A 144,179-nucleotide genomic window follows, 5' to 3' on the forward strand; every position below is an offset into this window, starting at 1 on the left:
GCAAACTATAGTGTAAGAAAAAAGATCCAACTTTATCTAAAACTCATCTTTAAAAAAGAAGATTTCTATTAATATGCTTAAGGGAATAACACAATATTTCCACTAATTCCAACTCGATGGCACGGTCATAATTCCCTACATTTGAATGTTGAAGTGCTAAACCTCTTTGGATTTTCATAGTCTACGTGTTAACTTTCTAACCACAAAGATTTAATAAATTCAAATGAAGCACCTGGGATGTCAAAGATTTGTTTATCTGGGGGAATACCTAGCAACTCCCCCAATCGATAAATCATAAGTAAATTACCATGTCTGAGAACAACAACATGCTTGTGTGAATTAATTACTAGAAACACGAATTAATTATATATCCTAAACAATAACAAATGAGTAAAGAGAGAAAAATATACATGGCATGATTGTAAAAATTGACTTTGAATAATGCCACATGGCTACAAAATTTATAATTATAATTGACAAGAAAATGTGGCATGCAAACAAATTTACATTCCCAACCTCTCATTTGTTGATCAATATCCCAAATCCCTATCACCACGGTAGTCAAATTCCCTTTTCTGCTTTTAATAGTGTAATAGACACATTTGATCACCTAGGCACTTAGGCATTGGCCTAATAACATAAGGACCTCTAGGTTGTCAGGATATTGAGCTTACTAGCTATTAATAATATCATTTAACAACTGTCAATATATTGACTTAGTTTGGTATATGTTGACATCGATATACTATTTTTTACAATTATTGGGTGATCTATATTCAACATTTTTCATAGAATGAGTTTTCTTCTAGCACGAGGTATGTAATAGAAAATAAACTGAAAAGTCCAAACAAGTAGTATTCGCATAATTTGTTAGGCCATGTAATATATATTTGTGTACTAAATTTTAGATGTTTAGTATATTCTTGCACCATAATCGAAGCATGGCGAACCTAGAACCATTGATCCACATAGGTGGTGATGTCAATGTTATTAATGATGTGGATGGTGATGGGTAGCAGTGAACTTTTCTCTTTTATTTTTATTTTCCTCTCTCCCTTGTGGGCCCCACCCCCTTTCCTTTTCTATTCTCACCCTTTTTCTTATCCCTCCGGCTTCTCTTCTTCTTCGTAACCCTCTCCCCATCCCTACTTTTTCTCTCCTTTCTCCCTTCCTCTCCCCACCAAATACTCCCCTTCCATATGCACCATTTCTCCTCTTACCTTTTGGAATTAGGCCCCAATGTCCCTTTTTCACTTAGAATTTCTATTTAAACCCTAGGGAGCTCTAAGATCTAGGACGTTTTTCTTTCTTTCTCTCATATTCCACCAAGAGCTATAGAAATCTGCAAACCAACAAAAAATAAAGAAAATCCACCAAACTCTACCCTCTTTCGATTAGGGCATCTCACTTCATTTATTTGGTTTCTTTATTTCATTAGGGTAAGCACAACCCACCATCTCCTAAAACCACTCGAGGTGTTCAAACACGAGATAGACAGAGATGCCACACTTCCCATCCCACCATTATTAACTGTCATTTAAATTAATAATTTCTGCCAAAAAAGGATTTAAATAAATGACACTTTTAATACTTTTAGCAACAGTTTTGTCTACCAAGAAAAATTTTCAAATGACAATTAAAACTGTCGATATAATTTAAAAATCTACTGGGAAAACTTGAAATAGATGAAACACATTATGATTTTAATGACAAACATGACCGTTGGTAAAAGATATTAAATGACAATTAAAATTTGTCAAAATTAATGAAATTTGTCAATAGAAATTAAAATAGGTGACATTTTTTATGGGTATCCACTTCATTTTTAACAGTTGGGCTTTCAAAAATTGCCATTAATCAAATATTTTTTAGTCATTGTTCAATTTTGCACTTCCATTTCTTCATTTCATATTTCTTGAATGTCCCAAGGAATTCCTTTGGTAAGCAATAGTTTTGTATCTAATAATAATATTGGAGCCTATACATTTAGACAAAAATTAATCCTTTGTATAAATCATCTATAACCTTTTCCCTTTATAAACGAAAGGTTCCTAATTGTTACAATAGAAAGTATAAGAGAGATGGGTTTCTGTCTACATTGTCTTAAATTTTGATTTTTGTGTCTTGTGGTTTTTCCCCCTAAAATAGTGTCTTCCAGGAGGTTTCATGTGATTACTCCATCGCTGTCAGTAGTAACAACACAACCTTCTACATCCAAAAATGTGGTATCCTCATCCTCCTCTAAGAAGGCTGGTCTTCAACTCAATATTTGTTCAACCTACAAACAAAAAATTATAAAAAAAAAAATGATTTAGTGACAATAATTAAGCATCATTATTAAATGTAAAAAACTTTTATAATTTAAAACACTTACAAATATGGAGAGCCAAGCAATATGTGCTCTAATTGAACTTCTAAAATCTTTAAAACACCCATAAGGTCACATTAAATGTTCATCTTTACCAATCGGAACAATAATTAATACTTCTTTCCATCCATGTCCCAATAATATACCTCCAACTTTTTTATGTGGGTCCTCGCTAATAAATATATTCACAATATTTTGCCAAGATATATATAGTCAATATACATGTGTGGTAATTATCAATATATGTTGTTAATATATATTTATGTACATTACCAGTGATATTGTCAATATATACTACACATGTACATAAATATAATATTGTAAATATTGGTATATATTATTGAAAATATATTTTATATATTTATATAAATATATTGTCAATCATATTTATATACCAATATATATGTTATAGAATAATATGTTATATATAGCTGTCAACCTAGAAGTCAATATATATTTCAAACACTCCTTGGATTAATTCAATGATATCATTACACATATTCCATGCTTTTATTTAGTTTGTTCAAATACTAATGTTTCGAGTGGAATATTCTACATACATATTTTGACACAATAAACATTTGTATTAACAGAGATGGAGGACGTGATTCCCCTGTCTTGTGTAGCCCCTTTTAGTTTTATAACTAATCATTTTATTTCTCTTTATCAAATTGAAATACATTGTGCTCCTACAATGCAAAAAGAACCTAATACTAATAGTAGTACTAAAACTTTTACTTCAATTATTTTACCATTTCCCGAGCCATGTTATCACGTATTAAAACATGGTGAAGTAAAGTTAATAGGTTATTATTCTTAAAACTCAAAGTAAGTAATTTTGCCATTCCAAAGTTTAATCTAGGGCCCTATAAATGGGTTTAATTTTGAATTCTCAAATCATTTTTCAATTCTCTCTCTCTCTCTCTCTCTCTCTCTCTCTCTCTCTCTCTCTCTCTCTCTCTATATATATATATATATATATATATATATATATATATATATTATATTTGGTTGCAATGCAATTTTATTTGTACTAGTACAAATGCATGGGAGTGCAAATGAGGAAAATGTCTTAATTTTATTTTGGGATTTACTTTATTATGCTTCATGTCTTAATTTACTTCTGAAATCAAACAAAATAAGCTAAAATTTAAAACAAAAATAGGTCAAAATTTACAGTCAAATCATTTGCACTGCCATAGTTTTGCATTAGCATAAATTTATTTGCATTGTAACCAAACACAACATTAGGCTTAATTTAAAAGGAGTACAAATGAAAATATGTACAATACAAATACAAGGCTTTGCACTCTACGTATTTGTATCTGTACCCTTTCCAAACTGAGCTTTAAGAATAGTATAAAAGTTGCATGGAATTGAGATGAAAAATAAAAAGAAAAAAGAAGAGAAATTGGTAATGCCTTAGAAGGATTAAACAAAGTATCAATAGTAGAATTTGGATTTAATCCTCACAAAACTGTTCTCCCATTGTCCTCACAGCCTTTTGGAGCTATCCATTGGGAGCATCTCATTGTATGTTTTTATTGATGGGAAGATTTTCCTAATGTTATAAAGGGATGTGAGAACAGTGTAATCCTAATTCCCAATAATATGTGTTATGGTTAAAGTCAAATACCCATTTTTCATAAAAAAAGAAAAAAGAAAAAAGTGAGAAGTCTTCAAACCTCCCTTTAGGTCTCTAATAAATGTAAAATCATTTTCTAATTGGACATTAACCTCCCTCATTGACTAACATGGTTAGATAAAAACCATCACTGATTTATTTTGTAGTATTAAAGGGATATCAATGCTTTGTTGAAATTTCAATAGTGTCCCTATTTATATTGACTTCAACTTAAATGGAACAAACCGCCTACTGTGACCTGCCTTTAAAAATGTGTAAAATGCTCATCATTTCCTAAAGTCAAAGGAAAATGAGAGTATCTTGTACATGCTTCACCTTTATCACCTATCATCCAATATATGTCCAATAGATTGACTATGTGGCAATTGAAAATTCACATCTTGAAACATAATGCACCAAAATTCCCTCTAAAATCCACTCTTGTTAACCACAAGTCATCATCAATTGGGGGTGGCTCAGTTAGTATGCTAGCCGGTTTGCTCCAGTATAGAGGTGAATTCAATTCCCGCTACCATTAACTTTGGGGAGGGGGTTATTAGTAGTGCATATCACCAAATACCAAGAAAAAAAAAAAAAAAAAACACATCACTCATCCAACAATTCTTGTTTGCTTAAATTTTTTAAGGGTAAATTTCTGAAACCTCCTCTAATATTTCTGAACGTTGCTAAAACCTCCCCTATGTTTGATAATTGTAGTCATCTCCCCTAAACTTTTTGACATAGTTGCAAGTAGACCCCCTTTGTTAAGAATTATTTAAAAAGAGGCATGAAAATATCCAAAATACCTATGTAATTACTTTTGACCAAATGTTTATTTTCCAAAATTTCTCCTCATATGAATCACTAGCCCAATCCTGACAACCCTGTGGGCAGCCCCATCTTGACAACCCTGTGGACTTCATCCAACTATAACAGGAATGTTCGACTATATAAAGGCATCTCTCCCTCGAGGTAAAAGACTTTTGGACTCTCAACTTATTTCAACATCCCTTCCCTTCACCATGGTCCAAACTAGTCTATTCTCCTCAGCTCGTCCTGACCGATCGCCCATCTCCCTTACTGACTTAAGCATTAGAGTGTTTGCCCAGGGAACAACTCCTTGGGCCTCTGATCCTCTCTGTGATTGCATATTACCTCGGTGCACGTCTTCATCCTTCCACCTTGGCCTCGTCTAGTTGGCAGGATTTATCTAATTGCATATGTGATTCGAAACACCCCAGATCGGACAACATTAGATTGGCATTGTCTGTGGTAAACATACAAAAACCCTATTCCCTATTCTCTCTCTCTCTCTAAGCAACAAAAACAATCATGCCTGAGAACACTCCCGACAGATCTGGAGCCCGTTCCCCATCTTGGGGATCACATTCACAATGCAACTCCCCTCTGCTAGAAGCTCAACCATAGGCCCAAGCCAACCCCAACTAGTTCAATGCTCTACAACAGAAGGTCAACCGTATAATCACAATGATAGAAGCACTGGGACAATAGGGACAAATCCCCCTAGCCACACTCCCAGCTGTGTAGCTAATCCTCGAACCGAGGACCCCAAAAGGTGCCCTACAGAACAGTCGAAGACTAGGACAAAGCGTGAGCGACCCCAGCCATCTCGGAAGTCCAACTCCCAACCTCAGACCCGAGCCAACAACGCTCACACTCGGTCCCACCACACTAGTACTTAACTCCCAGCCAATGAACAACTCGGCCAACACTCTCACCACCAGCAACCGCAAATCTTGCTAGCCGAGTCCAGTTCCGTCTAAGACTGACGAGCAAAACCTAAGATTAAGAAATCGGCAAACATCAGTCAGGTCATTTGGAACACAAAGATCAGGAGTCTGTGGGAAAGACTGGACGAGCTAATGTGTAGTCAAGTAGACTATAGCGTGGCCCCTCTAAAGAACTAGTTTTCAGAAAAGAGATCGTGGACTAGCTCCCCCCCACGAGGTGGCAACCCCTGCAATCGAGAAGTATGATAGGACCTCAAACTCCAATGACTACCTCGAAGGATTCGAGGTGGTGATGATGCTACATGGCTCTTCCGAAGGCTTCATATGCAAGGCTTTTGTTGTGACCCTCTAATGAGTGACCTAAATGTGGTACGCCACCCTACCACTATGGTCTATCACCACTCGGGAACAACTTGAAGCTCAATTCCTAGCGCAATTCACCACTAGTCGACAACATTAGGTGACCTCGGCTAGCCTCATTCAAGTGCATTAGAAAGAAGGGAAGACGTTGAGGGACTACCTGACAAGGTTCAACATTGATGCCCTCCACGTCCAGTGCTTGGATTAGTCAGTAGCCATAGCCACCATCATGAACGAACTGCACTCATCCAAGTTTAGTTTCTCCATGGAGAAGAATCCTCTTCCCACTTTGACTGCATTCATGATGCACGCGTAGAAATATATGAATGCCGAAGAAGCGTAGGCGTTGCGTAGATGAGAGTAGGAAGCTCAACACGACTGAAAACATTGAGATCGGGATGATGGAAAGACAAACTATGATGGCAAAAGGTTTGACTGTCTTGGAGACCGCATGCCAAGGACCCCACCACTGACATATCGTAACTTCACCCCACTTAACATGTCGCGAACTAAGGTGTTTATGCAAATTTGTGACCGCAACTTCGTCTGATGTCTAGAAAAGATGAAGTCATAAGGTAACAAGAGAAACTGGGATAAATACTATGACTTCCATTGAAATCACGACCATGAGAGGGAGAGCTGCTGTGACCTTCGTCACCACTTGGGAGACCTCATCTGATGGGGGTACCTCGGCAGGTTTGTGGACATCAAAGTGCGAAGACCGAAAGAGAAACATGGCCATGCTGAAGCACCCACAATCTAATCCCCTATGACCAGGGCCATTGCCGTCATCTTAGGCGGAATGGCCTTGGGAGGAGACGAGGAGCTTTGCCTTTGAATAGTGGCAAACGATAAACGAAGAAGTCTAGAAGCCACTAGATTTTATCTTCATCCGAATTGGCTCAGGAATGTAGTGATAATGAAGAAGGCCAATGGCAAGTAGAGGATTTGCGTTGACTTCACCGATCTTAATCGGACTTGCCTGAAGGACAATTTCTCCCTGTTGAGGATAAATCAGCTCATCGACCAACAACGGGGTGCAAACTCCTGAGTTTCATGTACGCCTTCACTAACTATAACTAAATCTAGGATGCAACTGGATGACTAGGAAAAGACAACCTTCATCACTGACCGAGGTCTTTATTGCTACAAAGTGATGCCCTTCGAGCTTAAGAACACCAATGCCACTTACCAAAGGTTGGTGAACCGTATCTTCAGAGAATAGCTTGGCTGGAATGTGGAGGTGTGCATGGATGACATGCTAGTGAAAAGAAAAAAAAAAAGTGGAGCAATACTTGGCCAACTTAGAAGAGGTCTTCGGTTTCCTAAGGCAATATCACATGAAGTTGAACCCAAAAAAGTGTGCATTCCATTCGAGGTTGGCTCCAACAAGTTCCTAGGGTTCATGGTCGCAAAGAGAGGATTAAAGTGAATCCAAAAAAAATCCAAGCCATCATTGACATGTAGTTGTCGCGGACGCATAAGGAGGTGCAGCTCCTCATGGGTGAATAGCCGCCCTAAACAGGTTCATGTCAAAGTCCACAGACCACTGCCTCCCCTGAGGAATGTGAATGATTCTTTCAAGAATTGAAACAGTATTTGAGTTTGTCGTCTATGCTGACGAAGCTGAACCCTGGTGATTAACTCCTACTTTACCTCTTTGCTAGGGACGAGGCGGTCATCTCAATCCTAGTAAAGGAAAAATGCTAGACTTAGAAGCCGATCTACTACGCCAGTAAGGAAGCTTAGGCCCTACATTCAAGCACAGAGCGTCCGAGTACTCATCGACTAACCATTGAAGTAGATATTGCAGGGCCAGAGACATTAGGCCAATTGAATAAATGGAGTGTAGAGCTTAGCGAGTTTGACATCGACTACGCCTTGGCGCACCATCAAGGCCCAAGCCCTAGCTAACTTCTAGGCCAAGTGCACCTTTTCGGTCCAGGACCCAATCGAAGGACCCCCAGCTTGGACACTCCATGTCAGCGGTTCATCCAACCAACAAGGGAGTGGTGCCGATTTTATACTCCTCCGATTGGATGACATCATTCTCGAGTACAAACTATGGTTTGAATTCAAGGCCTAAAACAATGTAGAGTACAAAGCCCTAATAACTGAAATCTACCTTGCATGGGACATCGAAGTGAACCGATTTGAAGTCTTCAACAACTCCCAGTTGGTGGTGAACTAAGTGAATAGGTAGTTTGAGGCACGGGAACTCGCCATGGTGAGTTATCTACAGAAGGTGTAGGAACTAACCAGGCAATTCAAGCACTTTTCCATACAACAAATACCTAGAGCCGAGAATGCCCGAGCTGACGCTTTAAACTTGCAAGTTTGCCACAAATGGATCTTGAGAGAACATTTTAGATGGATACCTTAGCTCACCCCAACATCTTTGAAGCGGCTTTGGTAGTTCTTTCAATATAGCAAGAGTCATCCTGGATGGACCCAATCACGCAATATCTGTAGAATGGCACCCCAATGCCTGGACCATAGCATACAAAGCCCTCTAGCAAGGCTACTTCTAGCCCACCATGAAGCAGGATGCAGCCTAACTTGTCTGAAAGTGCGGCGGCTATCAAAGGCACTCCAATCTGCACCACTCGCCAGTGGTCCTATTGACATTGATTCCTACCTTGTGTCCCTTTGCTTAATGGAGTATGGACATCCTCGGAGCCTTCCCTATTGCGGCTAATCAGAAGAAGTTCATCCTTATCATTGTAGACTGCTACACCAAGTGGGTTGATCTGAGCCCCTAGAACACATCATCGTTCAAAATGCTCAATGCTTCCTATGGAGGAACATCATCTGCCGTTTCGGCATTCCTTGGGTGATCATCACTGACAATTGATCACAGTTCATTGACAGGAAGTTCAAAGCCTTCTACACCAAGCTAAGAATAAACCTTCGCACAATGTTAGTGCACCAACCTTAGAGCAATGGACAGATTGAAGTGACCAACCGAACCATGTTGCACAACTTGAAGATGAGGCTTAATAAAGCCAAAGGCAAGTGGGTGGAAGGTATGTCGAGCATTTTTTGGGCTTACTAAACCACACCAAGGACAACCATCGAAGAGACCCTATTTAGTCTGGTGTTTGAAGTCGAGGTAGTGATCCTCATAGAGATTGGATCCTATACACTCCAAACTGAGCTCTACAATGAAGAAGCAAACAACAAGGATCTACAAGACAAGCTTGATCTATTGGAAGGAGCCTGAGACTGAGCATACATTATGATGGCAACACAATAGAAAAAGATAGCCAAGTATTATGATGTCAAGTTCCATAGAAGAGAGTTCAAGAGAGGGAACATTGTTCTCCACAAGGTTATCATACCTAAACTTGGTGAAGGCAAGCTCGGTCCCAAATGGGAGGGGCCATACAGAGTAACAAGTAGGGGTGGCCATGAATCGGGCTTCTCATGAGCTATTCGAGCTCAGCTCATGAAAAGATCAGCTCGGCTCAGTTTAAATTAAGCTTCAAGCCAAGCTCGAGCCTGATATATAGGCTTGTTTGCTAATCGAACCAAGTTCGAGCCCAGTGAAGCTCGACTCATGATGCTTGCGAGCCTAATCAAGCCTAGTATAATAAATAAATAAATTTTATTATACATACAAACATACATATACAAATACATATGCATATATATATATATATATATATAATAAATAATTTTTATTATATATATTACTTTTATTTTTTATGTATAATAGTAAATAATTTTTTGTATGTAAAATAAAAAATGTTTTATATGTGTAATTTTTATTTTTTTTAAAAAAGCTTGGCTTGTAGTCAAGCTTGAATTGAGCCGAGCTCGAATATCCAAGTATTCGGCTCGACTCGGCTTGAATCCAGCCCTAGTAACAAGGGTGCTCAGATCGAGTTCTTATAAATTGGAAGATCTAGATGGTAGGTCAATACTGAGGAGCTTGACATCGAGAACTAAAGGATGTACTACTAGTAACTGGTGCCGAGCACTAACGGTGGTCAAACCATTTTTGTACTATGCATTGAGAAAAATAAAGAATCTCTTCTTCCTCAGCCAGTTGAGTAGATACGACTACTACACACAACACAGAGGCCCAACCAACCTTTAATGGCCGAGGACCGAGGACCACATCACACACGAAGGCCCGACCAACCTCTAACAGTAGAGCCCCTATGACCGCACAACACAAAGGCCTAACCGATCATTAACAGTCAAGGCCCTAGGTTCACACAAGAGGCCCAACCGATCTCTAACAGCTGAGGCCCTAGGACTACACGGCACAAAGGCCTGACCGACCTCTAGCAATCAAAGCCCTAGGATCACGACAGAGGCCTTATCAGTCTCTAATGGCTGAGGCTTGAGGACCACGGCATGCACTCAGACCTATCCCAAGCTGGGCACAACTGGAATGGTACCCCTAGTAGTTATGGATAGAGGGCGGCTACTGAACTCCGCACTCATAGTCAACCTCATTAAAAACTCCCGAGCACCTTCCCACCCAAGGTCGAGACAGAGTCGGCTGAAGACCAAGTGCCATTGAACTCCCCATTACGACGTTTGAGAGCTTGGAAGCACCTTGGCCAGCATGACCTCGAGGTGGTCTAATAGGAATTCTCATATAAGTCACAAAAATGGAGTCAAAAAGAAAATAGTTCTCATCCATTCCAAATCAAGTCTTGTATAAGGAAAAAGGTCAGCATTTTGAGTTGTAAATCAAGGCAAAAGAAACAAAAAAAAAAAAAAAAGACAAGGCTAGGGAAACCATAGTTGTCACTCCTCGTTAGAAATGTTGTTGGCACGGGTATGCTCCTTGGACACGGTCGCGGCGTCGGGCTGAGCATGTTGCTCTCTAGTGGTCTCCTTGGTGTTCCATGAACTAAACTTCTCCATGATAGGGTCTACCTCGAAGCACAAGCGTAGGACCCTCCTCTCGCATCGAGCAAACCTGGTTTGCCATGAGTCGGTGGCATAGTCATCAAGCTCAATCTGGAATGCCTTGGATCCCTTGTACTTGGCAACTGCCTCCTCCTTGGCTCAGGCCAACTTCGCCTTGGCCACCTTCCGAGCCTTGTCCAGTGGTCCCTAAGGTTATGCACTCACCTTTTCAGCTTCTTCAAGTCGTCGTCCCTATCCGTCGTGGCCTTTTTCAGCTCAAGCACTTCAACCTTCAAATGGGAGTTCTCCACCTCCTAGACCTCGACCATCTGCCAAAGACTACGCATTCAATGAACCAACATTGTCACAACACAGACAACCTGCAATGCACTGGAGTTAGCAAGCACAACAAAGAAAAAAAGGAAAAGGAAAAGGGAGATAAGGTCAAAAAGGATTACCACCATGGTCTCGTGGATAGTCGCACTCTTGAGGACCTCACTCATGTGATTGCAAGCCTCCCTCTAAACCTTTGGCAGTAGAATACCCTAAGCCAAGTTTTCAAGGGCACCTTTGATCTCTAGAGTGTCCCCCGAACAGACAATCCAGTTAGGTTGGTGTCCAACCTCCTCTTCCACCTAAGCTAGGGGGGACTACGCTCTCAAGACTCCCCCAGGGATTCAGTTGTTGTTGGACGTGCTAGGGTGCCCCCCTTTAAGTCATTCTCCATAACATTGCCTTCCATTGGACCTTGGGCTTTTTGACTACCAAGGAGTCATTTCGCTAGAGCAGCGTTTTTGTTGGGTTGCCACCTTCCTCTGCACGGCAACATCCTGCATACGACTTACTCGCTTCTCCTCGCTTCTGTTCATAATCAAATCTACAAAGGAAAGAGGCACCAACTGCTTAAGGCCAGAGAGAATGTGAAAAGCTTACACTAAGTCAGGACATACCAATCGTGGGCTTCATTAGCATGACGTGAACAATATTGCAGACGAGGTATTGTCCTATACATGCATCCTTACTATCCGCCGTATGGTTGCTATCTTTTCTCTGGAAAACTCGGCCTTAGTAGGAGCCTTCACCTTAGTCCTCTGGACCGGCAATTCAATAGGGAATGGCTAGCCCCCTTGGTAGTGCATGAAGAAGAACCCCTCCTTCCAATGTTTCACCAAGGAGGGGGCCTTGACGAGCACCTTGGTGTTTAGCTGAGCTGAGAAGTAGTAGTAGCCATGCTAGTGCTTTTTCAGGTGTAGAAAATATGTAAACAAGGGCAGGGTAATGTCTATTTTATGAATGGTATAGTAATAAAGGAGCCCAATGAGGTACCTAAAGGAGCTCGGCATGAGTTAAACATGTTGGATGTGATGCCACCTCAACACAGTCACAATTCTAGTATCAAGGGGAAACCTCAACCCGGCTATTAGGTTGTGCTCATAAACACAAGTTCACCAGGACAAGTTGAGGTTGCCTGTGATTATCCCGGGACACCTCAATTCATATTCCTCGGGAATACAATACATCTCTTTGAAATGGACTAAAATGACCACTGAACCTTGGAGGGGTACCAAGCTCCTACTTGGACACTATCTCTACATCGGCCTTGTTAGTCTCCCTGATGTCAGCCCCCTTAGGAACCTCGACCTCCTCGGCCTTGACCCCCTAATTTTCAGGTCCCTCGACCTCGTCCGTGTTGGCATTTGTCTTCGGGACCGTGAGTGTGGTAACCTTTGACTGAAGCCCTAACTTGGACTCACTAGCCATGGAGCTATTAGAACTGGAAGAAAAAAAGGACAAACAAGAAAAGAAAGACATCTTACTGAAGTAGGGACGACAAAACACCTAAAGCATTAGATGAGGACTGAGCACAATCGAGCACCTACTGAACTCCAAGCTCGCTTTCACTCAAAGATGACAAAATAAAATGGATAACCCCCCATCCTATATGGAGGTAGCCAATGGGTGAGATTAAATCTAACCAACAGCTCAGATGCACCATCTAAGCCATTGGTGCATGCAAATGATGGGTCAACCAACCTAGTTTGGTCCATTGACCCAGTCTGACAAAGCTTTTATCGCCCCAAAGAAAAGTTGAAGTTCTTTAGCCAAGGACTCAGTAGCTCTTCCTCTCCACCGCAACTGAGCACTACACTCCTTGACTTTAGAAGTGTGAGAGTGGTATTCGAGCGGTGCCTTAGTTGCCAAAGCTGCCACATGTTAAGCCTCCATGGTCAATGTCTTCGGACCACATCAGCATGCCACGTCGTAGCCGCATCATGAAAAGACATACCGGAGAGGTGGAGTCCCACAAGGACAAGGAGACATGCCCTATTGAGGAAAGGGGGACCTCTCAGAAACCTCGATGAACGGCCTCATCTCGATAACCCCATGGACCTTATCCAACTACAACATAGATGTTCAACTATACAAAAGCATCTCCCCTTCGAGGTAAAGGACTTTTGGACTCTCAACCTATTTCAACATCCCTTAAATTCACCACGGTCTGGACTAGTCTGTTCTCCTCAGCTTGTCCTAATCAATCAACCATCTCCCTTACTGACTTGAGTGTTAGAGTGCCTACCCGGGGAACAACTCCTTGGGCCTCTGATCCCCTCTATGTTGAAGATTACCTCAGTGCACATCTTTGTCCTTCCACCTTGACCTTACCCAGTTGGCAAGATTTATCTGATTGCATCCTCAGTTCAGAACATCTCAAATCGGATAGCATCAGATGGTATGTTTAAATCCAGTAGTGTCAACCCAAAGGTATATTCAAGTCTATTTGAAAAACATAGTGCACATTTAAGTTTGATAATTTTTTAAACCTCTTCTAAAGCTTTTGATCATTGCTAAAATCTCCCCTGAAGTTTGATAATTGCAATGACCTCTCCTTAACTTTTTGACATAGTTGCAAGTAGACCCCCTTTATTAAAACCCTCTAACAAGAGGCACCAAAATGTCCAAAATATTCATTCAATTACCATAGAGGCTGGTTTCTACAAAAAAATAAAATAAAAGATGTTGAATAAACAACAAAAAATAGAGAATTTAAAGTTTCAGCTTTACCTTTTAAGTGATTGATATGAAGGGATGGAAAATATATAAATCAATTTCAAAAAAAGAGATTGAAAGGTTTGGTCTAGCGATTCATACGAAGAGAAATTTTGGAAAATAAACATTTTGGTTAAAACTGAATGTATGGGTATTTTAGACATCTTTATGTCTTTTTTTAGAAGATCCCAATAAAGGGGGTCTAGTTGCAATTATATCAGAAAGTTCAAGAGAGGTGATTGCATTTACCAAACTTCAGAGGAGGTTTCAGGAATATAACCTTTTTTTTTAACATCATGCTTTGAAAGTTAAGGGTGGAATCCTTTTCATAAGGGATATTCAAGAAATATGATAACTCTAAAGGGCGGTTTCAAGCGTTTTCTAGTTGGCATTGACACGTGGACTTCAAAGGATATGGACTTTAATTGGTTAGAGCTTTTGTGTGTGGGAGAAAGTGAACAGAGAGAAGGGTTAAGAAATTTCATGATGGGCTTCCAATCATCTATAAGAATGGGAAGTATCTAATTTAATTCCTTCTTGTTCTACTAAATTATTTCAAGTTTTCTTCTTGTGTCTTATCAATTTCGTTTGGGTCCCTTATCCCTACTCCTTTGGTTAAGATCCCTCAAGTTTCATCCTTGACCTCTTGAGTGAGGATGTACATGCATTGTGTGGCTATCCAACCCGAAGGGGGGATGGATTGGATATGGATGGAGTTTGGAGTCGCCACCTAAATTTTTGGAATTGTGAATTTAGGAAAACCCAGGATTTTCAATCAAAACAATATTTTTGTTTTCTTGTTGACTCGTTACCCAATGGGGATGGGATTCTTAGGGTCTAGGGACCAAGGTACAGTGTGGTAAGGTGTTAGGCACCCTACACGCGCCTGGTTAAACCGGCCTCTACTTTACCAATGTTCCAAGGAAGATTTAACAATTTTGGGCATAGATTAAGTATATCAATTTATCAAGGAGAAGAACACAAAGTTGCAATTCTAACTATTCAAACAAAATCAAATGCTAAGAAAAAAACAAGCAAAGACAAAATGATTCAATGAACCAATTATGCTAGCAACTAAGATATGTTATGATAGAAAAAAGTGAGTTTACTAGGTGAATGCACTATTTTAAATCCCAAATGCAAGATGGCAAGAAATGACTCATGAATGTGTGAATTGCTGAAGGGCAGTTAGAATAGGTGAAAATTGAATAAAAGTTGACAAATGCAAAAATCTCGAAGTTTGATTGTAAATCAATGCTTATGCATGAACAAGCAAAGAATACCTAGTGTCTTATTTAAAAGAGCTATATTTCCTACCTTGAAAGGGACTTGAAATGATGACCAATCCATGAGACTTAAAAATTAAAGGAAAAAAAAGGTGGTTCAATGAGACTAGATAAAAAAATAGCTAAACAAAGAAATGGTGGGCTATTTTTAAATTCAAAGCTTCCATGTGTCCCACTTAAAATCTTAACAAGATTGAAATTTAATGTAGAATTCCTATTATGCCATGGATGAGACCTAGTCTAGACTCTATACAAGTGGCAACATTTGTTTGTCAATCTCAAAATTTTTCTTAGCATTAAAAGGGATGAAATGAGCAATGTGAAGAGAAGTAGCAAGACTAAGTTAACCGATTGCTAAGTAAAAAAATGTTAATTATACCAATAAGTAAGACAACACTTTATCTATCGGACTCGGATGCATGCTAATGGGTTAATTCTACTCAACCATTCAAAAGAAATCGGAAAATAAGAAAATAGATGAAACTTGAATAAGAAGATAAACTAAATTGTTTGAATGGTTAAGAAAAAACTATCATACCTCATAAACGATTTCAGCAACATTAAAATTTTGAATCAACAATTTTAACCATAGTTGCTTCCTAAGTATGTACTGTTGAATACCCTATGCATCGAGGATAAATCTCTAGTTACTGGATGAATTTCAAGTCATTTAGGAGGTCATGTAGCCCAATTGATGTAGAGTTGCTGATGTATGCTTATGCGTTCTGTTGTAGTTTACTTGTTTCGAGAATTCTTCATTCTTCATGCTTCATACCATAGATGTAAGCATGACTTAGAGGATTCTCGGGCTGTAATACTGATATGAGAAGAATCTTGGGAGGTGAGAGATGGTGGAGAAAGAGTGTAGGACATGGGTTAGGGAAGCTTGGGACTACTTATGTAGCCCAATTGATGTAGAGTTGCTGATGTATGCTTATGCGTTCTGTTGTAGTTTGCTTGTTTCGAGAATTCTTCATTCTTCATGCTTCATACCATAGATGTAAGCATGACTTGGAGGATTCTCGGGCTGTAATATTGATATGAGAAGAATCTTGGGAGGTGAGAGATGGTGGAGAAAGAGTGTAGGACATGGGCTAGGGAAGCTTGGGACTACTTGGGACATGGAGGGGGTATTCTCTAGGCTACTCGGGGTAGAGATCTCTCCCTATAAGCTAGATTGTATCTAGGTTAGATTGTCTGTCTAGAATGTGAGAAAGATGTGGTATTTATAGATTTTTTGAAAGGGGAATAGAGGGCTAAAATGGGAGGCAAGAGAAATCAATGGCTAAGGTTTAAAGGGTTTTTTGGAGGGAAATTGATTGAGAGAATGGGCTATCAAGACAGATTTGGGAGAGATCCTCACAATCAACCAAGACAGAGTGAAAGATTTCACCAATTTATCTAAATTGGACATTCCAAGTTTATGTGATTGGTTTGATTGATTGGAGGCTATTAACTAGTCAAATCTTGGATTTTTAAGATGCTTCTAGAGGCTGAGAGGAAGTTTTGATCATGGGATGCCCTAGGTTCGAAATTGTGGTGAAGGAGATTCCAAACGGAGGGTCTAAATCGAATCTAGATTCGGGTCACAATATGGAGGGGCTAACAGTGTTGGAATTGAATGATCTTGGTACCATTGGACTTGGAATTTCGAGTTCCATCCATCTAAAATGTTGGATTTTAGATTTCATGAGGAATTGGGCTCAAGAACAAAAATGATCCCGATTAAACAATCGAAATATGTTCTGACTTTGGGTCTTGAAATGAAGGGGTAAACGATGTTAGATTTGGGTGATCTTAGTGTCATCGGATTTGGATTTTTGGGCTCTACATATTTGTCATTTTGGATTTCTAATTTGATATGAAATGAGTTTTATGATCAAAATGACTCTGAGGATGATTGGAATTAGTTCCCACTTCGAGTCTTAGGGTGATAGGGTAAACGATGTCGGACTCAAGTGGTCTTGGTGTCGTCGAATTTTCAGGTTATATGTACCTATGGTTTTGGATTTCTGATTTGATATGAAATGAGATTTAGGATCAAAATGGCTCTTATCAGACGATCGGAATTGGTTCTAGCTTCGGATCTTAGGATGATGGGGTAAACAGTGTCAAACTCAAGTGATCTTGGTGTTGTTGGATTTGGATTTTGGGGCTCTACATACCTATAGTATTGGATTTTGGATTTGATGTAAAATGAGATTCATGATCAAAATGACTTCGATCGGACAATTAGAATCGGTTTCGACTTCGAGTCTTAGGATGAAGAGGTAAATGGTATCAGATTTGGGTGACCTTGGTGTCATTGGGTTTAGGTTTCTAGGGTCTATGTACCTATGGTCTTGGATCCTTATGGCCCCAACTTTTGTAAAATTCTAAAAATACCCCCGAGTCGATTGAAAGATTAATTGAAGTATGCTTGAAGCTCAAAATGCTACAAAAAGACTAAATAGCACAAAAATGGGATGTCTATACATTGTAAATCCCAAATTTTGGCCACAAATTCCAATTTTTAATATTTTTATAAATAAAATTAAAACATATAAATATAAATTAGACATAAAATAATACACGTATACATACACTTTTTTCAATATATATATATATATATATATATATATATAGATATGTGTGTGTGTTAATGCATTAATTATTCGACCCGGATGATTGACCACCAACCTGTGTGATCCAGAGTCAAAATCAGTTCAGCCTCCATGTCAGTTTTTAAAACACTGGTTTGCATTAAGTGGTGGCGTGGATGTTTATGCTGAGCGGATGTTTTGCCATTCACACCAAAGAGTAATTGAGGATACTTGCTTTGCTAATTGCTGCATAGCAGTAAACATTTCATTCAATATTCAAATTGATGAACACCAATTGTCATGCCCATTAATTATATGAAGCATATGCTCAATAAGTAGAACCAAACCACCAGAAAGAGAAAATTGTGATGCTTCAATGGCAGCTATTGTTAGGAATTACCTTTGAAGAGTTATGGATATTAAAGCCTCCTCTTTGGGGCACTCAATAATAAACATGGTTAAAGCTTGGGAAGTTCATAATTTGGCTTTGAATTTCAGAGACCATTCTATCATCATTGAAGGTGATTCAAAGTTTGTATCTTTTGTTGTAGAAACTAGAAAGCATTAGACCTTCCGAAGAGACTAAAAGAACCTCGTAAAAGACTGCTGGGAACTAAAGAACCACTCTTTCTATGTAGGATAGACTTTTATAATCTCAACATCTTGGATCTGTCTTGGACATTGGTTTATATTCATGTTAGCGATTTTTGGGGACGTGCCACCCCCAATTCTTTCTAGACCATAATGGCCGGATGAGTTGGGCTTCAGTTAGTGTAAAGCCCCTTGGAACAGTCTTTACAGTCTTGCATTGAAAATATTTTTATATTTATTTAATTTATTTCATAGGAAGATATTCTCAATGTAAGGTTCCAAGAGGTTGTTTGAACGGTGTAGGCACCAGATTGCACTGACTGAAGCCGAATTCGGGGCGGATCTGTCTGTGCCGGTTATGGAGGTCCTCTTCAAGTCAAGAGGGCAAAGTGGATTTCTGAAATATCATGACATTACAATAACTAAGAACTGAATGTAACGGAGAATTAATAGAGGGGAAGTGTTTGTGATGTTAGCAGAAATTACAAGATATTTAATTCATTTCTTAAATCAGGGGGCATTTTAAGTATTTGTCAGAAATTCTCAAAAAAAAAAAGTATTTATCAAAAACCTTAGGGGCAGTTAAAGTAATTTTCTTATTTTTAAGTCAAAGCATTCTTTTTTATACGAACCCTTGGATAACAAGTGTCATAATAATCACGCCTGAAACTGAAACTGAAATGAACCAAGTCCCAATTCAATCCCCACATCAGTGGAGCGAGGGAACTACGCCGGTCACCGCATTCACTCCCCTTTTTTTTGTAAGAAAAATATCTCCATTAAAAAAATAGAATCAACAACATTAGAAAACAGAAAACAAGAGAAAAACAGAAATTAAAGCAGGGAATCGAGATTCGAGAGTGAAAAAATTGCATATCCTCCACGGCTCCACCTCCAGAACAGCGTCTGCTCTTAGCCCCTTCGCCCCCTATCTCAATCAAGTAGAGTAGAATAGTAGATGTGAAAAACAAAAATCCCAGAAATTCTTGTTGAGGATTTTTCGTTCCCTCACTGCCTCCAACCACCCCAGCTTATTTTACTTCGATGGCAAGTAGCAGAGATGATCCCCTCTCCTTCATTAATCCCTCTTCTTCCCCCATAGCAGTCTCAGAAGATGGATTACTTATTGACCCCAACTCCCAGATAGGCAGCGCCTCCGGGAGCTTTCAGAACGATGGTTTGCTTGCTGGTGATGGAGGAAGCGGAAACAACAGTGATGTTGAGTTTGGCTTCCTGCGCTCTGAATTCCGTCAGAGCCCTCTGGTGGGAACTGTTCAGATCTACGACCGCCATGTCTTCCTCTGCTACAAGAATCCCCAGGTGTGGCCTCCCCACGTTGAAGCAGCTGAGTTTGATCGGTTGCCCAGGCTCTTATCTGCTGCTCTCTTGGCGAGAAAAGGAAAGATGAAGAAAAAGGTGCCAACCCGCCTGATATATTTCTTTCCCCCTTTCTCTTTCTTTTTCTTACGAATATTTTGGCCTTCCTCAAATTGGTTCGGTCAACTGATATCTGATGCATCGTCTGGCCCCTGGTTGGGGTTTTGGCGGGAATGCAGATAATTGTGGATTTTGGTGATAGAATGTGGATATGGAGTTCCATTATCCAGGATGTGGATTTCCTTGAATATCCTTTTTCTTATTTGTTTATTTTCAATCTACAAAGTTTTTATTGATAGGGTTTTCGGGAGTTAGTTCAGGTTGTTTGGTAGGGTTTTCGGCAGTGAATCAAATTTGGTTTTAGTTTGGATGAGACATAGGGTTTTGATGTTTGATATTTGAGAACCATTACCCTCCCGCTCCTGAGTAATGGGTGAATATCCCATTAACATGGGAAGAAAATAGTTTGTAGTTCTAGAGCTTTGCAGAAGTTGTTCTATGACTTAGGAAACCTGCCTTGTTTTTTTCAGGGTTTTATATTACGGACGAAAGGAGAACTTAATTAACTCCTGCTCCTTGAACCCAGAGTCAGGCTCAGCCTCTATCAGGAATCTTATTAGTCCTTAGCTCATACCAGCGAGATGAGAGGAAATCACAGTCTGGATCCCATTTTCCCTTACCTTACAGCTAGGGTCCTTGTGTTGAGTCAGTTATGCACTAGTTCTTTTGGTTGTATTTGTGAAGTGGATCCCACCCTTGTGCTTACTTTGTTTCATAATCATAAATTCATGATTACTCTTGGTAAGTGATTAGCTAACCATTAGCTGTAAATGATTAGCTAACACCGGTTTTTCCCATTGATATACTTGGAATGAATGTCAAAAACTCTAAAGAAGGAAGTTATTCAACTATTTAAAGGATCTTGTACATGTCTTATATTTAGAAAGAGAACTCAAGGTATATCTAGGAAGCCTTGGTGAAGTTTAGCAATGCTTTGGTGGGACATTTCTGGTGTTCCAAGGAGCAAAATGAGTTATATGATATATTGTGTAATCATAGCTTATGCTTTCACATTTAGTTGAGTTCTGGTTTCCTTTAATTTTATTTCTTTTTTTAATTTCTTGGAATTCATTTACTGTTTTTTCCCCCTTCCAAAGACTCGCTTAACAATATGTGAGGGACACGATGGGACGGAGACATCAAATGGAGATGTATTGATCTTTCCTGACATGATCAGATACAGGTCAGATTAAACCTATTCATTTCCACTTTGTAAGAAACATCAGAAACACTCTTTATTTCAGATTATGATCAAAGTTGGGCTTGTAGGCGGTTGACACATTTTGATGTTGATACATTTGTTGAGGAAGTGCTTGTGAAGGACAATGAATGGCAGCCTGGAACCCCTGAAGCACTAACAGGATCATATGTCTTTGTTTGTTGTCATGGGAGCCGGGATCGCCGATGTGGTGTTTGTGGACCTGCTCTAGTTACAAGATTTAAAGAAGAGATAGATGCACGGGGCCTTCAAGGTCAAGTTTCTGTTAGTCCTTGTTCACACATTGGTGGGCATAAATATGCAGGAAACGTAATCATTTTTGGTCCAAACATGAATGGCAAAGTGATGGGTCATTGGTAAGAGGGTGTTGTTTGTTGATCCATATAGCTCTCAACCTATTTGTTGCATATATTTTTAAGTTCTCTTTTACCTGTTACAAAAAGTAAAATAAAAGATGTTCTTTTTACATACTATCTGCTGTTAAATGTATTTGGAACTGAGTAGTCTTTTATTTCCTCTGAAGGTATGGGTATGTCACCCCAGATGATGTAACTGTTTTGCTAGAGCACCATATTGGGAAAAGGGATATTGTTGATCCACTATGGAGGTAGCATCTATTTTCTCCAAAAATACATATTTCTTTTTTTTTTCTTTTATTTCTCTAGTGCTTCTTTTCTGTTTAACTGAACTAAGCCTTATTCCAATTATATAGGGTTGAGCATAGTTGTCAAGGCGACAAGGCGCCCTTTGAGTGTCGCCTAGCAGTTTTGTACTACGTATTGTAAAATACTTTCCTTATTTTTTGACATTATAATTATAAAATAGTCACTATTAAACTAAAATACTCATTTTGTGTGTTTATATACTAATTTGTTTTTATTATTTTCTTATTTGTTAGGATTTAATCAATAGAAACATTGCTAAATGCTGTATTGAACCCTCAAAGACTTTAAAACCTGAACCAATAAGTAAGGAAGAACTTAAAATTTTGTCTAATCAACACACTACTAGCAGTTTCCTTCTTTTTTTTTCTTCTCATGAATATGTTGATTTTCTATACTTTAACATGAAAACTATGGGGTTGAGTACATGCATCCTATTCCACCATTCCACTTTGTCCAGTGTCATATCCATTGCTATGGGGCCTTAAATCATTTCTCATTACTCAAACACGTCCTTTTTTGTCTGCCCGAAGCCCTTCTAGACCCTTCAATTTTCAACAAATCAATTCTCAATGCTAGTGTAAATGGTCTTGCCTGCACATGACTGAACCATATTAATCCACTTTCCTAAATTTTATCACCTATTGGAGTTAGTCCTAGGTTCCTTTAAATAAGTTCATTTCTACTTTCCCACTTATCCATCTTAGCATTTGTATTGTTGTATTGCTCAATTTTTTACATGTTTCTCACTGCTCAACCCATCTCCATATAACATTTCTGGCCTTATGACAGTTTTTATGAAAATTCCTTTTTAGATTAAGTGATCTTCTATTATCACATAGGATTCTGTATGCAACCTTCCATTTTGACTATCTTGATTTAGTTCCATTGGCTACAACCTCCTTAGTCTCTCCCCTGTTGTGGATCATTGGACCAAGGTGCCAGTCTGCCAGAAGAGGTCATATTGAAATATCTCTTGGTGTCTGGTGATTTGCGTACCCTTATATCTATTCTTATTATTGTTAAAATTACATTGCTTACATTCCTTTTTAAAACGGAATGGCATATATTCCTTTTTAATCTAACTTATTTTAAAGCCTTTTGTTTCTAAGGCATTTGTCCATAAATCCAACTTTGTGTTTAATCTCCCTCTAGTTTCATCAATTAATACTATGTCATCAGCAAACAACATACACCAGGGATTGTCCTTTTCAATATGTCTAGTCAATTTATCCATAACTAGTGCAAATGAATAAAGGCCGAATGCTGAGACTTGGTGAAGTCTATTGTAACTGGAATCTCTAGTGTCTCTTCCATGGGTGTTATAACATTGGTTGTTTTACCCTCATACATGTCCTAGTCAGGTCCATATACCCATTTTATACTCTTTTCTACCCCAAAAACATTAACTCTAAGGCATTGGTTGTCTTTCTAAGAACTCTATCATGTGCTTTCTCTAAATCAATGACTACCATATGAAGATCTCTCTTGTTCTCTGTGAACTTTTCCATCAGTTGTATCGATAACAAGGTTGTTCATGGTTGATTTCTCTGGCATAAAGCTAGATTGTTTCTAATATACTTGTTTCATGTCTTAGACTCTGCTCAATTATTCTCCCAGGGTTTCATATTATGATCATTAGTTTAATCCCACAATAACTATTGCAACTTTGTATATCACATTTGTTTTTAAACAGATGCCATGGTGCTCTTTCTCCATTCATCTGGTACTTTCTCTTTTTTCATTGTCTTATTGAATAGTTTAGTTAGGCGTATACCTTTTCAGACTTTCAGACTTTTCCATGGTTATTCTAGTCAAGAAGCAAACCTATTACTCAAACCAGAGTTGATACAAAGTTATATATACACTTCCATCTTCTTACTTTTTTTTGCCTTATTCTCCATTGTAATAAGAGCTCATAATTGCACTCCAGATCTGCTACCCACAAACAGTTCCCATGTCCCTGCTCACAGAACACCACTGCCATGTATTAGGAATATCTCCTCGTGAATGATGAGGGAACAGCTTGTGGGTAGCAGATCTGAGCCCTCATAATTGACTGGTCTATTCTTTATCATCTCCTCATTATAGAGCTAACTGTGGTGGACGTAAGTACCATTTTGTTAGGATGTTGCAGGCCATATCTCTTATCAGTTTATTTAAGATAATGCAATTGAAAATTAATTTAAACCTGCATACAATTAATTTATCTAGGCATACATCACTTTGTAATGGAATGTTTGAATGACCTTCAGGGGTCAGATGGGCTTATCAGAAGAGGAGCAGAAGAAAGCTCAAGAGCTAAGGCTTCAACTAGACAATGAAACCAACGGAGAGAAAACCACAAAAAATCGTATAGAGACCAACAGGGCAGATTCCTCTGGAAGTCGAACTCAAATTGAGGTCAGAGGTTGTTGCCAGGGCAGCCAGAACTTCGTATGTTGCCAGAATCCTTCGTTCTCAGAAAAGATTGATGAAAAGAGTCATGTTGTGAATGAGGGGGAGGTGAAGGCAGCAGTAGAGAAGAAGAAAAGCAATGACAAACAGGTTTCAAAGGTTGGTTCTAAAGGAGGTTGCTCACGCAAAGCCTGTGCAATGCCAACATGGTTTGAGAGTTGGGAGCGTGAGGATACATATGCTGCACTTGCTGTTGTTTGGGCTGTTGTCTCAATTGCCATTGCTTATAGCTGCTACAAACAGTTGAGGTGATAACATCTTTGCTTTTAGTCTTTTCCTAATTTCTGTAGTGTGCAAGTAATGCCACTTCATTTTCTGGATACATAGGAGATTATATATTTGAGTCAGTGTTTTCAGTATCTGCATTCCTAGTTCCTACTGCATCTATGGAAATTACTTGGTATTTAAAAATAAAAAATGAACTACAATTTTACCACTTCGAGCTTAATATTTTAAAGCCTTAACAAACCCTAGCTATAATTACTTAATTTCTCCAACCATGCTTTTGACTCTTCACTGCACTTAAGAACACCCATAGCATTTTAGTTTTTCTTCAGAAATTAACCTAAATGGCAGTGGTTATTATCTAATGTCAGGCTATGAGAAATTGAGAAGAATTACTTTGTTCCTGTTACCGAGTACCATAGCCATAGGACCACAGCTTTTTCCTACAGAATCATACAACTTGGTTATTGCTTCATAGTTATTCTCTTGTACCTTTTGGTTTTGCATTTTATATATCAATCAGCTTGTTGATGTGCCATGTAAAAGCTTCGATTAGCACAACCAGGTCTTATTTTGACCTTTGGCTCAGTTTGGATACAAATATGTACAGTGCAAAAACATTGTATTTGCACAGTACATATTTGTATTTGTACTCTTTCCAAACTGAGCCCTACGTGAACAACAATTTCTTCAAGAACTAGGTGCTAATTTGGAGTAAGAATGTTTTACACTAAATGTGTTTTCAGTTGCTTTCAAGCTCTAAAGCGCTCACGGCTCAACTGTGGCCTCGGAAATTCACTGTGGTGATGGTCGAGGTGGTGGAAATGGAGGGTTTTGAAAGCATTCAATCAGCCAACTTACAAAGACCGGACGAAACCCTAGGGTGGTCCCAACTCCTAAGTTTCGTTATTCAATTCACCCATTGAATGCAACCATGGCCAAGGTTTGATTACAAATTGTATTAAAATCCCTCTGAAATATTAGTTGAAAAGGAAAATAAAATTAGACAATAAAAAAAAAAAAATAGAAACAAAAGACGATTTGATAATGAGGCTTTCCGGGGATTTTAATGGAGAGAGAATCGAAACTACAAAATATGAGCCATTCTACGAAATATCAACGGAGACCGGATTAACGTCATAGGTGCCAGTTGGGGCTCATCACCATCTGCTCATTGAAAAAGTTGTGATTCCTGCCTTTGATCACCAGTCAACAGATAAACAATAAAGAGAAAAAAAAAAGAATGTTGGCTTCCCTCGTGGCCTCCTGGGACCGATTGTATTAGAATATGCGATTATAATTTTAGGTAGAGGGCCTAACCTGCCTAATGTCGATTATGTCCAAATTCTGCTGCTTTATGTATTGCCCTAGTTTAGTCCCGTATTATCATTACTGGTAGAGGCACAATACGAGAAATTCACATTATTACTTCATTTTGACAAGTGTATTACATGATTACTGGTATGCATTTAAAAATAGAATTACAGTTTCATTTTCTTAACGTGAAACGGAAGGGATGTCTCAGTGCCTCTATTCCAGCCGGAACACTCGTTTTAACCAGAGAAATTAAAGAGAACCTTCTCCAAGTTATAAATTTACAATACAGGAGTGAAAGAAGTGAAATATTGTCACCAGTTTCACAAAACCAAATTTATTTTCAGAACTTCCAACCAAAAAGATGTATGCATCATTGTAATCCGGGTGCCTTCTGTTCGATATAATTCATCATATTCTAGTCACAATCCTGGCTGCTGAACTTTCACTGAGATGTTTGCAAGCACAGAATGGCCCCTAAATGACAAAAACAATAGCCCTGCCTCGTAACAGTTAGTAGTTGATCACTTAAAGCTTTGAGGTGTATTTGCAGTAATATCCTTACCATTCAGCAAGTATTGGCAGGGCGAATTAGATATTGCAGCTCGTATTATATTGACTACAAGTTACAGACTTACAGTTCCTATTCAATTTCTGGCCAGGAGATGGTTGCAAATTGGCTCAACCTAAGGGTGATGCGTCTTGTTACATAAAACAAAGTTGGTCATTCCTACAAAAGCCTGCATCAAGATGGTGCAAGCCGTTGCTATAATAATCCAATTTCAATACATAGCCTTGATCCTTGAATGCCCACGGATTGAGAGGGCTCAGTCTATAGTCACCAAATGATTAAGCTCAAGAGTTAACAGATCATTATCCATTCTGATTCCGATTGCTGTTTAAGTTCAAATCACTTGGCAAACGATTGATCCCATTCCGATCTAGTTTGTGGAGCTCAGTCTCTATAGTAAGAGCAATCTTAGTTCCTTCAGGATCTGGCTCTGGCAGATCAACATGGAAAGATCCCATCTTGATTGGTGCAACAGGTTGCAAATTCATGGCTTGTTGATTAATGTAGTTGTACAGTTGTTGATGAAAAACATGGTCTAGGGAAAAACAATCATCAGCTCCGTCAGCAGAATGCCTGGATGAACCAGAACCTTCTCTTCTGCAGAAATGTGGGAGGGATGCATAGTCCATTATCTGCATACAAGATGCGGGCCAACAATATCAAAGATTCTGTTTTTGTATTCTTTCTGGGATAGGCAACCCAATAACATCAAAGCTTCTTTTTATTTATACATAAAACACGTAAATTTTGGGGTGAAAGATATGGCTGAGGCAAAGGCCATCTAAAGGAAAGACCAAACTCTTTCAACTATATGCTTTCACTAGAGTAGTCAACATTTTTCCCAAAGAAAGTAATTAAACTGCTGACATTTCTGGCCATAAAACCTAGCCACAAACTACACAGTTCCTTCTATCAAAAAAAAAAAAACTACACAGCTCCTTCACAAGTTTTCCATGGAAAAAATCTAATAAAAATCCCATCATTTAAAATTAGCAATTTTACTGCTTGGAAATGGAGATTTTGGTCATAACAACTATTTTATAACAATCAATATGCAATAACAAGAGTTTAAAGTGAAGAGAATGGAGATATCAGAATAATAACTGATGTAAAACCAAACATTAAGCCTTGGCGTCAAGGTAAGTGCAATTGTGCAAGTTCATTTTAAAGACTAGCCCTGAGCTTTATCAATGCAGAGATTGGACATGTAGAAAAATATGATACCCCTGTTAGGGAAAACACAGAGAAGTTTATGAATCAATTTTACCTTAAGCTTTTCAGAGAGAGAGAAGAGCACAAAGAAGGGGTTAACTGGAAATTAAAAGTTCAAGAGTCGACCAGAAAGGGGGTCTAACTCTCACTAAAGATGGTATGAGGCCAAAATGGGCTCCAGAGATGCTTGAGTTGCACTCCCAATAGTTTGTTTTGAAGTATATTCTAGTTGAGGACTGGTTTTGGAAGGGGCTTTGCTCTATCATGTGGGATTTATTGTTGCTACAGTGTTTTCCTTTCTTCTTGATGATTCTTTATCACCTGCTATTAGGTTTAAGCAAAAAAAAAAAAAAAAAGTCTGTTCCCAGACTTTTCAGAAAGGAGTTTCCAGATGATATTTTAAGGATATGAAAAAGAAAATTACATCTTGTGTAAAATTGTTTGTGGAGAAACAAGTCTGTCTCCAGTACTAGAACCACATCAAGGCATCAAGTCCATGTCCTACAAGAAGAGGTTTTAGAGTGTGTTGTTTGGAAATGCCATTACTTTAATTGGTTAGATTGGAGAGACATATATCATACGCATAAGCACTCCTAGAAAGCCTAGAGGTTTTAAACTTGGCCATTGGCATAGGATATATTATAAATTCTTCGAATAAAAATGGGTAAAAGTAGAACTTGTATATTGACACAGAAATTCTCTTGAGTATACATTTCTGTAGACTCAGATTTGGAAATTAGAACTGGTGAGATGTGTACTTCAGAATCAGGAGTGTTGTACAATCACCTCATACTACAATACATGGGACATATTCTAGAATGACCTGTAAGGCCAGCAATGCTGCGCAATTGAAAATGACAATCATAAATTAAGTACAGAAAAAAATGAGGATTTTGAGATTAACTAATGGCATCACTAGGAAAGTCCAAACGCAGTACAATAACAAAGAGAATGGAAGCATAAGCAAGGAGTTACTTGGTGCAAGTTGAAGTATAAGGAAAACAACAAGAAGAAACCAAATGAAACATGAGCCAATTGGAGGGCTACCCTTACTACACCTTGGAAGGCTATACATGGTATTCTCCCTCACTTCCTCAGATTCATTAGGTATGATGCTTGTTCTGGTAATGCTATTCTGTTCTGGGAAGATATTTGGGTGGGTACTCAACCCCTCAAAGATTGTTTCCACTCTCTCTATTCCATTCCCTTAACATGAGCCAATTGCAACTTTTCTCCCGAGCCTGTTAAACCCCTTATCTTTAAACTGGGACTTTGGATTTCGTAGAGGGTTAAGGGATGGTGAGTCAGATTTTGTTATTGAGCTAATTCATTTACTTGAATCTGTTTGCTTGGACCCAATTCTTCTGATAAAAGGGTTTGGACTCCTCTTCCAAAAGGTACTTTTACTTGCTCTTCTTTTCTAAAATCCCTCAGTTCTAACCCCTTTTCCCAAGGATTCCCTGTCAAAGAAGTCTGGGCGCGACCTATTCCCCCAAAAATTGTTGTATTCTGCTGGGAAGTCTTCTATGGGAAGGTCAATACTTTGGAAAACTTACAGAAAAAGAAACCCTCGCTTTGTCTTTTCCCAAATTGGTGCTCCTTGTGTAAGGCCAAGAATGAGGATTGTGTCCATTTGCTGATCTCCTGTTCCTTTGCTACAGCTATATGGAGGTGGAGCCTTTGTTTATTTGGAGGTAGGTGGTCTTTGTCTTCTGATTTAAGCTTGTTATTCAACCCATCTATCTTTGTTTGGCACACTAGAAGAGGTAAGGTCATGTGGAAATGTGTCAGGGCAGCCACTCTTTGGGAGAAATTGGCTAGTAATAGCTAACACTTCAACAAAGAAGGATAAAATTCTATCAGAATGGATTCCACCTTTGAAAGGTGCCATCAATCTGAACTTTGATGGAAGTAGCCAAGGCAACCCCGAGCCTTCAGGTATAGGGGGTATCCTGAGAAATAAGGACAGCAACATAATTTCCCTATTCTCAGGACCGGTGGGAGTGGGGGATTCCACAAGGGCAGAAATCCTTGCTGCAGTACAAGGAATTCAGATCGCCAACCAGCTTGGGGTGGAGCATCTCCTAGTTGAAGGGGACTCTCAGGTGGTAACCAGGTGGCTCCTAAACTTGGATACCACCATTTGGGGCTACAAAGATCTCATCAAAAAAGTAAAGTGGTTAACCAGTAATATGAGAGTTGAGGTAAAATGGGTTAGTAGGTCGGCTATTTCTTTGGCTGATGCTTTAGCCAAACAGGGGGTTTCTAGGGAAAATCTCTTTTGTGCTTCTATGTAAGTTGTTATTAATTTGGAAATCTATACTTAACTAGCCCGGAGAGGTTGCAACTCGTACCTTTCCTTGAGGACTTTGTACTATTGTCTATTGCTGTTTTATAAAATCATTTCAATTATCAAAAAAAAAAAAAAAAACAAAAGCCAAATGAAACCATGCATTGTATTGTAAAAAGAAACATGATACAGAGGAGCTTCTAAGGAGTCTTAACAAAAGGACATGTGATGTAACCAATTGAGATTCCAGGCTTGTACTGATTTCAATGTCAACTTCCCCCCGCTTACATCAGACCATTATTCCAAAATATTCCATGTACAAAAACAATGTGTAGGAAAAAAAGGCATTTACCTTCAACAACTCATCTTTTCCACAACCTTGCAGCACCTGAATTTTCCTTCTTGTCCTCTCTTGCAAAAGAGGCTTCACAACCTGCCAACATTTCATGAAGAGGCTATTGGCACGCCAGATGGTGGACCATTAATTGTTGACGCAGAAAAATAAAGCTTGCTTTTGGTAAAGCTGTGATAATTATGCTGATTGCTGAGAACTTAGACTGGATATGCAGAGAGAAACTATAATATAAAGGCCAAAGGGAATTAAAGAAGATGATGAATGCTACCTTCCAACAAGCTGAAAATATATATGGAACATTTACAATGTAATATGTATCTGTCTTCTCTGGATAGTTCATATCATCAATGGTAGAAATGGCAGTCAATAGCTGCAAGAACAGAATGAAGTATAAAAAATTTTAGACTCCCGAGTAAGAATTAAACTCAGTAGACTGTATATAAAATCCATACACAAAACTATGATCACATGTATGACCACAAAGTTTTAATGAATTGTAAATGTTTCATACATATTCAGGTGATACCTTATCACCTGAATTTGTATTTATTTTCTTTTTCTTGTAAATGAATTTTTCTTTACCATCATGGAAAAAACTTCGTGATTACATTTTTTTACAGATAAAGGTATGACAAATGAGGCTTTTTCTGTTAACAAGAATAAGCATAGAAAATTAGTTCAGCAATTTTTTTGATGAATATTAGTTCAACAATTGTTCAAATTTGAGATATGTAGATTACAACGCTCCATTAGGGATCTCAGCTGGCATAGGAATGGATTGTGCTCCCCATCATATATTATGGACATGTATAGATCAAAAAATATGAGATTTATATGTTCAGAAACATGATTGCTTGTCACTAACAATACCTACTACTTTTGTTGAGGCAAAATCCTTTTGCATCCACCTACACAATTTGCTTTGGTCTTTACTGTTTATTTTTATCTTATCAATCATGTTTTTTATAAGTTTATCTTATCAATCATGTTCCTTTTTTTTCTTCAATAAGTGCAGGATGAATCAAGTTCTCGTTTTTCCACTGTTAACCATATTCAAGGAGCTCAGTGTAATAAACAATACTACTTTTGGTAGCTGATCCTCTTGTTTTTTGTTCAGAAATTTCACATACAGCTGGGACACTTCTTTAATTTTACAGCATATAATAATATAAAAAGGCCATTACTCAATGTTGGTCCTATCCATCCGGGGTCTTGGGAGGAGTGGACTGTATATTGTCCTACTGTTTGGCATTTCTTACACAAAGTGGCTGCTCTCAGACTCCAACCAACATTCTCACGCTTGCCAGCCTGAGATTTTACCATTATACCAAGCAATAGACCCTATATTACAACATAATATAACACCTCTACATCTAAAAATATCAACATTTTTCAGGCAAAATGTGTAATCACTTCATAGGGACAAAATGGCTCCTTTCAAAAGGTTATCAGTATTGTTTATATGTTGGTTTAATTATCCTTGGGGAAGAGAGTGAAGAGGTTTAGCCAATAGAACTAAAGTTGGGCCAATAAAGTGAAGCTTGCTTCAGGAGTTCTTTCACTCTCCATGGGGAAGAGAGTGAAGAGGTTTAGCCAATAGAACTAAAGTTGGGCCATAAGTTGGGAGGCTGGATTTATAGACAGCCCATAAGGGAAATCCATAATACAACAAGGGAGATCGGTGCATGCTTCAAATGGACAAGGAGATCAGCTAATGGTTTAGCTGACACGTTGGCTAAACAAGGGACTGTGAGGGAGAGTATGTTCTGGGCAGTTTTGTAAGAAAGATAACTGGGGCTCAACACCTACTTAGGGGTTGACAGCTGTACTTAAATCTGGAAAGTTATTTAATGAAGTTACCATTTCCAATCAACAAAAAAAAGAAAAGAAAAAGAGGTTTAGCCAATAGAATAAAGTTGGGCCAATAAAGTGAAGCTTTCTTCAGGAGTTCTTTCAGTCTACACACAACTAGCTATGCCTTTGGAGCAGAGTTCTGGGTAATTGAGAAGCAACACATTAATAAATTAGTCACAAGAGGAAGGCATTGAGATGTATGTGCAATGAAACTAGGACATTTTTTTAAACAGCTCTGTATTTATTGTGTATATGTAACAAAAGATTACACTAACACCCATGTGCATCAAGGTGCTATAGACTGGGATTGTAGAGGCCACTTGCACCATTCACGCTTCTCACTGACCTGAAACAACATTTCAGCATCAAAAAAGGAATTATACCACACCTCTAAACTCTTCATGTATTGACAACCAAGAGAATAATAATCCTTGGATCCTATTTGCTGTAATACCATCAGATATGGTTTTGTTTTAAAAAATATGTGCATTTCTTTTACCCTAGTAATCCATGTGCATCAATGTGCTATACACTGGGAATGTAGAGAACACTTGCACTATCCATGCTTCTGACTGGCAAACAACATTTTAGCATCAAAAGAGGAATTATACCCACACCTCTAAACTCTTCATGTATTGACAACCAAGAGAAATAATAACCCCTGGATCCTATTTGCTGTAATACCATCAGATCTGGTTTTCTTTAAAAAATATATCTGCATTTCTTTTACCCCTAGTAACCCACAAAATTGCCAATGGAACCATCCCACCAGTCACCGCTCATACTTTTTTCTCAAGGATGACAAATTAAAAAGGAGTACATCCAAGGGGAATCAGAGATTGATGTTGTCAAATTAAGGCAGAAATGACCATCTGATAATTGTTAGTTTTGAAAATTTAGCAGTTTCCCTTGAGATTATTAGAAAATGAGAAACTTGTCAATGTCAGGTATCAGAAAATTGTAAGCCATATCCCGACAATATGGGGTCAGCTACATGAATCCTGTTTCACCATTCTGTTTTGTTTAATGCCACATCCATTGCTAAAATATGAACGCTTAAATTGTTTCTTACTATTTCAAGACATCCCTTTTTAGTCTGTCCCTATACCTTCTAGCACCTTCAACTTGTAACCCATTGTTTTTTTCTTACAGGAGCTGTAGGACATCCGTTGTTGACTGAACCATCTGAGTCCACTTTCACTCATTTTGTCACCTTTTGGAGCTACAACTAGGTTCTTTTGAATGACTTCATTTCTGACCCCATCTTTTCTAGTTTTTCAATCATCCATCTCACATACACATTTCTACCACATTCAATTTTTAGACTTGTTTCTTGACTTCCCAACATTCTGCTCCATACAACATTGATGGGTTTACAACTATTTTATAGAATTTTCCTTTTAATCTAAGTGGTATTAACCTATCACATAAAACTCTGGATGCACCCATCTGTTTTGTCCATCCTGATTTTATTCTATAGGTGGCATCCTCATTCTCTCCGTTGTTATGAATCACTGAACCAACGTACTGGAAAAGATCATATTAAGCTTCTAACATGAATTTACCAACACAGGATATATACCTTTATTTGGCTCAAAGCTGAAAGCTTTAGACCCGTCATATCCAATACCTTCACACAGGTGCCAATATGCCGCCCATACTTTTTTGTTGCATGAGGCTGCAAAACAAAGCAATAAGACAGGAGAAACAAGGATAAAACAAATATGCAAACTTCTGATACTATACTCACCAAAATCACACGGTCTCGATATTCATTGATTTGGATATGTGATTGCACATAGTAGTGGACCTAATGAAAGAAAAATATACAAGTAAATTTTACACAGTAGAAAATTATTAACATTGATAATGATAAAAAAAATTACTATCCTTGAAGGCTAGGTTTAGTTTGATAGAGAATAAGAGAGAAATAGAAAGTTAAAGTTCTTAAGAGCTTCTCAACTTCCATAAAATTCCTTAAGTTTCCCTCAGGCCTCAACATTCTGTTTCTCTCTTATTTTCTGTCAAACCAAACACAGCCCAAATGGAAGGTATAGATCCCATACTTTGCCCAAAGATGATGCTAAAAGTGCACCATTACATTTATTTTGGTAATAAAATAAAATTTACTAAAATAAAGAGAAATACATACAAGGAAGGTGACCAGCAACCATAGTTGTCAAGGTGACGCCTAGGCGAGCACTTAAGCGACTAGGTGGTTTTACAGTGTCACCTAGCCCAAACGCCTGTAGTTTCATATACTAGGCGACCACCCAGAGACTTAGGCAGTTGCCTAAATAAATTTAAGAATTTTTTTTTCATATTTATTTTTATTGGCTATTATGTTGTTTTAAAATACAACTGGTTACATGTTAACATTTTATTATTAAGCCACACTAATAGAATACATCTCATTTTCATTTCTTTAGTTCATTTGTTGTCTTGAAAGGGTTTTTGCTTGACTGAAGAGGGAGGAGAACCAAAGGCTTCTAGTTCCAGCTCCATCTCCAGCCCAACTTCTAGCGTCGGTTGGTAAGCTGCCACTTTTTCTTCTTCTTCTTCCAGCCAGCTTCAGTTCTTTTTTTCTTCGAAAAAACACCCTATACTCTTCTTCTTCCAGTCCAGATTCAATGCTTTTTTTTTCGAAAAAAACAGGGGCTTCGCCCTTATTCTCCTCCCTTCTTCTTCTTTAACATATTATAGTATAAATAGAGATTTTATATTTATAGATTTCATTGCCTAGGCGCCTGGGCGCCCCATGGTCGCCCAGCCTCGCCTAGTCACCTTGACAACTATGCCAGCAACCAACCAGGGGAAAGAAACAAACAAGACAGAAACCTTAAACCACCCACATCTCAAGAAGTACTTACTATGGAAATGGATATGTTAATCAGATTGTTTAGTGTGTTCTCTCTAAACAACCTAAGAAGCTTCCACATGGCAACATAGTTTGGGGCCCAGACTCCCCGATTTTCTCTCCTCATTCAGCTTACAGACCTTGTCAAATGTTCAATTTTTTATGGGCATTTAACTAAAAATATCGAAGTTTGGATGGTTGTTAGTTGGACAAAACCACAAATGCGTGGTTGGCTTAATGTTGATGTGGGATGCAGGATAAAACACATGGCTAATCCAGCATGAATTGTCTTTTTTTATCAATAACAGAATTTCATTAGAAATAATTAAAATTACAAGATAGGGAGAGGTAAACTTTCTCAACTCTCCATAGACAAAAATTTATTACAATTGAGCCCAAAACAACTGGTTCCTCCCCACCCCTTGTTTTGCTAAGACATCAGCAAGACCATTTGCTTCCCTTTTAACCCAACTGAACTGCACTTCCATATCTTGAGTCATCCACTTGAATCTCTTTTTTTCATTATTGAAAGCCCAGAAAGCATTTTCTTCCTTTTGCAACCACTCCAATACCTGCTTTGAAACACCTCCTACAATTAGCTTTCTCACATTCAGATCTTTTGCCCTTTGCAATCCTTCCATGACAGCCATAACCTCAGCCTTTAGGGAGTCACCTAGTCCAATTGAGCCTGAATATAAACCAATATTCTTTCCTTCACTGTCCCTAAAAACCCTTCCAATACCAGATGGGCCTGGATTTCCTGCACTACTCCCATCAAAGTTCTGATACAGTCAACCGTTGAGGAGAGACCAAGCAGGGCTTATATTGGATTTGTGGCAATCAGAACTAGCCACTTCCTTCCATTTGTTCATGATATCACCTGTTGAGAAATCAACAAACATCTTCATAGATTTTACCCAACAGTAAACTTGCCCACAAGTTCTTCAATTCCAATCTTCTCTTCTCTCCACAAAGTTACCATACCCCCAGAAGATCCCCATCCAGCACGAATTATCTGATGAGTGGTTTTGATTTGGCCATATGAATCATCCACATGGCAGAAATAGATGGGGTCATCTAGGGAGCTTGCCCACTTGATCTGATTAGAAAACTTTTCTCCAAATATTATTGCACCTTTAAAACCTATCTTTTCATTTTATTTCCAATAACCACTAAATATCAAAGAGAGCTACAACAGAAACAACCGCTAATACCCTCAACAAAAAGAAAATGAAATAATATTTTCTTTAACTTCTTGGAAATTTGTTGCTTTATTAAATTTAGAACCACTAGGTATCCTTTTGGGTTCCACCTTTGACACTTTACTGAAGTTGGAAAAGCTATTTGTGTACTCTTCCCAATTTCCACCGGATCATTTCAGGGTTTAACTATCTCTCTAATGTTTTCACACAACTTGTAACATTGCCAATGACATATCTTATATTTTCAACATGCTTTCATTTCAAAATGACTCATCTATCGACAGAAATCAATTTTTAAAACCTCTACTCAAGTGAAGATGATGGTTTACCATGAATATTGAAGATGTCAAGCCTATTTGATTACCACATTATATCTAACAGCTTTGTTACAGCTGTGTAAGGGATATGTATTAAGAATTCCGAGGGAGAAACTTTTTTTCTTTTTTTTTTTTAGGTAAAGAGGGAGATTTTTAGCAGCTTAATACTTACAGATGCTTTATCAAACGAGCTGAGACCTACACCAATAGCAATGACCGGAAGGCCCTGACACCCAAAAAAACAAAGACCCATAAGATAAGAAAATGAGTACCTTTCAAAAAAGAGATAAGAAACAATGACAAACTATGTTTTACTACATGGATTTTGTTAACAAGTCCAAGAGAACAGAACACGCCAGGAACAGGAAGCAAAGATTAAATACAGGAAGAAAATGGAAATTGTAGGCAGACCTCTTTTGAGTAACCTGATAATCCTATGAGCTGTGAATCACGTACTGCTCTATATAAGTCTGTAGGAACTATGGGTTTCTGCAACAAGAGCAACACAATTATCAATAACAATGCATTGACCACTATTACCTTTTGTTTTAACTTTTAATAATTATTTGTAGTTTCTAAGGCATCTCAAATTGTACAACAACACAATTTAGTCAATCAACACAAAATACCAAAACATATATGTAGTCGTATGAGACTACTAACAGCCCAAGCTGTGATGTATAATCAACAGGAAATTAAGAGGATGAGAAGAGAGAATGAGAGGAGAAAGAGAAAAGAAGAGAAGAAGATTTCGAAGGAAGGATTTTAGAAAAGAAGAGGATGCTTAATCTGCTGCCCCCCCCCCCCTCTTTCTATTTATATTAATTCTGAAGTAAGGATAAGACTGCTTACATGGCAAAATTAAAATCCTAATAAAAGACAACAATTAAAGTCCTAATAAAAGACTAACAACTAATCGTGGACTGACACTTAAATAACTAGTAATTGTATATGAGTACAATAGAAAGAGGTGGGGACCACATCAGTGGTTTCTACACTCCCCCTCAAGTTGGGAATAGATGTTTGTCATTCCCAACTTGCATAGATCTGCTTCTAACTTCTTTGAAACTGCCTTGGTGAGAAGATCAACAAGCTGCATGTTGGAGCTGATATATAGAAGACAAACTTCTTGAGATGCAACCCTTTCCCTAATAAAATGTCGATCTACTTCAATGTGCTTGGTTCTGTCATGTTGTACCAGGTTATGAGCTATATTAATAGCAGCCTGATTATCACAGTACAACATTAGAGGTTTTCCATAGGTAATACCCAATTCATCAAATAGTGACTTCAACCATAGTATTTCAGCCACACCATTTGTCATGGACCGATATTCAACTTCAGCACTGGAACAAGAAACAACATTTTGCTTCTTACTCCTCCAATAAATAAAGTTACCTCCTACAAAGGCACAATATCTAGAGGTAGACCTTCTATCATCAACACAACCAGCCCAATCTGCATCTGTGTAAACTTCTATCTTCATGTGATTATCCTTAAATAGTACACCTTTGCCTAGACACCTCTTTAAATATTCCAATATCCTCTCAATAGTAAGTAGGTGGGTAGTTCTGGGAGAGTGCATATACTAACTAACAACACTAACTGCATAAGTAATATTTGGTCATGTAAGACAAAGATAGAGTAGTTTACCAACTAATCTTTGGAACATAGCTTTATCTTCAAGGGGCTCTCCACCTTCTGCACTAATCTTGTGATTCTGTTCAATAGGTATATCAGCTGACTTAACATCCAACTTTCCTGTTTCTTCTAACAAATCACGGACATACTTCCTTTGAGAAACAAAGATTCCATGCTTGGACCGAGCTACCTCAATACCTAAGAAATATCGTAGCTCTCCCAGGTCCTTTACCTCAAATTCTTGATGGAAAAGTTTCTTAAGAGACTCAATTTCACTGTTATCACTCCCTATTACTACAATGTTATCCACATATACAGCAAGTAGAGTCAAGGAAGTATCAACATTCTTAATAAACAAAGTATGATCTGATTGAGCCTACACATAGCCAAACTTTTCAAGGGCTTGTCTGAATCTATCAAACCAAACTTTGGGGGACTGTTTTAGTCCATACAAAGCTTTATTCAACCGACAAACCTTCTTACCTGTCTCTATACTATAAAAACCAAGAGGTAACTACACATACACTTCTTCTTGCAAGTCTCCATTGAGGAAAGCATTTTTAACATCCATTTGGAACAAAGGCCAAGAGTAACTGGCTGCAAGAGATAATAATACTCTGATAATGGTCATTTTTGCTACCGGTGCAAAAGTCTCCAAGTAATCTATACTATAAGTCCGAGTAAATCACTTTGCAACTAACCGAGCCTTATACCTTTCAATGGAACCATCAGCATTATGTTTCACAATAAACACCTATCTACATCCAACTGGTTTCTTCCCTTTGGATTGATCAACTAGCTCCCAGGTATTGTTTCTCAGAAGGACATCCATTTCTACCTTCATTGCATCCTTCCACTCAGGAATGGCCAGGGCTTCCTATACTGTTCTAGGAATGAGAATATTAGCAATGGATGTAAGAAAGGACTTGTAAGAGGGAGACAGGTGATCATAGGACAAGAATTGTGAGATACAATGGGTTGTCGATGAGGTGCAACGGCGTTTGCCTTTACAGACTGCAATGGGAAGGTCAAGGTCATTCAATGGAAGTGAGGGCTCAGAAGATGGAGAAGGCTCAACAGCAGAAGGATCATCTGTAATGGGAACTGGAAGAGATGTAGTACCTAGATCTAGATCTTCAGAAGGAATTGAGGCTGGCCTAGACTATTGATGACCGAAATCAACCTACCTCCATCGTTTGTGATAAACTCTCAAATCCCGACATTTTTTACAACCCTCCCCATTACACCCCTCTTCACTCAATGGAACAGGTAAAGGGACTTCTGATGTGTTAACCCCAACCATACAAATCTCCCCCTGATAAGAAACCCTAGAGTAATAAGGTACATCCTCAAAGAAAGTAACATCCATGGATACAAATCTTTTTCCTGAAGTAGGTTCGTAACAGCAGTATCCCTTTTGAGTTTGTGCATAACCAAGGAAAATACATTTTGAGACTTTAGGGTCAAATTTGGAACAGTGAGGGCCAAGAGTTTGCACGAAGCAGGTACAACCAAAGGGTTTAAGAGGGACAGAAAACAACTCTTTATTAGGATATAAAAGAGTGAATGGAGGTTTCATGTCAAGAACCCGTGAAGAAATTCGGTTGATGAGATACACAGCTATGAGAATGGCATCTCCCCATAAATGTATAGGCACATTAGAGTTGAATATGATACTTCTAGCTACTTCCAATATGTGCCTATTCTTTCTCTCAACCACCCCATTCTGTTGAGGGATATGAGTGCAGGTACTCTAATGGATAATCCCATGGTCAAGAAAATAAGAGGCTACTGATGTTTTAAAGTATTCTCTCGCATTATTGGATTTGAAAATTTTGATTTTTACCCCAAACTGGGTTAAATCATCTGATGAAAGGTCTGCGTTAGGGCAGGGACCTCATCTCGAGAACACATCAAGTAGACCCAAGAAAACTAGGTGTAGTCATCAACAAACAGCAAGAAGTATCTGTACCCCCCTCCTAGCAGTGATATGATATGGTCCCCAAACATCGGTATGCACAATGTCAAAATGAACACTACTTCTCTTATTACTTAATGAATAGGTTGTTCTACAATTCTTTGCAAACTCACAACTTTTACACTTTAAACTGGACATTTGGATAGATTCAAATAAACTAGGAAACAAGCTTTCCAAAGACCTAAAGGATAAATGACCCAATCGGTTATGCCAAAGCATGACTTGACCAATAGACTGAGAAACAAAAGACCCTCTAGCTTCACTACCTTCCCAATGTGAACTTCCTCCAAGCAGATAGATTTCATTTGTCTCACGGCCAGTCCCAATCACATTCCTTGTCTCTAAGTCCTAAAAAACACATCGATCAAGAAAAAAGGTTACTGAGCAATTCTGGTTTTTAGTAATGCTGTTAACTGAAAGTAAATTGGTGCTAAGTTTAGGAACATGCAAAACAGAAGACAGGGAAATGGCACTAGACAACTTGATGTCTCCCTTGCTAGAAATGGGAACAAGTGATCCATCAGTGATAGACACCTTGTCTTTACTAGAGGATAAGTGATAGGTAATAAATAGCGAAGGCAAACCAGTCATATGATCAGATGCACCTGAGTCTATTACCCAATAATGTTCAGTGCTACCTGGAGCTGAAGCATGATAAGTTGAGGCCCGTGTACCTGAATGAGCAAATGCTAAGGCGGGAGGAGTTGATGTTGTGACTGGCTGAGATGATGATACTAAATTATCAACCTCCTTTTCCAACTGAGTCAAGGAAGCTCAGAAACACCTAGAGTGTCTAGTGGTGTTGCTCTTGTGCCTGATGAGGTTGCACAATCAGTAGTAACGGTTGTATAAGCATTCCCCTTTTTATTCCCGAGTTTTGCGGGAACTAGATGAGGATGTAGCTTCCAACAGGTTTCTTTGGTATGCTTAGGTTTCTTGCAGTGTTCACATATTAGGTCCTTCTTGTCTTCCTTCTTCATATCTCTCTCCTTCTTCATATCTCTCTCCTTTTCCAACTGAGTCAAGGAAGCTCAGAAACACCTAGAGTGTCTAGTGGTGTTGCTCTTGTGCCTGATGAGGTTGCACAATCAGTAGTAACGGTTGTATAAGCATTCCCCTTTTTATTCCCGAGTTTTGCGGGAACTAGATGAGGATGTAGCTTCCAACAGGTTTCTTTGGTATGCTTAGGTTTCTTGCAGTGTTCACATATTAGGTCCTTCTTGTCTTCCTTCTTCATATCTCTCTCCTTATCCCCCCCAAACTTGGGTTTAGTTGCTGCCAAGGCTGATTCAAGTGGCAAATGCTATACCATAACTTTCCTTCTACTTTCTTCACTGTGCACTAGAGAGTAAGCTTGTGATAGGGTCACACTGTCTCTTGTTAGAAGCTGTTGTCTCAAAATGTCATACTCAGAATTCAGAACAGCTAGAAACTCAAATACCCTATTGGTTTCAACCTGCTTTCTGTAGGTCTGTGCATCCTTTTGGCTTTCCCACTCAATTGTTTCTAAGTGATCAATCTCTTGCCACAAGGATTTCAAGGTGGAAACATAAACCGAGACTGGCTTCTCTTCTTGCTTAAGGTTATTCACCTTACACTTTAGCTCATAGGCCCTAACAACATTAAGGGGTTGGGAGTAAGTTTCTTTCATGATATCCCAAATTTCTTTAGTTGTTTTTGCCCATAAATAATTTCGGCTAATATGTGGCTACATAGAGTTACACAGCCATGTCATAACCAAATAGTTCTCCTGAACCCATTTGGTATATATTTGGTCCTCCTTGGTTGGTTCATTGACATCTCCCAGTAAATAACTTAGCTTTCCTCTACCCCCAATAGCCATCATGGCTGATTGAGCCCACTTTGGGTAGTTTGACCCACCAAATTTTATAGTGGTAATCTGAAAACTATTCTCAAGTATGCTACCAGCACCACCAGCCCCTAAACAGTTTCCCCTTGGTTCTTAAACTCCATTCTTTGTCAAGAAAAGATTAATAAATGCCTTTTGTATCACTGAGAATGGGTAATTACACCAAGCATTCGCTATTAGCCGAACCTACTTTATCCTTTTAGGTCAGCAATCCACCCAAAAAAGGTAACCTTCCAAGTACAACTCAGAGTGCAAGGTTGAGAGTGCAAGGCTGAAACTAAACGCAGCCCTAGAATTGGCGACAGTCAAGAAACTAGAATCTTGAACCTAGAACCAGTCAAAGGTCAAGAAACAAGCCAAGAACACAATTAATGGCTAGGAAAGGAGGGAATCTCTCAGCCGCACCTCTTAAAGTAACCAAAAAACTATTCTTTTAATGTATCAAGAACAGTTCAAGAGGAAAAAACTTTCAGTCGAACCTTTGAAATAACCAGAAAAGGTAATCTTTTTAATAGAAAATATTGACTTATTTCAGCAAAACTCTCGCCGCAACCTTCAAAGATAAGTTTGGACCCTAATCTTGAGGGTTCTTCCTTCTGACTTTCTGGCCACAACCTTCAAAATCAAGTCTGAACCCTAATCTTGAGGGTTCTTCCTGATTGCTGGTCATCCTCTGATGCTTCACCAACAATCTCCAAGACTCAGCCGATGAACCTTTTTGCTGGAAATTTTCCAACCCTAGGAAATTCTTATGCAGCCGGCCATATTAGACTATTATAAGATTTCCTAGGTTGGCTCTGATACCATATAGTCGTATGAGACTACTAACAGCCCAAGCTGTGGTGTATAATCAATGAGAAATTAAGAGGACAAGAGGAGAGAATAAGTGGAGAAAGAGAAAAGAAGAGAAGAAGATTTCGAAAGAAGGATTTCAGAAAAGAAGAGGATGCTTAATCTGCCGCCCCCCTCTTTCTATTTATATTAATTCTGAAGTAAGGATAAGACTGCTTAGATGGCAAAATTAAAATCCTAATAAAAGACTAACAACGGACTAACACTTAAATAACTAGTAGTTGTATATGAGTACAATAGAAAGAGGTGGGGACCACATCAGTGGTTTCTACAATATAAATTTGCCTGATAAAATAAATGCATACAAAGAGAGGCCCAGAAATCACTTAGGAACATGTACCAATACATAGAAGAGCTGTTTTACCTTATTTCTAATCCATATATACTATAACATACCTAAAACAATAGAGTTCTAGATGTGGAGATGGATGCGAAACTAGGTATTCTTGATGCGGTTGGGACACTGGAAAGTCAACAGATCAACTATTGTTTTATTTGAAGAGATTGGAATAGGGTGGCACATCATCCAGCTTCCACGGCTGCATCAGCATATGAGGAATGAACTGCCAAATTTACAAGATCTTTCTCTCAGGATTTGATAAACAGTTTAGACTAGTTTGTTAATATTTAGTAGTTGTGTTTGGTTTGTTTTTATTTTATTGGGGGTTTTCTTCCCAAAGTGGTAGTTGTTTTCTGTTGGTTTTAATGAATATGCTGCTTTCCAAAAAAAAAAGAGTTTACTACTTGTACATTAGGAGCCTAAAATGATTTTTTTAATTGTTTCTAAAGCATATTAAATGACCTAAATAAGTCATTTTCTGGTAAGGGCTTTAAAACAAGTCTCTCTTGATAAAACTTAAAAGAACTAATTCTTAACTGAATTGATTCAAATCGCATGAACCATTTAAATCATAAGATTCATGGATCAAATGGTGGGGTTGAAACAAAAATAATAAGATTTTTGCAGAAAAGGGCTAAGACCTAAGATACAAATCAAAGCCCTTGGGGTTCATGAATTAATCTTGAATTATATTGTAAATCATAAGCATTTGACAATCAATTAACCATAGAAATGGAATGTAGGTTTCACATATATGATAAAAACTCACCGCTAATATATTGTCAATCTCATTTTGTATTCTCCAATTTAAACAATCCACCAACTGGAACAAGATAAAGACATTTCAGTATTTTGAGAGAGAGAGAGAGAGGGAGAGAGTTAATTGAAAAAAGTAATGAGTTTTAGGGATATATCCATAATTGATTCAATGAAATATTTCAATCACAGTAACCAACCATTTTATATGCCTTGGCAACATTCCACTCCCTCGCCTTAAGAAACCGAACTAAATTTTCAGCTGGGTATCCTTGATGAATATTCTGATGATCAGAAAATAAGTTTTCAGCAGAAACTCCAAGAAGATTAATATGATTTTACAGCTAAATGGAAAAAGTATATCTTTAATGAAGAACATTGCAGCAAATAGAAAGAAAGCAGTCTTTCTGCAAATCTAAGTCATTTTAGCATAAGCCTATAAGATGAAAATTGGAATTGAGAGAATGTACATTCAAAACAAAATGATAATAATTACTTGAAATAAAGCATTTACTTCATTACTTGAATCATATTTTCACTGAAGGGGTGTGGTAAATCTTCCTACCAGTCAAAGGTCTTGGATAAAACCAGAACCACAATCAGGTCTACACCATGCAAAACGGCAAACCTTGTATGTGTGTAGGATGTGGACAGTGTACCCTGGCAATTTAATGCTTTCTATCTCATAATATCCCACTTCTTTTATCGTCCTTAGGCCAATTCATTTGGTCTTGCTTCCTGCTGCTTTTGGTTACCATAGGTACAATTAAAATTGCATATAACAATTTCATGGATACTCACGTTCAATAACACACTCTGTCTTGCTTACCCAGAAAGAAGAAAGATGAGGTCCAAATCTAGTCTGCTGGGTTTGAGAATCAGAAACTCATGCATTGTTTTATCTTATAACTCAGCTACTTCAAGTCAGAGAATATCTAAAGAAAAAGAAATCATGCCAATGGATCAATCTGTCAGAACAGACAACACCCTGACACCGTGGATTCAACTTGAAACCATAGATCATATCAGATCATCCAATGGTTACACTATTTTTATTTATTTATTTATTTACAAATTACAAGTAATAGTTACACTGAAATTACTTAAACTAACAACAAGGGAAAAAAAGAATTTTCCAATGGTTACACTAAGTTACATAGATCAAACAATTTTGCATCACTAAGGTGTTATGGCATAATATTCCAGTAATGATCGTATAAACAATTAAACTACCGCCTGAACTTTCAGGGAGTACACAATTGAAACCCATGTCACAACCAAACCAGAAAAAAGAAGAAAAAAAACAACAAAAAAAAGTTGGAAAAGAAAAATAAATAAAAACGCCCACCAATTCACAGCAGCACTTGAGCTATTAACCAATCTAAAAGAAATTTTCAGAACCCAAACAATTACGAAATGGATCAACTTAAGAGAACCCCAAAACTACTATATAACTATAGAAACAGATCAGGGTGAACCAACCAAAATAAATATAAAAATAAAAACTGTCACCGAAAGAAAAGGAGCACATAGATCGGAGAAACTAAAAAACATAAATAAATCGAGAGAGAGGGAGGGAGGGAGAGAGAGAGAGAGAGAGAGAGAGAGAGAGAGAGAGAGACCTGAAACGTAATCTTCAATGGCTCGTCTACTGCAATAATAGCCAAAAAAACAAGAGTTAGGGTTCGCCAATCGAAAGATCAGTGACACTAAAATGGGAGATCGAAAAAGATGACCTTCATCCATCAAAGCTTGGAATTGCTTGATCGCATCCTCGGAGGCGATTCCCATTTGCGTCCTTCCGCCAAAATTTCCGTAGAGTAAAATTAGTAGGTACTGAATGTAGCTATTGTTGTTTCTTCAAAAATATCTGTTTCCCTTCCTTCGTTGTTTTCGAGAGTGGGCACGACGGGAAGATCGATAGAGGCAGAGCGAGAGAAAGCATACAAGACAAATAGGTGCGAAGGAGGAGAGAGAGATCAAGAAAAGCGAGTCTTCCCCTTCCCAGCTTTCTCTCCCGGCTGCAACTGAACTTCTCTCCCTCTCATCATTATTAATTAAAATTTCTAAAATCTTCGTTGTAGTTCGGTCGCATTACGGAAAAAGACAATAATACTTCTGTAGAAACTGGTTCCGCTTCTGCTTATTAATTATATTCCTTATTTCTTTTTAACAGAAAAGAAAAAAGTGAAAGGTAAAATTAAAAATTAAAAAAAAAAAAAAAGTTGCTGTATTAAAAGTGCCATTTCTGTCCGTACAGAGACACGTCTGTCGTGCTCGGAGAGGAGAGACTGTACAGTTAAAATCGTAGATTCCAATCGGAGGGCATGTGCTGGAACCTCACTGAACTCGTTAAAACTTAAAAGTTAAAATCGAAACCCACCCCACCGGCCACCGGCCACCGGCCCCATGAGCTTTGATGAATGCCAAGGCACACATGTACACAGAAAACAGCAAAGTAGGAATTATTGCCGAATGGTATGGGTACTGGACTTGGACTCATGGGTGGGTAGATCCATAGCGAGTCCAAGCCTCAAAAAATATGTGGATGGAACCCATGTTCAATCTCACACGGGCACCGGGGCACGTGGATTGATTCTATTCAGCGACATAACAAGGTTTACCTCAACGCTTTTAGTTGTTTAGCGGGCTGTGGTCTCTGGATTGATTCTATTCAGCGACATAACAAGGTTCTGCATTTGTATTTAAATATATGGGGGGCCATGTTTTTATAGTAGGACCTATAAATTTATTACTGGTATGAAAATTCATCATTAATTTTACAGCCCACTAAATAGTTAAAACGTTTAGGTAAATCAATTTTTTTGGGGTGGAAGAGTCAAACTGTTAATGAGGGGTTTTGGGTTGGACTCCATTTAGTTCTAAATCAAATTAGACGAATTGGATAGACCAATAAAATCAATTTGAATAAATTGAACAGACCAATAAGACATATTGGACTGGATCAATTTGGTCCAAAATATTTATTAGATTGGATTGGACCTGGTCCGTCTCTAATAAATTTATATTGGATTAAGCCTATATCTATGCATTGATATAAGATAAGAATATAGGTGTCAATAAATCGAGTTTGAGTTGAAACCAATCTAAATCAAAACGAATTTGAACAAATTGAATGGTCAAAATATTAAATTAAGCCCATCCAAAATATTCATTACATTAAATTGAACCTGATCCATTTATAATAAATTCACATTGGATTAGATAGGATTGGAGCAAATCCAAACCAATTAACACCCCTAAATTGTGTGAGAGTGAGGTCACACACATGCGAATGTAATATTTCTTTTTTTTTCTTTTTTGTTAAAGAATAAAGAATGAGGGGAGGGAGTATGCTGGCAAGCACTTTCATTGTTTTTTCAATAAGAGCACTTTTATATTATGGGCTAACTAACCATCCAAATATTATATCAATTAATTATGATTATTTACATGCAGTAAAGAATAGACAGTAGCTTAGAATCCAAGACTTGTTTATCAAAAAAATCGAAGACATACATACTTCGTTTTCAACTCGTTGTTGAACTCCGCAGAGTGGACCGGTTGCTTGCTGACCCGGACACGGTCGATCTTTGATTCCTTGCATTACTAAAAAAAACCATTGACTCGACGGACCGTCGTTATATCGAGACAATTAAACCGTTGATTTAGCTGATTCGTTCAAAATTGTTAGGGAAAATGACGGTTAAGCCCAAGGTCAGAATTCATAGGTACAAAGTACAGTTTGGGTAGGTTTAACTTGGAATTGATGTTAATTTATGGGCAAGCATTAATGGATAGGATGGGAATAATTGACCTTTTAAAATGTTATAGATCTGCAGTAGAAAATCAGAATTCTGCAATGAGCCTATCCATACTTCTCCAAAATTATTATTATTTTCTTTTTACTATTTTACTAATATGTGACGTTGATCCATTGAACCAACAAAAAGGTGGTTCAACCTCTGGATCAGAATTTAAAACACTAATTGTATAATAATAATGATGGTGATGACGTTTATATAATAACAATTTAAAACACTAATTGTATATATGTGTTATATATGTTGGATCGGATCTTCATGAATCAAATAGGGGGGTCTGATCCGATTCAAAGATCTAAAAAGGGAGGGGGATTCGAATCTGATAAAATAGGATCAAATCAGATCAGAATCCAATCCAGTTGCACCTCTAGTGCTTTGGGTTATCTCCGAACCACTTATATTAGTCAACAACATTAACTCAATGAACAAGGTTTTAAAAACCAGAAACCTATATTAGTGAACCGGTCCAACCGGTTTAAGGGTAAAACGGAACATTTCCTGACCGATTTTTTAGTCAATCGATCCGACCATCCAGTCCGATTTTGAAAAACATGCCAGCGAATCGATTGCTTGAACCGCTGAACCTCCAACCACTTGTTATTGTTAATTGTTATAGACACTTAATTACTAGTTACAACCTACATGACAGTGTCCTTAATGTATATAAATATTCAACAACTTTTGATGTCAATCAAAAGTTAGAAGACAAAAAATAAATGTTATTAAAAGCTTATCTAAAGTCTAAAGTTTAATCCCCTATTAAATAAATATAATTTGCCGCTCCCGGTCAAAGGGGTGAATTACTAAATCCATGAATTTGATCTTTGACGAGATGAGGTGAGTCACTTGGTCAGTTGGTCATGTCTGTAATGGAGGCCGAGGTAGGTTGTCGTGGTCACAGATATAATTAATAAATACGAGCTTTGTGTGCACCACGTGGATTTTGAATTTTTAAAAATAGAAAATAAAAAATCCCATCTTCTTGCAAATCAATGAACCAACATTATACCGTGAATTCTGCCCACGTCTATCCACAATACACTATACCGTGAATTAGAAATATCTCCCCTTATATGATACTTATATAGGAGGATGAGATTTTGGATATCTGAGAACTTTGTCTATATTTACCCAGAATACACGACTCCCGTAAATTGGGAACATCTACCTTTGCATAATATTATGTAGCATGGTTTTTAAAAACGAACTGGTGATTGAACCAGTTAGGGGTCTAGTTACCAGTCCGAATGGTTCGACCATCTGTCTCGAATGGCTAGTTTGTTCTAACCAAAAAAAAATTAAAAAATTAAAAAATTTTAAAAAATGGTCAAAACCGTTCGAACGGTTAACCAGCTGATTCAGTGGTTTGCTGACCAAAATCAACGGTTTTGAGGGAAAATGGATCAATTTTTTTGGTCCGACTATCCGGTCCGATCCTGTTTTAAAAACCATACTATATAAGCTATGGATAGACATGAACAGAATTTGTGTGAGCAGGAGATCTTGACTCTTTGAGGGGTGTTAAATTAATTGAAAAGAGAGTAGTGGAAAATCGTTTCATCTTCCTACTTTTTAATACAAGGCTGTGGATTCAAATGGATACCATTTTAGAATATGTGGTTGCTTTTAACTAAGAAAAGGACCAAATAGGGGCCAGCAGACGCAGACAGGAGTGGGAGTAGTTGATATTTTGTCCCAATTCCCAATTGGCTTTAATGTCTTTGAATTCTTACAAACTTAAAAAAGAATGTCCGAATATTCTAAAGAGAACTTTTGATTTTGCTACAATAAAAAAAAATAACTCATCTTTTAGGCTTAGTTTGAGACTATTGCAAATACAAATATGTTAATTTGTTTAGGGAAAACCTGAATACAATATTTTTTAAATCTTACATATACACTTTTTTATGAAAACAATATAAATATAAATATGTAGAGTGCAAAACGTTATATTTTATATGTATTTATACTATATATATTTATATTTATATTTTTTTCAAATTGAGCCAAAAAAATGGAAATATGATAAGAATAGTCTTCTTTTTTTTTTAAGGCAATAGTCATAGTCTTCTTTGATAATGATAGACGATTATTCTCAATGTTATTGGCAAGTAATAACCATTGAAGATATTTGATTCGAACTTGTACTTCCATTTTCATTTTATTAGATTTCTTTTACTTGTCCAAGTTCTTTTTTTATCTAGTTTGACTCTCTTTGTCTCTCGCTCTTTCTCTAAATAGGGGATGAATTTACCGACTCTAGATCTCCTACCTACAAGAACTCTACCCACAAAACATTACCCAGTGCATTGGAAACATATCCCCATGCATATAAAGAACATGCAAGAGGATGAGATGTCTCCATGTGCGGTTGCGATATTATGTGGGTTGGAAATCTGGGCTTGACTTAGGGAGAACTTGTGGTGTTTAGGTTTAGTTCTATTTAAAGGGACACCGTAGTTACTAATGAAGCATAAATCATCCAACTTCTTTGCTAGAGGACAGTTCAAATGAATAGTAGATGTGGTCAGTAGATCGATCTACAAGAAATAGAAAATCAGAGTGTCTGTGGGTTTAGATCGGGGATGAGAACTCTGATACTTAAGTTAACCAAGCTAAAAAGCAAGGAAACTAGGGAATTTAAAAAGCAAGAGAACTGGTTTTCGCACTTAATCATACATACCTTGTGAAGGCAAGGAGGTGCATTTTTATAGGCATCGGGGTCCAAGAGCCGTGTTTGAGATATTCAGGAGCAATAGGCCTTATCAGCCCATTATCTTCAAGGCACGTTGCATCGGCGCTGGCGACAATCCTCATCCAATCTCTCCAAAGCGTGTGGGGACCAAGGTCATCCCTGCCAGGTGAGCGATGTGCCAACTCCAATTTCAAAACCAATAGGTGTGCTAACCGGATAAGGACAACCCACCACTTATGTCAGTACCCAGAGGTCAATTGGCTACTCAAGTCGTTGTCTGCCTAGGTTGGGGAAGTCAAGTCGGCATTCGAAGTCATCAACTTGTTTTCTCAAAGTGATGTGATCTGCTTTAACGTGGAACAACTCATCGGTCTTCCTTAGGTCAAGATGTAGTTAGTTGGCTTAGGCCGACCTTGCTATGTGCGACCTATCCCCATGTGGCATCGATGTGTCATTAAACGGTTTGAATTTTCCACATGCCTCTTTATGATTAGTCAACCAAATTACCCCACATCAATTGCCCCCCACTCCCGAGCCTGAGGTTCCAAGCTCGTTAAAGGGAGTAGCCCAGTTTGGGGTGATTATAGTCTAACATCGACGTTGGTTCTTCATCGGGTTACTGTTCGAGAATGAACTAGTTTGCCCAACTTAGGTTGTTTGATAGGTCAAGTCTTGAGCATGCACAGAAGCCACGCAAAAATTAGGTTTCATTGACATAAAAAACATGTTACTCATTTTGGCCTCGGAAGACAAATCGTTGCATCCCGCTGAGCCATTGGATCAGATCGATCTTTGTTGTTCATAGGCTGGGTTTCCCATCTATAAATAGGGATCCTTTGGGGTACCGTTTGCATTTATCTTCTTAAGTTTGAGTAAGGTTGAAGTGTCATAATGTCGAAGAGCTTAGTGTGATCGCAATCCTTGTTGAGGTCAGCGAGGTCGGTTTAGTAGCCTCTTCTTGGTGAGTCCCTGTGCCTTTTCTTTTCTTTTTTTCTCTCTCTTTTTAAGTTATGTCCAATATTGAGTATGGGGAGAGAATGATCATTTTGTTCATGCCGAGGAGGGGTCCTTGTCTCAGGAACAACAAGATTCCCATAAAGGGGCCTCAACCTCCCAACAACAACCCAAAACCAAGTCGGAGTTCAGTCCAACAAAGTTAACATTCAAGGACATCCTCAGGCTCGTAGCTCAGTATAAGATCCTCAACTAATTCAACTATTCCCTTCCTCTTGGTCAATACCCCAGGGAGTACAAGAAGGAGGAGGTTTGTCTCTTCGAATAGGCACTAGAGGTTGGGCTCAGGTTTTCTCTCCATCCCTTTATAATTGAGGTGTTGAACCACTATGACATTTCCCTAGCTCAACTTCACTCGAACTCCATAAAAACCCTAGTCGACACTATCTCCTTTTGTCATAACTTCGGCTTTCCCTTAAGCATCTAGACCTTTGTCGCCCTTTGCCATTTAAAGAGGAACCCTACAGAAAAATTCAGCTTCTACTTGTCTTACCACCTTGGTTGCAAGTTGTTGGACAATTTCCCTTCCAAGGTATCGGCTTGGAAGATGATATACCTCTTCCTAGTTGCTGATGGCGGGTGGCCCTTTACCTCAGAGTGGAAGACGACTCCTAAGGATTTCAGTAGACTTTGAGTGAATGCCCGCAGGTGAGGGTACAAGTCTTGGTCAATAGGAGATCGTTGTTCAGTGAGTTTTTGGCTGAAGAGAAGTTGATCGAAGTAGGGGTTGAGTACTCCAGGAAGGTCGTCATGCCAGACTTAGGTGCTTTTTCTGTTAGTTTTCTACTTCAACAGTTCAACTTACTTCAATTCACTTGTGCAAGAGACATATCAAGAGTAACTACTTTGGGGCTATTCCAAGCCATGAAGAGGAAAAAGAGGAAGGTAGTCCATGGTGAGGCTCCTTAGACTAAGGCCAATGGGCAGGTAGCTTCCGAGGTCATCCACATTGACCTCATTGATGAGGAACGGCAGGACAGTATTGTGACGGAATCCAATATCATCCGAGCTCCCGAAGAGAGTCATTCGCTTCCTAGATCCAATGAGATTGACACTTCAAATGTTGATTATAAGAAAGGGCACTTGATCCTGGATCCGGCGATAGTACTGGAGAAGAGCAAGGTTGTTGTCATCCCAAAGGAGGTGGGGACGCAATATGTGGTGACCTACTCAGGTCGGCGGCAAGATACTTTAGTACCTCATGGTTGTAAGTACTCTTACAATGACTTCAATTTCTATTGTGTGTCTCTTGTCGCTTTCTAATTATCTTGAGATATTTTTCAAGTGAAACTCCTCGACACACGCTCTACTGAGCCTGACCGAATTGGGTCACTGAAATGCTCTCCCGAGGTCACTTGGAATGGGCTTCCTAACTTGTCTTGGACCTGAAGACCAAGCTGGCATAGGAAAAAGCAGAGAATGTTTGATCTAGAAAAGAAGATCGATGAGTAAGACAACAAGCTGGAATAGAAAAGAGACTAAGCTTGTGGAGAAAATGTCAAAGTTCTCTTAAGACATCCGCGTCACCAAAGCCAAAGGTGTCGAAGAGTATCACTCCTCTCAGCAATTCCATCAGGAGGAGGACTTTAGCGCAGCTGCCTTCCGCCAGGGCTTCATGCTGTGTTGCATGCTTGTAGCATCCCTGAGCCTGGAGTTTGACTTGGAGAAGTTGAAGATCTTGGCCTACACTACCAAGATGATCGATCGGGTCGACAAGTAGCCCAATTCTGAGGGGGACAAAGGAGAGGGTGGCAGAGATGAGGAACTCATTGATGACGTTGAGGAAACATAAGATAGGGGCAATGACGTGTCCCATAATGACGAGGTACCATTTGCCTCTTTTCTTGGACCCCCCATACATACATGATGTATCCTGAGCCTCTAAGCTCGCTTTTCTACTTTTGTTGTTTTTTATCTTTCTTCTTTTTTAGCCGTAGTGATATAATCTCTTTTTTGATTAAGTAATGGAGAACTTTTTGACTTCAATGTGTCGATCTACTTCCTTTGCACCTTTCTATTTTTTCTAAGTCATAAGACAATTATTGGCTAAGTAGTGAAACGGTACCAAGGTGCGCATAGTGGGTCAACTTTATCGTTCATGAACCAAGGTGCACAAAGTGGGTCAGTCTCATATGTAATGAACCGATGTACTAAGAGCAAATTGGTCGGACCAAATTGCATAAGTGGGTGGTCACACAGGTTAGAGGTCGGGATTGCCAAGGTGTTGCCTATGACACAGTTAAATTTCAAATTTCAATTTACGAGCTCGAAACTTCAAAGTAGTGTTTTTTAATGTTGTTGGCATCCCACAACGAGGGACCTGCCTCCCCTTGAGGGTTTTAAGTTCATAAGTCCTTGGTCCCAATACCTTAGTCACCTTGTAGGGACCTTCCCAGTTGGGAACAAGCTTTCCCACTCCCAGCTTGAGTATGATGACCTTCTTCAACACAAGGTAGTTAGCTTAGAAGCAACATCTTTTGACTTTGGAATTATTGAGCTACCCTTTGCTAGTAGGCAACAATCCAAATTCGAGCATAGTCGTGTACCTCTTTGACTAAGTCAAGGTTGGTCCACAACTCTTTGTTCTTCTCCTTGCCATATGTTTCTAATCGTAAGGTCAGCACCTCGATCATGGTAGGGATAACAACCTCTATCCCAAATGTTAGGTTGAACAATGTTGCATCTGTTGTCGTTCGATACCCCATAAGACGTTGGGGAGCTCGTCAACCCACAAACCCTTAGCTCGGGCCAACTGAGTTTTCAAGCCTCGCAAGATGGCCCTATTTGTGACATTGGCTTGCCCATTCACTTGGGGGTGAACGAATGAGGTAAAATTCTATTTGATTTCCAACTTGGCACTCTAATCTTGGAACCTAATGTCTCCAAACTACTACCCATTGTTCAAGATCAGTACGTGGAGCAACCCTTATCGACAAACGATACATTTCAGCCTTCCACAACAACGACCAAGTACCTCCTCTAGCCAGATGCCGGTGGAAAGGGGTCAAGAACATCAATCTTCCACTGGGCAAAAGGCTACGAGCTTATTAGGTATTATAGGTCAACGACTAGATGTCAGGGTATGTTGGTGTGGCAATGACACCAATCACAATGTTGCACAAACTGGATTGCATTTTCCTTCTTTGTTGACCAGTAGTAGCCAAGGGTGATCATGGGTTGGGCTTTGCACTTATGATAAGGGCTACAACCTAGGCTTCGGCCCAGCTTGGCCCAGGTTCCAAGCTTGAAATATAAGCCCTAACCTATGTCTACATGGGCCCAGGCTAGGTTGGGCCTGATTCCGAGCCTATGTCTTTCATATAAAAACATTATATATAATTAATATTTTATATTAAATAACATATAATATGCATGTAAACTTATTTTATACATTATATAATATAAATTATACATGTCATATTATAATATTTATATATAAAATATAATATAATATAAAATAACATGTGTCCATATATATACATTATACATAAAATGTTATGTTTAAATATGTGGGTCGGGTAGGACCCAAGTTGGGATTAAAGTATTAGGCCCATGCCCAACCCTAAAATTTATGGGCATGATGCGGGTTTGCACCGAGGTCGGGCCTAAACAAAAAACCTAGGCCCAAGCTTGTAATTTTCAGGCTAGGCTAAAATGGTCATCCCTAGTAGTAGCTTTGTTGGAGGGCCTTTTGAGCAAGCGCATTGCCCCCTAAGTGTTTGCCACAAAGTCCCTTGTGGATCTCTTGGAGCACATAGTAAGCCTTGCAAGGTCGGAGACATCGCAAGGGTAGACAACTTCATGTACAACTGTTCGCCAATTATGATGTAATGAGTTGCCTTCTATTCAATCTTCCAAGTTGCGTTTTAATCTGAGGGCAACACTCTATGGCACAAGTACTTGAAAAACGGATCTATCTAGCTTGGTTCCACGACCTATACAAGAGCAACCTCCTCCTATGCTGCCTTTTTTTACTAGATTTTTTACTTTCTTGTAGCCATATCGTCTGCATAAACTTTTACTTTATTTCCAATCAAGTTTGAATAAATTTTGTTTACAAGACGCTGATAGGTCACCTCAACATTCTTTAGGCCGAAAGGCATGACTTGTAATAATATAATCCAGTTTTGGTTACAAAAGTTTTTTTTTTTTTCTTAGGGGTCATTTGGTAAGTATTTTTGGAAAGATCTTTTGGTAGCTCTAACAGTCAAAAGACGCATTAAGCTTTTGCTTGATCTAAGTAGCCTAAAGCTAGTTTGGCTACTACACGTCATTCTGTGCAAGAATAAAGTGAGGAAGACACGAAAATCTCCATTTGGACCTTCCCAAAATCAACCCAAATGGGTTTCTCGCATCTTTTTAGCACACCAACTTTTGGTGGCTAGATCTGTTACAGACCAAATGGAAAAAGATCACAATGTGGTCTTTCCGGCTTGTAAACGATTCAAAGACGTGTGGAAAAGATGTGCCAAACAGGGCCTTGGTCTGTTGGATTCATCTAGATCTGCTTGTAACTAGAGTATGCATCCATGAAACTCAACAACTCGAACCCCAAGGTGGCATGTACCAATCTGTCTATCCTTGAGAGTGGGAAGCTATCCTTCGAGTAGGCTCAGTTTAGGTTGGTGTAATCGATGCTCATTCGCCACTTCCTGTTTCCCTTTTAGATAAGTACCACATTTGCTATCCAACTTGGGTACTCTATTTTTCTGATGAAGTTAGCACTATGGAGGATCCCAACCTCCTCCTCAATGGTCCACCACTTCGGGGTGGAGTTCCTCTTCCTCTACTTTATGGGTCTAACCAAGGGATCTATGTTACACCTATGGATAAGCACAAAGGGGTCTATGCCAGCAAGCGATAAGCAAATATATTTACATTAGAACATAAAAAATTCACTAATTTGGATCACAAAGGTTCCTCAAGGTGGTATCCAATTTGGATCGTCTTCTCAGGCTTGGTATCTAAGACCGGCACCGAGACGACATCTTCTATAGTGTGAGCTCTGTCCTCTCTAGATTCTGAGAGTGGTTACAAGTCAATTGTCGGCAACTACTTTACCTTGCCTTTCAAGATTGCCACGTAGCATTTTCTGGGACTATTTTTGGTCCTCAAACATTACTTCAATTCCATTCTCAATGGGGAATTTCATGGTCAAGCGTTAGATAGATACCACAACTCAGAGTGCATGTAGGATAGGGTAGCAAGGATAGCATTGTTGGGTGAGGATGTGTCAACGGCCAAAAAACTATGGTTGAACACGATCCTATTTGGCGTGATCCCCACTTTAACCAATAGTTGATCCTTTCTAGAGGTTGAACGACCTCCCTGGTAAAACCGACTAGTGGTACATCGGTAGGGACAAGGTCTAACATCTACAGCTGCATCTTCTCAAAGGTTTCCACAAAAACAATGTCCGTCAAGCTATCGCTATCAACCAAGATGCACTTTACCTCATAGTCGTGAATGACCAAATTCATTACAAGGGCATCATTATGAGGGTAGTGAACCCCTCTAGTATCATCCTGGGTGAATTAAAACACCTCTTCCAATTGTGGCCTCTATGGGGGCTTCTCATCATCCATACTTAGACCACGCACCAATGCCTTCCCAGTGGACGAGCTACAATCCACTACTATCGATCCGTCAATGATCATGTTGATCACCCTGGCGAGTAGACCTATTCATGGGTCAGGCTTGGGCTTAACTTTTGTCAAAATTCTAATGGGCCTGGCCTGAAGTCCAAGCCTGAGATAGTGTAAAATTGGGCTGGAAGCCCGGCCCATGAATAGGTCTACCGGCGAGTGGTCATTCATTCTCTTGGGGCTGGTTTCTCGGTGGTTCAACAACTCAGTCTTCCTTCTTGAGATATCCTCGCTGAATGAGCTCCTCGATCTCATCTTTTAGGTTCCAAAAATTCTTGGTGTCATGTCCCTTCTCTTTGTGGAAGTGGAAATACCATCATCGATTTCTATTGGTTAGATTTCCCTTTAGACGAGATGGCCACATTAGGTAGTCGACTGACTTACTCTCCATGAAGATCTCTCCCCTCCTCACATTTAGTAGAATGTAGTCCTTGTATTTCATCGGGGGGGGGGGGGGGGGGGAGTCTTGGAGCATTGTGTTGGTGACCTAGAACAGCAAGGGGACAACCTAGATCTGTGGCTGGGCAACTTGGAGTGCCTCAATGACCTATTGTTCCTCCGGTTGCTTTTATTGCTCTCATCTTGGTCATTATCACGTTCCTTCCTCTTGCCGGCTTGGTGATCTCTTCATGTGTACAAAGCATATTTTCAACATTTATATACTTCTGAGCTTGCTTAAGGAACTTCTCCATGTCCTCCGAGGGGTTCTTCATAAGCAAAATTCCTGAAAAGGGGTCTTGAATGTCGTGGATTGCCATAGTTATTTGTATGGCAGGGTCAAGATTCTAGATTTGTAGAGACTCTAGAGTGAACCTCCACACAAATACTATTTAAGGTCCTTGCCCGATTTCTAGTAGATGGTCATCAGGTAGTTGGCGGTCTTCGAGTGACACTTGCTGGTGGCAAAGTGAGTGGTGAACATGTTAACAAATTGGCCCTAGGTTTTGATGGAACTTGGGGCTAGGCCAAAGTATACCATCTAAGCCGCTTGGTGGAATGTAGTTGGGAAGGCGAGGCACAGGCTTGCCTTGTTCACTTTGCGTAGTTGCATGAAGGCCTAAAAGCTGTCGACATGGTCGACTGGGTCCATCGTTCCATTGTAGGTATCTAGATTTAGGGCCTTGAAGTCCTTGAGTCGAGGCTTAGAAAGGATCTTGGTTGTTAGGGGTGAGGCTCGAGTGAACTAGGGCATAGTCAAAGTGTTCGACCACTTGGTCCTCAAAGGGGCTCTACCACTCTACTACCGGTCCTACACCTTAGGGCTGAGTCGGCTCTTAACGGGCTCATGCCTAAGGCACCTCCTATGCCTATTCCTCCTCGACTCTGACATCAAAGTGGTACTATTCAACCTAATCGAGGTGTTCACCTTGTTGGTATCCTTGTCAAGAATGTATGTAGCATCTTGTACTTCAGAGGTTTGGGTCCTCGCTGGGTTCTTTGAGACATTGATGGTTTGATGCCTATCCTTTGGTGGGGTGACCAACCTATTGACATTCTAGCCTAGGTTTTGATTTTGGGGCAGCGGCTTTGGGCATACTGCATCAATTCTCGGAATTGGCGGTGGTCCACATTAGTAGGAATCATTGAGAGCTAGACTGCTTGGTTTTGCCCCCAATGGAGGTTCCTTCGTTCTAGTTATTCTTTGGAGATGGTGTAGCTATCTTGAAAACTAAGTGAGAATAGTGAGAATGAACTAGCTCTTCGTTTAGAATTCCCATAGATGACACCAATTGATAAAGCGTAAATCACATGACGAGGGACAACTCAGACGAATAGTAAATGAGGTTGGTAGACCGATTTGTAAGAAATAAGAGATCAGATTGCCTGAGGGTTTAGACCCAGGGTGAGCACTCCGATGCTTAAGTTAGTCGAGTTAGAAAGAAAGAAAGTTGAGAATTCAAAAAGCAAGAGAACTAGTTTTTGCATTTAATCACGCATACCTTGTGAAGGAAAGGAGGTGCCTTTTTATAGGCCTTATTAGCCCATTATCTTCAAGGCACATTGTACTAGCATTGGTGACAATCCTCATCTAGTCTCTCTAAAGTGTGTAGGGCCCGAGGTCGTCCCTACCAGGTGGGCAATGTGTTGCTGTCGGTTTTCAAAACCGATAGTTAATCAGCTTAGGCCAACCTAGCCAAGTGTGGCCTATCCCCACATGGTGTTGAGGTGTCACTAGACAATTCAGGTTCGTCACATTTCTCTTTGTGATTGGTTGGCCAAATTACCCCTCATTAGTTGCCAACTTACCATTTACTGAATTGGTTTTAAAATTTGAACCAAGTGACACCAATTTGCCATGATTGGTTCAAGTCTAGAAACTTACCATAGGTCCCCAAAATAGGATGGTTGCATTGTGGTCCATCATTCAAATTTAGGGATGCAAGTGGATCAAATCAGATTTGAATCAGGGTATATTCAAATCCGATTCGAAACACTATAGGTCTGATACAAAGATTTTATTGAATGTCATAAATATCAATTTGAATTCGAATATGATACAATCTAGATTATTTTTAAAAAATTAATAAATTATTAAAAAAGAAAATAAAATATATCTACTTAAAAAAAAAAATACAAGTATGTTTTCAACTATTTTCATCAATATATATACATGTTTTTATAAAAAATAAATAATAAAAATTTATAGAAATACAATATAAATAACATATTTATAAATAAATAAATAACATATATATCATATATAAATAAATAAATACATAACATATAATTGGATCGGATAGGCAAGTGATCTAAATCCGATCCAATTTTTAATTGGATTGGATTATCCAATCTGATCTAACAATCCAAAACAAGGATATCCGAATTCAACAATATAGGATTAGATCAAATCATGATCCGATCCATTTGCACATCTATTCAAATTCATATCCAAAATGTGACTTCGAAGCCAATATTTGGACGACGGTAAAAAAAAAGTTTTCATTTAACTGAAGAACTAGCATACACTATGTATAATTGGGACCTAGAACTAGGAGGCCACTCAAATATGTTGCTTATATACTGTGTATAGTTGGCTAAAATTTTTGGGAAGGACCCGTTTAGTGCTCCTCACACTGACCTCATAGCCACATCCCACCCTATATTTGGAACATCTTCATAAAGTATGGGAATGTTCTTGATGTGCAACTAAAACATGATGAGAGGTTGGTGCAAGGGGCACTCTATGAGAAGTAGATTTGGGCTCAAAGGATCTAGGTATGTCAATTTTACCCATGCCCACTATGTTCTCCCAACCCCATCTGGTCAAGGATGGAGATTGCCTTGGCATGGGTGGAGGGCAAGGATGGGGATTAATACAGATTCTTAATTGGAGAAGACGATGGGATTAAAGTCCCAATCTAACCACCCCGATTATATATATTAAATATTATTACATTAATATATATATATATATATATATATATATATATATATATATATATATATATATATCAAAATATATTTAAATTTTTGTTTGTTTCAAGTAATTTGGGTCCTAGTGGGGAACTTGTCTCCATTGAGGATAGGGATGGAGGGTAGCTTTTTATCCTCGATGGAGGTTAGGGATAGAGTTTTGTTTCAAAATGGGGCTTGAGGATGGGGAATATGGTCATTGTCTTGTTGCCATTCCTATAGGGACTCCCACCTTATTACTTAGCTCTGCCCCTAGTTCCGTATATACATGAAGCCCATGTCGGTGGTTAGACAAGAGTAGGGTTGCAAGTCGGGCAGGGTTAGGTTGGGTTGAGGCCAACCCTGGCCCAACTCTAAGTTCTAAACCCCAATCCTAATCCTAATCCAGCCCGACTTTCAACTCAAACTACCCAACCTTAACCCTATCCTAACTAAATTCCTTCAACCCTAACGGACTTCGAGTTGGGCTGGGCTCAGGTTGGGCACAACCCAACCTTCTTCCCATCCCTTAAAAGCTCATAGAATTTCTCGATTTTAGATCTTAAATCAACTTTCACTACATATTATTAATCCTATGTTTCATTGGTATTTGTTTGTTGACGTTTTTTTTTTTGTTCTTTTGGTACAAAATTCAGAAAAACAAGTGTTAGAAATGACTATAGTTTATTACGAGTTATGACTTACGCTAGATCTTTTATGGGCAGCAAACAATAGAAAGGAGATGAAGAATAAAATTTTCAAAAAGCATAAAATAGTGTTATTGAGGTTTTAGTCTTTCTAATTACGATAAAGTGAAGTGATTATCTTGAAAGAAATACATGATACTATGAGGTAGGGGCTATACAAATATCATGCATCTAAACAAATCAATGCATGTTATATATTAAATATAACAAATATTTATACATGACATGTACTATAGAGTCGGGTTTGGGTTGGGCCAGGTTGCCTAAGGGGTCAACCCTAACCTTAACCTGAGCATCAACCCAATGTTGGGTTAGGATTGAGTTCGGGCCAACCTGACCCAAGTTGCAGCCTTAGATGAGTGTTCACTTATAGGAATGGCAATTTTCCCCATCATTGTTGGGTACCCGGCCTTAGGGGCCCTCATGGTTGTGGGCATTTTTTGTAACCGAACTAGTACTACCGATTTTTGGAAAACCGGTAACCAAAACCGATCGGTTAATCGGCTGACTGGTTCGTTTAATAGTCGATTTTTGGTTTTTTATTTTTCCAATATATATTAAAAAATATATAAATATATAATAAACAATTATAAATATATATAAAATATTATATTTTAAATAATAAATAGTATATCATATATTATAAATATATATTTATATATTTATATATATAAAATACATGTATAATGATCAATTCGATTAACTGCCATTTTTCTAAATTGCTTAACTGAAACCGAAGTAGTACCTTCGGTTTTTTTTTAAATATTGAACCAAAATTGAACTGACTGGTTCGGTTTGGTTTTTTGGTTTTTCTCTCACCCCTACCCGGCCTCCCTAACTCGATGGGATTGGAGATGGTGGTTGCCTTGGCAAGGGTGAAGATGTGGATTAGTAGGGATCCTTCATCAGGGTTGAGGAGTGAGTTCCACACCCTAACCCCGATTCGAGCTCCTAGTAGGTTTCCATCTGCAGATCCGCATCTAATAGACCTCTATTTCAAGCAAGGATCAACAATATTGGTACAATCAGATGTATCATATCCATATTGGTGGACTCCATCCTTCTAATGCTTATAAAATAAAAACTAGCAGGGACCTATGCGATGGATGGACTTTGTTAAGCAAAAGTTAAATAATAAAAATACATGAGTAGACAATTGTTTTAGAATTTAATTTTTAAATAATTAATAATGATATATATTTCATATACTATTATTAATAACTTTTTTCAATATAAAATATCAATAATTAATTTTAGCTAGGGATGTTCATCTAACTTATGAAATTCACTCAACTCGACCCAAGTTGGTCACTTTCTAGTATTTCCAGTCGGTTTCGGTTCAACAATTTTTCAACCCAAACCAAGTCAGGTTAGTTTTGGTTTGACCATTTATAAACCAATCAAAATTGAACCAACCTGATCAAATATATATGTATATATATATATTATATTTCTTACTCTAAAATATTTTATATTGTAAACTTAAATTTTAAATATATTCTTTAATAATATCATTGTGTTTTTTAAATGTAATTTACTTTTTTAAGTTTAAATCTTTTGAATCGACTAACCAAACTAAAAAGCAACCCAAATTGATCCAACACAAACAAACTTATGGATTCAAATCCTCTAAAAAGTAAAAAAGCATCTATGCCTCTTTTCAGATTTCAGACACTTTTAAAATCTTTTTAACTTTTTAGATTTGAATTTTCAAATTTATCAAATGCCACCTTAGTTTCCTAATAAAAAGAGGAGAAAAAAGGGAGATAAACCATGCTAAGGTGGCAACTCCATGGACTTCTAAAGGCAAATTTGAACCCCCTCAGGAATTGCTCCATTGGGGTAATGGAGCAAGAAGAGGCCTTCTAATGTGGCATATTCTACTTTAGAATATACTAGCAGGGACCCGTGCGATGCACGGGATTTGTTAAGCAAAAGGTAAACAATAAAAACACATAAGAGTATATAATTGTTTTATATTTTTAATTTTTAAATAATTAATAATTATTTATATTTTATATACTACTTTTAATAATTTTTTAGAATACAAAAATAACAATAATTAATTTTAGTTAGGTTATTCATAAAATTGATGAATCCGACCAACCTGACCAGCTCGACCAAGTTCCTCAGTTTTCTAGTATTTTCAGTCGACTTTGGTTTAACAATTTCCCAACTCGACAAAGTTGGATCAATTTTTCTTTAGCCATTTGTAAATTGACCAAAATTGAATAACCTGACCATAGATGTATATTAATATTTTGTATTTTTAATATAATATCTAAAATGGGAAAGTGGTTAAGTTTATTTTTTTAATAATGTTGCTACAACTTTTGAATTGATCCATCAAACCGAAAATTGACCCAAACTAATAAAATCCAAGTTGGCTGGTTTTCACTAACGATCAGTCGGTTTCTAGTGACCAACTCGCCAACCTGACCAAGTTAGTTTGGTTGGTCACACAACCTACAACCATGCCAAACTAACTTGTGAGCACTTCTAATTTCAACTAAATTAATAGTCTAATATCTAATAAATAACAATAGTTTAATCTCCAATAATTATTAAAAATTTATAACAAAAAATACACAATTATTGAAAATATATTGATAATGAAAATATAATAATTACTAAAATATAATAAATACTAAAAATATATTAAATTAGTCAATAAATAGTTTAATCTCTAATAAATGTTAATCAATAAATTATAATAAAAATACAATAAAGATAATAAGTACAATAAATTAAATTTAAAAAGTTAAATAACAATAGTTTAATTCCAATTATTATAAAAAATATATATTTATCACAAAGCCAATAAATAACTCAATACAAGAAATATTAATTTTAGTATAGATAAATATATAATAAATACAGATTAAGAATTTAAAATTATTATTTATAAATATTATTTTTTAACATTATTTTCTAGAGTTATCAATTGATATAAGTGAAAGTAGTTATTTAAATAATATCATTATTTAACTTTAAAATATTAATTATTTATTGAATTTAATAATTCATAAAATTATAATTTATACTATTATTACATAATTTCGTTATTAATTTTTTTAAAATTTAAATTATTATTAATTTAAATATTATGTTATAAGTATTGCTATACTTTTAAGAAATTTTTAAAATTTATTACATAATTTCATCATTTTAACTATTTAGAATCTAGTTATGTTAAATAGTTGTTGTTTAACCAAACCGAAATGACCCATGAAGACTCCTAATTTTAGTTAAATTAATAGTCTAGTCTCTAATAAATAACAATAGTTTAATCTCCAATAATTGTCGAGATATTATAGTGAAAATACATAATTATTGAAAATAATTTTATAATGAAAATACAACAAACAACAAATAAATATACAATGAATACAATAATTATGAAAATATAAAAAATACTAGAAATATATTAAATTAGTCAATAAATAGTGTAGTATCCAATAATAGTTTAATCTCTAACAAATATTAATCAATAAATTACAACAAAAATACAATAAATCCAATAAGTACAACAAATTAAACTTAAAAGTTAAATAATAATATTTCAAATCTCCAATTATTATTGAAAGTTTTCTATTAAATAACAAAACAAAAATATATTTATATATAATTATTAAAAATCTATTTATCATAAATACAATAAATAATTATTGAAAGTACACTAAATATTAATTTTAGTATATACAAATATACAATAAATACATATAAAAATTTTAAAATTATTACTAATAAATACTATTTTTTGAATTTTATTACTTAATTTCCTTATTTGATCTATTTTTAATTAAAATTCAAAATATTATTCAGTTATTAATTTTTTATATTTAACATATTTAAAAAATAGTTATTTACAATGTTATTTAGTTATTAAAATAATTTCATTATTTATATTTTAAAATATTTAATTATTTATTGAATTTAATAAATTGAAAAGTTACAATTCATACTATTATTATATAATTTCTTTATATTATTAATTCAAATATTATTATATCTATTATAATTACCTTTTTACTTGTTAGGAATTTTTTAAATTTGTTTCATAATTTCGTTATTTTTATTTATTTAAAATTAATTATGTTAAGTATTTCGTTTTTTAAACATTTAAATAATGTGTAAAATATTTACAATTATTTATTTATTCTATGTTATATAAATATTTAGCTATTTTGAATAATTTTTATTTAAAGTATTTAGTTATTATAATATTTTTTAGTTTTAAATTTTTATTATGTGAATAACGTTTAAATAATTTTGTTATTCAAAATTTTAATATATTATTTATTTATTAAATTCAATAATCCATAAAAATATTATTCTTGTGTTTATAATAAATATTAAAATATTTAGTTATTTAAATATCTAAATAATATGTAAAATATTTAAAATTTGTTATTTAAAATTTATTTATTTTGTTATATAATTATTTAACTATTTTTAATATTTTTATTTAAAATGTTTAGTTATTGATATATTTAGATGATATTCTTAGTTTAAAAATTTTATTATGTGAATAACGTTTAAATAATTTTGTCATTTAAAATTTTAAAATATTATTTGGTTATTAAATTGAATAATCCATAAAAATATTATTTTTGTGTTTACAAAGCATATTTTAAAGTTTCATAATTTCATTATAATATTTAAATAATTCTTAAATTTTTTAATTAAAACTTTCTTAAGATAGATATAAATCAAAAGTGGGAGAGGATAAATAGGAATTAGAGATAATTTTGGAGAGAAACTATCTACCTAATTAGAAATAATTTTATAGATAAATAGGAATTAGAGATAATTTAGGGGAAGGTGGGGGATAGTGCTGCCATTTGGCTAGATATTATAAAACCAAATCTCACTTTTTTTCTTTGATAACTAACTCCCTTGCCACGTGGCTTAATGGGTGGGCTGGGTAGGGAATAAGAGGAAAGAAAGAGAGAGTGAATGAGAGAGATAGAAAGGGGTAAGGGAGAAAAGATAGAGGTTTAAGGAGAGAAGAGAGGAGGAATGGGAGAAGGAGAGGGCTCCTGACTTGGGGCCTATAGATAGATAATAAAATTAAATAGAGTATTGATCATATCCATATGGATCGATATCCAATTTTGTGTATCGAGCATATCAATATTTTGATCCTTGATATCAAGACCTGAGTCAATGTTTATCCCTTTGAAACATCTGATTAGATTTGCTACACATGGTTGTTGTATGAAACTGTGTATAACATCTATCAAATAGTGATTGTCTACGAAAAATTCAAATTACAGGGTTTAGATGTGCTATATACCGCATCAATGTTCTAAGAGTCAAATCGCACCTAATGGTGCGGACTATGAAAACTAGGGGTGCAACTTAGGCGGGCCCAACCCAAGCCCGAACTAGCCTAACTTGGAATTTTACATGGGTTGGGCTTGGATTTTTGGTCCTCATATTGGGCTTGGACTCAAGAATTTGGGTTTTTTTTTTGTTTTTTTTTGTTTTTTTTCGGTTGGGCCTGGGTTTAGCCCTTAGGTAGCCTGAACCTGACCCAACTATACACATTTATACATACATATATAGTAGACCTGTTCATGGGCCGGGCTTTTACTCTTCATTAACAGAAATATGTTAGGCCCGTGCCTGACCCTAATAAAAAGCCCGAAACCTGAGCCCGAGCCTGAAGCTCGACCTAATAAAAAAATTAGAAAACTTCCCTATTCAATAATCAATATAAATCAGAATTTATTTACATTAAAAATATATATAAATTCAAAATTTATTTATATTAATATATATATATATATATATATATATATAAAGAAGGGAAATAGGATGTGGAGAAGAAGAATTTGGTTGGAAAAAGAAGGGAAAGAGGTGAAAAAAAGAGGGGTATTCAACTAGGGTTTTTAGGTTTATTTATAGGTCGGGTCGGGCCGGGCTATTTTGACAAATCCTGAGCTCGGCTCGAATTTATTGCGGGCCGGGCTTTTTGGCCTAAGGTTAAGCTTGCAGGCCTATATACCTGTTCAAGCCCGTCTGGGGACCGGGCCAGCCCGTCGGGCCACCCGACCCATGAATAGGTCTAATATATAGATATGTATTTACATGTATAAATACATATTTGTATATGTATTTACATATATACATACATATTTGCATAAATACATACAATCATACATGTATAATTTTAGAACAGGTTCATTGACCAACCCACGCCTGACTTGAGCCCGGGCCCAACACCAACCCGAATGCATCAAATTACAATACGAGCTAGCTCGGGTTAGAAAGATTGGGCTTGACCAGCTTGGCCTTAGGCCCAAATCTTAGGGTTGGGCCTGGATTGACCATAAACCTGGCCCAACCTGCCCGACTTGCATCCCTAGTGAAAACCAATAAGGGATAGGCATTCCAAGTCCCTGACCTAGCTAATTAATGGTTTTCACAAGTTGAACTAGCTAATTGCTTGGTTAACTAATAGAGTAAATTGTTGAAACCTCCCCTGAAATTTGGTAATTGCAATCACCTCCCCTTAACTTTTTGACACTGTTGCAAGTATACACCCTTTGTTAAAATCCTTTAACAAGAAGCACAAAATGTCCAAAATACCTTGCAGTTACTATCAAGGATGGTTTCTATAGTAAAAAATAATACAAATTTTATGAACATAAAAAAATGAGAGTTTAAAGTAGAAGTTTTACCTTCAAGGGATTGATATGAAGGCCAAATTTGAAAAACAAATCAATTTCAGAAAAGAGATTGAAAGGGCTTGGAGAAGAAATTGATATGAAAGATAAAATTTAAAAAACAAACATTTTGGTCAAAAGTAACTATATGGGTATTTTGGGTATTTTCATCCCTCTTGTTAGAGAATTCTAACAAAAGGGTCTACTTGCAACTGTGTCAAAAAATTCAAAAGAAGTAATTGCAATTACCAAATTTCGAGGGAGGGTTTAGCAATTTACGCTAACTAATAAAACCCTGACCTATTGTTGAACATTATATAGTTGAGTTTGGATCACTACAAGAGATGGGCACTTGAATAAGGCAGCATTTGACATTCCTTATTTTAAGGACTTATCCTTTTTGCAGTTTAAATGCCCTATGAACATTGTGTTTTTAACAGCAAAAAGGAGATAAGTCCTTAAAATAAAGAATGCCAAATGCAGCCCAAGTACTCAGAAAAATTTGTAACAGCCGTCTGAACAGTTATTGAGTACTCAAGGAATGTGCTCACACTTCACAATGGTGTCTACTAAATCTGGTCTCCTGTTTTGGGTCCAAGTCTTGCAACATTGATGTTTGCTGCATACAATGTTGTATATACTATTCGAATTGGGCATCTGTCTGGTATAATTAATTTTCTCCTTTTTTAATTTTAACATTTTGAAATGGCAAAACTTTAATGTTTCCAACCCATTGGTTGAAGAATTGATCAAGGTTTTCAATGTTTTTATCCCATTGTTGCTATAAACAATCAAGCTCGGATCATTATATATCTTATTTACACAAATTATATCTGTGTGTGACCTACAATACATATTATATATAATATTTTATATTATATGTATAAAATAAATTTCATATACTTATTATATATATATATATATATATATTTAATGTTTTATGCATAAAATTAACTATAGGCCTAGAGTCAGATAGGCATGGGCTATCATAGGTGGAAAGCCTGGCCTAGGCCCATCTTAGCTCAGCCCATGATCACCCCTAGCATGTGAATTATATATATTGAATTCGTCTTGATAGAAATATCTCATGGTGCCAGTCATCATCTATGCTTTATCTACATCTCTGATTTCTCAACAATTTGCACATACTTTGAATTCCTTATGTCTGGATTTTTTGTGGGGAAGCATTAATAAGGCAAATCTTATTTATTTGAAGAAGTGGAGTTTTTGCATTCAAAGAAATGGGTGGGCTGGGTTTCACAAATTTCAAAATACTTAAATATGGCTCTGTTAGTGTGGCATTTTTCAATGTCAAAACAGTTTAAGGACTCCAATGGAATATAGGTACAGGTTGGAGTATAGATATTATGTGGTGGCTTTTTTGTTCGGGACTTATCATCAGTGATTGATTTGATCCAGTCCCTTCTTCTATTGCCATTCCTCATATTCCATCACACCCTTGTTGGGTTTGCCCCGCTACAAAATTGGATCAAGGTGAAGGTGCTTTGCACTACATCTCAAGCAGGAACAGGTATAACTATTCTAAATAATTGTGGCTCATTTATAGTGGCTTGAGCTATTCCACTTTTCACTCATTCATCTGTTGAATGTAGGGGCGTCAATGGACCGGTTTTGGGTTGGACTCCGTCCAAATCAAAATTCATTTGGACGGATTGGACCTGGTCTGTCCATAAGGAATTTATATTGGATTGAACCAATATCTGGTCCATTGATATAAAATAAGAACATAGGTATCAATAGATTAGGTTTGAGTTAAAATCAATCTAAATTAATAGGAATTTGAACAGACTGAACAGTCTCTGGACTGATTCAAAATGGTCCAAAATATTCATTGGACTGGATTGGATCAGGTCCATTTGTAATGGACTCACATTGGACTTGGCCCTCCTTGAATTTGTTAATTTGGTCTTAATAATGCAAATGGACTTTCTTTGTTATATTTGAGGAAGATGCTTTACAAAGTAATTGACTCTTTGTTGGAGAAGCTTTCTTCACCTCCTTGACGGATTTGTAATATCCTTGACGATGCCCATAAGGTGGCATGTCACACTCCCGTGGTTCCTAGGCCTATCACTTGGTCTTTACCACCAGACTTCCTTTGTAATGTTATTTCCTCTGGTGTATTTATTGGGCCATTGAGTTGAATTAATTATTTTTTCAGAGGAATCGGAATTGGAATAAGGGTCTATTTGATTTACAGTTGAAATTGGATTTAAAATTAGAATCAGAATTGAAATGGTCTATTTCCATAGTTGGAATCATAAACAAAATCCCTTTAAGTTAGAATCAGAATGGTCTATTACTATAGTCTTGTTGGCTCAGACAGAAATCAGAATCAGAATTAGAATCAGCTAAAATGAAATTTCATTCTCAAGCAAAGGGGGTCATTCTTTCAAACAGGGAACTGCTATTCCGGCAGAAATGAGAGTGGAATTCTGATTCTGCATAACCAAAAGTTGGATATAATTAAAATAATCCATTCTGGTTCTGATTTCAAACCCTTTTCTCATGAACCAAACAGACCCTTAGTATTGATGTGCTCGAGCCACTGAGAAGATAGACATCTGTTGGTATAAATTAATTTCAACCGATCACCATCTTACTACTAATATTGCACATCTAATACCGTATTTAAACTTGATAAATGTTTCAAATTCCTTGTATAATACAATGCGTTTTGTCCATTCTCGCCGGGTGTCACCCAGACCAACCTCGATTTGATTCCAGTTTGGGGTGGTGCGTGTCTCATCTCATTTGATCATCTATCAGGATCTGATGCATTTATCCTCCACTTCCCTTTGAATTTTTGATAAGTATTCCTATTCCTCGGATTAATTCCTTTTCTTTTATTCAGATAATATGCAAGAGAACCGGTTCGTTAAGGTCAAAGGAGGTTTCATTAGCTCACACAGACTGTTTGGCTGACGTGGGATGTTTCTACTGGTAACACAGCCTGCTTAGTCCAGATCCATATATAAATATCCATCTGTTTTAGAAAGCATATGTAATGGGATGTATATGCCCTGTTTGCTTTTTGGTGAGTTATCTGGATAAATGCATTTAGTCGAATAAATTATGTTTTTTTTTTCAGGTGAATAAAACAATAATCATTTTAATTATAAAATATTTATTATTAAAAAGAACATTTTTATTTTATTCAAGTGTTGGCAATTTTTTTTTTTTTTTTTTTTTACGTAGGAAAATTATATTTACCCACCTGGGAGATGGGCATCACTTACTCGGATAAGTGGCACCTAGGAAAATAAAAGTTTCCCTGACCCCCACATAAATCTGAAAAAATGAACATGAGTTTCTTGGTCAATGAGAATTTCCCCTTTCTCAAAATCCAAAAAATAAATGCCCCCCTATTCTCAAAAGCTTTAAACCCCCACCCCTGAAAAATGGGTTTTGGGCTTATACTGCTTTGGGTTCAGATTTCAAGTAGGACCCATTCAAATTTTGACAAAAGCTAAGCACGAGTGAAGACTTTGATTTTGTGTAGACAATTGGAGTGAATACTTACATCCTAGGTATCTCCTCTACAACCAGCTAGACACTTTACAAGCAAGTTTACTGGAGCCTTCTTTTCCAAGTTACACACTTATAGCTTTGGCCTTTGGGAGACCAGCCTGCATGACATCATTGACATTATCTGGTTTGTATTATGATGGACTTAATGCCTGCACTCTATTTCTGTTTGGGCTTTAAGCATTAGGCCCCGCAATAAAGCAAAGAGAAATCGGTAGTAATCAAGTCTGGGTGTGGAGAGTGGAATCATCCATCATGCCATCTGATTTCCGCTAACCCCTTTTTTAAGCAAGCAGCATTAAATTAAATTAAATTAAATTAAAACAACCCATAGTAATAAATCAAAACAAGGGCTCAACATGGGCCGTTATTGGACCGTTCTATGCTATTCCAAGGTCTCTTTGTTAAATAAAATGGGCCTTAATTCCGTTCACCCAAAAAATATAGTTCAAATGGGCCTGGGCCTGACCAAGACCAAGCAACTCAACTCTTGAATCACATAGGATAGGAATAGATTTATAAGCTAGAGCTAGACATCTTTTAGTAGGAATATTAATGGATAACGAATGGGGGGCACATCCCGACTCCCGAGGATAGATGATATATAGCTCAATAATGAATTAAAACATCTCTGATCTTTTTTTGAAACACCTTTCCATCGTTTCGTCTCTTAAAAGTTTGATTCAATGACATTTCCTTTTCAAGCCCACTTTTACTTTTTGCTTGGTGCTGTTTGTTTGATTTATCAACTCAAAATTATTGCGATAGACATTCTTGTCTGTGCAGAGCCGGCCGTATAAAAGGTTCCATTGGCGACAATTTTATGATCAGAACCCAGAAGAGTGAGGACTGAGGACAACTCAGATCCACTTGGAAGTTGAATACCGCAAAAATACCATATGGTTATGGTTTACGAAATCTCAAAATCAAATTGGTGGCTTCGTATCTCCTAGTGTCTCATGCCTTGCACTTCTCTGTTATTTATTATACCTTCCCTAATTTAACATCAGGCGGGGATAGCTCAGTTGGGAGAGCGTCAGACTGAAGATCTGAAGGTCGCGTGTTCGATCCACGCTCACCGCATGATTCCACAATCAACTTATCTTATTTTAAGATTAAGGTGGCGTTTGATAAATCTGAAAATTCATCTTGAAATCTCAAAGAGGCATAGTTGCTTTTTTGAAGTTTATTGATTTTACAATTTTACCCCTAAAACATACAATTTGGAACTATTGAATTCAATTTACATTATCTCATAAAAATTAATTTTCAACCTCAAAATAATATTGAAAAATACAAATAAAAAATAATAAAATATTATTTATTAATTAATAAATGAAATGATTAAAATTAAAAAAATGATTATAAAAATATTAAAATAATTAATAATTTATACAAATAAAAATTAAAATGATTTTTTTAATTTACTAGTTAATAAAAATAATTTATAATTAATAATTAAGAGAGACATTATTATTATTCACCGAAGTACCGAACCACCACTGTTGCTTGTTGCAGCGGCGATGGTGGTGGTGGAAAGACAGGGGAGAGAGGGAGAGAGAGAGAAAAAAAAAACAACGACGATGGCGGTGGTGGGAAAACAGGGGAGAGAGAGAGAGAGAGAGCGAGAGAAGACAGGGGGAGAGAGAGAGAGAGAGCTATCGTTGCAAGTTGTAACGGTGGTGGCAGGAAAGCAAGGTGAAGAGAGAGAGAGAGAGATAGAGAGAGCTGCCGCTGTAAGTTGTAGTAGTAGTGGCGGGAAGACAGGGCAAAGAGAGAGAGAGAGAGTTCGAATGTTAAGGTTTTCTGGATTTGGGGGTATTAGGGGTAACTCGGGTCATTTATGAAAAATTGTAAGGATATTTTAGACATTGGGCCGGCTCTGAAACGCGTCTAAGTGCGTTAAGAACCTACCCAAGGTCTATGATTTTCATATATGAAAATCAGTTTTAAACCCAATTTAAGAGGTATAACCAAATAAGGGGTGATGTCTAAAAAGTAGCATTTTCATAAACATTTAAAAGTGTAATAATTACATTAAGAGGTATATTAGTATTGGTGAACTTTTCTTTCCTTTGAATGCAAAAAATGTTCTGGATTTTAAATTCTAAAAATTATCAAATATCCATTTTAATCCCATATATGAGAGTTTTTATTTGTCTTTTTAAAGGCATCATTCGAAAACAAAAAATTGTAATGATTACACTTTAAGAAATAAGAGATTAGAGAAAATGAATAACCACTTTTCTCTTAGAATTAAAAAATTCGTCTTAAGAGATAAAAAGTTTGAAGATGAACAGGCCCTTAAGTCGATCTCTCTTTCTAAACTTGAAATTGATCGAGTGGTGATTCATAGAAATTGGTCCACGAATTTCTTCCGCCGATGTATTAGTTGAAACAAAAAAGGAACAAGGCGAAAATTGAATCTTGTATTTAGGGATGGAGAAGATTTTGTAGCTGGCCTTTGTTGCAATTAAAATTTTGAATGGTTCCCAACAACAAACACATCGTCATCTATGAATATTTGAAGAAGATAAGATCCCCAGCATTGTCCCTCTCCAATACAGAAAAGAATCGCAAACCACTAAAAGAAATCGAACTCAAGATAATTACCAGAGCTCTTCTCATTGACGGTGGCAGCGGCAGTGGCAGCCTTCTCACTTGTCGATGCTGTAGGGGCTGAAATTCGCTCTATCTCTACCGGCTTTGGAATCTCAGGTGGGCTGGCACAACGGATCAAAGCCCAGTTCACACCTTCGAAGAAGGGATGCTGCTTTATCTCTGTGGCACCCCGCTTGTAAGCCAGCCTGTGTTGTGGCTCCTTCACGAGGAGACCCCTTATCAGATCCCTTGCTTGGAAACTAACAACTGGTGATTCCGGGAATCGCAATGGCTGCCCTACAACATTGAACAGTGTTGCCCGATTCCCCGACCCTTTGAATGGCGTCTTCCCGAACAACAGCTCATATAGAAAGATCCCAAATGTCCACCAGTCCACAGCACTGCCATGTCCTTCACCTTTGATAATCTCAGGTGCCAAGTACTCATGTGTTCCAACAAACGACATTGACCGTGCCCCTGTTGGCTCTGCAATGAGCTCTGGCAATGGGCTCACCTGGTTTCCAATCTCATTTTTGGGTTTCCTCTCCTTCTTCGACTTGCTAGAGAAGAGGCGCGGGGAAAAGCATGTTGTGGGGACTACACAAGATGGCTGAATGCAGGAAGGTTCAATGCAAGCTGGCTGCACACAGTACATGGGGTTCTTCCGAAAGGGTTCGGACTCGAGAGAGGAGGACCTGACAAGAGTTGGGTTGACGGCACAACGGAGAGAGAGGTCGAAGTCCGAGAGCATTATGTGACCATCTTCCCTCACGAGAACATTTTCTGGCTTCAGGTCACGATACACTATCCCCAGCATGTGGAGATACTCCAGAGCCAAAAGAACCTCTGCTACATAAAACCTGCACGTCGGAACCAGTTACACCAATCACACGACAAAGAAACAGGTAAACAAGCATATATGCACTATCTTTTTCATGCTTAAGTTTTGGGTTGTAAAGGATGATGGTTCCTATTATACGGTGTTGTCAGATCGGATGTAAAAACCACCTTGATCATCGGGTCATATGGGTGGAACAGTTCAGGCATTCAGTTAGATCATTCAACTCAAACAAACAAACAAACAAATAAAAATAGTCGATAAATGTAAAGCAATAAATGCTAAATCTTTTAATATGTGTTAAAAACATGCATTTGAAACAAGTTTGACCAAGTCAACATTTCTAGGAACCAGGCAACCCAAAAAACTCTTTTTGGTTGGTGGTTTCTGACCCAAGCTTGACAACACTGGTTCCTACTTTATGTGTTAAAAACATGCATTTGAAACAAGTTTGACCAAGTCAACATTTCTAGGAACCAGGCAACCCAAAAAACTCTTTTTGGTTGGTGGTTTCTGACCCAAGCTTGACAACACTGGTTCCTACTTTATTTTTTTCTCCAATTGATTTCAGACACTTTTTATCTTGTGGTATATGAAATGGAAAATTTCTGGCGTATTTACTTCAACTCAGACTTTAGGTGTTCTCTAATTTCAAATCCAATGTTTGATGTTCTTGCAGAATGTTTCTGGCGTCCCAGGGAGCAGAAAATAGTTGCCTCGGTTTCTGGAAACACTGAACATTCTAACACCACCTAGGAAACAAGTTCTATTTCTCTAAAATAGATGTTAAAACTCTCTGTTGAATTCATTCCAGCTTACTCTTCTTAATGTGGTTTGCATGAGTACCTGATTTTGATAGTATGATGTCACTATCATAAGGCCATTAGATCCGGTGACACCCTAATTCTAGCTCAAGAAGAGAGATGTGGCTACCCTAGTAATCCTTCTACATTTCCCTTCATTTATCTACTTCTTTTAAAAACTAAATATATAATTTCTTATGTTATTTTGGCACTCGAGCCAATAATTTAAAACACTTCCATATTTTATATTGATCATTTTTTTTGTCTCAAGTCCTTTGCTTCACCACTTTCACTTGGAACGTTACATTGTTTTAGCCCTGTTCAAGAGTGGAACCCTGGACGTAGTAATCCCCCATCTAATAGTGGTTCTGCCTATTCCCCCCCCCCCTTGCCAGTGAGTCTGCAATGCCATTGGCCAATCTAGGGACACAAATAAGCCATTCAATTTGGAGGTCAATGCTTTGCTTTTCTAATTTGGTGAATTGAAATATTTGGGCCAGAAACCATAGATGCCATCAACCCAATAACCACTACAGTCCCCTTCCTACAACAAGATCAGACCATCCTGATGCAAAAGCAAGTTTGAGACCTTGCAGAAGAGAGTACTTCAGCATGCAAAGAATTTCCCATGCCCACTGGCCAAGAATAGTACTGGAGAACCTATTCAAAACCTTAGGTACTAAAATGAATATTGAGCAAATTGGTTGAGAACTATTGATGTTTCTAAGAAGAAATTTCAACTTCCAAGTGTTGTGCAGAAAATCCAGCATGTAGGTGTTTACATTTGAGCTATCTTACATCATATTTATTCATTTATGCTCCAAAACCCAGCCCTCAGTAATCTAACATGTTGTGTTTCAAAAACAACTATCCTGTCTCACATTAGTCTGCCCTCATAAATACCAGCTAAAGAACAAGTACTTGAGGGAGAGATCAAATTTTAATGACTCATAGGAATGGAGACTTACAAGGTTGGAACTCAGAAGGTTGTCAATCAAAGGGAAAAAAAATGACGGAACTCAGAAGGTTTCAGTTTTAAGTCCTGCCATGCAGTAATGGGCTCTGGTTTCACATCAAGTACTTAAGATTTAAGAAGGCAAATAAAAAACTCAAGGCTCCCTCTATAGAGAAGTGTAAAGCAGTACCAGAAATTAATTATAAACTGTGTCCTCAATCAAAAAGCCGGATAAGATCCCATTAAAGTACCAAGTCTTTCCACATACCAAGAACAATTCCATTCACCCAAGTGGAAGGCAGAAACCTCTACATTGGCATGGACCAACTCAAAAGTAGATATTCATCATCTTACTCTGTCATGTTTCAGTAATTGATTCAAAGTTCAGACACCCCAATTATCATGGAACTACCTAAAGCACCTATATGCCAGGAAATTACGCTTTGACAGCTGAGGCATGCATTCAGATTTTACAAGCCCAATAGAACAAACATCATTCAAAGTCCTTACATGAAGTTTCTAAACAAATAAATAGATAAACTTAGGACATCCTTTTAGTGTGAAGTTCTTGAAAAGGGAAATTGGATCAAATATTAAGAAGGAAATATAAACTACAACTGTCACATTTTAAGGAATATTCCAAAGACCACATGCAGTAGTCTTGAGTATTTGTCCATATATATGTCTACTTTACAAACTGTGTTTGTTCCTCCCAACAAAAATAAACCTCCAGACCTTATGGATTCATAAGAGAACTCGTATGAATTATAAACTTCATTACATATCAAAGAGAAAGCCAAAAACACAAGGAAAGAAAACCAACATAGTGATTTTGTTGGTGTTTACAAGAAAGCTTTGGCAGCATCTTTAACAGAACCTCAAATGAATGTTCTTTCCGGCCTATATTTCTGAAGTTAGCTCTTTGAAGTAGAAATTGATTCACCATGGTAAACTCAAAATCATGACCAATGCTAAAATGAGGAAAAATGGGAAAATTAAAAAGAAAAGAGAAAACGGAAAATCAGGGTAGCCAGACTCTGAGCTCATGCTTGAACAAGTTTTGGTAATAAAAACTCAAGAAAAAAAAAAGATATCAGGGTAGCCAGACTTAAAGGCCAAAAACTAAAATTGGAATGAGAAAAAGGTTGCTGACAAGCACATATTACAGAGAAGAATAAGGTCTTGGACATGTAGAAACAATGAAAGGAAAACAATTTACTTAAATCTACTAATATACCGTACTCCAACAATTAATTGTTGGTCTTGTTATTGGTGGTTCTCTCAAGAATTTGCATTCTTAAAATTTCCATCTCTCAGGAAATTTCTTCAGGTTCCTGCCTAACACACATAAGAAAAAGACTGCTTTTAATTTGAATATACATTTATTTATTTATTTATTTTCTTTCCTTCAGGGAAAAGGTAAAAATGAGGCTAGCATATTAAGAACAAATTTGTGCAGTAGGCATCACAAAAGAAAGATGGATCTGATAATGGTTTAACTATCAAACACATAGCTGACATGAACCAGAACATCACTACATCAAAGAGATGCTATATGCTATATAACTGTTATGCTTTAATTTAAATAGGATCATATGAATATGGGAAGGATTTCATACTTCACTGCTTGTTCAGAAAAATGTTTCCCTGGCTGTCTCTGCCGAAGGGTGTGCAAATCTCCTCCAGGGCAGAACTCCATTACCAAACATGAGAACTTGTCAGTCTCAAAGTGGGTATATAGTGTTGGAAGGAACGGATGGTCCAAACATTGCAGTATCTCTCTTTCTGTCTGAGCCCGAAGCAGCTTCTTACGGCTTGCTAGAGAACCCTTGTCCATAACCTTCATTGCAAAATAACACTTGGTCCCAGTCAACTCTGACAGATAGACACTCCCAATATCCCCACACCCCAACCTCTTGAGAAGTCGGAAATGGCTCAAACCCAAAACCCCATCTCTTGCACGGACAGAAAGTAGCAATATGAAAAGGGAGTCAAGAACATATTCAGCATATACCACAGACTGCACTGAGATATGAAATTTTTTTACCCGTGTCAAAATAATCCAAACAGGAAAACATATATTCTGATTAGAATTACAATGGTTTTCAAGTAAAACGAATACAAATTACAATATAAGCCCCAATATCTCAAAGATCAAGAATCTCAACTACCGCAAGCCTTGTTCAGACGAATCAAAACTCAAACTTTCATGAGCAAACAAGAAAAAACAAGAACTTACAACCTAAGAACAAAAACCAACTTTATACAGGAAAGAAGGGGAAGCACATCTTTGCATGCAACCACTGATCAAGCGCTACTTCTGTAAACGATCAACAGGCCACTGATAATAGAAAAGATCCTAAAAGTTCTTCGTAGAAGAAGATTTATCTCAAAGTCAAAATGCATTATCTACCTCCTAATATAAACACGCACACAGACGAATACAAATTATAATAGATAAATAAATGAATAGAGGGATACATAAACCGAAACCCACCTAGAAAAACAAAAACTTTTACAGAAAAAATGACAGACTAAGTACTAAAAGTAAAGGATCAAGACCGTCTCTAAGAAATGCAGTTCCTCAATGGCTACTCAACAAACCCAGATGCCAAATTTAAGAAATAATTTATAAAATATATTATATCGAGTGAGATAAACAGTAATCAAGGAAGTGGTAGAGAAACATCCAGATCATGATCGCAGACCCACATCTGTGATCAAACCCTACCACAGATCCAAAACCCCACAAAAACCCAGAAGTAAAATAAAAGAGCAAAACAGGGGGGGGGGGGGGGGGCAAAGAGATCCATGCCCATCAAGAGAAACACAAGAGCACTTAAAAGTAACGATAAAAGAAGCCCGCAAAGAGTACCTGGTTTCAAAGATCAGAACTTTAGGGTTTGCTTTAGCAGAGAAAATAGCACCACTGCTATAGTGAGAGAAAGAGGGGAAATAGAAATACTTGCTCCTGTCTGTGGACAGAAAAAAGAAGAACAAGACGAGTGGAGCTAGAGATGGGAAAAAGCAAGGAAAGAAAGCTTTAGTAGTGTTAGAAAGCGTTGGATGTCCAGTCCAAGACTCCAAGGATTATTGTGCGTGTGAGGAGAGAGAGAGGAAGAGGAACCGGCTCCAGGAGGGGTCAAAGCTAAAGTTAAGCGTTTCTCATTCAATTATTTCATAGTTTTTTGTCCCCTATGAGCTCAGGGGTCCGAATCACCGAATGGGTCTCTCAACTGTACCTTTTACTTTAAACTTTGATTTACTTTAAACTTTGATCTATTTTCCTGTATTCATCCACTCCTCAATGACAACGATGCCCTTCTTCTTATATTTTTCAAATTTTTCTGGCAGAAGAAAATAAAACTAATCTATTTCTTGTTCTACGATTTGTCCAAATACGGACGACAAATAACAATCTATCTCCTGTGCATTAACTACACGTCGCCTTTAATGTTCCCTCTAAAGAATTTGACAAGGCTCTTAAGTCTTAATTACAGTTGTTCAGTGGTTTAACCTGAGCCAGAGATTTGGAGCAGCCATTAAAATAAAAAATCAAAACTCATGGATGATGCTCCACCGGAATGTAGATCTATGGACCAGTGGTCTAAATGGATAAAACTAAAAGCAGTCTAAAAAACCGAAAATATGTGGTGGTGGTCGACTGGTCGTGGGAGAGGCAAATACTCGAGCGGTGGCCTGTTTGACCAATTGTAATGTGCATTGGAAGCGGATACGCGCCCATGTTTTTCTTGTATCAACTTTACACATTCGTCCAATCTTGAGTTGGTAGCTTATCAAGCCACATGGTGTTTTTGTGGGTGGGTCGACATTTTTCTCATCAGCTTCTTAGGTTGACTGTAATGTGGGTTGTCCATTTTAGACTTTTTTTTTTTTCCTTTTATCAAGATCTTTTGCACCCCATATGTGAAATGGAGGTTAAAACTTCTTCCTCGTGTGATTGATGTTGTAAATTCTTATCCATGAGAGAGAGAGAGAGCTGTTTGTGTTGACCATGGTGTTGAAAATTGAATTGGACTAGACAGTCTGATTGGTTGATCTGGGATTTGATTAGGTAATTGGTTCTGTTTTACCTTAAAATCGTTGATTTGGTCAATGTCTGGGTGATTGAATTATTGGCCCATCTACCTAGACAATAGTTTTTAGATATTTTTTATTTTTATTTTTAAATCAGAATGGTCATCCATTCAAACCGGATGGTCAGACCATTTGACTCAAGAACCGATAACTAAAACGGTTCCATTTTCGATCCGGTTTTTAAAACCTACCATTAATATGGATAAAGACACTAAAACAGAGCGACTGGTGTTTGTTTACAAAACCAAATATGCTTTCTCATTTCCTTCTATTATTCCTTTCTTTTCTTTCCAAACTTTGGTAGTTCATATTTCCACCATTTCAGATTTTGGGTCTATTAGCCTCTTTGGAAGAAACATAACTGTGGCTGTATATAATCCATGTAAGCAGCAATCTCTTTCTGCCTTGCATTTTAGTAATTTACTGGTAAAGCATGAGCATTTGAAGAAGTGGAATGACTTCAGACCACAAATTCTAAAAATTAGTCCCCACTGATCAATTCCCCCGGTTTGCCTACTCTTTATAGCAGGGAGCCATGGATTGTATATTTGCCCCGGGCCCCTCCTTTTCCCATACTTTTCTTCTTTCCCATTGATTGATCTTTTGTTCAACTTAAACAATCAATAGCATGGTCTAAGCTATGGAGCCATGGATTCCAAAGGTTGAAAAGAATGTTGTTGGTTAAATTAGGTGGTGTATGGCGTTTTGTTTCGTTTTTCTTTTGATTCCTTGTAAGCACCACATAATCAATTTTACTTTAGTTGGGCAGATTTAGCTTAAAATAGCTACACCATATTTTGTATTGGGTTATATGAATGGGAGTATTGAGACAAACATCAAAAAGATATTTTTTGTAGTTTGGAGCATTCCCACTTCAATTATCCTATATGTAATGGCACCAACATGTTTGAAGTTATTATAAACTATTGTCCTCGTGCCAAAAGCATCTCACTTTTCTGGTTTCTTATGTCATGATTTAAGTTTTGATTTTTGAAGGTGTGAGCTAGCTTGTTGGTAAGGTAAGGCTTTCGGCAAGCATAGTTTTCAAAATTGGATAGGACCAGGCAGTTGGATCGAAAAAACGAGGAATCGGTTAGGTGATTGGTTCCATTTTTCTAGAAAATCGAATTTTTCTTAAAAATTGTTGATTTTGGTCAACAAAGCACTGACCCGGGTAGTTAACCATTCAAACAGTTTTGACTGTTTTTTACTTTTTAAATTTTTATTAATTTTTTTATTTTTTGTTAGAACGGACTAACTGTTTGATTCGAACGATCAGACTATTCGACCTGGGAACTGGACCTTGACCAATTCGTTCTCCAGGTCAGTTTTCAAAACCTTGATAGCAAGGAGTCAGGTTCTTGGATTGTATCCCGCCCTCACCTGAGTTGAGAGCAGGTTAGGGGAGTATGTAGCCAAAAAAATTGTCATGATTTAAGTGTAAATATTGTCAATTAAATCACCACCATACCAAATACCCACTTAGAAATTATTTCCATTACTAACTATGATATTAGCATAAGAATGATCATTTATGACCGGACCTGGCCCAATTTGCCTAACCCACCAATTTTTAAGCTCAAGAAGCCATTTTTATTCCAAGCACAACCTAGCTCGGACCCATCAAGCTTGGTCTAGAAATTATATACATATATGGTTAATATTTTATATGTGGTATTATCGATGTTTAGGAAATCGGACCGGCTGGTTGAACTGTAATCCAGGGCTTTGATTGGTTTGATCATACCCCCAATAATCAAACTTGCTTAAAGCCCACTGATAATCGGCTGACTAGCCGGTTGGACCAAAAAATCAGTGAACCAGTCCCGGTTTCATGAAAATGCCCGAGTCCCTATATAAGTGAAACTTTAAAGCATTATTAATAAGATTTGAATCCAAGACTTCTTATTTTCACAAAATACTTAATTACCATTGATCCACCTCTTTCCTTATGCTAATTAATGGTTATTTATTATACATATTATATTATTATGCACGTATTTTAAAGAAAATGTAAGTCAAAAGACTTGAACCCTAGTCATTTGTTTTAAAAAAATAAGAAGCTTACCATCCGTCCATCACATTTAAGTACATTAAAAGTTGTAAAGTATATTATATATAGTATTTATATGACCATAGTATATATATGTATATGCCACATCATCACGGTTCGATCTCCGGTTTGACCTTGGTCAAACTTCTCCCTTCTCCAATTCTATGCCTGGTCGGTTCTTAGAACATTGGGTATTATAACTTTTAGGTAAATTATAGAGAACTACCCCTTTACCTTAGGAGTAGTGACACTAAGGTCCATGGAGATCGGATTCAGTCATCACATGACCGTGCTCACATTGTTCTCATAGCCACTTGCAATTGTGTATTGGGAATATCTTCATGCTTGTATGTTTTTATGTATGGGGAGATATTCCTAATGCATTGCTACAAGTGGTTGTGACTAAACCTGTTCACGGGTCGGGCTTTGGGCCCAACTTTACAGTGTCTAGAGCTCAGGCCCATTTGAATTTTGACAAAAAGCCAAGCCTAAGCATGACCTATGAACAGGTCTAGCTATGACTATGAGCATGGTATGAGCATAAGCTTATGAGGAGCTATCTTGTGTTTTTTCATATTTCAACACTCTTTCTTGATGTTAACATTTATCAGTTTTGAACTTTAATGGGACCATTTTTCTCTTTCCTTTATTTATTATATCTCAAAAATCCAGTGTTTTCAAAGTTCGGCTGGACTGGAAAAACTAGGAATTGGTCACCTGATTGGTTTTGTTTTACCCCAAAAACGCTTTTTGGCCAAAACCGTTGATTTGGTCAACAAACCACTGACCCAGACAGTTGAACTGAACAACGATTTTTAGCCATCTTTTATTTTTTATTTTTTTATTTTTATCTTTTTTTTTTTTGTAAAAGCAGGCCATCCGTTCAAACTGTTCAACTAAGGAATCGGACCCCATAATGGTTCCCTGTCTGGTCTAATTTTAAAAACCTTGCAAAAGCCCAAGTTTTGAACTTTTTCTATTTTCTTTTTTTTTTCTTCTTTCCAAGACAAAGGAGAGCCGAAAGAGGTAGATCCACTATTATTGGTTCTAACAACATGGAGAACTCAGAACATTATTCCATGCACTTCCTCAACAATGGATCTACAAACCTAGGTATTAAATACTGAGAGAGGGAGACAATGGCATGAGTTCAAAACTTAGGTTTTGGAGATGCAATAAATGGAAAGGATAATAATCTAATGAAAGTTCAAAACTGATAGAATGCCAACGGTGAGAATACAACATTGGAATCTATAACTACATGATAGCTCTCTATCACAAATGAAAATGCAGGACTTAAGGGTGGGTCTCTGTATTTTACCCCATCTTTTATAATTTCAATTGTAAAATAAAATTGAACTTTTAATTTTTTAAAAACCATAATTTTATTAATTAATAAGGGTAAACAAGATGTCGAACTTGGCCGAAACTCGGACAGCCCTAAAAACTGTTAATACACTATGAAAACCCGGCCTGGCCGATGAACATCTATTGTATCAGTTTCTTGTGACCATTGCAGTGTTGTAAGAAACATATAACCTAGTTAAATTCTAGCATGTGTACATCATTTTACTTTTTTTTTTTTGAGTGAGAGGGAGAACTTTTACCCTCATGTTTCATGAGTGCTTTAAGTCAATATAAGCATCCTCCTTTCAACCACTCTAAACTTTGCCACCACAGAAAAACTAAACATCATTAGTGCTGCCATAATTATTCTTACGGTAAATTACACCCACACCTATTATGTTTTGGAAAAGGTTCACTGAACCTCCCCGTATTTCAAAGTTGTTTATAGTCTTATCAGGAAGTTGGTGAGCTTTTCCAAACAGGGGAATTGGTGTAATTTGCTCTTGTTTTTATTGTTGAAGTAGTAATTGTTAAAGTTTCCTACTCTGATCATCACCCTCATCTAATTCACAGATCATGCCCATCTTTTAGCCATATGGAAATATGAAGCATAATTGAAAACTTACATTGGTAAAGATCTCTTGAGTGATATTCAAGAGAGTTGAATTATGAGATGTAGCAAGCCAATAGGAAAAGGTTCCCTAATTGGGCCAAGTAGGGAACCTCCCTTTACATACTTGTCATATTTCTGCCTCGTGGAAAGATTATCTTGCCTACCAAAGCCAATCTGTCATGTAAAGAAAAGGAACCATTATGGGGTCCGGTTTTTGGATCAAACAGTCAGACTGTTTGGTTTGAACGGACAATCTACTTTGACAAAAAAATATAAAAAAAGTAAATAAACAAAAGATGGCCAAAAACTATTGTTCGAGTTGATGATTCGACTGTTTGATTGCCTGGGTCAGTGATTTGTTGACCAAATCAACGATTTTTTGGTCTGACTGTCTAGTCTGGTTTTGAAAACATTGATATAAAGGACCTCTTGTAATTCGGCCACATGTGCACTCATCTACTCTATGTCTTTTATCATCATCATCAGGCATTGAAATTTTAGTACCATGTTTCAATATTAAAAATGTATAAAAAGAAGGCATGTTGCAAGTGATTTTGGATTCAAATTTGCCACAACAATATAAGATAGCAAGAGGACTCTGTAGGATCATTTTGGGCCCAATCAAGTTATCATTTGAAGATTTATTGGTGGTTTCATTTTGGCTACTAAAACTATACTTTATTTTTTCATTTAGGCTAGTGCAAATACAAAAGTGTTCAGTACAAAACCTTATATTCAATAATTTTAAACCTTTTATTTATATTATACAAATATTTGTATTTGTACTCTTTCTAAATTGAACATTTTCCTGTTTTTATTTTTCTTAGAAATGATGGGATATTACATGGCTGTTTATGGCAGATGAAGTTATTGAATTGAATGATTTATTGTTTTCATCTTTTAGTGGATAAAATAGTTTATCATCATTATTACCTAAGTCATATCCCAATTATATGAACCTTGTTCTGCTTAAAAAGATCAAGTAATAAGCTTTTCCATGGTTTTCAAAACCGGGAACTAGTCAGGTGACTGGTTCCATTTTACCCCAGAACTGTTATTTCGCTAAAAATCGTTGATTTGGTCAATAAACCATTGACTTAGGTGGTCGAACCGTTCAAATCATCCAATGGTTTTGGCCATTATTTATTTATTTTTTATTTTTTGTCAGAATAGGGCATCTTTTCGGTTCAAACAGTTGGATCGTTCGACCTAGGAACCGGACCCCTGACCGATTTGTTGTCCAGTTCGGTTTTAAAAACTTTAAGATTTTTAGTTCACATACATTGGCTATTATCAAATGACTCCTTAAAGATGTGTTCGATTGAAGGAAAAAGTAGGGAAAGGAGGGCAAAGTTAAGGAAACCTTTACAAAACTTGTATAAATTTTCCTTCCTTTTGCTACCTTTTCCTTCAAACCAAACATATCCTAAGTGATCACATCCTAAGCTCAGCTCAACATTAGACCTTACAAGAAATCTAGCTGGCACCTTCTATTTTGAAGCACGTTTTGTCAACTTAAACTTGAGTGGTTCTAGGCACCGGATATCATTGAAAATCTTACATGGTTACAATGAGCAATGATCACTAGTTTATTTATATGACAATCAAGAAGGAAGTATAATGACTTGTTATATATCTCTAATCCAAACAACACCTAACTAGACATAGGTCTTAGGCGATTTTATTTTATTTTATTTTCTGATCTAAGCAGCACCAAACTATAGTGCTTATTAGACCCATTGGCCATACCACAGAAAGCCTACAATTCTCCAGGGATGCCAAACAAGGCTATGGGCAAACTCCAAAAGTTGAGACCTGATCCGATTATCTGAGTCAGATCATCTGTTTTCTAATCAGATTGGATTCAGATTTTAAAATCAACATCCCACTAATAATTGGATGGGATGTAAAATTAACCACATCCAGTCCCACTAAAATCTGAGCCTGATTATTTTATTATATATATTGGTTTAATATATAAAGTCTATATAATTATATATAAATATATACATATATAATTTTATGTATTATATTATATATACAATTAAAAAAAATAAAACAGAATTGGATTAAATCTGAATTTGATTTGTTTAGTAGGATTCAAATTTGATCTGAGATCCCCCAAAATCTGATGATTGGTCAGATTTGGATGTTGCTGAACCGATCTAATTACAGCCTTAGGGCTGAATTACTATCTCAATTCTCAACTACCGGGTCTCTCTAAAGAACTTGGCCCATCAAGGTGATTTTAAGCTTGACAACTCTATCTCTATTTGCATTTTGAGGATCATATGGTGCTGGTAATATAACTATAAAGTATGTTTCTAGATCTTTAAATGTGACTACCCATGATCTTGAAAACAAAAGAGTATAAATTATAATGAGGACAGCAGTCTATTTGTATGTACAAATCTACTATCTAAGGGTCTGTTTGGTTGGCAGTTGGAATTGAAATCAGAATTGGAATGGTCTATTCCCATAGTTTGTTTGGTTCAGACAGTAATAGGAATGGGAATTGGAATCAATAGGAATGAGATTTCATTCCCAAGGGAGAGGGTAGATAATGGCTATTCCTTTAAACGGGGAATGCCATTACAACAGGAATGAGAATGGAATTTCAATTCTGCTCAATCAAACAGTTGGAATCAGAATAGCCCATTCCGATTCCGATTCCAGACCCCTATTCCCCCGAACCAAATGGGACATAAATAATGCATCATTTCTTTTTGATTAAAAATAGTCAATTTCTCAACTATAAGGGGCCAACCACATGAATCCTATTTTAATATTTTGTTCTATTTAATGTCCTATATCCATTGTTAAATTATGGGCATTCAAATAATTTCTTATTATTTCTACCCAATTCCTTTTTCAGCTGCCCTTTATGCATGTGACAAATTCATCTCAATCTAATTTCTCTCATTGTATCACCCATTAGAATTATTCCTAAGTTCATTAGCATGATTTCTTTGAACTATCAATGTTTTTCTTATTTGTATTAATTAAGGTGGCTTTCGGTAGTGTGTATATATCGTGGATGGGACCATTTTGGTCCTATCCATGGTAAGGTATGGTGTTCTGCTATGTGTGGATAATCCCTATCCACAAAATAGCATGGACAGGGATGGGCAACACCCAAATTTATCGTCCACAGTATTTTCTCGTGGATGGTCCATGCTATGATGTGGATAGTTTGTGGGAAGGTTTCAATGTTGGTCCAATTACTCTCATTTTATTTTGTTTTTTAATAAATTTAAATTTTAAATTTTTAATATTTTATCAATAAAATAATATTTTTTAACGTTAATTCTAGCACAAGTCCAACGGTTCTACTTCTCAACTCTTTTCATTATTTAAATATTAAATTTTTAATATTTTTATCAATAAAATAATATTTAAATTATTAATTTTTTAATATTTAAAATAATATTTTTTAATTATTTAAAAATTCAATTGTTGTCTATATATTGAGGACTTGTTTTTCCAATTTATTTACCATATAAAATGCAAAAATTAGACATTTATGATCGACTATGTGGATCTCCCATAAAATGTATATGAGATACATGGAATCAAAAAAAGTGTGGTGTGGACTGTTCACCACACCTACAGAACGCCACCGTGGGTGTGGACTACTCCGGTCCACACAATCCATCCATAGTTCAGAACAACTGTGGACTGTAGTGTGGTGTGGATTGGTCCCTGCCACAGGGTTTGGAGTAGAGCATTGTGCACCCACTAATTTCTCATCCACACTACAGAACACCCCCTAAGTAGAAAGAAAACAATCCTCTGAAACATTGTTATTAGGGCTACAATTTGGGGTGAGTTAGCCCGAATCCAACCCAAAATTAGCTAAGTTAGGTTAATGTTTAGGTTGAGGTTAAAACTTTAGGTTGAATTAGGGTTGAGGTTTTGACCATCTAAAAAATATGAACAAAGGAAGTAGAAGAGTCAAGCCAACCCAAAAACTTTGGGGATTCAAGGACTTGGCTTCCAAAGCTTTTGGGTCAACCAAGCTTAACCTGACTCGACTTGCACTCTTATTATTCCCATGCTTCTCGATAGATATGGTAGTATAGTTGTTTCTTGAAGCATCAAGCTGGCAGGTTTAGAACACAATCTTTTTGTAGACTCCCCTCTCTCCTCTCAGTGGCACACCACACCATCCATATCTTATTATCCTCACGAAGACCGAAGACAGGATCGATGTAAAATAGTTTGGGGAAGAGTGCAAATACAAATATGTCTAACGCAAAATCATGTATATGCAATTTTTTGGGTAAATTTCTTAAACTACCATTATGGTTTAGCTAATTGACTAAGTATACCCCTACTATTTGAAAATTAACTGATGCTACCCCTACTATTTCTAACAATTGACTAGCTCTACCCTAACCGTTTGCATCCGTTAAATTCGTATATAGATGACGTATATTTTTTAAACCCAATTTTACCCTTTCCACCTTCTTCCTTTCAATAGCAAAATGAACTCATTCGATCCTTAACTTGCCATTCGTTACCCTCCACCAGGGCTTCCATTCTCACTCACACACACACACACACAGACACACTCTCCAAATCAAGGCTTCCATTGTCACTCTCTTCTTCTATTAACAACTCCATTTGGATTCTCTTCCTGTTGTCAGTTGCCTTTTCCCTTTCTCACCCTTTTCATCTGTCAAAATCTTATTGTAAATGAACACGAGAAAAATGGAATATCAGACCACTGATGTTAGATTCTTGGAAATCTTAGATTCTTCATTTTCTTCAATTTGAAGAGGAACGCTTCCTCCTATCTTTCAGAGTTGTCGATTTGGGTAAGAAGCTTGGAGCGAAGAGTTTTGAGAGCCTTTCAGTGTCGAGATTCTACAATGTAGAAGGGTCCTTGATCCTTTGCTCTCAGGTCTCATGCTCCTCCAAATCTGATGTTGTTGATACGCTTCCTCGGGTAAATCAAATGCTGTTAAAATGATGTCTTATGTTGTTTTCCCAACAATTGTCGTCGTTGGACCTCTGCTGCATGGTTTTTGACTTCAATGATTCAAATACGAATACTGCAAATAAAGAGTTGTAACATCAAACATTGATAAAGCTCCATGCGTTTGTAAGTCTCAGACCTTGGAAATCTCAGATTCTTCACCATCTTCAATTTGAAGGTAGGATTAGGACAAGATCTGGCGAAGAAGACAGGACCAAGACAAGAGAGCAAGAGAACAAAAGGTGGGGTGTTTGGATTACTATATTCGGAAGTTCTTCGCCAGAATCCCAATTTTCATGTTCCCGCCCTCAACTTGGAACTTGTGTGAGACCCCTAGAATCTTCAGCGGTTCTTCGCTGAAACCAATCCAAAACAGGACACTAAAGTCAGTGTTATCTCCATACTTCCACACTAGCTTACCCATTACTATCTCCGACACAGCACAACCAAGAGTCCATATGTCAGCCGGTGCCTCGTGTTCATTGCAGGACCTCCCTGTGCTCGTCAGAAGAGGAAGGCGAAGGTGAGGAACGGGAAAGAACATGTCCAATGAGTTTTGGAGTTACCCTCCAAACGGGAAAAAAAGATTTTCGATGAGGAACTAGGATGCTCTTGCCATCGAGACTTTTGCTGATGTCATCGGTGCTGTCCTTGAAAAGTCAGAAGAACCTAGATCTGATATGGAAACCCAGATCTGACTATTCTCTTGGATTCTTAGATCTGTAAGGAATCCAGATATGGGATCTGAGAGATACTTAGATTTGAGATCCGATCATCATCCACCGTTCTGGTAGTTCCAGTGGTTCTAGTAGTTCTGGCAAAGGAAATGAGAAGGAGAGGGAGAGATCCGAGTGGAGGGTACAATAGTCTTTTTTACATATCCGTTGATGCACGTTAGTGACAAAGAAGGATTAGTCAATTGTCAGAAACAGTAAGGCTAGAGTTAGTTAGTTTTCAAACAGTAAGGGTACACTTAGTTAATTAGTTAAACCATGAGGGTAGTTAAAGAAATTTACCCTTTTTTTGTGCTATGCGCCATTAATAATTTTCCCCTTGACCCCTTTTTCTCCAAAGTGCTAGTTGCGGGATTCTATTCCGCATCAACGCTGGAACAAACCAACTAACACACCAATGAATCGGCCCTTAGTTGGTATGTATATGCTATTTTAGGAGTAATAATACTTCACCCCTTGGGGTCTTTGTTCAGGTGCCTAAGTAACTATTAGACTTGTTCATGGGCTGGATAGCTCAATGAGCCAGCTCGGCCCGACCTGATATTTTTTGGGTCGGTGTCGGGCTTTCTCAAATAAGCCCGACCCAATACTATTACATATAATAGAAATATACATTATATATATATATATATATAATATTATGTATTTGTTTATTAAATTATTATCAAATATTAATTTATTATTCAGAAAATATGAACTAATGTATTAATTTATTAAATTATTACCAAATTAATATAATGTTAGCTTATTAAATTACACGAAAAATAGGACATTTATGTGCATATTGGGCTTCAAGCCTTATATAAGGGCCTGGCTTAGGCTCAAAATCTAGGCCTGAAAGTTGGCTTGTGCTCGGGCTTGGGCCTAGACATTTTCTATTGATAAAGAAGCAAAGCTCGGCCCGGCCCAGCCCATGAACATGTCTAATAACTATGTATCTTTATCACTATCACAAAAGTACAGGGTGATAATATGTAATTTACCCTTTCTGGGAGGGGGTTTGAAGGACCAATCTGAAAAGGTTGAGTTTGGATTGAAGTGGATTTAAAATGGGAGACGCAAATCCTAGGCTGTGTGGTTTGAACTTTGAAGGAAAGGTAGGGATATAGGTTTCCCTACCTTTTCCTCTAAACCAAACACAACCTAAATTCATTGAGCATAGAGAATTCATTTTTGGCAGAATCAAAATCAAGGCGGAAGTGAATAGTAATAGTAGAGATCACATCAGCGCCCCACATGCACATCTTAGCTTGCATTGGGAACATCTCTCAATACACGGGTTGGATGTGCATGGGGCACCTGTGGGGCGCAGATGTGAATCCGAAATAGTATAAAAGAAGCGATAGTTTTCAAGTGCACGCTTAATCTTTTTCTTTTTCCTATTTATAAACAAGGTTTTAAATATCGATATTGGTCTGTATCGGTGTTTTTTTTTTATGTTTTATTTATTTTCTTTTCAAAACTGGTTCAGAGAGGTCGGTGTAAGTCCCAGCTATCTTCTGAACTATGGCCTGACCCGATACACCCAGGGGCGTATTGGAAAGGCCCCAATACGATACCTATTGACCAATACAGGCCGATACATAACAAAAATTTGATCCTTGATTATAACCACACAAACAGGTTGTATCGCATGCCATATCCTTGTTGATTCTTGGGCTAGCCTATGAGCCTATCAATCAGTTCCTCCACTTGCAGGCGATTGTTTTGTGCCTAGGGGGTTTGCGTTTGTCAAATTTGAGCCAAGGATTGTCTCCTAATGCTCCTTAAGTCAACCACTCCATGTGCTCGAATCTTTATGGCTTATGAAGAAATGACCATGGCGTCATTTTGTCTAAAATTGGCGTTGATCCATTTCTCTTGTTATCTGAAACTGAACAGATAATATTAATTATAAACATGTCTTTCTTTCCCTGTGAAGAAGTTTATCAGACCATAGCTTGGTTCTCAACTACAGCAGATTAGCAGCTAAGACCAGGATCATATGTACTCAGTACCCTACAGAAAGACTTTGGTTAAACAATCTAATTTTCATTATGCATAACTTTCTGAGGCTTTCCCTTTCTGAAATCACAATTACATGCTTAATACTTGTCCTCCAAGGTCTTCACAGCTGCAGTCAAATAACACTTATGAAGGCAATGCTCTAGCTGATTCAACTGTAACATACCGTATTAGAAGATTTTCAAACAAAGCATTACAATCCCAATACACAGAGACCTTTGATTAGTGTTCTTTGAGACCTTGTGATTAGGAATAGCTGAATAGCTACTATTTCTAATGGGCCTAGATGAGCAAGAACACTAGAAGAATGTCTTTGGCTCTTGTCTCAGTGTACTATTTATTGTCTTGATAAAGAATGTAGCTGCCAAAAGATTTGTAGCATTAATGCATTATACCGTATCAGGGCCTATAGTTGTTCATCTGAGTTTTCTCTTAGCTATTGTCTGAACTTGAAGCAATCTTAGCATGTAAGAAAAAACATAGCACAGAGAAAAATTTTCCCCTGCAAATCTGTTACATCAATCTTTCCCATAAAATAGTGAACCTCTAGATCAAGATCACAGCACACACAACCCTGAAAACTCTGGAATTCGTGTCTGTTCTCCTTCACCTCCTCTCCTCTTCTTTCCCATCTTGCCTAAAAAACCTAATCTGAACAGAGCACAGGGAGGATATATTCCTTTGAACAATTATAACATCAAACAGGCAAACTATAGTTACCGTTCAATTCTTTTACTCATGTAACATTTGAAGCTCCCTCTTCAACTTGAGATCAGCGGTTACCGAACCAGATTCTGGTGTCCATGGATCTGGCAAAGAGCCTAATTTTTGCTTGGATATCAAACTTGTCAAGCTTTGCAGTTTTAGCTACCTGTACCATGCACACAAGCACATTACAACAAACTAATGTCACATAAATGCAAATTAACATACTGTTTCATCTTGCAGGCACAAGCCAACATACTAGTGCCCATTTAAATATGCAGTTACAATTTTTCCAACAAAGTCTTAACATAGACAAGCTAAAGTTTACTAACCTTGGAAAGGGGTTATTGAACTTCAGAAACTGCTTCATCTTTCAGGCACAGATCTTGAAAATCTTTGTACTTGACTCTAGTCCCCTGGGCCTAGTTGTCAAGGACCTTACGCAAATGGGATTACCAATGCAACACAGTATCTGTGTAAGGGATCCACATGGACCATGATTTTATCCACATGGTTGCTTGACATCACGGTTCCTTCAAGCTGAAGATAGAGAACCAAATAAGTCAATCTGATCATTCCCACAATCTTACAAGGAATAATTCCTCCCTCAAAGATGGAAAAACTGTTTCCTCTGCCTGTGCTACATGTGAGACACATACAGGGACTTAGAAGTTCAGGAGCTGACCTTTATGGGCCTTATTTAATTCCAGAGTCAAAGAAATCAACTGTTAGACAATAAGAATAAACTGCTAAAGGTTAAATGGGTAAGGATCATCCAACAGTAAATGTAAATGTCTAACACTCCTATGTTGGGCCCATTTGGTAGTTGGTACCAAGTCCTACTACATGTTTCTCAATGTAGGGGAGAATGACCATTCCGATCATCCATTCCACAATAAACGTATTCTCAGAAGGGGCGTCTTAATCAAAAAACTAATAGATAAAGTTCTGATTTGCAACTTGCCAAGAGGGATATATTCTCCATGTTGAAGTTTAACAACCTCCTTCCTATCGATGATTTCAAGACATCCATCAGGGTGAAACTACAGATGAGAGAGAGTAATTATCCTAGGAAGATATTAATGAATCATTGTCTATCTCTAGACAAAGGGGCTCCACCACAAAGCAGGACACAGATGTGTCCTCCAAGAATAGATCGTATGTTTTTTTGAAAACAATAGCATCCCATATAACTCTTTCTAGTGTCCAAGCCCCAAGAAAGCTTCCTACAATAGCTTCCAATTTGCACTCATATGCAAAATTGAAAGTTTCTTTGCTAACCCACCCTTCTCAACCTTCAGAAGAATAGGAAATAACTTGTGAATAAGCAGGCTGATATCAACTCACGGAATGGCAACTACATAGCGAGAAAAAAATTTAGCATGATCCCACTAAACAATGTCAAGGTAGTCCAGACCTTTTTTAGCACTCCATCTTGAACATGGTCTAAAATAGTTGGTCTGATGCCATTAAAGTGGGTTTTAACTTTTAACACAGAAGAATCACCCAATGTTCCTTTCTTAATTTTACTTTAAGAGTCAGATAAAATCACCGTTGAACCTCTGTTAATGTATATTTACTTGAGTTGTGGTACTAGAAGATGAACAAACATAGAATCAAGGAAATAATTTTGAAATCTCCCCCTGCCCCAAATGCTTGACATGCAGCCAGAGGCCTAAATTCATCTAAGTTTTCTAGAATTCGAGACTATTTCCTACTTCATTTTATTTTAATCCTACTATCCTGGTAACACTTTGAATCAAATATGCTACTTGATATTGTAAAAGTGTCATCACATGTGACACATAAACAAGAAATTGCGAATCTTATCAAAAGAAATAGCAGGAACAAACCTTTGGTAGCCCTGTACCCACCTGTGTACATGATGACAGCAATGTCGGTTTTGGAAGGTTGTCTTGGATGAGCAGGGCTTGCTTTACCCAGTTTCTCAACTTCAGAGAAAGATGAAACTGTCCAATTGCTCAAACTCGCAACCAAATCAGAACCAATTGCAGTTGCACTCTCTTCTAGGTAAATAACATGCTGAATAGTTTCTAGGGTTGAGCTTATTGCTGCCAACTTTTTCAACTGCTTATAATCGGAGATCAAGGTGGATTCTTCGGTCTGAAAAACCCAAAGAAGGAAGAAAGGAAAACAAAAGTGAAAAACAAAAAGAATGAGAGACAATTAAGATGAGCCATCTCTCTAAGAAACCAATTATAAGATGAGCCTTCCCCTTAGCAAAGTGGCTATTCTCAGACTTGAACATGCATTCCCACATTTTTCAACCCAAGGTTTTACCAGAGAACAATGTTTATAGGAATGACCGACCTCATTAAGTGAGTGAATCAGGGCCTCCTCGCCTAATGATGCATAGATGGTGATAACCGTAATATTCTGCCGAAAGCATCCCTGAATCAGAAAACAAGTGCATCTGTCGTTGCTCACTGATGACAGAGATTAAAATGGAAATGCATTTAGCTGAACTCGATCAGCTAGACTACCTGAAAAGCAAGGAAGCACTCGGCCCTGGTTTCAGAAAAAAATTGCAGCAGGACTCTCCACATCAGACATCACGACCCAACTTAACGAGACCAGATGCAAAGTTGCAAGCTTCATCAAACCCTTCTCCATAAGTCTTCTATTCATAATCCCCCAGGTGTAACTTCTCAAACTTACTTCCGTCATTGGGATGTGACTTCTTCTCTACTAATTAAACAGGGCTGCAATAGTTGTAGCCCCAAGGAACTTCTACTAGTTCATTAAATCTGTGATTACGCACTGCAAAACCTGGCTCACAAGTCACAACCAACCTCTGCTTGTATTCCTCTCTGGAAAGCATCAATGGTTGGCAAAACCAATGGTGACCAATAGCCTTTACACTCCTTGGGCCAACCTTCTCAAAATCTCCCATGCTGTATACAATAGATGGGTGAATACTATTCAACCAAATAAATAATCTGAAATAGAAACAAAAATTGAAATGGGGGAAACCCGAGTTCTATGAATGGACGATGAATGAGTAGAACATGGTGGTAAAGGAACAATCATCGAAATGAACCAAGAAGTTTACCGAAAAAATAAATCCAAAATTAGGACTTGTTAAATAAGTACATATTTGGTTTGGTCTTAATCGTAAGCACAAATAAATACTTATTTTTGACTCAAAATAAATATTCATTTGAATAAACACTTACTTTTAAAGACTCCCAAACGTGGCCTAAAAAATTCACCAAACAAATTGAGAATACGTAACAAAATATTACGACTGCATAACATAGGGGCTTACGGTATGGGGAACTTGGCCAAAATATGACACCCGAAGGGCCCGACACGCACAATCCTATCCGAGTTCGAGTCTACCCCTTGTGCATCATAAGGAGCACCTCCCTTTCGAGGTACCAAAATGGTACGGTACATAGGAGGTTGGCCTCTCTGAACGTGTTGTATAGCATGAAAAACCTTTCAATTCAAGATAGGGTCGTTCATCTCTTCTTTCTCTTTGTTGAGGGGGGGGAAAGAAATAGGGTCTTATGGAGGGCAACGGCTGCGCTACCGCACTACGCTAGCGCTCAATCTATTGCTTGTTGCATTGAGCATGTTAACGCGAAAGCATGCCAAGGCTAGAGTACTTGTTGCATCCGTTTTTCAGTACGCTTCTGTGGAGTTGCACTCCATGAGCCCCTCCAACAGCTAGCTTCCGTTTCTTGTTCCAGTCCGACAATGAGGACGCTGCTCTTTCCTTCTCCTACCGTGGAAGGACTTCCGCCAATGATGTGGTCTAACCCATCGTTGGGCTTTACCCGTCCCCGGCGTGGATGTGGACTTCCATCAGAGAATGAGAAGCTCTCAACAAAAGAAAACGCGAAAGCACAGAGCCACTCACGTTCGTTTTCTACTGCCACTGGCCGGCCGCTGTAGAGGGGGCCCACAAGCACCCAACCCACCCATTATTCACTAAAGCCGACCTCTTTTTCACCAGTGTTGACGCAGTATGCACGTAGATAAGGAAAGCAAAATCCCAATGAGGGGCAATGGGGGTCAGTGCCTTTCTTTTACAGCCTAAACCGAGATAAAATTTAACTAGTGATTGGTACAAGAAAAAATTGATCGCCCAAAAGAGGCCAGAAAGAAAGAAAGAAAGAGTGGAGTTGATTTACAGATACTAGTACTTGAATGACAAGTGAAAAAAGCAAGCAAGAGTGACTAAAGCCATTACGAATGACAAATACACGTAAGAATTACTCGATTGAATCCCCAGAGATAGAAAGATTGACTAGACAGAATGGCCAATGACAGAAACAAATACATTGACAGGAGGAGTCACCGACCGGAATGACATGTATTCGAAGTCCTCTCCACCGGATGTTGCCCTAAAACAACCCTAAGCTTCAAGTTCATCCAGAAATACCTCAAGCCCACTAGTGGGCTACTGGTCTACTTATTTAGTTGACATTCAAAAATGCACCAAGTTTTATTTTTTTCAACTTTTCAATGACTTTTACTCCATAACCGGAAAAAATAGGGTCATTTCTTTCAACCTTAAGTGCTCGCTTCGATATGGCCCTTGTATACCCTAGTAATAGCCCCAAAGACAGTAAGAAACTGAATCTGATTTCAAAACCGGAGAAAAACAGGGGTCATTTTATTACACTTGTATTTGACACACTCGCTTTGCTACCGTGCTTTGACTTTGAATCCATCCCTTCCTTTGACCGTACCTCACATATATTATAGTGAACAGATTGAATCCACCCCCTCACATATATTATGGTTGTGGGGGAAGATTGATATTTTCCTTCTTTTTCTGTATGATATGAAAGGGGAAGTGGTAAGTTGCTTTGTGAATGAATGGCTGAGTTGTTGGTTTATGAGTGTGTGATTGTAATAAGTCATTTGTCTGGCAAAACACTGGACAAGCTCCACAGTTGAAGAATACCCATTCATCCAACACATGGTATCGGACTATCGGTATCCGATTGAAGAAGCATCAATGATTCTTTCACATTTTACAATGCAGCCACAACCTCTAGAGACTTGATGTGTGAACCTCCACTAAGGCTCAGTTTTGATGGAATACAAATACAAATATGTAGAGTACAAAACTTTGTATTTTGTATTGTTTTATATGTATTTGTACTGTATATATTTGTATTTGTATTCAATTCAAACTGAACCTTGACTCAGAAAAGATGCAGATGTAAATAAGTAATACATACAAAATAATACAAAACATAAAGTTTTGCACTCTATATATTTTTTACATTTGCATTCCTTTCAAACTGAACCTAATTAATTAGCCGTTTTAAATATAAAAGCACATGATAATATTGATTAGATGTAAAACTCGACTGTGCATGAGGTCCATATTTACAATAAAAAGTTAAAAACAATCGCAAAATACGAAATAATGATGAAATTTTAAGTTTATTTAAATTTACACCGCAAACAAACGCAGCCTTTCTATTTCTTCTACACATTCAAAATTGAAAAGTAAATGTGAATTTTGAGCAGGTATGCAGTAGAAAGGTGAGAGTAGCGCTTTTGTTTATTAATTAATTGATATGACTATCAGTGCCAGTTTCTTCAATCCAGCGAAGTAGAAAATATGACTCGAATATGCTGCGAGAAAACAGCAAAGGAAAAGGCCCTTCCGAGTCTTTGGACAGAAGCCGCATCGCCTCACGGATTGCTTTGTAATAGAAGTTGATGTTTTCATCGTAGCTTGACGATGAGAGCAACGTCGAAGCTCGATGAAGCTTCCACATCGAATCCATGAAAGGCAACCTGTCTAGACACACATACACCTCGCCGGCCGGAAACCGACGGTTCGAAGAAAAGGGACACGGTGAGCGCATCATCAGTTCTTTCAGTTTCAACTGCAGCATAACCACGCTAGAGTGATCAACAAAACCGACCATCGCCTCCCGGAGCACCGACAACAAGCTCTTGTACGCCACCCAGCAGTGAGCTTCCGCATAGTTAACGGAAAGAATCGGGTGGTAGCCGGGTGTTGACGACGGAGGGACGGCGTCGCAGCTCCGGAATCGCAGGATACGAGGTACATTATATCCCTTTGCTTCGCGATTAGCTTCTTCTAACACTAAGGCTAATCCTGTCTGGTCGTCCATGACCTTCAATTCTTCTCCTTCGCTGCTGCTTCTATCTGACCCAGATTGACTACTGCTACTGCTGCTTCCTTCTGATCGAGACAGGTTATCCATTTCAAAGGGAGCGCTTTGGTCCTAAATTATCATTCAAGAGAGGATGACTAATTAAGTACTTCGGTAAAAAAAATAGAAGAATCTCTCTTCTCTTTCGGAATTGATAATCTTCTTTCACAAATACTAAATTACCAATCCTAAACTTTCTTAAATTAAGATCGACGCAAAAAAAAATTAAAAAAGAAAATCCTAATCATCAACTCAAAGCTTTATCTAAAACTCGGTTATCGGAAATTTAACTGGTTTCGTCCAACGGCGTGTCAGAATTCAGAGAAAATATGATCGGAGTTGCTAAAACTTGAAGTCAGAAAAATACCTCTGATCGCCTTATCTGGTTTGATTGATGCAAAATAAACGAAGATTACCCTGAAACAGAAGAGGTAAACGAACCAGGGTTTTCGAGGAGGCTAACGAACATTTATATAATCTAACAAAATACAAAAGCAAATATGATCGGAGTTGGTAAAACATGAAGTCATAAAAATACCTCTGATCGCCTTATCTGGTTTGGTTGATGCTAAATAAACGAAGATTACCCTGAAACGGAAGAGGCAAACGAACTAGGGTTTTCGAGGAGGCTAACAAACATTTATATAATCTAACAAAATGCAAAAGCACGAGCAGAGACTCAGATAAAATGAAAAGAAATGAGAGTGTGGGAAATGATTCACTCAACAATCTGTTAATTAAATAAAGGGAAATTCTTGATGACTACTCTGTACTTTTAGGGTTGTGTGAAATCAGTCCCCGATATCTTAACTTTTCAATTGTGTCTATTATGTGCCTACCTGAACTTTCCAATTGTGTCTGTGTCTATTATGTCCATATCCTTTATTGACATTAGAGAATAACTGAAATAAAACGTTGCTGTTGAATCATTCTAAACAAGGTTCGAAATTTTGAGATGTATCGGTCGATACGTAATATATTGGAAGCGTTCCGATATGCTTTTATAGGGATGTTTTGAGGTTTAATTCGGTTCAGGGGTAGAAGGGACTTACATCGATCTCTCTGAACTAAGTTTACAAAATAAAAATAAAAAAAAATAAAAGGAAGGGTAGCGAGAGACGACACAACTTGATACGCCTGTTGAGTTGTATCGATATTTTGAACATTGATCTAAGCCTTTCGGGTATCTTAAAATGAAATTGTATCACCTTTAGATGCCAATTTGTATATGAATTAGAGGTCGTCTAGTTCCTCGAAAATTATCACCATTCTATCATACCCATTTCCATTTAGAGATTTTTTAATGAGTTTCATTGCAGTAGAGGTTCAATATTGTTGGGAAAAAGCCTGTTATCTCACAATAGCCAAATAATAAAACATATATGAATTCAAACAAAATAATTCTCTTTTCCTCTTTGTGCAATTAAATGAGCATGCAAGACAAACAATATCAACCAAATAGAAAATATATGCAATAACAAGAATACAATCCACAAATAAAGACATAAGATTTTAACGTGAAATATCCTCTAAAACAAAGGGAAAAACCACAGACAACTAATCACTCAAAAACTTCTACTAATAAATTAATGGAATACAATAAAGTTCTTCTCTAGCATTAAATCTAAAGTCTATCAACATCAACTATTCATCCAAAGGTTGATTTCATCACATATCACCAAATAACTCAAAGATAAAAATAAATCTCTCCAAAATAGTAATAGAGAAGAGAAATAGCAAATCAAACTAGTAGATGTGTAGCTTAAGACGCTATCAACTGCATATTAAAATCTCAAGGTGATCACAGAAAGGGATGCCACGCAAGTTTTATGTTCTTAGCCCATAAAAGCCCACAAAACTCTCTTCTCCTTTTCCCTTTCTCTCTCTCTCCTCTTTCTCTCTCTCTCTCTCTTTCTCTATTTTTCTCTCTGTACTCTATTCTATTATTGATGGAAGACTTCACCGAACCGTCCCCACTCCCCTTTAACTTGCCGAACAAGTTTTTATTTGCTCATAACTGTCTTAGCTAATGAAAAGATAGTTATGAGCCTCTTCGAATTCTGCCCTTTTTTTATTTTATTTTTTTTATAGTGGGTCCTCCACGTGGAAAGGGAGCCCCGCTAAAAGATAGTTGATTGATGTTTGATTTTATAATCCTTCTTTCCTTTACCTTCTTTCAACATTTTGACGAAATGGGTTAGATGATCAAAAAGATATTATAAAAAATTATTTAATACACACGGTGCACCTAATGTCACTGACTGAATAACATGTTTTAAAGTTTGGGGATTAACATGACACAATCCCCAAAAACATGATAATGATCATGAATTTCCCTTAACTAAACCATGGGATGGGTGATGGCATGGGCGCCTAACATGTTTGACTTTTTAAAGTTTCAGTCAATGAAATATTCTTCCTATTAGAATCTAGCCATAAGCCAAATTACCTGGTAACGCGTTCTGTCCTATGGTGTTAAAATATATGTTATTTTAAAAGAAAAGAAAAACAAAGGCCGATGCCATTTTCTCACAACTCTTCATCATTTGAAACTTTGGAGTCTGAAACCTCAAATTGCCATGAACACTTTTTACCGAAAGCAAAAGGTAAAAAAGGGGTCATGATCACCATTCTCCTAAAAAGTTGCCTTTGAAGGCCTGTCTACCAATGAAGGAAGAAGGCCTTTAAAGGTAATTAATTCTCCATGGCTTCTACCTGCCAATCTCACCCCTCTTTGCCTACCATTGGATTTTGAATCAATGGTGAGAGTAATTGAATCGCTTGAACTCTATCTAAGTTTCTATTACCCACTTGTTACATGTAGAATCTAATCTTTTTATGGGGTTTAATAATAATTAGTCTTGAATGATTTTTTTTTTCGTGTTTTTGAACTTTTGTGCTTTTAGTAATAATTGGGTATGGAGGTGAAATCTAACCTGAAACCTCATCCCTATTATATGGGTTTCAGCTACATGGATTCTATTTCGACATTCCATTCTGATAGTGATATCTAATATAGGAAATTATTTAGTTAACTTTTTATAATTTTAAATCTAAATAAAAGTGAAATTTGATTTTTTTAAAGTAATTATTTCTAAAATTTTCTATATGCTTATCAATGTATTTCAAAAGATAATATTAGGGCTAGTAATTTTGACCCACTCGACCAACCAACTTTGAAACCCACCCATTTGACTTGCAGGTCAATATGAACCCATATGGGTCAGGGGAAAAGGGTCAAGTACCCTCAACCCAATCCACCTGAACCCATATAGGTTACTTGATTCACATTGACCCACTACTCAAATGGGTAAATTTCAAAGCCGGTGGGTTGGATGGGGTCAAATAGATTAGGGTCAAAATTGCCCATCCAAATTTGAAGGGAATTTTCTAATGTGAAAGTTGAGTGAGAGAAGGAAGACTAAAAGGGCACCTTTATAGTGACAATTTAAAGGAAAGATATAAAGAAAAGGTATCCACAAGAAAGAAACAAAGAAAGAAAGAAAAAAATGAGACTATTTATTTACAAGAACATAAATAAATTAGGATAGTTTTTCTCCCTTTTTTATGAAGGAAAATTATATAAAGTTATCAAAGGGTGAGATTATCTTCCTATTTGTGATAAAAATGTTAAGGGGGATTCCACGTATTAGGTTGTTTGTGGCTTTCTTTGTCTTTTTGGCTCAGTTTGGAAAAACTATAAATACAAATACATAGAGCACAAAGCCTTATATTACATATTATTTTGTATATATTTGCACCATACATATTTGTATTTTTTTGCAACTTTTAGAATCATTATGAAAGAAACCTTTGGAAATAACTTTCCAAAAGCAAAAACTTTGTTTTGTACTTTTGTTGCAAGATAATGATGTGGCAAAGAGGATTGACCATCGTTTGTTTCAATGTTTTGCCTCAGCAATGAAAATATGTCTAGGAGAAATCTGTTTACTAATGACAGTCCCTTACCAATTACAGGGTAATATAAAACAGAAATAAGAAGAATGGCTACAAACAATTACAGGGAATGCCTAGGGAAGAGGAGTTCACTTCTGGCAGCACTCTACTTCCTAATCCGGAAATAAAGAGGAAGCGGAATGCTGTCTTGAGATTTTGAAGAGGAGTCGAACCTCCATTGATTCACTCAAAGACAAACAAGACAACATCCGATCAAAAGGAAGACGATTTTTGTAAGATTGATTCTAGTTAAAACAAACAGGGAGTTTTGTAAGGTCGTTGTACAACCTAGGTTGATTATTGCTTGTTTATTCATTGTGTTTCCTGTATCTTCTGGAACTGCTGGTGAAGAATTTAATTGAAGAAAACGCCCACTCTCATTAATAATATATTATGAGAACCATGACAAAAGCATTATAACAAATATGGAGCTTACTTATACTCTTCCCCCTTGTCAACTATGGGCTTTCAACACGTATTCGTATGGACTCCCATAGAGTGCATTTCACACCCACCACATCGATTCAATCATGCATTGAAAGTGTCTACAAATAACAAGTACAAGGGATATTTCCAATGGAGTCCGGATTTTCTCCTCACAATGATATCATAGCATATACCAGTCATACATCGGGAACATCTCTTGTACGTGTATTTTATTATTCATGGGAAGTGTTCCCAATACATAATGGGATGTGGTTGTGAGCTAACGGTGTGAGGAGCGCTACATGAAGAGTAGATCCCAATTCTTTCCAATGCATAGTTGGATGCTTTTGTAGTCAAAGATGGGCCAAGGGCAACAAGGTAATTTCACTTCTTTTACCTGAGGCCGATGTGTCCGATCCTGTAAGAAAGAGACCACATGTCAAAGGCCCTGGGTGTTACCCCAGGGCTAGAGACTTTGATGGTCAAGTTAGTCAAGTACGTGAAAAAACTCGGACAAGGTTTGAGGTGAGATCTCTTACAAGGTCACTCGAGAGCAAGAGAGACTAAGAGCTAGAATAAGAAAGGTGATTTACCTGGAGAGGGGCACCTCTATTTATACTTGACTTTGCCTTGGGAGTGGTTGGAGCCTTGGAGGTGGTTGACAGTGGACGGCAAGGATTGCATCTGGCCGATGCCATGTGGTGCCATCCTAAGCCTTACCACATGCACCTATATCATTTGCCCCCCAATCTCGAGGTCATGATGGACAAGGTCTGATTGGAGGGATGAGTGGAGACCTCAGCTTCAGCCAAAGGAAGTGTGATGATACCGCTGGGAGGCGTTGGATGGCGTGTTAGGCGAGGACCTCAGCTTGGCTAAAGGGAGTGTCATCTAGGAGTGCAGAGGCGTCGCCCTCAATTGCTGAGGGCTTCCCTTGGTTATCTAGTAGCGGGTGCTTCATAGTTGTCTCCACCTCTTAGGAGGGTCACGGAGGGCCGAGGGCTAGGTACTGTGCCCCGTACAAGTGTGAGACACTTGTGCTTAGCCGAATTAAAGCAGTCAAGAACTCAGGTGTGTTATTGTTCACACCTTGAAGAGACTTTCTTAATATTTAAAGAAAATTACAAATGGGCCCTTGAATAGGCGCCCAAATACTAAAAGATGAGCTTACATTCTCAATACTCCCCCTCAAGCTGAGCATATATATTTGTCATGCCTAGCTTGTTCAAATTGTTGTCAAGCTTTGATTTGGAGACACCTTTAGTAAGACAATCAACCAATTGATCTTCAGACCTCACAAAAGGTAAACAAATCTCTCCACTAGCAATTCTTTCTCTAATGAAATGTCGATCAATCTCTATATGCTTTGTATAGTCATGTTGAACAGGATTGTGAGCTATAATATCATTGGAGTATCAATCTGCACTCCCATTTCTATCAACAAGTTATTTAGCCATAACAATTAGGAAACTCCATGAGCCATAGCTCTGTATTCTACATCTACACTATATTGAGCCACAATTGATTGTTTCTTGCTTCTCCAAAATACAACATTACCACCCACCAAGGTGCAATAGCCAGAAGTAGACTGCCTATCATTAATAGAACTTGCCAGTCAGCATCAGAATAAGCCTCTACCTTGAGATGCCCATGATTAGAATATAACATCCATTTTCTTGGATATCATTTTAAATTGGTTAGTATTCTATTCACTACTTGCATATGAGATGATCTAAGCTTGTGCATATATTGGCTAACCTCAGTCACAGCATATGATATATCTGGTCTAGTCAAACACAAGTAGAGAAGGTGACTAACAAGTCTTTGATACATAGCTTCGTCAAGAAGGTCATCGCCATCATCTACTCCCAACTTATGATTGGGATCAATTGGAGTTTCAGCTGGTTTACAATCCAATTTCCGTACTTTCTGAAGCAGATCAATGACATATTTTTTTTGAGAAATACAAATGCCCCTCTTTGATCTTGTGACCTCAAACCCTAGGAAATACTGAAGATTTTTAAGATCTTTAATTTCAAATTCAGTAGCAAGAAAAGACTTTAGTTCAACAATTCCAAAGATATCATCCCCTATGATAACAATGTTATCAACATATATTATTAACATAGTCACTTTTCCATTATTTCTCCTAATAAACAATGTATGCTCAACTTGAGATTGAGAAAACTCAATTTTTAAGATAACTTTTCTGAATCTGTCAAACTAAGCTCTAGGGGACTGTTTTAAGGCCATAAAGAGATTTCTTCAAACGACAAACCTTTCCTTCACTACTAGGGATGTTCACTCCAGGAGGAAGTTCCATGTAAAGTTCTTCCTGAAGGTCGCCATTAAAGAAGGCATTCTTAACATCCATTTGATAGAAGGGCCAAGAATAATGGGCAGCAAGAGACATGATAACTTGAATTGCGTTCATCTTGGTTACTGGAACAAAGGTTTCCTGATAATCAATGATGTAAGACTGGGTGTACCCTTTTGCCACAAGTCGAGCTTTATACCTTTCAATTGAGCCATCAGCTTTATGCTTCATTGTGTAAACCTACTTACATCCAATAGGAATTTTGCCCACTAGAAGAGAAACAATTTCCCATGTCAGATTTTTCTCAAGTGCCTCAATTTCTTGATTCATAGCATCCTTCTAATGAGGGGACTGTATTGCCTCAATAACACAGTGAGGGATAAAAATAGAAGCAATGGAAGAGATATAGGCACAATAAGAGGGAGATAAGGTATTATAAGAGACATGATCTGAGATAGAATATTTAGCACATGTCTTTTCTGCTTTATGAACTGCAATAGGAATGTTAAGGTCATAAACCATACTAGGAGGCTCAAATTGTAACGAACCACTAGTGCCAAGACCGATGAATAGGAGGAAGAATAACGAACCACTAGGAAGTCAAATTGTAACGAACCATCTAGAATAACAATCCCCTAGCAACTTCAATCACATGTCTGTTTTTCCTCTCTAATACCCCATTTTTTGGGGGGATATGAGCACATGAACTTTGATGAATTGCTCATTTCTCTTCAAGGAAAGTTTGTAAGTGCTTCTCAAAGTATTCATTGTCATTGCTAGATCTAATAATCTTAATCTTCTTTTCAAATTGTGTCTCCACCATATTAAAAAAACCTTTTATAATTAAAGAAACTTCATCTCAGCTCCTCATCAAATACAATTGGATATACCGTGAGTAGTCACCAACAAAGAGAATAAAATATATATAACCTCCCATACATGGAATAGAATAAGGTCCACAAATATCAGTATATATTAAATGGAAAGCAACATTACTTCTCTTATTACTTGCAGAATATGTGGTTCTACATTGCTTTGATAGTTGATAGATTCACATTGTAGACCGGAACTAGACAGAGACTTAAACAAACTAGGAAACAAAAAACTTCAATGAACCAAAAGACACATGCCCAAGACAGTTATGCCACAATTTCAATTGACTTAGTTTTCATCACAACAGGACTCGGACTTACACATTAATCCAAACTTTGGACACTGATCAAGAAGATAAACTCTATCAGCTTCATGTCCATTGCCAATTGTCTTCCCTATACTTAGATCTTAGAAGACACAATAAGATGGAAAGAATGTTACAGAACAATTATGAGACTTTGTAAGAAAGCTAACAGATAAGAGATTTCTATGCAGTTGTGGGACATGGAGAACTGATTTCAGAGAAAAGTTGTTGGTAAGTTTAGCTTCACCCAAACTTGAGATTGGGGTCTGAGATCCATCAACAACAATAATCTTACCCTTCCTTGAAAAAAGTTTATATGTGGTAAAGTAGGAAGGTATCACTAGCTGTTGTGTTAATTATCCAAGAGCCAGATGATGAAGCATGATACACAAGTGCAATACCTGGTTTTGCAAAGTCACTAGAAGGTGAGTGTGAACCAATAGATGTAGGCAACCCAATCTTTTCAAGACGGAGCAAGATGCCTCTCAAATTTTCCATCACACTAGTGGTATCATGAATAGATGCCTAAACAGAAGAATTTCCCTCAAGCATGTGAGTCTGAGAATCATGACTAGCTATAACAACATGAGAATTTACCTTCTTTCTAGCTTTAAACTTCTCAGGCTTTAGGTGGGGATTTAGTTTCCAGTACCTATTCTTGGTGTGCATTGGCTTCTTGCAATATTCACAAACTACATCTTCAGGTTTACTAGAACTCTGTTTGGGTTTTGTAGACACAAGAGCTGTGTGCTCACTGATAGAAACTTGCGTCATGGCAATTCTCCTACTCTCTTCATTCTACACCAAAGAATATGTTGTGGAGAGTGACAAAATATCAGCACCAAGGATGTGTTGCCTAGTGAAATCATAATTGGCATTCAGTTCAGCAAGAAAATCAAAGACTTGGTTTTTCTCAATGCACTTCCTGTATTGTTCAACATCAATAGGATCCTTCCACTCTAAAGCTTCTAAATGATCAATTTCTTCCCAAATTGATTGTAAGGAAGAGAAATACATGGCCACCGATTTCTCCCCCTATCGCGTATTACATGCTTCTCTTCGCAACATATAGATTCTAAATGTATTCTTTGCTTGAGAATAAGTTGAGTTAACCTATCCCAAATGTCCTTAGCTGCTGGAAGGAACATATAGTTGTGGGCAATGTGAGGCTACATAGAACATACTAGCTATGACATAACCAACAAATTGTCCCGCTCCCATTTGGAATAATTTGGATCTTCAAGCTTCGGCTTAGCTTCTTTACTGGTAATAAACCCAAGCTTACCTCTTCCTCCGATTGTGAGCTTAGCTTATTGTGACCATTCAAGAAAATTTGTTCCATCAAGTTTTATAGTAGTAATTTTCCCTTTAGCATTGTCATTACTTCGTGGGACAACATACGTAGGTATGTATACATCCTTGTGTGAGTCCATTGATCACCACCCCTCTGAAAACACTTTTCTCACCAACACCACAATCTCCCAACACTAACTGAACACCTAAACACATTTCCTTAAAGGTTAAACATGGGCTACAACAATAAACAAAAGAAAAGAAGGTGTAGGCAGCAAAATAGGGGAAGAAAAAAATTTCCAAAAAAAGTTTTAGGGCTTCAAAAAATCTAAGATTGCTTCTTGTAATATCAAAAATATACCTTACTTCAAACGCAAGTGGGTTTAACAACAACTAGCCCACCATGTGAGAATGCATGCCATAAACTTCAAATATGTCATTTTTGCCAATTTTCATCTAAAAATTCCAAGAAAATGTAAAAGAGCTTCAATCCTCCATGAAATGTATATCAAAATTCCTCTAAAAATGAGGTGCATCAAGGGGTGTCAAAACCACAAATGAACGTTACCGACAATATGGGCTACTGACGTCAACTGGCGGCATGCTGCCATCAGCAGGTTCGCTTGTGAGCCAGGTACACGAGATGGGTGTTGTGGCTATGCATGAGACAAGTGTCAGTGTCGGCTGGTCATGACCGTACGCAAGATGGGTGTTGGCATCGACAGGTCGTGACCATATGCAAGACGGGCATCATGTCACCCAGGTTGAGTCGCTTCAGAGGTTGCCGAGGTTGCCGCCACATGCCATGCATCAGCTCAAGCTATCAGGTTAGTTGCTCTACAACCATTGGATCAAGTCGATCTAGACTGTTCATTCTTCTTTAAATAGGGCCACTAGTTAAGGCAGTGGCTATCATTTGCTTGCTTCCGCTTAAGCTTCCAAAAACCTTGGCCATCTTCTTAGTCAAACCCTTAGCTTCCTTCCTTGACTTCATCTACTAGGTAAAGGAATTTTCCCTTTAGCCATGTCGTACTTAGATTCTGGTCCCGAGTGCTATGAGCTTCTTGACCTCTCAGACGCTAGCTCATCTCCTCCCACCTTGTCTAGTAGTAGTAATGAGTCCAAGGGATTGCCTCAGAGGATCGAGGTCCAGGTATTGAGGGAGAGAACTGCTCCTGGAGGCACTGAGTGTGGCTAGTGGGGCAATGAATCTCCCAATGAAAGTACTAGCTCTATGAGGCCGAGGGGGGTGGCACAACTAATTGTGCCTTGGCATCACCCGAGGTGGTGGAAGGAAATGAGTCTAAAGAGCTGAGCCTTGAGGACATAGTTGAGGCCGAGGCCCGAGGCGTAACACTGTTGCACTATCTGTGCTTTGACTTAGATAGCGAGCTTAGCATAGAGCAAGCAAAGTCTCTTGCTAAGTTGTACCATATTCCGAGGGGATATAGGCTTAGAGCCCCCGATGTAGGTGATAGGCCTTGGCTGCCGGACGAGGGGGAGGTGTGCATACACGAGCACTACCTCCACTTCGGCCTTAGGTTCCCCATGCCCCCTTTTATCTCCGAGCTCCTTAATTGTTTTGGCATTTCCCTTAGTCAGCTTGTCCCCAATGCCGTTAGGACCATTAGTGTTGTGTTGGTGATTGCCCGACTCTGAGGTGTCCATGTAATCGTGAACATATTCCGGTGCATGTTCATGCTGAGGAAGCACCCTATTGGGGAAGGCCTCTTCTACTTCCTAGGCCGATAGGGTAGAGTGGTAGATAACTTGTCGTCCGTCCACAATTGGAAGAAGAAATACTTCTTCATGTCTTGTCCCGAGGGTTGGTCGTTTAAGTCTGGCTGGGGGAAGCCGGATCTCATGGCTGAGAGGATAATGCCCTACCACAAGGATGAGGAGGACGACGTGATTACCTAGATTCGAGTGTCAAGCACAATATGAGTCGAGCCCTTGGTGTTAGAGGAAGCCTTGGTGTGGGCTGGTCTCAGCCCCACCTACCTCGGTAGGGGAACTTTGTTGTCGGATTTACACGTCATCTTCCTTTCTTCTTACGCATCACATACTAACATGTTCACCGTGTTTTGTAGAGATGCAAGGGAACATGAAAGAAATGCTGATGGAGATGGTGAAGTCCCGGAAGCAGACTCCGGGTGAGGGGCCACCAAGGAAGTAGTTGTCGAGGGACGTTGATGCCGAGAAGGAACCTTGGCCGAAGGCTCCTAATGGGGTCGAGAAAAGGGAGGGGCCCTTCGAGGCTGGGGGAGGAAAGGAGCCTATCGAGGGTGACAGGAGGAAGGAGCCCATCGCAAAGAGGCCCGTTGAGCCCCTCCAGCCTCTAAGGGGTAAGCGGTTGGCGATGAAGGAGCATCCTGTTGAGGCCTGAGGGCACTAACGAGGGAGCGTCCGGTCAAAGGTGTTGTTGGGGGCTCTTGTCAGTAAGGCCCCCATACTTCATTAGATCGTCGCGACAATATGCTTCTAGTGACACGACAGATCTTCTGCACTCACTAGGGGGGTCTGAGAGGGCGACACTAGCGAGGGAGAGGCGTGGTGTTGGCCTCCACCCCTTGGAGGGGGGCTGTAGTGACCCGAGCACCCGCCTTCGTCCTGATAGCTCTCTACTCGGTGGTAATGTTCATGGTCTCGACAGTTGCCACGGGACCCAGTTGGGTCATCTCCCCATCGGCTAGGGAGGCAAGATGTCTTCGACGGCTTATTGGCATGTCGACTACTACTGTTGGACGGAGAGGGGTCGTCTTTGTGATGGCCAAGGGGGCATTGGGCTAGCGGAGCGTGAGTAGAGCGTCCGCTATACTACCCCTGGCTCTCAATGGGGTGGCTACCTTGTGGGCGGCCTCTTGTCAGGTGCCCCACCCTATCCAATCTTTGAGTGATGTTATCCAATCTATCAAGGACCATTCTGAATTGGTCCATGGTGAACAAGTTCTGAGCATTGGATTATTGTCTTGTTTATTAGCCATTATTGGAAGCTTAGTCTTTTAGAGTTAGGTGTTTACTTAGGGAAAGTCTTAGCAATGAGTTCTCATAGACGACGCCAATTGTTGCAGCCAAGGATGGACCGAGGGCAACAAGGTAATTTCACTTATTTTAGCCCAGGCTGATGTATCCGATCATATGAGCAAGAAACCACACGTTAGAGGACCCGTGTATTACCCCTAGTGCAGAGACTCTGAGAATGAACATGAGAGAATTCGGACAAGGTCCGAGGTGATAACTTAGACGAAGTCACTCGAGAACAATAGAGCTGAAGAGATAGAATGAACAAGGTGATTTACCTAGAGAGGGGCACTTCTATTTATATCTGATCAATGCCACATTGCGCCATCCTAATCCCTGCCACATGCGTGCGCCTACATCATATGTGCATGTTGAGCGAATGAGCGCTCTCTATGGAGAGTCCATCCGAACTCAAATTATCGAATTCCATTGAACTTTTAGAATCACGTAGCATCCTTTTGTGCTCATTGAGAATGAATGGCTGTAAGTTGCTTTGTGAATGAATGGCTGAGTTGTTGGTTTATGAGTGTGTGATGGGAATAAGTCATTTGTTCAAAGCAAATAGCAAAACACAGGACAATCTGCACAGTTGAAGAACACCCACTCATCCACCACATGGTATCGGGCTATCGGTATCCGATTGAAGAAGCATCAATGATTCTTTCACATTTTACAATGCAGCTACAACCTCTAGAGTCTTGATGTGTGAACCTTCTTTTATGCCACTAATTAGTAAGTCATTTGATTAAACTTCAATTAACTATTTCTTCTACACATTAAAAATTATAAATTAAATATGAATTTTGAGCAAGTATGCAATAGAAAAGTGAGAATAGCGCTTTTGTTTATTAATTAATTGATATGACTATCAGTGCCAGTTTCTTCAATCCAGCGAAGTAGAAAATATGACTCGAATATGCTGCGAGAAAACAGTAAAGGAAAAGGCCCTTCCGAGTCCTTGGACAGAAGCCGCATCGCCTCACGGATTGCTTTGTAATAGGAGGTGATGTTATCATCGTGGCTGGACGATGAGAGCAACGTCGAAGCTCGATGCAGCTTCCACATCAAATCTATGAAAGGCAATCTGTCTAGACACACGTACACCTCACCGGCCGGAAACCGACGGTTCCAAGAAAAGGGACACGGTGAGCGCATCATCAGTTCATTCAGTTTCAACTGCAGCATAACCACGCTAGCGTGATCAACAAAACCGACCATCGCCTCCCGGAGCACCGACAACAAGCTCTTGTACGCCACCCAGCAGTGAGCTTCCGCATAGTTAACGGAAAGAATCGGGTGGTAGCCGGGTGTCGACGACGGAGGGACGGCGTCGCAGCTCCGGAATCGCAGGATACGAGGTACATGATATCCCGTTGCTTCGCCGTTAGCTTCTAACCCTAAGGCTAATCCTATCTGGTCGTCCATGACCTTCAATTCTTCTCCTTCGCTGCTGCTTCTTTCTGACCCAGATTGATTACTGCTACTGCTGCTTCCTTCTGATCGAGACAGGTTATCCATTTCACAGGGAGCGCTTTGGTCCTAAATTATCATTCAAGAGAGGAAAACTAATTAAGTACTTTGGCATAAAAATAGAAGAATCTCTCTTCTCTTTCTGAATTGATCATCTTCTTTCACAGATACTAAATTACCAATCCTAAACTTTCTTAAATTAAGATCTACGCGAGGAATTTTAAAAAAAGAATTCCTAATCATCAAATCAAAGCTTTATCTCAAAATCGGTTATCGGAGTCCAGCGGCGTTTCAGAATTCAGAGCAAATATGATCGGAGTTGGTAAAACTTGAAGTCAGAAAAACACCTCTGATCGCCTTATCTGGTGTGATTGATGCAAAATAAACGAAGATTACCCTGAAACAGAAGAGGTAAAAGAACTATGGTTTTCGAGGAGGCTATCAAGCATTTATATAATCTAACAAAATACAAAAGCACGAGCACAGAAGCAGATAAGATGAAAAGAAATGAGAATGTGGGAGATGAGTCACACAACAATCTTTTAATTAATTAAGGGAAATTGTCCAAAATGCACCATCACTTTTATGAATTCTCTTCAACTCACCGTAAATTTTCAAAACGTTCAAAATTCACCATGTTACTAACTTGATGATAAATAGATTATTGGGAGTTAATACATTACTATTTTACCCTTTATAGAAAAATATAAAATATATACCTATATATTTTAATATTTTAATTACAAAAACATGAAAAAAATGAAAATATTCAAAACATATTTTCAAATATAAAATACATAAAAGCACAGAAATTGCAAAAAAAATATGAAAAAACTATAAAAATTGAAAACAAAATCAGAAAATAAAAATTGTAGAAAACACCTAAAATTATAGAAAAACACAGAAATTTCAAATAAATAAAAAAAAGTACATGAAAAAATTATAAATTGTAGAAAATAGAAAAAAAAGGAAATTATAACAAAACACTCAAAATGAAAAAAAAAACAAGAAAATTGCAAACTGAAAAAGACAAAAGAAACTTGAAAAATATAAAGATTAGATAGAAATAGAAATTTCAAATATACATAAAATGATAAAAATTCAAAAATTATATATTATAGAAAAAGTAAAAAATTGTAAAAAAACACAAGAAAGTGTTAAAATTTTCAAAAAGATAATAAAAATGTACACAAAAGTACATAAAATGATAACAATTTAAAAATAACAGCTAAAAAAGAAAAAAATAAAAAAATATTTTTTTTAATTTTATATTTTAGAAAAAATAAAAAATTAGAAAAAAACTAATAAAATGATAAAAATTTTCAAAAATAAACAAAAATTGGACATTGAATCCGAAGATTTTTGCAACAAAATTTTAAAAAAAATATTTTAGACAATTAGATAAACAATTACAGAATTTTTTTTTTTTTTTTGCATAAATTTGTAGACATCATGGGGATTTACATTCCAGATTCAAAAGACTACATTGCAAATGTTTCAAAACATAAAAAATCTTTGAAATTTATGATTGTCTTCTTTCAAATCTTCAAACAATAGATATGTGCAGCAGTGACCTTCAAATGAGAGAGGGAGAGAGAGGGTGGTGTAGTGGCTATCTTCAAGGTCTGAGTGAGAGAGAAGGTGCTATGGCGGCAACAAGGTCCGGAGAGGGTGGTGTGGTAGCTACCTTCAAGATCTAAGCGAGAGAGAGAAGGTGGTGTGGCGACAAGATCTGAAGAGGGTGGTGCGGCAGCAAGATCTAAGCAAGAGAGAGGGTGGTGTAGCTAACTTCAAGAATGAAAGAGAAGGTGCTATAGCGGTAGCAAGACCTAAGCAAAAGAGAGGGTGATGCAGTGACTACCTTCAAGATCTAAGCGAGAGAAGGTGGTGCAGTGGCTAGATTTGAGCGAGAGAGGCAAAGTAGAGAGAGAGAGAGAGAGAGAGAGAGAGAGAGAGAGAGAGAGAGAGAGAGAGAGAGAGACCCTAACCTAAATGACCCTTCCCCCTAACTCGCCATTCAAGGGTAATTTGGTCATGAAAAGTGTTATTTATGCTGACATGGCCATTTATGTTAAGAAACATTAACATTGCACTAACAAAATGTGAGTTTTGGAAAATAAAACTCACTAACATGGGGTTCCTTGGACGTTTTGAAAACTTGTGGTGAGTTTAAGAGAATTCATAAAAAGTGATGGTGGGTTTTGGACAATTTCACATTAATTAAAGGGGAAATTCATGATCACTACTCTGTACTTTAGCGTCCTCGATACTCTTAACTTTCAAATTTTGTCTAATATGTCCCTATCTTAATAGACGATAGTGGATAAGTGAAATGGCAGAAATACCCATTAAGTATCATTTAATTTTCTTCATCTGCCATTTTCATATAAACCAATTCAAGAGTTAAGCAGCTTAATGTCAAACCTCAAGTTCACAAAGAAGGGCCTTACAGCGACCCCTCTGAACCAAGTCCACAAAAAAAAAAAAAAAAAAGAGTAGGGAGGGATGACACAACCCAATAAGCTCCTACTAGTGTTTTGGGCTGTATCGATATTTTGAACCTTGATCTAAACTTTCCAGGTGTCCTCAGATGAAATTGTATCACCTTTGGATGGCAAGTTGCATATGAACTAGAGATCGTCTAGTTCCTCGATGATTATCACCACTGTACCAAACCCATTTCCATCCAGAGATTTTTTAACGAGCTTCATTGCAATAGAGGAAGCCTTGAGTAGTATAATTATTTGTCCGATTCTAGTTGATCGTTGAATGGGGGAGCGGGAGTTTCAACAGTTGATTGGTGTTTGGTTTTATAATCCTTCTTCCCCTTTTCTTCTTTTAACACTCAGACGAAATGGGTACAACAAAATACCATAAAGGGTAATTTGACCATTTTAAAATTATTTAATGCACACAACGTACCTGATGTCATGTGACAATGTTGCCTAACGGTCAACTAATAATAGGGACCTATTAGACACAATTTGAAAATTTTGGAATGTACATGACACAACCCCAAATTACATGGTACTGATCATAAGTTTTCCCACCATGGGATGGGTCATGGGCGCCTAACAAGTTTTAATCAACAAAATACTCTTCCTACTAGAATCTTGCCATAAGCCAATTACCAAGTAACGTGTTCTGTCCTATGGTGTTAAAATATGTGTTATTTTAAAAGAAAAAAGAAACAAAGGCCGATGCCATTTGCTCACAATTCTTCAGCATTTCAAACTTTGGAGTCTGAAACCTCAAAATGCCATGAACACTTTTTACCAAAAGCAAAAGGTGAAAAGGGGGCCATGGTCACCATTCTCCTAAAAAGTTGCCTTTGAAGGCCTGTCTACCAATGAAGAAGGCCTTCAAAGGCAATTCTCCATGGCTTTGATCAGTCCATCTAACCCCTCTTTGCCTACCATTGGTTTTTAAATCAATGGTTGAGAGTAATTGAATCGCTTGAACTCTTTCTAAGTTACTATTACCCACTTGTTACATGTAGAATATAATCTTTTATGGGGTTTCGTGTTTTTGAACTTTTGTGCTTTAAGTAATAATTGGGTATGGCAGGTTTTTAGGTAGGGAGGTGATATCTAATCTGAAACCTCATCCCTACTGCATGAATTACATCTGATAGTGATATCTAATATATAGGAAATTATTTAGTTAATTTTTTTTATAATTCTAATTCTAAATAAAAGTAAAAACGTGAATTTTTTTTAAGTGTTCGTTTCTAAAATTTTCTATATGCTTATCAATGATTTCAAAAGATAATATGAGAGCTGATAATTTTGACCCACCCATTTGACTTCCAGGTCAATATGGATCAAATAAACTATATGTATCAGGGGAAAAGGGTCAAGTACCCTTATTTGACTAACATTGGCCCACAACTCAAATGGGCAAATTTCAAAGCCAGTGGGTTGGATGGGTCAAATGGATTAGGGTCAAAATTGCTGGTCCAAATTTGAATGCAATTTTCTAATGTAAAAGTTAAGTGAGAGAAGGAAGACTAAAAGGGCACGTTTATGGTGACAATGTAAAGGAAAGATATAAAGAAAATGTATCCACAAGAAATAAAGAAGGAAAGAAATGAGACTATTTATTTACAAGAACACAAATACAGTAGGATAGTTTTCCCCCCATTTTATGAAGGAAAATTATAAAAAGTTATCTAAGGGTGAGATTATCTTCCTATCTTCCTATTTGTGATAAACAGTATCGAATTATCAATTGTTTTCTTGAATGTTAAGGGGGACTCTACGATATAGGTTGTTTGTGGCTTTCTTTGTCTTTTTGGCTCAGTTTGGAAAAACTATAAATACAAAGCCTTTTATTACCTATTATTTTGTACATATTTGTATTTTCTTGCAACTTTTAGAATCTTTGGAAATAACTCTCCAAAAGCAAAAACTGCATTTTGTACTTTCGTTGCAAGATAATGATGTACAAAGAGGATTGATGACCATCATTTTTGTCGATATTTTGCCTCAGCAATGAAAATATGTCTAGGAGAAATATGTTACTAATGACAGTCCCTTCCCAATTATAGGTTAATAGAAAACAGAAATCAGAGAAATGACAATTTTTTTTAAACCAGACCGGAAATGGAACCATTTTAGCTATCGGTTCTTGGGCCAAATGGTCTGACCCTGGGTCAAACAGTTTTGGGGTCCAAATGGTCCAACCATATGGTCCATCTATAACACCTGTAATTAGAAGCAATTTGTTGAAAGTTGAAGGAACTAAAAAGGCTAGGGGCAAACCAAAATGGAAATTGCTAAAGTAGTAAGAAATGATGTAAATGCTCATAATTTAGAGGAAGAGTTACTTGTGACCAGGGTCGTAGAAGAACTCAACGACCTCCAATGATTATTGAACACGCCAGTATGTGGTGTAAAAGACAAAATATCATGTCAAATTGGTACTTGATTAACACACTGATGTGTTCAAAAGTCACTAGAGGGCCATTTAGTTGTTCTATGATGTTCATAATCTAGGGGTGTTCGACAACATGGTTGGTTTTGTTTTTAAAAACAAAAATTGTTATATTACTATGTCAGCAAAAACAATAAATGGAATAATAGGATGGCAACGTTGCAGTTGTTTTTGCTTTCAAAATAAAACCAAGCATGTTTTAGAACACCCTCTTAATGGATATGACACACTAAACAGAATAGCATGGCAAAATAGGATTAATCTAGTGGACCCTATATATCTATTTATCTATATATGGGCCATATGATAGGGAGAAGCCCCTCCCTTAAATCCCCAATAACCCCTCCAATTGAATTTGGATTTGCTCATTGCAGAGCGTGCCTCACACCAACCTCACAATGCATCACAGTTGTGCATTGAGAACATCTCGCATACTTGATGTTATAAATATATGGGAAGATGTTCTCAATACACGGCTGTGATGTGTTATGAGGTTGGTGTGAAGTGTGCTCTGTGAGGAGTAAATCTGATCTCCCTCCAATTTTGGTGAAGTGGGACTATATTCCAAATACACACTACAACCAACCAGGGGACCTTAAGCTAGCAAGCACCTTCAATGCTCCAACCCTATATGGTTAGGAGTCTAAATGATAATGATGATTGGATGATGATGTTCTTGGTTTTCGGTTGATAATATTGGGAGAGTGTTGACATGAAAATGGTATAGGTGGATGATCAAAATCGGACTTAGCACAAATTCAATAAAAAAAGAATAACATCAAATCCGGACTTGACCAGTCATTCTTAAAAGGGTTTGATTTGATATTGGAAATGCTAGTAACCAATGATTCAGTATAAAAAAAGTGGTAACCAAATCAAGTGGTACATGTCTTTCCCTAGTATACATTTTTCCTTCTTCAAAATGATGAAATAGGAGCCAAAGTACCTAAAAATATGCATTAATGTAATGGTGAGCATTCAATTTATTTTTGCTCAGTTCCTTCTCCAACCCACTTCTCACACTTCAAATGCCAAATTAGACCCCACTCTTTAGAATGTGCTAAAACCCCAAGAAACCAAATTTTAACCCAAATGCCCCCAAATCCACTATAAAATCTACAAGATTCCCTTCAAATAGTTACGACTGCGCCATGTCACCGCACCTATTACACAATCAAACGCCATTACATAAAAACAACATTAAATAACAATTGCACCAAATTTCACCATCAAATTCCTTGAAGATGACACTATGACACTTTTTAAACCAAAAACCTAAAATTCATATGTTCTTGATATGATCAAACCCTCCCAACAACTTCATAATTCAAATCCATGCCATTCCATCAATACAAATTCCTATGATTCCAACACATCTAAAGTCATCAGGCACTCCCATCAAACCCCGAATATCCTAATATGCTCATCCACCAAATTTTAGACCCCCAAAATGACCATTTTGCTCCTAATTTATAAAGATTCCAAATCAACCACTCTTGTTACCCGCTACTCTTAAATCCCAGTCACGATACTTCTTGCAAGACATCCAAACCTTATCAAAACCTTCATCAACTATCAATTGAATTTTAGACCAAGAAATACTCATTTTCCCCTTATCTAGAAAGATTCCAAATCGACTTCTCCCACCACTTGTTATTTTCAAAATCTTAAATCTCAATCAAAACACCCAAACCACACTAACGCTTTCATCAACCACTTGATTGACCACCCAACAAATTTCAGATGTAAAAATGTATGTTTTACCCCTCGTACATAAAGATCCTAAATTAACTACTCATGTTGTTCACTACTCTCAAAACCTTATATCTCTATCTTGACACTTCTCTCAACACCCCAACACCCCACCATAACATCCATTAGACCCCTGGTCGACCATCCACCAAATTCCTGACCTTTATAATGACCATTTTACCCTTTTTTAAAGAAGATTCTAAATATACTATCCTTATCGGTTACCACTCTCCAGAAACAACATGTTCTTTGAAACATATCATTTAGGACCTTCAAACCCTACCAAAACCTTCATCAACCTCTCGATCAACCATTCACCCAGTTTTAAACATCAAAATATCTATTTTGCCCCTCATATAAAAAGATTCTAAACTGACCATCCCTATTGATCCCTACTCTCCAAATTCAAGATTTTCATTGAGACAAACCATCTAGGACCTTCAAAACCTCCATCAACCTTTCGATCATCGATCCATCCAATTTCATACCCCTACAATGACCATTTTACCCTTTCCTTACAAAGATTCCAAATAGAACACCTTTGTTACCCAATACTCTCCAAATTCAAGATATCCATCATTACGCATCATTCAACACATCCAAGCCCCGTCAAAACCTCCTGATCAACAACCCAATGAATCTCATACCCTAAAATAACAATTTTACCCCTCATCTTAAATGATTCCAAATCAAGGACTCTCATTGGCCATAACTATCTAAACTCAAGATCTGCATTGTGGTACACCCTCTGATACACCTAGACCCTATAGTAACTTTCTAGACATCTTGATCAACCCTCCATTTTCTAGATCCAAAATGACCACTTTACCCCCTCCATGAAGAAAGATCTCGATTTGATTACCCTTGTTGCTCGAAATACTCCAAATCACAAGTTTTCACTCCGACACACCCCTTGAGGCCATGAAGCCCCATCATTACGTTTTTGGACAATTTAGAACCCCTTTAGAAAATTTTCTTACAAAATTCCTCATTTTACTTTTCCATCTACGAAGGTTCTAATTAATGTGATCCTGTTGATTGAAACAAATCCTCACATCTTGATGTTTAATTCCAACCATTGAATCCCGCATATCACAAGCCTGAAGTTTTATTCTAAAAATCCCCTCCAAATTTTCACTTAGGTCCCTACACATTTCTACAAATTCACTTAGAGCCCCCATCAACCCTATAATCAATCGTAGCCCTAGATTTGAGCCTTCTTACTTCTCCACCTTAGGATTGACTTAACCTTCACTTCCATAGCCCAAAACCCCATCCATTCCCTTTAGTTTTGCCTCTCAAATTCAAATTTTAAATTTAAATTTAAACTTACAACCCTCTTTCTATGCCATTTAATAAGGGGACTGATGGTGCGTGATCTGGATGCTCCTAGTTGAAGGACAACTCAGACGTCGGTTTCCTGGTTGGTCGATCGAACTGCAAGGAAACAAGGATCAGAGGACCCAGAGTGGATTACTTGGTGTGGTCTCTCCGATGCTTAAGTTAGTATTCAATGTGTGTGAGCTATAAACTTGATGACAAGTAGGCTAGTGAGCAAATAATCCTGTGTGTACCTTGTATCTTTGGGGTCAATGCCCTTATATAGATGAGATTCCATATGTCTCACAAAATACCTCTGGGATCTTTGTGTGTGCTGTTAGGAGTCTTTTTCGCACCAGGAGATGGACTTCATGCTAGCCAATAAAGCTTATCGAGTCCATCCGATCCGGGCGGGATGAGGATAAGTCCTAAAGACATGCGGCGTGATCCCATGAAGCTCAGAGACAATTAGGTAGCTTATCGAAGTCGGCTACGTGTCACTTTGGCAGGTCGGGCTACCACGAGCTACTCGGCTCTCAGTCTTGGCCGAGGTGCTCGAGGTGACCCTTGGTGGCCTGGCCTGCTGAGGTGGCACAAAGTGCCAAGTAGATATCCAATCAAAAAGCCACCCCCACGTGTCCATGCATGAATAGGTTGGGCCAAATCACCCCTCATTAGGGACAAAAGAGAGAAATTTAAGGGGGCTCGTCTAGGCATTCAAGGAAGAGAAAGAGGGCCAAACCTAGACAATAAGAAGTCTAGGTTTGTCCCAAACAAGAAAGAAAGAAAAAAAAAAAGAAAAAAAAATATGGAAAACTCTAGAATCCTTCCCACCCTAAATAAACCCCTCTCCCATCCAATTCTAACCCAACCAAAGTACCCCCAACCGAACCAAGACTAGTCTTAATCAAACCACCCCTACCCCAATTCGGTTCAAGGTGAAAAACCAAAAAAAAAAAAAAGAAAAGAAAAAGAAAAGAAAACCTAGAAAACAATAAACCAACCAAACCACCCATTCTCATTCTCTCTTCTCCCTCAAGCTCTCATCTAATTGAACACTCTCTCTGACACACCTTCTCTCAAGCTTCCCTCTCCCACTGAAACCACCGAACCTCATCCCCTCTCCCCATCTCTCCCTAACTCTCCTCTCCTCTCACTCCCAACCTCCATGACCGAATCCCTCTAGCTCTCTCCTCCCTCACTTAACAACACAACCAAACCACCATCAACCTTCCACCATTCTCCCTCCACACTCCACTCCATTCGGATAGCAAGAATTCAGTTAGAAGAGAAGAAGGAAGAAGGAGAAAAGAAGAAGAAAAAGGAGCAAGCTCCTTCACATTTTTTTGGGCCAAGGTAAATCCTTTTTCTCTCTCTCACCGAACTCATCTCCCCAACACCCAACTGAACCCTTCTCTCATCTCCTCCCTTCTCTACTCTCACCCTCAATCACCACTAAACCAGCAACCCTCTCCAACTTATTCTTCCATCTCCATAACCAAACACCCTCCACCATGTCTCTTCATCCCTCCGTTCATTTGATCCAATTAACCTCAACCCTAAAAAAGAGAAAGCAGCCTTGGACAAGCATTGGTAGAGTTTGGCCAAGGAAGAAGAAGAAGAAGAAGAAGAAGAAGAAGAAGAAGAAAAGGGAAGGAGGAAGAAATCTGGCCCAAGAACCCTAGGGTCGAATCAATCCAAGGAAGAAAATGAAGAGGAAGATAGGGAACTTAAACCGGCCCCTTTGAACCAAATTTGAGAAAGAAAACTAAAAAAGTAAAAAAGAAAACTAGCGATACTGCCCAATATGCCACCAGGGCGCATCAGGCATATCGATATTTTGAACCTTGGATAGGGAAGAAGCAAGGGTAATTTGAGCCAGCTCCCTCACCTAGTTGATTCAATCAAGGCATCACTCAAAGAAGACTAAGAACATTTTAGTCCCATCTTCTCCAACAATTTTTGTCATTACCATCAACACATTTTCTCAAAGGCCACAATGAGGTGAGTTACTCACCTTATCCTTTTTTTATTTAGTACTTTTATTTCCTTGAATCTCATTAATCTTCTAGGTAGTCTTTTATTTTGCCGCATTGAATTATCTCATTGTTGGATGGTGTATGTCTTATTTTTAAATTGATTTCATTATAATTATGTGTAGGAAATATGTTGGAATAGCTCACTAGAAGAATCAAATGAATATTATATGTCTTCGTTAGTATTTTTTTAATCTAATTTCGATCAATATCATGCTGAAATTGTTTAACATATAAGTTGGAATCACTTGTCTAGGTGTTAGAATCATGCTAGGCCAATTTAGTTTCTTTTACCTTCTTTTCAGCATGTCCTAGTTGCATAGGTAAGTGGAGGATTGTGTTTGATTTTAGTTTTAGTTTAGTATGTTTCTCTCTATGAATATGTTTATTTCTTTATCTTTCTTGTGAAGTCACTATCGTGAAGTTTTCTCATGAGAGTAATGAGCTCTTTGAATAATCCATTTCACTTTGCTCACTAGTAGAAAGTCTAAGACTGGATAAAAAGGGATTGAGAGGAGATCTCTCAACCACCTTTCTTCAATCCTAGAATTTTCAAAAGGGTTTGCCCTTGTAGAAGTGTTCTTGGATAAAAAATGAGAGGGAGAGGAGACATCAACCTTTATTTACTCCAAAACTTTTTGAAATGGCTTTAGGTGATTGGAACATTAAACGTGTTCATCATTCTTTTGATGTAAGAAAATTTCAACATAGAGTGACTAAAAGTCTTTGATTGTTTTATCTTTTTTTTTTCTTTTCCTTTTGCTTTATTTCTAGGGGAATTGGCACTACATCTTAATTATGGGAGAGGGGTTCCCAACACCTTCCCTCTTCCCCTTAAAGTACCTAGAAAAGTCTTGAGTTGGGCACATGAGTCTTGTTTTTGCTTTCTTGAGCATGGGAAGCCCATCACTCCCATGCTTCTTGCTTTGATGGGTGGCGATTCCATTAGATTTTAACCATGGAGTGGACTCCAAACCAATTGGGATGTTCTTAGTTAAAAACCAATAACCGAAATACCTTAAAACCTATGTAATGTGGGGTACAGAATCATATAAAATATCTTAGCTAACAGATTAAAGCCTATTTTGGATAAAGATAATTTCCCAATACCAAAGTGCCTTCTTTCCTAATAGACAGATTAATGATTGTATCCTCATTTCCCATGAGACGATTCAATCCATGGGGAGAAAGAAAGGCAATGCAGGCATTAAGATATGAAAGATAGATATGAAGAAAGCATATGATCATCTGGAATGGGATTTTGTTGAGAAATTTCTCCGTAAACATGGCTTTCATGACAAGTGGGTAAGGTGGATGATGACTTTCATAAGGACAATCTCCTATAAAATTCGTGACTCCCCTACTAGAGCAATCTTTTCTACTAGGGGAATTAGACAAGGGGACCCTCTCTCCCCCTACATCTTTGTGCTATGTGCTGAGGCACTTGCTAAGAATCTTGAGAAAGAAATAGAGGACCTTGAGAACCAACTAGGGGCCCTAGAATCCCTCTTCTCCAATTTGTTGATGATTTCTTGATATTTGCTAAAGCTTCTATTCCAACATGTGTGAAGATTAAGGAAGTTCTTAGTAAATTTGTTGGAGCTTCTGGTCAATTGATAAATTTTTCCAAATCGCCTATCAGATTTTCCAAAAATATTCCCCAGAGATTTCAGAGAATGGTGGCAATAATGTTAAGGATTCCTATTGAGACCAAATCTAATATATATTTAGGAGCTTCTCTGATTGATGGGAAAGTTACAAAAGCCACTTTTAATGATATGAAAGATAGAGTAGTTAGTAAATTAGCTAACTATATGAGAAAAATTCTATCTTTTGTGGGAAAGGTAACCCTTGTAAATTCAGTTTCAAACATGATCCCGCAGTTTATTAAGATCTCTTTCAAAGTTCCAAAAAATATTATTGAGGAAATAAGGCTCAATTTGGAAGGAGTACAAACACAAATATGTACAGTGTAAAACCCTGTATTTTGTATTTATTTGCACTCTACATATTTGTATTTGTACTCCTTCCAAACTAAGCCTAAATAAAAGAAATAGATCCTTCATTTGGGCTAACAAAAATGAGAATAAGCCCTTTAGCCTAATGGGTTGGACCAAGGTTTGTGCTCCCAAGAGATGGGGAGGATTAGAAATTAAAAATCTGAATTGGGTAAATGATGCAAACTTAGCCAAACTAGGGTGGAAATTTTTTATTCAAAGTCAAAATCTTTGGGTTCGGGTAGCCAAATTAAGAAGATATGTAGCCAAAGTAAGTAGTTAAAAAAGGGAGACTTTTGAAGTGCTAAGGAGAGGAAAGGTATGTCATGGGCTTGGCGTGGCCTAAGATATCTTCTTAAGAGAGGGCTTGATTGGACAATTGGAGATGGGGCTTTTATCGATTTTTGGAAGGATAAGTGGTTTGATAACCTCCCTCTTAGCGAAATGGATCTAAGGACAAACCCGAATAGTGAAACTATTAAGTTTGGCGTGAGGAAACCCATCCAATCATTAGTTCCTTTATCCTGTTGGTATAAAATTAAAACTATTATTATTCCCTTGGATGATACAAAGGATAAATTAGCGTGGAGATTGGATCCAAAAGGGTCATATACTTTGAAATCTGCTTACAATGAAGCGTTCTTAGCTACCCAAAATTAAAACTTTTGTTTTTCTTTCTATTAAATGAAAGACTCCAAAAGAAAAAAGAAAAAATCTGGTGGCCAGAGGAGGAGAGGACGTGGATCACATATTTAGGACCTGTCCTTTAGCCAAAAGTGTGGCTGGCAGCGGAGGTCCAATTGATGACAGCGTCAGTGTTAATTTGTGGTGGGAGACCTTAGAGGAGGGTGATAACAGTAATTGATCAAAGGAAAAAGAAAGTGCTATTATTGTCTGGCTTATTTGGAAAAACAGGAATGATAAGACCTTTAACAACAAAAGTTATTTTGGAGCATGCTCTAAGTTTGTTTCTTGAGAGCCAAAGTATCCCTAACCAAGAGGGAGATAATATTGGTAAAAAGATTTGGAAGCCTATTACCTTTTTTTAGAGATGTCCTCGTGGAGATGCTATAAAATTTAACTTTAATGCCTCTTGAATGATTAATAGTGCCTTTAGTTACAAATTCTTTAGGAAGAATCCTAGAGATCAAAGCTTTCTATATTGATATTACTTTTATAAACTTGGCAGAAGCTGGACTGCGTGGGAGGCCCACCCACAATTTAGCTTTCAATTACAAAAACCACCCAATATTAATCCAAGGAGATTCGCTTCTTGCCATCTTTCGCCTTGAGGGGAAAGTTATCATCCCGTGGAATTTGAGGAGGATTTTAGAAGAAGAGCTATCATCCCGGTGAAGTAGGCTCTTTCTCATCCAAGCGTCTCTATTTATCTTGGAGGTGCTAACCTCCCGAAGGATTTACTGTATATCATTGGGGTGATTCGTGGGGTCGAACGATCAAACCATTTGACCCAAAAACCCACCCCTGACCAGTTCGTTCTCCAGGTCGGTTTTAAAAACCTTGATTAGAATACACTTCAATGTTTTAGCCCATCGTGTTGGCGGTGTTGCTAAATCTGTATTCATCCTTCCACTACAACCAGCCAAAGACATCACCAACTAACCAGTTGGCACCTTGCCAAACTTTGCATATTTGAAGCTCTCTCTCTCTCTCTCTCTCTCTCGATCTAGCATCAGTCTCGTTCTATTGTGGCTGAGCTGAGAGACACAGGTGTTGCTGAAAGTGACGGTCGCAATATAAGATACAAAGCGGGACCCAGGAATGGAACTAGTGCTAAGGGAAGAATCCAAGAACCTTTGTCAGTCCTGCAAAGAGCCAGATTCAGCTGTTTGTTAAAAACTTCAGAGAGGAGGGAAAGAGAGCACTTCATGCCGAGGTCACTCAAATTAATTTAAGGGGTGAATGGCTCTAATCCCTCACCATTTACGAGCAGTCATATCGTTGTAAACCCAGAAAGGAGCGAACGTTGATAGCAGTGTAAAATCAAGGCAGGTGACATGGACCTGTAATGCAGATGAAAGTGGGTAAACATACCAGTAAAATCAACAAGGGCTTAAAATGAAATAAGCTTTCATATTTGACAAGGGGTTACAAAGAAAATTTTGAAATCAAAAGTAATGAATAGGTAATCGGGAATTTTCCAGTTCCAAGCACCATCCTGACTTAATTGTCCTGTGAGTTCCAGAGGCAAAATGAATCCACCAGAAAAAAAAAAAAAAATCTTTTTGTTCTGTTAAAAATGAAGTGTATGTATCAGGACATTCTCAGGCTCCAAACCACCAGTTCAACGTCACCTGAGTGTGCTGTTAAGAATTCAGATTTGCTTGTCATAGAGCGCTCCTTGCACCAACCTCACTGTATGTTGCAGCCATGCATAGGGAATATCTTCCCATGAATGATAACATACAAGTACAGGAGATGTTCCCCATATGCGGCTGCAAGTGTGGTAAGGTTGCTGTGAGGGAGCAAAGCCGGATTCTGCTGTCAACTGTGTTGCACATTTAGAGTGCTCAAAAGTCAAAACCCAACATTTGACGGGTCCAACCAGGAAGTATTTCTTAGGAAAAAAATTTTCCCTATTGAATATAAAAAGCATATCAATAAAAATGGCCAGGTTTATATCTCCATGAAAATTCACTTCCATTATTGATGAGACTTACAAGTTTGCTTTCTCTGAGGTACTGGTAGAACTCCTTCCATACATCACCACTGGCTAGGCCTGCATACGCGATTAAACCTAGACCTGCAGAAAACAATATCTGATTTGCAAAGGAGTTACTTTAATTAAAGACAACATAATTTGAACTGCATAAATACGTAAGGGTAAAATGTAAAACAGAAGTGATTGATCCAATTCCCATTTGCTACTATATACAAATTTGGAAGATCCGAGTTAGTGCTATGCACTGCACTAGTATGCACCAAGGACAATATACCTACAGCTTAGCAGTAAATCTGGGTCACATCCAAAGGTAGGGACCAAATGCTCAATAGATCCCATATTAACAGGACTCAAAAACAACATGACCATACACCTTGATGAACCAGGCGCACTATGTTTTTTATTTGATCATAATCCTTGACGCACCAGGTGCACTATTACAAGATATTCCTTGGATACTTTTTTCTTTTTCCCCCTTCTCTTTTTAGAATAGAGCATTAGTGGTTACCAGTCAATGCTAGAAAACCAAGAGTTAGATCCAATCCAAGGCCAGGTCTTTGAATCCCCAAGAGCATACCAAATGAGCTAATTGGCATATTCATCCTTCAAATTTATCTGGACTAGTTCAAACATTTTAACATGTTTTGAACATGCAAAGTAATAGATTTGAAAATGTAAACAAACTCATACCAAAGAAGTTATTTTTGATTCCAGAAAGTTTAGAGGCCATCTTCCTAGCTCAGCTTCTTCAACAGGAGGTGGTGGTGGTCTCCAAAGAACAAAATATGGAAGAAGAGCATATGCACCCCCAAAGATTGAAAACACCAGGAATGGCCAGATTGGAATTTTGCTTTTTGTGCTGCACATTCAAAAATATCAATATATTAGACCTTGTAGAATAAAAGGAATATTTGGAAGAGGAAACATGACAGTTAATTGTCCCCATGCTTATGTTTGTTGAATGGCACAGATGAAGAGAGTTGATATAAGTTCTCATAGAGCAGATTTTTTACCTAAAGATTGATCCATCATCTGCACTACAAATACAGTCTTGCACATACATTTAACAATGCAAAATCATGTGGGAAATGGCTTTGAAGAATATGCTCAAATCAGATGATTACCCTCTAGATGGAATTTCACTGAGGAGATCAATTTGATCCAATCCAAAGCTTTAATGGCTCTAAACTATGGTTTATTGTAAGAGAACATGTACTGATCAAATGTGAAAAAAAAAATAATACTAAATACACATTGAATTTCCCACTAAAGGACAAGCTGAAACTATCAAATATACTGACATGGAGATGTTACTGATAATTAAACACTTATTCTCAAGGAAAAAGAAAATTTTCATTCAGCAGAATGTTTGCTCCATTACTATAAGATATTTGCACAGACAGTTCTGTTTAATAAAGCAATACTGTCTTCTTCGAAGTATAATCTGATTCTCTCATTCCTGATCAAAAACATCAAACACAAAAAACGATCAGGGCCACTATAGATGGGCGTAGAGGACAACATATTGGATTACTGCTATACTTGTGGTGGCCTTGATGGGGGTGCTGAGCTATAGCAGGACTAAGGCTTTGATTTGCCACACTAGAGATTCCCTAGAGAAAATGTCTACTGAATTGGATGGTCCTTACTATCCATGCTTTTAGGCTCCATTTGGTTTGTGGGATGGGGATGAGAAAAAGGGAATATTCCAAAAATATTCCTTTTCTCTCATTTGTTTTGAGGGAAATAGAGGGATGGGATGAGAAAAATGTGGGATGTCAGATCCCAAAGTCGTAGATTTGGGGTCGCACCAAAACCGTGTGACCCCGGTGGAAAAATTTGAGAAACCACTGTTACAAGAACCAGCGACACCGAACAGAGGAGGGAGAGAACCAGTGCCTTCCCCGTTACCATCGGAGATCTGTGCGAGGGGCAGAGGTGGTGGCGGTGGCAAGAAAACCAGTGTGAGGGGCAGCGGTGATCTGCTACCTCCCCTTCCCCGTTCGAACCCAGAAGCAAAGCAGTGGTGGCGGAACCCCCTCTCAGTCACTCCCTTCCTCCCTCTCTCCTCTCTTCTTCTCTTTCTTCTTCTTCCGTCTTTGTTTTTCACCCAAGAAAAGCACTGTTCGTCGTCTTCTCGACAACGAAAACAGGATATACCAGCGGCGGTGACCAGGATCACCCTCTAGTACCTCTCCGTTCATCGTCTTCGCTTTCCGCCGGCAAACTACTGTCTCCAGAGGCACTGTTCGCTTTCCATTGGTGACCAGCGGCACTGTTCATCACCTTCGCTTTCCACTGGTGAACTACTGTTCGTCTTCCTCTTGGTGAAACAGAGCACCCCACAGCGGCTATACTCCATCATCCCTACCGTCTCCGGTAACCGTTTCACTGGTTTTGACTAGTTTCTCCGATCATCCATTGTTTCTGATTCCCTCATTTTCCCTCTCTCTCTCTGATCACCACTGCAATCATGGAGCTCTCTTCTTCACCTTACATGAATCCGGCGAAGAAGTAGCTCGTCACAGTGCTTTTCCCATTATTTTCCCATATATAAAACCAAACAATGGAAATTTAAATTTTTACACTTTCCTATCCCATCCCATCCCACCCAAATCTTCCCACAAACCAAACGGAGCCTTAGAGTTTCATAGCCAGGTTCACCTGATTTAGAGGTGGCAATACCTTTATGTGCTCTCATTCACAATAGCACAACTCAGAGCATCTTTAGCATTTTCACATATGGCAAAAATGTGGTGCCACAAAAGTTGGAGTTTAATTTGTTGTGAAGCATAAAAGATTCAGTCAGAAAAACTAAGTGCATAATAAAAGGTAAAACATGTTTTTCATGTATAATATGTTTTAATTTTAAAACCTTGGGATGAAAAAATCACCTTTTTATAGGTAATTTATTTTATTTTTACTAAATTTATGTGTATATATAAATATCTAAATCAGTGTTGCCAGACTCAGACCAAACAGAGAACCATTTTGCTGACTGGGTCATGGATTTAACAGTTCTATTTGACCATTGGAAGTAAAAATCTGAAAAAGTAAAAGATGAAAATTGAGAATTTGTTTTAAATTAAAGTAAGCTTTAAATATTAGAAGGTATAGCACATATTAACACATGTACACGGGTTAAGTTTTGTTGAGAGATATATTGTATTTGGTTGTATTTGTAATATTGATTAGTTATGGAGACCTATATGTATTTATGTTAGAAAAAGGGGCTTATGTGTAATTCTAATGTATTTCAGTCTTTTGCGCAAGTGGTTGTGTGAGATTTGGGAGTGAGGAAGAGAGAGAGAGTGTGTGTGTGAGAGAGAGACAGTGTTGTATCTCTTGTTCTCATAGTGGATATGTTTCCTCTCCTCCCGTGGATGTAGCTACCAAGCCAAACCACGTTAAACCTGGGTGTTTCTCTATTTTTTCTTCTTGTTTCCTCCTTGAGTTGTTATTCTATTTTATGTTGGTTGACATGGTATCATAGTTGTCAAGGTGACGCCTAAGTGACAAGGCGCCCTTTGAGGCTCGGCTCGCCTAATCGCCAAGCAGTTTTATACTTCCTACTATAAAATACTTTTTTATTCATTCTTTTTTGAGATTATAATTATAAAATAGACATTATTAAACTAAAATAATCATTTTGTGTGTTTATATAATAATTTCTTTATATTATTTTCTTATTTGTTAGGGCTTAATCAACACAAATATTGCTAAATGCTGTATTGAACCCTCAAAGACTTAAAAACCTGAACCAATAAGTAAGGAAGAATTTAAAATTTTATCTAATCAGCACATTTTCCTCTTCCATATATTCTTCTTCTTCATCTTCTTCTTCTTCTTCTACCAATACTTTTTATTTTCATCTTTTCCTATAACAAAAATAAGGGTTCAGACCTGTATTTTTAAATTTTATTTTCCTTCTTCCTTTTCTTCTCATGAATAAGTTGATTTTCTATACTTTAATATGAAATTTACACTTTTTTATGAAAATCATGAATAATTATTAAAGAAATATGGTTATGGTACCTAAGGAACTACCCTAGGATCTATGTTTTTAACATAAAAAATCCATTGCCTAGGCACCTGCCTAAGCGACTAGGCGACAAGGCGCCCCCCAGTCGCCTAGCCTCGCCTTGGCACCTTGAAAACTATGCATGGTATCAGAGATATTTTATGCTATTTAACATGGTATCAGAATGGGTGTTCCAGTTGTTGTGAAGGTGTTCCGGTTGGTGTGAAGGTGTTCCGATTGTTGTAAAGGTATTCCGGTTGCTATAAAGGTGTTCTAGTTGTTGTGAAGTGTTTAATAGTGGTGTGATAAATGATTTTGTGAAATGTGAAGGTGTTCCAATTGCTGCTAGTTCATGTTCATGTTCAGTTGAGGTAGTAGTCGACTACTACGAAATCACTTCGTGTAGTAATCGACTACTAGCCTCAGGTTGCAGTTGTTGGTGAGTTGGTGGTGGTTTTGTGAGTTGGAAAAAAAAAGGTTTTGATGCCTTAAGTTGTGGTTGTTTGTGAGTTTGTGAGTAGGAAAAAGGGGCTTTGATGCCTTAAGTTGTGGTTGCTTGTGAGTTGGTGAGTTGGAAAAGAGGTTGTGATGCCTGTTCATGAGTTGATGATGGTTTTGTGAATTGAAAAAGGTGTTTGGTGCCTCAAGTTGTGGTTGTTTGGTGGTTGGTTGGAAAAGGGGTTTTGATGCCTCAAGTTATGGTTGTTTGTGGGTTGGTGAGTTGGAAAAGGGGCTTTGAAGCCTCAAATTGTGGTTGTTTGTGATTTTGTGAGTTGGCTGTGATGCCTCAAGTTCTGGTTGTTTGTTGGAAGTGGTTTAGTGAGTTGGAAAAAGGGGCTTTGATGCCTCAAGTTGTGGTTGTTTGTTGGTAGTGGTTTTGTGAGTTGGAAAAGAGGCTTTGATTCCTCAAGTTGTGGTTGTTTGTGAGTTGGTCGTGTTTTGTGACTTGGAAAAGTGGTTGTGATGCCTCAAGTTGTGAATGTTTGTAAGTTGGTAATGGTTTGTAGTGTGGTGATAACTCTGTTGGTGAACATGTGAATCTCCCTTGGCGAATCGTGAACTATTGCTTCAGAGGTCTCTTCAATATCTCAAGGTTCATGGTTGCTGCTTCAATAGTAAACCTATTTCCATGGAAGCCATTTCAACATCCTTAGTTGCAAATTCAAGCTGGTTTTCCCACCTTGAGTTTCAAGGGGTGTGTTGAGAGATATACTGTATCTGGTTGTATTTGTAATATTGATAAGTTATGGAGACCTATATGTATTTAGGTTAGAAAAAGGGGCTCATGTGTAATTCTGATGTAATTCAGTCTTTTGCTTATTTAAGCAAGTAGTTGTGTGAGATTAGGGAGTGAGGATGAGTGAGTGAGGAAGAGATTAAGAGAGAGAGAGCGAGAGAGTTGTATCTCTTGTTATCATAGTGGATATGTTTCCTCTCCTCCCATGGATGTAGGCCACCAAGCCAAACCACATTAAACCTTCGTTTTTCTCTATTTCTTCTTCTTGTTTCCTCCTTGAGTTGTTATTCTATTTTGTGTTGGTTGACATGGTATCGGAGCTATTTTATGTTGTTTAACAAGTTTGACCAAATTAGCATTTCTAAGAATTAGGCAACTAAAAAAAAAAAAACATTTTGGCTGTCAGTTCCCAATTCTGGTGGTCGGGTGGTCTAGTGGTCTAGTCTAGTACAAATCTAACAACAATAATCTAAACGATGTAAATAATATATAATACAACAAAATAACCCATATGTTTTTAGACCAAGTCTTTTACCAGATGAATTATTCATTTTTCCAAATGGTTCACGAATTTTTTGCCAAACTTTTGAAAGGTTGCAGAATTAATGGATTTTTTATGGGTGCAAATTGGGGGTACCTGAGCCCACCATGGTTTTCAAAACCGGACCGGACCGGACGATCGGACCGGAAAAAGTTCCGTTTTCCCCAAAACCGCTTTTTTCCCCAAAACCGTTGATTTTGGTCAGCAAACCGCTGAACTGGGCGGTTAACCGTTCGAATGGTTTTGACCGTTTTTCAATTTTTAAAATTTTTTTATTTTTTTGTCAGAATGGGCCGACCGTTCGAACCGGTAATCGGACCCCCTGACCGGTTTGGTTTTAAAAGCCATGGAGCCCACCCAAGTTGCATCCCTAGGATATTTGAAAACTTGCCAGATTTGCAAATTATTCGCAAATAATTCTAGGAGGAAACAAGAAATCATGTGTGGGTGGAATAACGAAATATGAATGGTACTAAGTATGAAAATTTGCACCTACCTTCTGCCACTTGGAACAAGAAGCATGGTATACACCAAAGGCCACAAACCCATGATATTCCATAGAGATACCAGAACTTCATTCATTTTAAAGCCATCATCTCCCTTCAAGTACAGAAGCTTTTTTAAGAAGTACATATCTCTTGACTGAAAAACAAGTCCATAAGTTAGAACATGTCAAGCTAAATATAAAAATTAAACAAAGCAAATTAAGACTTTGTATTAGAAGCATAACCCACTTCTTTCAAGAACCTGGATAGACAACACATACATTGGGCAATGACCCTTTTAGGATCATCTATAGGATAGTCTTACAGCATGTGGTAACTCAATAAAGCTTTATCCCAACTATATGGGGTCAAGACTCACAGCATATACAGTTCATTAATGGGATACCCATGTACATCATGTCAAGTTAACCTGTCTTGTAGATATTTGCACATTTTAATTTCCGTTTGGAGCATCGTATTTCTTAGACAATGTGGAAAGGTTCTTCTCTCCCCCCCCCCCCCAGGGATCAATATTTATAATTATACAATCCAGCCCGCTTTGAGATAGAAACCCCAATTGGACCAGCATGCATCTCAAATTTGAAGATTAGAAAGTAAAAAGTCCCAATTATACAAATGCTTCTAATTCTAAGGTCCAGAAATGGCTATTTAGAACCATAAGCAACCAAGAAAAGCATAAGCTAGTTTCTGCCACCGTGATTAAAAGATACAGTCAGTTGTATGATTTGTTTCCCATCAACAGACAACACAAAAGTTGCAAAAATGCTTCTCAAACTAACTGGAACTTCTCATAGCTAATGGCCGTCCGGGAATCATTTGTATGAGTGATAGTGTCTCAGTTGCAGAATATAACTAACAGTATCCTTCCAATGCAACTCAATGAAAATTACACAGTAAAGATATAGTACCGGAGTTTGATTTGGGGTGAGCATGAAAACATAGTACATGAGGCCAATCCAAAAGCCGAAGAGCAGAATAGAAGTCGTCCAGTCCCTTCCATTCCCACCATTTCCATTACCAAGCCTTGTTTCTCCAGAAGCCCCTTCACTCAAGACTATGTCTTTTGAACTCTGAGTGTTGGAGGAACTCCGACAAATATGAACGAAACCCTTTTTCCTGAACAGGGATAGCCCAAGTGAAACATTGCAGAAGGGCTTAAGATATATTTTGGTGTTTAGGGTTTTAAGAAACGAAATACCAGGACCAGAATTTTTGCGATGGGATTGAAATAAAACTCCAATAGTTTGTGTTTTGGGTGCGAGGGAAGGGAGCGATGACGAGAAATTGCAGGAAACGAGGTTTGTATTGGGTAACATTTTTGGCGAGAAGTGAAAGGAGGTGCATGAGGTCTGAGTGCTGATAATCCAGGAAGCCATGGGCTTTGTATTTATAATACCGGTGGTGGAAATTCACCTTCGCGGCTGAATTCGGAAGCGTTGGAAGTGGGGGGCAGTTAATATCAAGGTTTTAAAAGGCTAAAGCGGAGGCGAGGCGGTTGGGTGTTAAAGAGGTCAGGCGTAAGGTTCTAGGTGATATGAGGCGTAAGCCTCAAGTTTAAAATTGTGAAAAAATAAATAATTGAAAGTTTAAACAATTATTTGTGGCTTAATGTATGGTTTCAATAATTGTTGATTGTTCAAATGAAGTTGAACATGCCATATTTTGTATAAAAAGTAATACAAGGATAAATTAACAAAAAAAAAAAAAAAGGAAACATTTAAATTGAGAATAACAAATTTGTAATCAAATTAATAAATAACAATATCATGATGCAACATGTATCATCACGGCATTTATCACGTTCATTGAAATAAATAAGTAAATAACAAATTAATATTGATCCAAATTCAATATATTTCTGATTTGCATTTCAGTTTAGGAAATATTGAAATGCATTTTCATATTGAATCTGGATTTATACAGGAGAAGGAGGAGAAGGCAGCGGTGGAGGACCTGTATGCACTACGTAGTACGTGCAATTCAAGAAGAACAAGAAAAATGAGGAGGAGGATGAGGAGGACTTATATTTCTGTATGCACAATTCGATTTGTCTTTCTCCCTCCAATATTCTTAATCTTGAATCTTGAGTTTGGTCTGTGAGAACTAAGAAATCTTCTTGAAATCTTGAGTTGGGCTTAACAAAAAAGGGGGAATAGCAGTTTTGGTCGATGGAAACCAACATTTTTAGGGTTTTCATTTTTTCTTATAATTTTTTCCAAAATTACCCATCATGAAATCGAGTTTTCCCCACCCAAAACCCTTTTAACTTGAGGCTACCGCCTCATGTAAATTGAGATGAAAGGTTAAAGGCCTACGCCTCACTAAAATTGAGACTTACACCCCATGAGTTGAGACTGAGGCTATCAAAGCCATGTAAAATTTGGCCGCCTCACCTTGAGGTGTGCGCCTCTCACCTCACCTCAGCCACCTTTTAAAATCATGGTTAAAAATGAATCACATTGGCAACGTCCCTATTAGAGTCGTAAATAAGGTCGTATCACCCCGCGTATGATCTTGGTCCGGCCTGGCATGGCAGCATGTGGGCTGTGTCGGGAACAACAAGATGGGATGTGTCATGCTGGGCTTGGGTTTCCAAGCTCATGGGCCGACACCGCACGACATAGTATAATCGAGCGGGTTGTGCCGCCCTTTGGCCAGGTGTTGACACAACCCAGCCCAGTCCTAACACAACCTATATATAATTCCGTTATACTATTTCATTTTTATTATTGCACATATATAAACAATATACATCAAAATTCAAATAAACTAAAATTTTAAGATACTTTTCAATTTTTTTTGTCTACTTTGCTAATTTATTTTAAATTTTTATTATTTTTCAATTTTTTTTAAATATATCTCTCATGGCTTGGCTCGAGCTTGCCTGGGCCCATACCAAGCTAGACATCTAAAGCATCCCATAGGTAGCAAGCACGCCCCAGCCCGGCCTGCAAGCCAACACGGCACGGGCTGTCCTATGAGGCACCTTGTCATTGTATGCTTCGCCTATTTATAGGGCCTGATTAGGATGTTGGGGGCACCCTTTGGTGTGAGCATTTCCCCTTATTGTCTAGTAATAAAGTATTGGGGTGACGACCCTCTAACAACCTCTTGTGTGCTTTGTTTCCATTCTCGGCTACTTGGTTGACCAAGGGAAATGTTTGTTGCCACACGAGGGTTTGATAGAAAAAACCCATGTGACGATAGGGATGTGGGAATAGTTTGTGGGTAGGAGATGTAGAATGAATCTTTTATACAATGTTTTTAGTAAAATCCGAAGATTGGTCAAACCATTTGACTAGGTGAAAATCGTAACTTTGTTAGAATATTAAACCATTTGACCTAGTGACCAGGTCACAAGTTGCACATTAAATATGTATGTAAATTTTTGGAGGCCATAACTTTGCACTCCAATATCTAATTGTGATCTTTTTTTTCAAGACCTATGTGTCCCAAGGTACTATACCCCATTATTTTCGTGAAAAGAAAATTTATTTTGGTCTTAATTTGCAATTTTTAATATTTTTTTACAAATAAAAATTAAAAACATAAATTAAATATAATATAATATAATTCATATATTACATGTAGAGCATAATTATACATTTTTTATTAATAAAATATGTGTTTATATACATGCATGCATGCATGTATGTATGTATGTGTAAAGTGTTGATGTGGCATGATCTGACTAATCTAACCTAGATGGCCAAACCAGTAACCTGTGACTCGAAAAAGAAAATAGTGGAACCAATGATAAGGTTTCATGCCAGTAATAAAATACATAGGGTCTGCATCTTTCACAATGGGGCCCATCAATTTCTCAATGTTGTGGAACCTATCATTGGTTCCATAGCCAACCAAACAACCATTGCGTTGAGCTATTCCAAATTCCTTTTATAGTGAATTTATTGTGTGTGAATGCAAACTAATGATTAAATGGCAAGTCACAATTGATACTTAATTTTAACAATGTTTTAATAGTGAGTTTGTCCTTCGAAATGTGAATTGATGAAAATTAAATAAATGATATAACATTTTAAGGTGATTGTTTAAAATCCTGATTTAATGTATAAAAATATTAATGAATGTACCATACTTTGACCAAGGTTCTAAATATCAATATGCCCTATATGCCTAGGGGTGTATCGGGCATTATTTGTACTGTTTTTTTTTTTACTTTTTTTTTATCAAATCTGGTTTGAGGGCCGGCTTAAGGTTCCTCCACCCCCGAACCAATCAAAACCCTGATACACCCTCTATAGGGGCGTATTGGGGTGCTCCCGATACGATACATATCGGCTGATATGGGCCAATAGATAACAATTTTTTGAACTTGACTTGGACACTCATATATATTGAAGCAATGATGGAGTTATATTTTATTGGAATTAGACTCACGATTAATTATTTCAACTGTGAGGGGGAAGGATTTTGCCAATGTTTGTACTTCATTTTTTGTGTGTTTTTATTTTTCTGAAGATAATAAAGATGATTCATTAAAATAAATGAAAGGCTCATAGAAACACAATTATAGAAAGAAAAGAATAAAAAATATATATATGAAAGGTTTTGTAGATCAAAGATTGCCAAATCACAAATATAGTACACGAAAGAGGGTACAAAGAACCTTTGATGTTGAAAACTTCTTTGCCAACATGCGTGCGATGTACCACTAAATTTACTTGCTTATTTATAAAGGAAAAGAAGATGGAAAGCTCATTTGCCATATCTAGGATATTTTTAGCAAAAGGAAACACTCATCTATATACTCAAGCTCTTGGTTATTAAGGCCCTATTTGTAATTGTTCTTGTTAGGGGTGGATTGAGCCGAGCCGAGCCAAGCTGAATAGTACGAGGTTCGAGCTCAACTCGAGCCTGTTCTATAAGGCTCGAGCTCGATTCGAGCTAGAATCTTGAACTCGAGCTCGTCTCTACTTGAGCTCAATTTTGAAGAAAATTATTTTATAAAAATAAAAAATTATATATAAAAATAATTTTTATTTGATATTTAAAAAAATAAGAATTATAATAATTAAAAATTATATATATTATTTTCTATAATTTTATTATATATATATATATATATATATATATATGAGGAAAATTATTTTATAAAAATAAAAAATTATATATAAAAATAATTTTTATTTGATATTTAAAAAAATAAGAATTATAATAATTAAAAATTCTATATATTATTTTCTATAATTTTATTATATATATATATATATATATATATATATATATTTGAGTTGGCTCGTGAGCCCCTTACGAGCCAAGCTCTAATAGGCTCGAGCTCAGCTTGTTTCATAATCGAGCCAATAAATTGGGCTCGAACTCAAGCTTAAACTCAGTTGAAACCAAATCGAGCTAAGCCGAACTTGAACAGCTCGTTGCCGCCCCTAGTTCTTGCATATTGCTGGAATAGGAATTCTATTTCTGGTTCTCGAGGAATAATTGAGGCATTTGACAATCTATTCCTTAGGAACAATTTTCTATTTTACATAAGTAGAAACAACATTTAGAATCACATTCTTAGTCATTGCTTCTACTCACTGTAACATTGAAATCATATTCTCAATCACTACTTCTATAGTTCACATCGTGCATGGTAGACAACCACATGTCACGATATTGTCGTCTTTAACAGTGCTTATAATACCAAACTACTATACATGTTCTGGGGAAACAAGGAATGGGATTTCATTCCCAAGGGAGAGATAAGGAAATGGAGAATGCCATTCTAGTAGGAATGGAAATGGGATTCCAGTTCCACCCAACCAAACAGTTGGAATTGGAATAACTCAATCCGATTTTTGATTTCAGACCCCTATTCCTACAAACCAAATGAGAGAGAATAATAAGTGAAAGTAATGCTACTTGCTCAGCAGATTGTTGGAGAAAGAACAAACTCCAAAATATTTTTTACTTTTGATGCCTTTTCAACGAAATTGGTGGAAGAAAACCAATAGGAAAAAAATCAGTCAAGTAGATTATTCGCGACCGAAGAAGAGGAATAAAGCTTGAAAATGAAAATGTCGTCCCAATTTCTATTTTGATGCAAAATTATTAAAATACCCCTCTTAACACATGTTTGCTATTTTAAAACCAATGAACGGGAACAACGCATTATCGTTTTGCATTGCTAAGAAAACAAATTCATCATTTCTTAGGATCATGATTTTGGAGCTTTGTTTCTATTCCTATCTGGGCTACTTCGTATGGGTTTTTACTTTTTGCTTCCCAAACCTATTCTTGTTCCATGGGTACGTCGGGAATACAATAGAAACATTCTCATAGAACAATAATGAGGCCTAAGATGTTTGGTTGCACTAACCTCTAACCTCTAAAAAACAAAAATCCTCTAATAAAAAGTAGGTAAAAATTGTGATTTTATGGTTTTTGTAACTGATGAGGGCAGATTTGGCCCTCCAATGGAATTATGACACTTGGCACCTCACGCCACCTCACCAAGGAGCTAGGCAGTTCGCTAAGGAGCTTGGCAGCTCTCCAAGGAGCTTGACAAGGAGCTTGGCAGCTCACGAAGGAGCTCACCAAGGAGCTAGGCAGCTCTCCAAGGAGCTCGTCAAGGAGCTCGGCAGCTCACCAAGGAGCTCGGCAGCTCTCCGAGGAGCTCGCCAAGGAGCTCGACAGCTCACCAAGGAGCTCTCCAAGGAGTTAGGCAGCTCTCCAAGGAGCTCGCCAAAGAGCTCGGCAGCTCACAAAGGAGCTCACCAAGGAGCTAGGCAGCTCTCCAAGGAGCTCACCAAGGAGCTCGGCAACTCTCCAAAGAGCTCGTCACCAAGGAGCTAGACAACTCTCCAAGGAGCTCGCCAAGGAGCTCGGTAGCTCACCAAGGAGCTCACCACCAAGGAGCTAGGCAGCTCTCCAAGGAGCTCACCAAGGAGCTCGCCACCAAGGAGCTAGGCAGCTCTCCAAGGAGCTTGCCACCAAGGCAGCGCACTCAGCAGCTCATCAAGGTGGCTCACTACTAGAGAGCTCATCACCAAGTAGCCACCAGGGAGCTCGTCGCCATAGGCAGCTCACCACTTGCAGGGTAGCTCAGTACAGAAGAGCAGTTCGATAAATCGTAGGAAGATCTCCTACCTGACAGTCGTACCTAACAGATCTGGTGGTAGCACCCACATCTCTTGCCAGGCGGCCGCGTGCCTGCCGTCTCTGAAAAGCATGGCACGCCTGACGAGTCTGTACCCTGCAGCGGTAACCTATACCTGCCACCTCGGTCCTGGCAGTAATGGCTAGGGCAGTGGCGGTTACGCCTGATGTGACTGGGCACCGCTATATAAGGACTCCGACCCCCAAAGCCAAGGGGGAGAGAATGAAAAAATGGAGGTAATCCCTGCTCTCTAGCTCTCTCATTCCTCTAATATCATCTTCAAGCCCTCTACCATCAGAGTGCTAACTTAGGCATCGGAGAGTCCCCGCTGGGTAAATACCCCCGGGTCCCCTGGTTCAGTTCTGGAAGGTTCCTCAAGCTCCCGCCGCCTACAAAGAGGAGGAAAGATGGAGTTCTCACAGGTTTCTCAAGCTCCTGCCGCCTACAAAGAGGAGGAAAGATGGAGTTCTCGTAGGTTCCTCAACTCCCGTTGCCTACAAAGAGGAGGAAAAGATGGAGTTCCCGCAGGTCCCTCAGCTCCCGCCGCCTACAAAGGAGAGGAGATCACTTCATGTAGAGGGCAGTCGGGTCACGCTACACCAGGGAGTTCCACCATCTTGAGTTACAGGCCGCCTAGGAGCAGGTCAAATGATGAGTCCACCAATGTAGCTCACCACCAGGGGGAGCTCAGCATAGCTCTCCCCTGGGCATTTCGCCATCAGGGAGCTCGACATAGCTCTCCCCCAGGCAGTTCACCACCAGGGAGCTCTACCATCCTCTCCTGGGAGCAGGTCAAATGACGATGTACTTAGCCAAAAAATAAAAAATTGGTACGTGACCAGAAACGGTTACATCAGTAACATTTGAATGAAGAGTGTTGTTTTAAAATCTAAATGTTGAAGTTTGAAAAAATGACCATTGATAATTTTACCAATGACAATAAAATGATAGGTAATAATTACTATACCAAAGGTGAAATAACTTGAAATGAATAAAAAATGTACTAACTTATAGAATAATTATTAAAATGATTAAACAATAATAAAATAATAAACAATAAAAGAATTATTAATTAATTAATAGTATATTAATTATTAATAACATTTGAAACCACAAATGAGTGGATTAACAGGATATTTGGTTCTATTGCCATTTTTTTCGAGAAAACGCTGCCATATCAGCACCACATAGGCATTACCATTTATTTAGACTAGAGCATTTATTTGGTTCGATGTTTATCAATTAAACACCAAAAAACATAAATGTTTGGGTTTTGGTGCATTGAGCCATTTGGGGAAGCAATGCTTCGATTTTGTTCTACTAATATTATATTTTCAAATGAAATGTATATTTATTATTTTCTATTTTAATGCAACTCATGTGTCAAAAAAGAGGGATCCTCCTTTTTGTCAATGGTTTGAGTGGTCCACATTTTATAGGATAGATGTGATCATCAAATAATATGAGCATCTAGATTTGATTTGCATGCAAGATCAACCATTGGATTTCAATTTTCAGCTATTTAAGACATATACGAACATTCTAGACCGTTCGATCAACTTTTATGGGCTTTTTTTGGTATTTGGTGCCACACACCGCTAATAACCCCCATTTTCTCCAAATCGGTGGTTGAAGGAATCGATTTTGCGTCAATATTAGAGCAAACTAGCTAACATATTGACAAACCACCCTTTGATTGGTTAGAATTGTTTATGGTGTTGTTGCTTGAAACACCCCACCACACACTCCAAAAGGAAAAATGTTTATTGTGCTCAAGTGGCAAATACCTTTATAGGATGTTACTCAAAATGCCCCACCAAATAGCCAAAACCAATAAATTTTTATTCGTAATTTCATATTGTTCGGTGAGAAGAAATGCCAAGTGATGAACGAAGATTTGGCCCGACCTTGTAATTACGCAACACGTGGCAAAGGCAACAGTTCAGTGCAACAGTGCGTCCAAGGCACAAGCACCATAGGGAGGAACTAGCGGTCCGAACTCCCTACCAGCAGTCCGAACTCCCTACTAGGAGCCCGAACTCTCCCTTAGGTCCCGAGCCGAACCCAAAGGGCAGTAACCCAAACTGGCCTGCCCTATGGCAGTTCGGGACACACCTAACCTGAACTGGCCTGCCCTATGGTAGTTTGGGACACACCTCTCCGAACTGGCCTGCCCCATGGCAGTTCAGGACACACCTCCGAACTCAAGACCTCCTCGCTCACCACTCCAGTACTTCGCCTCTAGGACGCCAAAATGAACAACCGTACCATGCCTGACACCGAGGAACTTCGTATCCAGGGGCGGCGCACCTGACTGATTTGGGATCTGACGCTTGACAGCCACACTTCAAACGGCCACCTACCACTGCCATCTCCAGTTATAGAGACGGCTCCGACAAGGAGTAGTGGCGGTTATCCCAGCAGAAGGGATGTCACCCGAATTGGCAGAAGCACAGAAGTAATCATACCTGACCTAACAGAAGCCTCAGAGTGAGTGCGTGAAGTGGTTATAAAAGGCCCCCTACCCCCAACAACAAGGTATGTGAACTTTGCGCCATCTAGTTTTATCTTGCCTTTGAGAGAATACTAACTTGAGCTTCGGAGCAATTTCACCGGGTTCCCCCCGGAGTTCACTCGTCTTCCCCGTTTCAGGCTCCCCGCTGCTCCAGTCAGAGGCAAGGTCGTTGACAGCTAGGACCGGCCGGATTGCACACCATCAATTGGCACCGTCTGTGGGAATCGCTTCTAAAAGCCTCCCTCTAAAACTCTCATAACCTCCTCTTCTTCCGAAAAACTCCAACACCCATGGCTTCTTCCAGCAATGCCGGACATGGCACAGAAACGAACACCACCGCGGAACAACTCCAAGTCCCTGTGGTGTGCATCGGACAGTTCACCATCCCCCTTCTAGTGGATGGGATCCCCAACTTGAATGTGCCACAAGCAGTGGCACCCCTAAACCTTCCTGTCCTGAACATCCCTCTTCTACTCCCTATCGAAACAACTTTTGTTGAACCAACTGCTGTCCCGCTAGTAACCCACCAGAACCAGTTGGACGACTTAATGCAATGCATGC

At 37.9% G+C, this 144,179-nt stretch overlaps 5 protein-coding genes, 3 long non-coding RNA genes and 1 other non-coding gene across 12 annotated transcripts; 3 read left to right on the top strand and 6 right to left on the bottom strand.

The window, feature by feature from the left end:
- The first annotated feature begins 19,107 nt into the window (after positions 1–19,107).
- LOC148875019 (Sucrase/ferredoxin-like family protein) lies at positions 19,108–25,527 on the top strand. Of its 2 annotated transcripts, XM_088964006.1 has the most exons (6): positions 19,126–19,895; positions 21,014–21,099; positions 21,186–21,491; positions 21,659–21,742; positions 24,053–24,502; positions 25,226–25,527. In XM_088964006.1, exons 1-6 carry the CDS (start codon positions 19,524–19,526, stop codon positions 25,284–25,286), a joined length of 1,359 nt encoding a protein of 452 aa, XP_088820132.1. In that variant the 5' UTR covers positions 19,126–19,523; the 3' UTR covers positions 25,287–25,527. The 2 variants fall into 2 exon arrangements, with proteins under 2 accessions (XP_088820133.1, XP_088820132.1); XM_088964007.1 differs by lacking the exon at positions 25,226–25,527 and having other exon boundaries at positions 19,108–19,895; positions 24,053–24,690.
- Positions 25,528–26,371: 844 nt separating this feature from the next.
- On the bottom strand, positions 26,372–46,404 carry LOC148875020 (SEC14 cytosolic factor-like). The gene is made up of 11 exons (XM_088964008.1): positions 45,625–46,404; positions 45,511–45,539; positions 44,089–44,172; positions 43,902–43,955; positions 36,863–36,940; positions 36,624–36,677; positions 33,826–33,885; positions 33,658–33,753; positions 30,490–30,591; positions 30,219–30,299; positions 26,372–26,996 (listed from the first exon to the last, which is right to left on the bottom strand). Exons 1-11 carry the CDS (start codon positions 45,677–45,679, stop codon positions 26,667–26,669), a joined length of 1,023 nt encoding a protein of 340 aa, XP_088820134.1. The 5' UTR covers positions 45,680–46,404; the 3' UTR covers positions 26,372–26,666.
- A 25,995-nt stretch (positions 46,405–72,399) lies between these two features.
- TRNAF-GAA (transfer RNA phenylalanine (anticodon GAA)) lies at positions 72,400–72,472 on the top strand. Its single transcript has one exon. It is a non-coding gene; the product is annotated as a tRNA-Phe (tRNA).
- A 1,349-nt stretch (positions 72,473–73,821) lies between these two features.
- Positions 73,822–93,646, bottom strand: LOC148875022 (serine/threonine-protein kinase D6PKL2-like). Its single transcript, XM_088963316.1, has 4 exons — positions 93,578–93,646; positions 93,200–93,287; positions 78,206–78,611; positions 73,822–74,850 (listed from the first exon to the last, which is right to left on the bottom strand). The coding sequence occupies exons 1-4, from the start codon at positions 93,644–93,646 to the stop codon at positions 73,974–73,976; spliced, it is 1,440 nt and encodes a 479-aa protein (XP_088819442.1). The 3' UTR covers positions 73,822–73,973.
- On the bottom strand, positions 93,099–96,987 carry LOC148875023 (long chain acyl-CoA synthetase 8-like). 3 transcript variants are annotated; one of them, XM_088947930.1, is made up of 6 exons: positions 96,411–96,987; positions 95,626–96,036; positions 95,453–95,533; positions 94,996–95,245; positions 93,454–93,661; positions 93,099–93,287 (listed from the first exon to the last, which is right to left on the bottom strand). In XM_088947930.1, exons 2-5 carry the CDS (start codon positions 95,686–95,688, stop codon positions 93,657–93,659), a joined length of 399 nt encoding a protein of 132 aa, XP_088804056.1. In that variant the 5' UTR covers positions 95,689–96,036; positions 96,411–96,987; the 3' UTR covers positions 93,099–93,287; positions 93,454–93,656. The 3 variants fall into 3 exon arrangements, with proteins under 3 accessions (XP_088804056.1, XP_088804057.1, XP_088804058.1); XM_088947931.1 differs by lacking the exon at positions 96,411–96,987 and having other exon boundaries at positions 95,626–96,195; XM_088947932.1 differs by lacking the exon at positions 96,411–96,987 and having other exon boundaries at positions 95,453–95,518; positions 95,626–96,014.
- Positions 96,988–98,507: 1,520 nt separating this feature from the next.
- On the bottom strand, positions 98,508–100,246 carry LOC148875024 (uncharacterized). The gene is made up of 3 exons (XR_016105061.1): positions 99,833–100,246; positions 99,662–99,711; positions 98,508–99,366 (listed from the first exon to the last, which is right to left on the bottom strand). It is a non-coding gene; the product is annotated as an uncharacterized LOC148875024 (long non-coding RNA).
- An 11,598-nt stretch (positions 100,247–111,844) lies between these two features.
- Positions 111,845–112,937, top strand: LOC148875025 (uncharacterized). The gene is made up of 2 exons (XR_016094934.1): positions 111,845–112,217; positions 112,358–112,937. It is a non-coding gene; the product is annotated as an uncharacterized LOC148875025 (long non-coding RNA).
- LOC148875026 (uncharacterized) lies at positions 112,307–113,561 on the bottom strand. The gene is made up of 2 exons (XR_016094932.1): positions 113,303–113,561; positions 112,307–113,024 (listed from the first exon to the last, which is right to left on the bottom strand). It is a non-coding gene; the product is annotated as an uncharacterized LOC148875026 (long non-coding RNA).
- A 12,799-nt stretch (positions 113,562–126,360) lies between these two features.
- On the bottom strand, positions 126,361–136,318 carry LOC148875027 (uncharacterized). Its single transcript, XM_088964676.1, has 6 exons — positions 134,892–136,318; positions 133,974–134,119; positions 128,369–128,537; positions 127,677–127,775; positions 126,937–127,019; positions 126,361–126,821 (listed from the first exon to the last, which is right to left on the bottom strand). Exons 1-6 carry the CDS (start codon positions 135,357–135,359, stop codon positions 126,689–126,691), a joined length of 1,098 nt encoding a protein of 365 aa, XP_088820802.1. The 5' UTR covers positions 135,360–136,318; the 3' UTR covers positions 126,361–126,688.
- Between the last annotated feature and the right edge of the window lie 7,861 nt (positions 136,319–144,179).

This window comes from Nelumbo lutea, chromosome 1 (genome assembly GCF_056320005.1).
Source record: "Nelumbo lutea isolate HS-2025 chromosome 1, American lotus-T2T, whole genome shotgun sequence".
In the NCBI taxonomy this organism is placed as follows: Eukaryota; Viridiplantae; Streptophyta; class Magnoliopsida; order Proteales; family Nelumbonaceae; genus Nelumbo; species Nelumbo lutea.

Coding starts and splice junctions, on each gene's coding strand:
- LOC148875027 (XM_088964676.1), bottom strand. CDS start 135,359: ATGGCTTCCTGGATTATCAGCACTCAGACCTCATGCACCTCCTTTCAC. Junction 127,776..128,368: donor AATCAAAAATAACTTCTTTG/GTATGAGTTTGT, acceptor TTTGCAAATCAG/ATATTGTTTTCTGCAGGTCT. Junction 127,020..127,676: donor ACCTCAGAGAAAGCAAACTT/GTAAGTCTCATC, acceptor TCTGCATTACAG/GTCCATGTCACCTGCCTTGA.
- LOC148875022 (XM_088963316.1), bottom strand. CDS start 93,646: ATGTCAAGCAACCATGTGGATAAAATCATGGTCCATGTGGATCCCTTA. Junction 93,288..93,577: donor ACAGATACTGTGTTGCATTG/GTAATCCCATTT, acceptor TGCATGGTACAG/GTAGCTAAAACTGCAAAGCT. Junction 78,612..93,199: donor GGACACCAGAATCTGGTTCG/GTAACCGCTGAT, acceptor TTCATATCTCAG/TGCAGTCTGTGGTATATGCT.
- LOC148875019 (XM_088964006.1), top strand. CDS start 19,524: ATGGCAAGTAGCAGAGATGATCCCCTCTCCTTCATTAATCCCTCTTCT. Junction 19,896..21,013: donor AAGGAAAGATGAAGAAAAAG/GTGCCAACCCGC, acceptor CCCCTTCCAAAG/ACTCGCTTAACAATATGTGA. Junction 24,503..25,225: donor AGCTGCTACAAACAGTTGAG/GTGATAACATCT, acceptor ATGTGTTTTCAG/TTGCTTTCAAGCTCTAAAGC.
- LOC148875020 (XM_088964008.1), bottom strand. CDS start 45,679: ATGGGAATCGCCTCCGAGGATGCGATCAAGCAATTCCAAGCTTTGATG. Junction 33,886..36,623: donor GCTCGTTTGATAAAGCATCT/GTAAGTATTAAG, acceptor TTCTTTCATTAG/GTCCACTACTATGTGCAATC. Junction 26,997..30,218: donor GAAAAGATGAGTTGTTGAAG/GTAAATGCCTTT, acceptor TCTTGTATGCAG/ATAATGGACTATGCATCCCT.
- LOC148875023 (XM_088947930.1), bottom strand. CDS start 95,688: ATGTGGAGAGTCCTGCTGCAATTTTTTTCTGAAACCAGGGCCGAGTGC. Junction 95,534..95,625: donor AGTGCTTCCTTGCTTTTCAG/GTAGTCTAGCTG, acceptor TTTCTGATTCAG/GGATGCTTTCGGCAGAATAT. Junction 95,246..95,452: donor TGATTCACTCACTTAATGAG/GTCGGTCATTCC, acceptor TGGGTTTTTCAG/ACCGAAGAATCCACCTTGAT.